Source organism: Oryza brachyantha, chromosome 9 (genome assembly GCF_000231095.2).
Source record: "Oryza brachyantha chromosome 9, ObraRS2, whole genome shotgun sequence".
In the NCBI taxonomy this organism is placed as follows: Eukaryota; Viridiplantae; Streptophyta; class Magnoliopsida; order Poales; family Poaceae; genus Oryza; species Oryza brachyantha.
The window spans coordinates 13,249,624-13,368,157 of record NC_023171.2 but is presented as its reverse complement, the minus strand read 5'-3'; the positions used below and the strand labels follow the sequence as shown (position 1 = coordinate 13,368,157).

General features: G+C 40.5%; 15 protein-coding genes, 1 non-coding gene and 1 pseudogene across 21 annotated transcripts; 10 read left to right on the top strand and 7 right to left on the bottom strand.

The window, feature by feature from the left end:
* The first annotated feature begins 1,721 nt into the window (after positions 1–1,721).
* On the top strand, positions 1,722–7,587 carry LOC102713019 (probable sodium/metabolite cotransporter BASS5, chloroplastic). The gene is made up of 12 exons (XM_006660792.3): positions 1,722–2,108; positions 2,396–2,502; positions 2,621–2,751; positions 3,260–3,453; positions 3,544–3,796; positions 3,969–4,222; positions 4,304–4,386; positions 4,717–4,760; positions 6,208–6,286; positions 6,689–6,757; positions 7,130–7,237; positions 7,338–7,587. The coding sequence occupies exons 1-11, from the start codon at positions 1,934–1,936 to the stop codon at positions 7,235–7,237; spliced, it is 1,497 nt and encodes a 498-aa protein (XP_006660855.2). The 5' UTR covers positions 1,722–1,933; the 3' UTR covers positions 7,338–7,587.
* On the top strand, positions 7,527–8,385 carry LOC107305000 (annotated as a pseudogene).
* Positions 8,386–8,479: 94 nt separating this feature from the next.
* LOC102712750 (protein LITTLE ZIPPER 2-like) lies at positions 8,480–10,505 on the top strand. The gene is made up of 2 exons (XM_006660791.3): positions 8,480–9,449; positions 9,923–10,505. The coding sequence occupies exons 1-2, from the start codon at positions 9,334–9,336 to the stop codon at positions 10,140–10,142; spliced, it is 336 nt and encodes a 111-aa protein (XP_006660854.1). The 5' UTR covers positions 8,480–9,333; the 3' UTR covers positions 10,143–10,505.
* Positions 10,506–11,595: 1,090 nt separating this feature from the next.
* Positions 11,596–15,939, bottom strand: LOC102704176 (bZIP transcription factor 29-like). Its single transcript, XM_015840940.1, has 6 exons — positions 15,388–15,939; positions 14,905–15,055; positions 14,670–14,844; positions 14,439–14,571; positions 14,273–14,357; positions 11,596–11,795 (listed from the first exon to the last, which is right to left on the bottom strand). Exons 1-6 carry the CDS (start codon positions 15,937–15,939, stop codon positions 11,596–11,598), a joined length of 1,296 nt encoding a protein of 431 aa, XP_015696426.1.
* A 754-nt stretch (positions 15,940–16,693) lies between these two features.
* On the bottom strand, positions 16,694–18,698 carry LOC102703898 (pentatricopeptide repeat-containing protein At2g36980, mitochondrial). Its single transcript, XM_040527353.1, has one exon. The coding sequence runs from the start codon at positions 18,696–18,698 to the stop codon at positions 16,788–16,790; it is 1,911 nt and encodes a 636-aa protein (XP_040383287.1). The 3' UTR covers positions 16,694–16,787.
* A 503-nt stretch (positions 18,699–19,201) lies between these two features.
* LOC102703615 (probable 1-acylglycerol-3-phosphate O-acyltransferase) lies at positions 19,202–23,728 on the bottom strand. Its single transcript, XM_006661384.2, has 9 exons — positions 23,392–23,728; positions 22,176–22,412; positions 21,480–21,526; positions 21,038–21,156; positions 20,797–20,957; positions 20,283–20,392; positions 20,093–20,192; positions 19,582–19,705; positions 19,202–19,495 (listed from the first exon to the last, which is right to left on the bottom strand). The coding sequence occupies exons 1-9, from the start codon at positions 23,595–23,597 to the stop codon at positions 19,367–19,369; spliced, it is 1,233 nt and encodes a 410-aa protein (XP_006661447.2). The 5' UTR covers positions 23,598–23,728; the 3' UTR covers positions 19,202–19,366.
* A 1,389-nt stretch (positions 23,729–25,117) lies between these two features.
* Positions 25,118–27,202, top strand: LOC102712469. Of its 2 annotated transcripts, none has more exons than XM_015841067.2 (3): positions 25,118–25,237; positions 26,249–26,465; positions 26,556–27,202. In XM_015841067.2, the coding sequence occupies exons 2-3, from the start codon at positions 26,291–26,293 to the stop codon at positions 26,774–26,776; spliced, it is 396 nt and encodes a 131-aa protein (XP_015696553.1). In that variant the 5' UTR covers positions 25,118–25,237; positions 26,249–26,290; the 3' UTR covers positions 26,777–27,202. The 2 variants fall into 2 exon arrangements, with proteins under 2 accessions (XP_015696553.1, XP_006660853.1); XM_006660790.3 differs by having other exon boundaries at positions 25,119–25,237; positions 26,258–26,465.
* Positions 27,203–44,280: 17,078 nt separating this feature from the next.
* On the top strand, positions 44,281–45,449 carry LOC102703335 (transcription factor MYC2-like). Its single transcript, XM_040527866.1, has one exon. It carries the CDS (start codon positions 44,309–44,311, stop codon positions 45,155–45,157), a length of 849 nt encoding a protein of 282 aa, XP_040383800.1. The 5' UTR covers positions 44,281–44,308; the 3' UTR covers positions 45,158–45,449.
* Positions 45,450–50,889: 5,440 nt separating this feature from the next.
* LOC121055407 lies at positions 50,890–51,028 on the top strand. Its single transcript, XR_005812534.1, has one exon. It is a non-coding gene; the product is annotated as a small nucleolar RNA Z247 (small nucleolar RNA).
* An 8,602-nt stretch (positions 51,029–59,630) lies between these two features.
* Positions 59,631–61,702, top strand: LOC121055376. 5 transcript variants are annotated; one of them, XR_005812512.1, is made up of 2 exons: positions 59,631–61,082; positions 61,330–61,702. XR_005812512.1 is itself a non-coding variant. In XM_040527829.1 (1 exon), the coding sequence occupies exon 1, from the start codon at positions 59,786–59,788 to the stop codon at positions 60,803–60,805; it is 1,020 nt and encodes a 339-aa protein (XP_040383763.1). In that variant the 5' UTR covers positions 59,631–59,785; the 3' UTR covers positions 60,806–61,285. The 5 variants fall into 5 exon arrangements, 1 of the variants encoding a protein (XP_040383763.1); XR_005812509.1 differs by having other exon boundaries at positions 61,305–61,702; XR_005812511.1 differs by having other exon boundaries at positions 59,631–61,097.
* Positions 61,703–68,539: 6,837 nt separating this feature from the next.
* LOC121055298 lies at positions 68,540–70,277 on the top strand. The gene is made up of 3 exons (XM_040527352.1): positions 68,540–68,550; positions 68,792–68,876; positions 69,736–70,277. Exons 1-3 carry the CDS (start codon positions 68,540–68,542, stop codon positions 70,186–70,188), a joined length of 549 nt encoding a protein of 182 aa, XP_040383286.1. The 3' UTR covers positions 70,189–70,277.
* Positions 70,278–71,152: 875 nt separating this feature from the next.
* LOC102702781 (inositol-tetrakisphosphate 1-kinase 6) lies at positions 71,153–78,545 on the top strand. Its single transcript, XM_015841311.2, is given in 17 exon segments — positions 71,153–71,602; positions 72,194–72,229; positions 72,822–73,017; positions 73,154–73,242; positions 73,339–73,410; positions 73,490–73,692; positions 73,953–74,106; positions 74,587–74,700; positions 74,872–74,934; positions 75,189–75,325; positions 75,433–75,580; positions 75,714–75,859; positions 76,582–76,644; positions 76,712–76,896; positions 77,147–77,225; positions 77,306–77,420; positions 77,675–78,545. Coding segments are annotated over 17 exon segments (2,577 nt in total). The 5' UTR covers positions 71,153–71,449; the 3' UTR covers positions 78,299–78,545.
* Positions 78,546–79,410: 865 nt separating this feature from the next.
* LOC102711728 (ankyrin repeat-containing protein At5g02620-like) lies at positions 79,411–83,284 on the bottom strand. The gene is made up of 4 exons (XM_006660788.3): positions 82,889–83,284; positions 81,985–82,716; positions 81,014–81,423; positions 79,411–80,628 (listed from the first exon to the last, which is right to left on the bottom strand). The coding sequence occupies exons 2-4, from the start codon at positions 82,391–82,393 to the stop codon at positions 79,759–79,761; spliced, it is 1,689 nt and encodes a 562-aa protein (XP_006660851.1). The 5' UTR covers positions 82,394–82,716; positions 82,889–83,284; the 3' UTR covers positions 79,411–79,758.
* A 4,502-nt stretch (positions 83,285–87,786) lies between these two features.
* Positions 87,787–99,158, top strand: LOC102711458 (protein unc-13 homolog). Its single transcript, XM_006660787.3, has 27 exons — positions 87,787–87,862; positions 88,383–88,472; positions 88,554–88,729; positions 88,808–88,872; positions 89,198–89,540; positions 89,988–90,054; positions 90,155–90,308; positions 90,550–90,717; positions 90,819–90,929; positions 91,039–91,248; positions 91,342–91,443; positions 92,033–92,263; positions 92,803–92,877; positions 93,145–93,216; positions 94,102–94,287; positions 94,372–94,530; positions 94,750–94,842; positions 95,312–95,383; positions 95,842–95,959; positions 96,173–96,351; positions 96,736–96,817; positions 96,971–97,081; positions 97,160–97,266; positions 97,661–97,738; positions 97,824–97,919; positions 98,077–98,172; positions 98,639–99,158. The coding sequence occupies exons 2-27, from the start codon at positions 88,465–88,467 to the stop codon at positions 98,804–98,806; spliced, it is 3,327 nt and encodes a 1,108-aa protein (XP_006660850.1). The 5' UTR covers positions 87,787–87,862; positions 88,383–88,464; the 3' UTR covers positions 98,807–99,158.
* A 709-nt stretch (positions 99,159–99,867) lies between these two features.
* On the bottom strand, positions 99,868–101,434 carry LOC102702496 (UDP-glucosyltransferase UGT13248-like). The gene is made up of 2 exons (XM_040527847.1): positions 100,763–101,434; positions 99,868–100,671 (listed from the first exon to the last, which is right to left on the bottom strand). Exons 1-2 carry the CDS (start codon positions 101,432–101,434, stop codon positions 99,928–99,930), a joined length of 1,416 nt encoding a protein of 471 aa, XP_040383781.1. The 3' UTR covers positions 99,868–99,927.
* A 4,858-nt stretch (positions 101,435–106,292) lies between these two features.
* LOC102702215 (UDP-glycosyltransferase 79-like) lies at positions 106,293–108,019 on the bottom strand. Its single transcript, XM_015841119.2, has one exon. It carries the CDS (start codon positions 107,923–107,925, stop codon positions 106,504–106,506), a length of 1,422 nt encoding a protein of 473 aa, XP_015696605.2. The 5' UTR covers positions 107,926–108,019; the 3' UTR covers positions 106,293–106,503.
* A 6,055-nt stretch (positions 108,020–114,074) lies between these two features.
* Positions 114,075–117,561, bottom strand: LOC102701939 (UDP-glucosyltransferase UGT13248-like). Its single transcript, XM_040527507.1, has 2 exons — positions 116,847–117,561; positions 114,075–115,018 (listed from the first exon to the last, which is right to left on the bottom strand). Exons 1-2 carry the CDS (start codon positions 117,507–117,509, stop codon positions 114,281–114,283), a joined length of 1,401 nt encoding a protein of 466 aa, XP_040383441.1. The 5' UTR covers positions 117,510–117,561; the 3' UTR covers positions 114,075–114,280.
* Between the last annotated feature and the right edge of the window lie 973 nt (positions 117,562–118,534).

Genomic DNA, 118,534 nt, shown 5'->3' with positions numbered 1-118,534 from the left:
TAGGGAAAACAAAAAAAAATTTCACATAACATTTTCTAAAAGTTCTTGGTACTGCAACATACAAACATACACCGTTGTATCAACCTTTATCAAATAATTCACACCAATAACAAGTAACAACAACTTCATTTGATTGCTACATCACAACTATACTTACTACTCATTATTACTAACGTACACATATAATTTTTCTCCGTACATATTTTCCATATATTCACTGTTGTATATTTGTATTTCAACATTATGTACCCTAGTGTCTAGTGCAAATTAATAATAACTCAACAAATTATGCTTAAACCATCTTCCTGTGAAATATTATTTGCAATAGGCTATTTTTTATTTTTGTTTCCCGAAATTCTCGTTTATGATTTTAATTACACCAAAAATATATTTTTTCATGAATTTTTTTGACAAAACTACACAGTATATCAACCTATACAACATATATTTTTCTATTAAATTTCCTCAAAATGTTTAAATTCTCCTCGAATTTAAACTCGGTTGCCGCGGCTTACCGACCGTGCCCCCACGGACCACGTGGTTAACGCGGTAACTGCTGGAACGTGTACCTGGTTTGTACTCCTCTCTTAAAATAAAACCTCCTAAAACTATGGGCAAAACCAACAAAATAGGTAAATGTTGACTCCCCATATTTTAAAACCTCCTCCACATCATATTCCTTTTGTTTTAATCCAATCGGCAACCAAAATACGGATTGGATAGCACACACCGCCGCGTATGAACAGACCAAGCTCGATCGCCTGGGTGATTGAAAATCGTAGAGACGTAAGTTGGACGCCAGTGATCGCCTGGATGATTGAATTGCAGGACGACAACCTGGTAATAGCTGGACAACGGCAGATCGCCTTGCATTGGATTCACGCTGAGGAAATGCGCGCGAATGAGCCGCGGGAGGCGCGAGAGGCCACAGGAACCGGGCAAAACATGTGCGCAGGAGAGGGATGGCGATCCGTGCCGAATCGGCAAACTTGGCTAGCGCATGGCGGAGAATGGCGACCGAGAAATTCGGGGAGGAAGAAGCCGATTATGTTGGATTGCAGTTTTAACATCAAATCTTCTATATTTAGCAAATTGGTCAATTTAAAGGATCTGTTGGAGATGCTCTTATGAAAAAACTTTAAAATAAACTTTAAATATAGAGTTAAAAATTTAAATTTTATCTTATAAGCACAATAAAAGGTGAAAACATAGGGTCCTTATGCTATATTTCGCTGGGCTTTTTTTTTTTCATTTTCCGGTGAATCTAAAGTCAAATCAAATGCACCGTTGGTCTCGTCCAAAAAATGTATAATAGTAAGGGTGGATCTACCTTTTATATACAGTTTGGTGGGGCATTCCTCTTCACGGTAGAAGTACTTAACACATAATTAATTAAATATTAACTTTTTTATTTCATGAGCATGATTTATAGAGTTGAAATCGCTAAATAATGTGTTTTTAAAAGAAAAATTGCAATGTTGTCGTTATAACTTTACAAAATTATAAATATAATATTCTGATCCACGTGTCATTGACTTATGTGGGCTATACGTATTATTGAGATACCAATAACATATCTTTAAATTTATAAAATTATAATGACACGGTTGCGGTTAAACCGCTAAAAAACATTACAGCATTTTAGATTCAACCTTGGGATTCGGTGGATTTTGCACATGGAGTCCTTGATTACGATTTCCCAAAGCTAACAAACAAAATGGCAAGAATTACGAGCGTGAACAAATCAAAACGAGGCCGGACGATCATAAACTAGCCGGATAATTCCAAATCCGAAGTCGCTAATCGATCGATGATTGTTCCATCCATCCATTCCTTCCCTGTCCTCGTCGAAACTCCCAACTTTCTCTGCAAAAATCTCTGAATCCCTGAATCGTCGTCTGCCTCCTTGCGTCATCGAGCAAAGTCCGTGTTCATGAACCACCCCCACCCACCTCCGCGCGGTCGAATGGACCCCAACGCCGCCGTCCTGGTGCGGCCCCACGTCGCCGGCGGCGTCCGCTCGCTGGCCGGCAACCGGCGGCCGCCCCGTCCGGCGGGTCGCGTCTCGCTGGCTCCCCCGGCGGTCCCGCCGCTGCGCGTTTCACGGCGTAGGTTGCTCGTCGCGCTCTACTCCGATCTGAAAAGCTCCCCCCTTTTCGCTGTGTGGGTTTAGCGAGCGTGGAGGTCGTGGGTGTTTAGCCTTAAGAAACTCTTGCCCATCTGTTCGATTCGCTGGTGGAACTAAAAGTTTAGATTATTTTTGTTCTTTTTATAAATTCAGTGCGCTGCCTTTGCATCAAAAAGCTTACTGCTTTGGTTAAAAGATTTGAGTTTTGAGGCTCAAAAGATAGCACAATCTCGTTGGTTCTCATGATTAATTTATTCAAACAAGCAGAGCAGGGATCTGTAGTGGCTGCGAGGGGACGAGTCTGGGCGAGTGCGAGCGGTTCATTTGAGAAAGATCACACTGGTGGAGATGACGATGTGTTAGCTTCGCCACAGGTGCCATTCTGATGATGTTTTTTATGCTCTATTAAGTGAGCTTTGTATCTGTTAACTAATTGTATTCACTTCGACAGTTCGATGGTGTTTGATTTATAGCTTGGAGTAACTTTTACAGATAGTGGAGGAGAGCAACGTCGATTTGCTGAAGATTCTGAAGAGTGCCAACACCATTATTCCCCACATAGTGCTGGGGAGCACAATTCTTGCTCTGGTGTACCCACCTTCTTTTACATGGTTCACAACTAGGTCGGTCATGCTATGTTTTTGCGCTGAACTTGATTCAGTTCTTGACCTGAATATCAGAATCTATGTGTTGTTTTCTAATCACTTAGTTGCTCTGATATCTTTGGTGCTAACTATTAGCAGCACGCCAGATGAAGCTTTGTTCCTTGGCTAGTCACATGATGACTGTTTAGGTGGATTCAGTTATCGAATTACAAGTAGTCTTCTGAATTATTCAGTTGATCATTGGGTGAAAACAACATCACCCTTGAAACAACATGCCGATGATTTATGTTTGTTGATAAAGGCCAATTTTGATTTATATGAGAGTGACTATAACAGAGAAGGGATGTACGTGTGATTGCTGTATCATTTCATTTCTGCTCCTGATTCCCATGAAATTTCTGTTTATCTTTTGAAAAAGCTTTTATATATGCATTCACATGGCTATTCTTATTTGAACTGTTAATTTTTTAACATTTGACTTGGTTATTTATGCTCTCACTGTTTCAATAACTGGGGCACTGGGCAGATATTATGCACCAGCATTGGGCTTCCTGATGTTCGCAGTGGGTGTTAACTCAAGTGTTAACGATTTCATTGAAGCTATACAAAGACCAGATGCTATAGCTGCTGGTTATGTTGGACAGTTTATTATCAAGCCTTTCTTTGGATTCCTTTTTGGCACTCTTGCAGTTACAGTTTTCAATCTTCCTACTGCTTTAGGTAGGGACTTGAATTTGTCCTAGTATTTAATATGCTTACATAAGAAACATTGATGGTTATATAGAAAATCTGAATTGGAATTTTTTTCAGGAGCTGGTATCATGTTGGTTTCATGCGTGAGTGGAGCACAACTATCAAACTATGCAACGTTCCTGACAGATCCTCATATGGCCCCCCTCAGCATTGTTATGACATCATTGTCAACAGCTACTGCTGTTTTTGTCACTCCAACTTTATCCTACTTTCTTATTGGCAAGAAATTACCGGTGGATGTCAAAGGGATGATGTCCAGTATTGTTCAAATAGTGGTTGCTCCAATTGCAGCCGGATTGCTTCTGAATAGGTATTTATATTGCTGTATATATCTGAAAGTATAAGTAATCTGTTCTACACCTTACAGTTCTCTTAGATGCTTAATATATGTTTTTGTTCTTGATTGTCTGACTTTATTCATTTGCATTCACTTAAGATTATTTAATAATATGTTTAACCTCTTGTTTCTTGATGATACGAAGATATATTCCATGGCTCTGTTCAGCTATTCAGCCATTTCTCCCTCCACTATCGGTTTTTGTGACTGCTTTATGTGTTGGTTCGCCATTGGCCATAAATATTAAGGCTGTTTTGTCACCATTTGGACTAGCCACAGTGCTTCTCCTTTTTGCATTCCATACAACATGTTTTGTAGCTGGATATCATCTTGCTGGTACTTGGTTTCGCAAGTCAGCAGATGTAAAGGCACTGCAGAGAACTGTATCTTTTGAGACAGGTATACACAGTTCCTAGTTGGATTTGGATATGTCATTTGCAATTTCTGCTGTTGCCTCACTCTCACCTATTTGCCATACAGGAATGCAAAGTAGCCTTCTTGCTCTTGCTTTAGCAAACAGGTTCTTCCCAGACCCACTAGTGGGAGTGCCCCCGGCCATATCCGTATGTTTGCTTTATCTCACTTTGTTGCTTACTTGCTTTTATCTCAGGAGTCAACCATTAATGTTTAGTCTTGTACTGGTTTATCTTTGTCTGATGTGACCTACGTGATTTCCATCTAGGGAACAGCCATGAGTTTTCATATATTGCTGTCGCGTAATCTCGGAACTGTTTCATGGAGTAACTTGTGTTTTTGATGGCATCAACATTTCAGATTTCAATTCTTATGGATTTACTATTGTCAACTATATTTGTTTTCCTGCAGTATCATTACTTCATTGTTGTATCTTGCATCTGAAAAATTGCTAAACCGACTGACACCACCTTCTGCAGGTTGTGCTGATGTCCCTAATGGGGTTTGCTCTTGTTATGGTATGGTCCAAGAGAACAAAAGCATAGTTCATCTTGAAGTCTCTCAAGTCTCTTCTACAAAGCAGTATTCAGTATTCACATGATGAAAAATATTCTGAAATTTTTTTCCCGTCTAACTGCATCATCATGAAGAGCAGCCAATCACAAATTCAGTGTCTGCTGGACGTGAGAACTGCAGGTGGTATATGGCTAGGAGTAGACAAATTTGAAACCATGTGCACCACAGCTCTGTACACTTCTCACTTTCTTTCGCTGTGGTACTCTTTTCTTGTTCCTGTTCTGAACTTAACCAAGATTTTTCAAGTTGTACCAAACCCCCAGTGCAGCTAGGATTATAAACATTTATATGGAAGGATCTCTGTAACATCATTTATTTCAGTAGAAGGAAAAGAAAAGGAGGAAGAAGTGGAAAACGGCAGGTCTGGTTGATCCGTTTGAATTCATCCCTGACGATTTTCCCAGCATTTGGAATATTTCCATACTGGCTTGAATTTTCTGCCCCACTTTGACGTGGTTATTTTTGTCTGATAGATTATCTAATTTTGTGGTAATATTTTGAGGGTATAATGAATGGGCTAACTATTTTAAAAGTTGCGTTAAAATATTGTCCTAAGAAACTTAAATAGTATAAGAAATCTTTTGCAAAAAGTCATACCATCTAGGATATTGAGAAGCATGCTCGTGATAATCATACCATTTAGTAATTTATTTATAAGCCGAAAAGAATAGGCCAATGTTTCTCAATGTTAATCAGGACCTTTTTCTCAATGTTTCTAAGTCAAAACTTTTTTTAAGTTAGACCAAATTCATATAAAGACAGTAGCATCATCTACAGTACCAAATTATGCCTATTAAATTCAACATTGATCATATTTTGGCAGCACATTTGTCTTGAGTCAAAAATATTACTACGTGTTTTTACACCTTAATTAAAACTAAATATATTTAGCTTAACAATTAAAACGTCTTCTAATATAAAACCTAGAGAGCACTACAATTGTACACCTACGGATACGTATACAGACGTAGCACACGTGTAGAGCTACTCCGTACAAAAATCCTCTCAGCCGGCCTCCCCATCCATCCAATGGCGGCTTTTTGGCTCGTCGTAGCAGCAGCCGCAGCGCGCGCTCCTCCTCCGCCGCCGCCGCCGCCGACACGGCGGCCGCCTTCCGCGGCGCCCCTGGCGGGCGGCGTGGCCTTCGCCGCCACGGCCGTGGCCGCGGCCGCGGCCGCCTCGCCGCCGGCGCTCGCCGCGGCGCTGGCCGAGCCGGCGAACGCGCTCTCGCTGCCCACCTGGACCGTCCACGTCTCCAGCGTCGCCGAGTGGTACGACCACCTACCTACCTACCTACATCCGCCCGAACGAACGAACGAACGGGTTCTCTGCTTCTGCGGCTGCAAAAAAGATGAGGGGATCGATCGCTGCCTGTCTTGTCTGAATCGCTGCAGGGTGGCGGCCATGGCGCTGGTCTGGGACTACGGGGAGAGGACGGGGATCAAGGGCTGGAAAGGCCTTTCTTGGGGAATGGTGAGCGCGAATTGGATAAAGGATAGTACTTGCTAACTAATTACTCAGTCTGCACATGAAATTTTGTGTTGCTAAATGTGCAAAGTGAGTTCATGCTCATGTTGAGATGCAGCGACTCAGATAGGGATGGTTTTGTTGTTTTTAAGTGGATCTAATCCTGCAAGAACCCCTGCTAATGTGTGACATCTAGTACATAGTTTTGTATTTACTAATGTGTGGCATCTAGTACATAGTTATGTATTGATATATGGTTACATGAATGCTGTACTAAGGTCTTGTATATGGTAGTTGCATGTGTTTACAAATTTACTGATGTGTGGCATCTACTACATAGTTTTTTTTTAACCGCTTATACTTTATGATGTTTGTGAACTTCTCAGATTTGCATTTTCTGTATAATAGGTTCCACTTCTTGGTGGAGCGATGTGCGCTTGCACGTGGCATTTCTTCTATAATTCGGAGTCTCTTGAAGTAAGATAAATCCCTCGCGTTGAAACTAGTGGTTCCTTTTTTTTTCTGTTCATCAACATTATCATCATTTGATTCCCCATGTTTTGTAACTTTTTCCCACTTTTGAATATCACTTCATTGCTTGGCCTATCTTGACATGTTAATGGGTCCATTCCCTATTTGCCTCCAAATCAATGCACATGAAAACTTAGATGATTAGACGGTGAAACTGTTCTCCACAGTTCTTTTCCGCAGGTTACTGTAAAACTTGTGATTTAACTCTGTTATTGTAAAAACAGACGATAGTATAATGCAATTAGTGTTTCTGATAATTCTCCTGCTCACGTTCTATCCCTTTGTGATACTGTTTATTTTCCTGGAAACTGTCTGCAGGTGCTTGTAGCTCTCCAAGGTGCTCTAACAGTGATTGGTAACATTACAATGTGCATAGCTGCATTTCGCATCTTCAAAGCGTCCCAGGAAAGCTCAAAAAGTTCATAGGTACATGAATTTAGAAGCTCTTGTGCCAGTAACTGATTGTTGTAAAATATATGATACTTCTGAAAATGGATTACTTATAGTTGCACCATCTATCTGTTAGGTGGAAGCTTCTTGAGAATGTCAAAATACGCCCGACTTAAATTGTGAATGATAACTCCGAGAACACAGACAATGAAAGCTTCTGAAAGGCTCACGGCTACTTAAGAAGAGATGATTTGTGACCAGACTGAAAGAGCCGTTGTTTTGTATTTATCAGTTCTGCAGCACCCTGAAATTTGTGTGTTGACTATTTGACTCAAAATTTCTAGATAATGAGTGTATTGACTCAGATAAGAAGAAAGTTTACCTCACCTCCCATGCCTCATCTCATTTTCAACTGTTTTGAACACTTGATGTGCAAGCTTCATCTGCTCATGATCATTTAACCAAACCTTACTCCAAAAGGTGCCAAAGCACCTGTCCTTCACCTCGAGATGCTCTTGGCATGTGGCTTCATCATGGTAACCCTGAACCAATATCAGACACTCCCTGCTGTTGCTGGATGAGGTATGTGTTCGTGTGTGTGTTCATGAATCATGATACCTCTACCTATTATAGTCCATGATTCACATGCTCATTGGCAACACTTGCAGTGGTGAACCAGGTTCATGGACCGGCAAGCCGGTGTCAATGTCCAAATTTGCAGCAGCAATGACTTGTGCTGGAAGGTCAGGCATCGGAATGAAACCTCCACAATGGGTAGGCATGGATTGCATGAGTGGACGCAGGAAGCGAGACGACGTGTCACGCATCGGAACCGCCGGGACGGCATCGGGCATCGGATGGAGCAGCTCGCTCAAAGGTAAGCACAACACAAGTGCAGCTGATCATCTTGAGGTGCAGAGCATAAGCATTTGTGCCATTTGTGTGTCTAGCTGCTTGCTGCTGTGTGTGAGCAATGAGTGCAACTTTTGGCCAAGGCTGGGAGGCAGTGGCCCAGAGTGTCTTCTTTGCTCCAAGTTTTCTCTCAAAAAGATTCTCTCCTTTCCATGATGGTTCGTGATGGCGATGAATAATAGATCCTTGGTGTGCCTGCTCTCTCATGGAAGAATGACTTTCAGGGAGGGCCTCTCTCTCTCTCTCATGGAAATTCTGGCCTCTCAAGTTGGCAGAAACAGCGGCGAGTGATCACTTTCAGGCTTGCAGTAGTAGAGCAGCTTCACAGAGAATGGAATTCCTATTAGGCTGATAGGCACACCTGTTGTGCTGAAACAGTGCAGAAATCCAGCAGCAATGCTGAAGAAAGATGGCATATATTGTCTCTATTACGGAATAGATTCTCTCTCTGGAGTCTCTACAGAGAGAGGAAGAGGAAAAAGTTGTCGAGGTATCATTTTAGCGAAGAAACAAGTGAGCAAAAAGAATGAAATGCTTGAAAGCATTTTGACTTCTAGTGTGTCATGCATTTGAGTACCAAGAAAACTCTAAAGCTTCATCATGGGTGCAGACACTCTGCCCAGGAATCAATAATATTATAATAGCAGCAATTCAGCCATTTCCCCTTCAGATGATTTTGACTTCTTTCATCCACTTTTGATTAAAAAAAAGATTTCCACAGGAAAAAAATATATATAATGGAAATGGAACTATTTCTTTACTTATCACTGAAGGAGGTTCCTGCTGAAAGTCTGAGACGATTCTCATCTTCTGTCATCTTCTGCTATCCAAACTCCTCTTCTCAAAAAGGAGACCACTTCTCATCAAATGAGCTCCTTTAGTATCCAAAGAAAATAAATCAAGAAATCATATTTGAATTCTTCACTCTCCTTTTTGGTGAAATATGGTAGTAAATGATTAATGCTTGGAAGATCCATTGGCCATCCACAGTCCATGCACCATGATGGAGAGGCTGCCTGCTGCCCCTATCTCCTTCACATGCTGTCATGTCAATGTGTGCATGCACCACCAAACAAAAACCTAAAAGCTATCTATCACCATGGCTAAAGCCATGTTATATATACCATGTTATCTGCAATTGCTCGGATCATTCCAAACTCCTTGAGCTCCACAGATGACTGGAATCTAGGAGCAAACAATATATCCAGCAGCTAGCTAGCATGTGTTCTGGCTCCTGCAACAGTAAGAAGCTCTCTTCGTCTTCAGCTGTATTCAGACAGCAGCAGCAGCAGCAGCAGCAGCCTGCTCATGCCTCCATGACTCTTAGGAGGAAGAGGTAGTAGCATCTATCTCAACTTGTTTAATTTGATTCACTCAAAGAAAACTTGCCTAATTTGATGAGAGATATTGTTGCTTACATATATGATATAGATGTATTGCTGTCACATACATGCATATACTTTTTCTTATTCTAAGATTATTATGCACACAACCATTATTATAGACCCAATGTAAATGAAAAAAAAAGAAGAAAAGTCTTAAGAGTAAAGCCATAGTCGAACCGAACGAATGATGAGCTACATACCTCTTCAACGATGAGCGAAAACCTCCGAATGAATATACTCTATATATCCATGTTTCATACCGTAAGACTTCTTATTTATATCTAGATTCATCTATGTTTATATACGTCTAGATATGAATTTAGACAGTTTTATATTATAAAACGGAGGAAAGGGTAGTTTCGAACGATAAACATATCCTATTGCTAAACCTCCATCCATCCATGGATCGATTGCATGTATGCAGGCTAAGGCTGAGAAGGAGGGAGACGGCGAGGAGATCATCCGACGGAGCCGAGATGGTGATGCTGAACCTGAAGCTCTACCTGGAGAACAGGTGCATCCTGGCCGAGAACGAGATGCTGAGGGAGAAGGCCACCGCGCTCCGCCGGGAGAACCTCGCGCTGCGCGCCGACCTGTGCAAGACATCGCCATCGCCGGCTCCGGCCGCCGCGTCCAGCTGCTGAACCGAACACCCGCCGCCGGCGCCGCCGCCTTGCAAGCTACAGCTAGCTCGCGAGGTGTTTTGTGCTGCTGCTGGTTTTGCCTAGAAAACATGAGCTTTCTTGGCCTCTTCTTGGCAATGTCTGGCCTTGCTCTATCAGCTTTGATTACTGCATGTCAGAGTCAGGCCAGTGATGATGATCAGCCAGACTGCCACTAGGTTTTCTGGGGGCCTCCTTTGTGTGTGTTTTTGTGGCATGATGCTTGTACATTGGAAGTTTGTGAGAATCAACTAGATTTTCTTTGGCTTGCTCATTTGGAAGGAGAGGGAAGGCAAACCAAAACAGCTTAATTAATATGATCAAAAGGACAAAATCAGCTTTGCGCAGGGACAAAAAAAAAATGATGAGACCACAACGCTGATACAGCCCTACTCAAACTATGTCATGTTTGGGAAGCTTTTGATAGCTACAGCTTCTTATATAATCTCCGTCTATTAGAAGCTCCCTAAACAATATCTAAATTACGAGAATATGCAGCTGTAGAATCTAGGAAATAAATCACAAGAGGGAAATTTAAAAACCCGTTTTTTCTAGATTCTAATAAGTTGCTTATCAGAATTTTAAGTTTTCCAAACAGGCTAGAATTTACAAAGTCGCTGCTGCTAAAGAAAAAAGAAGGGTAAATGAACCCATAGGACCGCAAAGCCCCAAGCTGCAATGGTGCGAAAGTTGCAACCATTCCTGCAAATTCATGGAACATTCTATGCCTGAAGTTACACCATCAATATCAGGTATTTCTCCCTCATGGCCGACTCCGGTGCATATTACTTGTAATATAATTTAATTCAGACCACTGATCTAATTTTGTTGGATGGTTGTAATTAAATTATACTAACCAACAATTTTAGGTGTAATAGAATTCTGAGAGGGCAATATCGTCTTTTTTACGGTAATAGCAAGTGGGCCTTGCTGGGCTTTTTTGATCCATGCATAATGTGATAAAAAATAATAAATACAAATCAAATATTAATCAAAGTATAAAAATACCCTTTTAAATCAATGGACAAGATTAATTCTATTGGCAGTATTATACTACAAGTAATATGTACCGAAGTGTTGCCCTTCTCCCTCACAATGACCAACGAGAACTGAAACATCAGAGGATGCTACAAGAAGTACCACAAAATGAATTTGATGATTCTAAAACAAATGGTACAGATTCAGCCATTCAGGCACCTTTTACATTAAAAAAACCGCACAAGTATCACCAAACTTTTTGGAAAATAGCTGTAGCACTAAACTCAGTAGATGAATATATATATATATATATATATATATATATATATATATATATATATATATATATATATATATATATTATCCTAAAGCGAAACATTGTCCATCAGTCCATGGCATATGTTTTTTCTCCTCCATGTTGGAATCTGCAGTATGAAATTCCCCTTTCAGAAGTCTCCTATAACGAATCACCCCAAAATTTCCAGCTTTCTTGTGGCTGATTTTGCTGGGTTTGTGATGGTTGCGGCTGCAGCAGTTGTTGGATCATCTGAGTGCTCATTTGTAGGTGTGAAACATCTGGCACTTGACGAGGATCATTGATTAACCCAGCAAGAACAGCAAATCGAATCCCCTCAGCTGCCGTTGCATCATATATAGCTGGATACAGATAGATAACCAATGTTAAATTAGTGACTGAATTTTTTTAAAAAAAATCCTACACGGTAAATTAATGACTAGGCCCCGTTTTTTTTCTACTGCAAATTTTAGATTTTGCATGGACACATTTCCCAAGCGTCTAAAAATGGTGCATTTTGTGTGAAAAACTTTTATACAATAGTTCACCATTTGATCATTGTAAAGCAAAGTTCCAACTTTGCCGTTTATACCGTTAAATAGTTGTAAAAGTAAACAATAAAAAAATCAAAATCTTCAGATGCTTCAAACCATGCCTAAATAAGCCAAAGAAAAGGAATTCTAGTGATACATTCTGGGCTGTAGTGCATGGATGTTAGCTAGGCAGAACTCAAGCCATAGCAAGCAATTCTTGAAAAATAAAATTAACGAGACAAACACATCCAGAGAAGAAGCCAGTACAATTCAATGCAAAATTCTTGTGCCAAGTTAATGAATAAAGAGTTAAATCTATATTTATTTTCCACGTTTTATCCTTAGAATATCTAAAGTACTCCGTACTTGTTAGGCTGATATTGCACCTATAAGGGTAAAATGAACTTTTTCCATAGAGGTCAACTGATGATGGCTATGCAAAAAAGGGAGTAAAACACTTGCGCAATAATATTTCGTAGAACTAACGTTTGTCGTCACTTGTCAATGACCAAAATTTAGGCCCTCTTTGTTTAGACTTATAAGGCAACTTTTAAGCTAAAAAGTATAAGCTAAACAAACAAATAACCTTTTTATTAGTTTTTAAAGCCATAAGTCACTCTTCTACCATTAAGACAAAAGTTAGGCGCAAGTAGTTTTTTAGCTTATTTGAAGTTGATGTATCACCCCACTCTTACACTTGAAGCTTTTAAGCCAACAACTCCTCTTTGTTTGGGCCTATAAATCAACTTTTAAGCAAAAAAGCATAAGCCTAAACTAAGAAGCACATTTTCAATGTTTTTTTAAAGTCATAAGCCACCCTTACACGCTTAATCCAAAAGCTAGATTTGAGTAGCTTTTTTAGTTTATTTGGAACAAAGGTAACATCCTACCATTTATTTGAAGCTTTAAAGCCAACACTTAAAAAATCAACTTAAAAGCTTGAACCACTAAGCCTAAGTCCCCAAAAGTGGAGCCATAGGCTCTTTATTTGGGATAAGGCCCTCTTTGTTTAGCTTATAAACATGCTTTTAAGGCAAAAGTCATAACCCTAAATAAGTAAACAACTTTTTTTATTAAGCTTTTTAAAAGTCATAAGCCACACTTACACTATTAAGTCAAAAGCTAGGTTTGAGTAGCTTTTTTGGCTTATTTGGAATAGATATAACACATTCTCATTAAATTTAAATCTTTTAAGCCACCTGCTTATAAACCATATAAGCTAAAAAGCTAGCTTAAAAACTTACGCCAATAAGCCTAGCCTAAATAAAGATGGCTTTATGATCCGACTTTTAAGCCAAAAGACATAAGCTTAAACAAGCAAATAACTTTTTTATTAGGCTTTTTAAAGCTACAAGTCACTTTTTGGCCATGTTTGAGTAGCTTTTTGGCTTATTTGGAGTAGAGATAGCACCCTATCATTTAATTTAAAACTTTTAAACCATATAAACTGAAAAGTCAGCTTAAAAACTTAACTTAATAGGTCTAAGACTAAACAAAGAGAGTCATATAAATCATATAAGCCAAAAAATAAGATTAAAAGTTTAAGTCAATAAGACTAAGCATTAGAGTTTATGCAAAGGCAAACATCTAGAACTAGTCACTGACTAAGCCAAAGGAAAAAAAAATCTAACAATAAGAGTTTGAGTCTTAGTGCATGAATATCGAACTAATGTCCTATTTAGAGGAGAGGTTAGAAGATCCTCTAAACAGTCTATATGTTTATCTAAATTCTAAGAATTTATAGTTGTAAAGTCCATAAAATGACCTACAAGTCAGAAGCTAAAAAACCCAACTTTTTAATACTATGATCGATTGCTTCTAAGAATCTTAAACTCTTCGAACAAGACCCAAGTAGAACTTAAGCTGTTGTGAACATAAGTCGCTGAGCTGTCTGGGACAAGCAAGCCTTAAAAAAAACAAGCACGTCGGGACAACAGGTTGAAAATTTAAGGGAAATTCTTAAACCAAGTTAATGAATACAGAGTTAAATCTACGACATGACCAGCAAAGCAGGAAAGATGTGAAAAGATAAAGCAAGAGTATGCATCTCACATTTGAATCCACTCAATCCAGTAGCTAATGGGAAGTTATATTACCATCAAGGCATCTAGTACGATCACCATGTGTTGTGATACAAAGTGTAGTAACCTATTCATGCAAGCATAGACATGCCTGTTTGGCAATCTTGCATTGGGATCCAACATATATGGAATCATGTTTTGATTGCAAGGCTACCATATATTTCAATCACCATTTGAAAGAAAAAAGAACAAATAAATGTTGGTAAACAAGGAAAGGGAGCTTACCCTGACTGATCTGTGCTTGACGCCTTACTGCCTGTAACCTGATTTCCAGTTCATTGTTTTCAGCTAAAAGCTCAGTGCATTCCCTCTGCAAAAAACACTACATCAGCAACTGAGATGATCAAAAACTCCAAACCGGAATGACCACAATCTCAAGAGACGAACAAACCTGCAACACTGCCAATTGTTCATAGAACTTAGTGAGCTCCATCTGCAGCAGCTGCACCTTGCGTTCAAGCGCAATCTTGTGCTTCAGCTTGCGCTCCTTGGACCTCGCAGCAGATTTCCTGTTGTTCAGAATCCTGAAACGAAAAATTACGCAGCAACATGATAAAATTCAGCAACGAATTAGAACACACATGATCAAATTTTGCAGACTTGAACGAAGCTAGTTTCGCACCTCTTGACCTTCTTCGGATCAGTCAGCATGAGCTCCGAGAGGTGCTCACTCTCCATGATCGTCTTCGTCTCGGCCTCACTGAATTTCCCACTGCTGACATTCGCAGCGACGAGAGCGGTGTCGCTGCCACCGATGGACCTTCTTCCACCCTGCGTCAAGCTGCCGCCGGCGCCTGCCCCTGCAGATGGCGGCGGCCGGGAGTCGAGCAATTCGTTGCCCATGGCTCCAAGGCGAAGATCAAGGTTCCTTGTCATGAAGCTGCTGTTCATCGACGAGGTGCGGCGATGGCGAGGCATGCTGCCGTTCACGGTGCGTCCAATAGGCGTGTTCTCCTGTTCAATCTGCTCTCGGCTGCCATTGCTGGGGGAGCCGCGCAGGATCAGGCCCTGGTAAGTGGTAACAAGTGTAGAGTAATTAGCTCACTATCATTATTGTATAATGACTCATCAGCAGATGCAACTTTACATATTGAATAAAAGTACAATCCAATAATGTAGGAGTAGAAATGGTGGCACCATAGAAAATGTTGCCCTTGTAAAGTAAAGAACCAAATACAAGCTGAAGAATAGCATAAATAATAGTGATATAATGTTCTCAGAACAATTATATCACCTTGATGAAATTGATCGAGTTCAATAAAACTTCTATTATCTAAAAATAGTGATATAATAAATAAAAAGTTGTGGGGAGTACTATAGGAAACATTAAAATATTGTACCTTGTTTGAGTCAACGAGGTTGTCGGGGGTGGTGACCATCATGCCCCTTGATTGATGCTCCTGAATCATGGTAACCTCCATCTTAACCGGTGCTGCAAGTGACAATTGCAGGTTTTCTTGCGAAAATCCCACAGTGCTGTCACTCTGTGACTTCTTATGCCCTGCCAAAACCGGTGGCTGGCCATACATCCCTTGATTGAATCCTACCAAAGATGGGGTAAAGGGTATATCTATTGACCCGGGTAGATAAATGGAATTCATGGAGCAAAAAGGGGCATCCGAGAACGTGCGGATGTGATGGGACTCGTCGTCGATGCCTCCTGCCGAAGGATTCGGCGGCGAGGGCACATGATAGTGGAAGAAACCTGGCCCTCTTAAAGAGTTGAAACAAACAGGCATAGGGTGGAACGGAGACAAGCTAACTGATGAGGGGAGATCATGGTCGGAGAGGAGATCGACGATGGAGGGGATGCATGGCGGCACCATGGGAGGCTGGAGCTCGCCGCTTCTGCTGCCCGACAACGAGAGGCGGCACATGGGATTGTCCTCCATGTTGAGGGTGCAAGCACTAAGAAAGGAGGTGGCGGCTAGGGTTAGGAGAAGGCCTTTTAACTAGTGCACGGAGGTGGATACTAGTGGCAAGGAGCTAATGCCCGTTGGGTAGGAACGCGAGCAAAGGAGGTGGGAATGCGAGCAGATGAGTTATCAAGCAAAAACAAGAAAGCATTTATTTGGCCTAAAGGGAAAGATGAGTTATCAAGCAAAAACAAGAAAGCATTTATTTGGCCTAAAGGGAAAGGTGCGTGCCCAAAACTAACATGCTGTCCTTCCTTCGCTCTTCTCAAGTAGTCGTTGAAAGAATTCAAATATGTTACATACAAGTAGGCCTGTTCAAACCTTGGGCCAAGCTAGACTTGAAAACATCGGATTTGAGCTCGATGACGACCTATTTGACGAAACCCGAGCCATATTTTTGGGCTTTAAGTCGGTTAAATACGGGCCCAAGCCTGCCCCCGATACATGTCAGGCTGGGCCAAGCTTGCTTTGAACAAACGTACATGTAAGTAGAGGACAAGGCTGTTGTTAAGGCTCTAAAAATTTGTCAAGAGTTCATATTTGATTAGTTAATTTATATGCATAATGGAAATTCTCTTGTCTAAAATGTTGTTCAAAGGTTTCCAACTCAAAAAAAATTAAAGAATGTTGTTTAAATGGAGGAACGGGGGCAAATTCATACAAAAAGAATTCCATTTTATTTCCTCGAATTATTTCTTTGGAGCGCTCCCTTAGACTTTGGGGTATACCATATTTTGTAAACCGATAAGGGGGTTAAGTCCTCCGGCCAAATAGTTCGAAGGAGTAAAATTGACCTTTTTTTCTAGGCAAAAATAGTTTAAACATCACAGTGGCACGCTATTTCTCATCTCATAATCCAATAGGTAAATTACACCATATACACTATCTATCCGGTCGACTGCTTCCTCACCTGATACAAATACCTTAACTTTTCCCTTCACTTCGATCCAACTACAACCAGGAGACTTCTTGACACCCTGCTCAGCCATGGCTCTCCTCATCCTCTCAGCCTCGTCCCACTGCCCACTCGCACAGAGCAAGTTGGAGAGCATGACATAGCCTGTGTCTCTCGCAGGCGCCGTCGCTACTACACTGTCTCCTACCTTCCTTCCAATCCAGGCATCCAGATTCTCTGATGAGCAGAAGCTAAGCAGAGCCTCGGATAGGTCGCTGCCAGGAGACTTGACAATTTCTGGGTAATGTTCCATCATCTCAATGGCCTTTGCAATGTTACCTGATCTAGCATACATGTCAAGGACACAAGAAAAATGCACTGGTTTTGGTTGAACTTCATGGACAGACATCATTGACTCAAAGAAGGCTCTCCCTTGCTCCAGAAGACCAGAATGGCTGCAAGCTGTGAGCAAGCCAGTGAATGTAACCTCATCTGGGGAAATATTGTGGGATGACATGCTTTCATACACCGCCAACGCTTCCTTTGATAATCCATTTATAGCGAATCCGAACAACATGGTGTTCCATGAGACCAAGTCCTTCTGATGAATAGCATCAAATACATTGGTTGCACCCTCTACGTCTCCACACTTGGCATACATGTCCATCAAGCTGTTGGCCACATACAAGTAGGATGCAAATCCACTTCGGAATGCACAAGTATGAACCATCCTTCCACTGGCCAGACATGGCGCAGACGCACAAGCATGAAGCACAGCCCCAAATGCGAAGTCATCAGGATGGATATGCTCCTGTGTCATCTTGACAAAGAGCGCAAGAGCCTCGCTTGTTGAGCCGTTCCTCGCAAAACCTCCGATCATTGCAGTCCATGAGATGACATTGGTCTCGGGTGCACTTTCAAAGAGTGCAGCCGCTTGCTCAATGTAGCCAAGCCTTGCGTGCGCATCGATCAGTGAGTTCCACGAAGCAGTTGTTCGATTCTTCATGCACTCAAAGATCTGCACAGCATAATCTAGCAAGTTGAATTTAGCATAGAAGGAAATCAGCGAGTTATTGACCTCAGGGATGTCATTCCAGCCACTTTGAACTACAGTCTTGTGGATTGCGAAGCCATTAGAGGGGTTAGGCAGCTCCGCACAAGCGTCAATAAGAATGCAGAGCGTCGCATCATCGCAAGTCAGTCCTGACATACGCATCTCGTTGAACAGAGCAAGGCACTGTTTGGCGTTGCCGCTGCGAGAATGCCCCATGAGCAACGTGTTCCAGGCGACATTGCTTCTAGTGGGCATTTCGTCGAACAACTCGTGGGCAAGCTCCATGTGTCCTGAGACCACAAATGCATGCAGGAGCGAGCACCAGGACAGCGCATTGCGTTCCGTCATCTCCCGGAACGCGCGAGATGCGTCGGCGGCGCGGGCGCACTTGGCGTACATGGAGACGAGCGCGTTGCCGACGGGGAGCGGCGCGCGCAGGCCGAGGCGGAGGAGGCGGCCGTGGAGCTGCGCGCCGGCGGCCGGCGACCGGAGGGCGGCCGCCGCGGCGAGCGCGGCGGTGAGCGAGAACGCGTCCGGCGCGCGCATGCGGGCGAAGAGCGCGAGCGCCTCCAGCGGCCGCGCGGCGCGGGCGTAGGCGGTGAGCATGGCGTTCCAGGCGACGGCGTCGCGGCGGGGCATCGCGTCGAACACGGCGCGCGCCGCGGCGGCGTCGCCCGCGCGGCCGTGGGAGGCGATCCGGGAGGTGGCCGCGGCGAGGCATCCATCCCCTGCTGCCCGTGCTGCTGCTGCGGCGGCGGCGCGGCCAGCGTGCGTGTTTAGGCTCATCAAAAGCGAGCGCCAGCGTGAGACGCTGCTAGTTGTACTTTGGTGTAATACTACTACATACGGATTACGGAGTGTACATGAATTACGCGCTAGTCACTTCGTTTATGCTTATAAACTGAAATTAGGCTTAAAAATTCGTCCCGCGATTTCTCACATAATTATACAATTAATTTTTCGATTTAAATATGTTTAATACTCTATTTAGGTATCTAAAGATTTGATATGATATTTTTGGATGAAAATTTTTAGAAACGTCTAAGTTGATTTTCAAACTTAGATTTATAGTTGATTTTAAAGTTTTTTCACTAAAGTTTATTTTTCAACATTGACTGTTAGATTACTAAAAATACACATATACAAGTTTTATGTATAAATTATTTTTCGTTTGTAAATATATCATTTTATTTTTTCCATAACAAAACCAAACAATCACCGCTAAGTATCACGAGGGACATATATAAAATTTCTCTATAAATAAATACTATAATTTGCACCAACGTAACTTGGACAATTTTCTTCTTGCATAACCGTGCGTTTCTCACTACTCGTACAAATGTTTGTATCTATACTATACACGATACATGTTGACACACAACTCGCGCGCTCACAAACAAGACGGTGACAACAGTCGGTATTTTCCATCATAGTGTTGCGTTGCTTATGCCATCTCAGGCCGATATTAGGCCTTCAGGAAGAGAGAGGCCTTCCTCTCCATCGCCAGATATGAACTTACGGCATGCGTGGAAGACCGCCGAGTGGAACCCCGAAGGGTTATCTATGAACACAAAATGTCCTCCCTGCGTATATATAACCATTTATGTCACAATTGTTACCAACGTTGTTGTAGCTATGTGATATGTATTGCCAGTGGAAAAGGACTTGCCTGTGGAACTCTGATGATCTCACAGGGGACCTTCATTTCTTTCCGTGCTTGTTGGGCTCCCTGGTAGTTCATCCAATCTTGTTGGCCATAGATGAAAGTGGTCGGCACTTTCCAATCAGATGCACTGTTACAAGTTAGAGCACTGTGAGAATTCACAAAAGGGAAAAAGTATGCTATTTTTTTCCAGGATCTACGACTATTACGGAACTTGATGTTTCCAGAATATCAGAACATATGCCAGAATTTGATGTTTCGCCTTATTTGTGATTCTGAAGCCATGCTTGTATATTTAAGGTACTAAACAAGTGTTGACAAAGGAGGTCATTACATGGAGAAAGTAATGGGTTGTATATTTATTAGATTGCCCTTCAAAAAGAGAGGACTAAAATCTCAGAATAAATAAAAAGAAATGTGGTATCAACAAGTATCAACATAGGAGGCCATTACATGAGTGTAAACATAACCAATCGCTTATAAATCCTACTTATTAGTTAATAAGAAGAAAACTGACCTTTGCAGAAGAGGTTTCCTTGCAAATGCTCCGAAGGAAAATATATATTTCAAGCACAACTCTCCACTAGCTTTGGCAGCCAAAGTATGGTAAATGTAATCTTCATTAAAAACAAATTAACAATAAGGTTCTGTTGCAAGAGTAATTTAACACACTGAATCGACTATATTGGTATAATAACAGAATTTACCTGTCAGCAATGTGGATTCCTGTTCTGTTAGTAATTCACCAGTTGAATGTGAGCCAAATCTGGCACTAGTATATCTCCGAACTAAGTCTGGTCCCCAAGGACCCAATCCTCTGTTTTAGCAAAGGAAATATATCTCAGAAGAAAATTCCAAAGCAAAGTGGAAATGATCTGTTCATTATATTTTACCCAAAAAACATCATCAACCCTTACTTTCCACATTGGACAATCATCATTTCTATCTACCTAAATTTGAATTTGTCCCCCCTTTGCCAAAAGGAGTAATCCATGCCCCATTTTTAACTGACTGAAGTATAGCATGGCAACCACATTCACCAGCTAACTTCCACTTCAGAGTTCAGAAGCATATATCCTCAGTGGATTTGTAAACGCTGGAAACCCAATCCCAACGTTAAAAGTTACCTCACCACTCACATGGAAATACCGCATTTCTTTTCTAAATTTTAGATGGGATGAAAATAAAGAGTAAGTAGGAAATATAAAGGTGTAGTTTTACCTAACTACTCTTTGAGGAGTAAAGTTGGATTCCCATAGATGATTCACTAGCATGCCTTTCCACGTAGCTCGGAACTTGGTTAACCACTCAGAGCTATGCTCTGTTTCTGATGAAAAGCCAGCAGGGCCAACCAAAATCAAGTGTTGGACGTGTTCAGGATGCTAAAATAGAATTATTCATTATCAGTACAATCACGAGCAGCAATGAAGAAGCTTCATTTAGTAATTATGCATAAATATACCTGTAAAGCATACTTTGCCGCGACATATCCTCCAAAAGAATGACCAAGCAATATAAAATTACTGAGATTCTTTGCTTTGCGCCATTCCTCGAAGGATTCTATGAACCACGCCTCAGTTTCTGTTCACAAAATGGACCAAAAGAAAGGAAAAGGGAACCACATTAGTTCACTGTTTAATACAAGCATGTACGTATTAAACAATGTACTAAGAACAAAATTACTGAGTATGCATGTGATGTTGTCTTAGTAACAAATACCGATTACTAACAAAATCAAGTATACTGAAAAGGGAGCCCTGCGATGTTTCAAAATAAAACTAGGGCCCATTTCATGCTCAGCAAAAGGAAATTGAAGCTGGCATCAATAGATTATCAGAAGCATAACAGAATCTTCTGACAAAATTGTTCAAAGATGAGCAACAAATAGATTATCTGCATCTCACCTTCAGTACTTTTACAAGTGAAGTCAGGTCTGCTTGATCCACCCCAACTGCAAAATGATCAAAAATCAATTTTAAGGAACATAAAAGAAGTGAAATAACTAACAGTACAACATAAAGCATTATTAAATGTGTAAAATATTTCAATAGACATTATACAAGACACTCACACTACCAAGTATCACCACACTGATTTTCCTAACTTGGAGATGGGGGAGGTTTTTTCCTATGAAATGTTGCGTTGTATTTCTCTTGGTAGATTAGTGTAGCACAATATAGAAGAAAAGGAGATGAGGAAGCATCAGATTCCTTTATAAGGTCCAGTGAAAACTGATTCCTCTACAACAATACCGCATCTTGTAATAAAATGTTTGAGATATTAAAATAAATCCTGAACCCCCAGATCAATGAGTGCACAACATTTCCTTTACTAATTAATAGAATGGCCAGTATCAATACTCATAGTGGGCAGTATTCAAAATTAGATCTGTGGTTTTGCAGCATGTCAGGAATTGTTTTATGCCAGTATAAGGGTTCCTGATGTTTTGACAATTGAGAAACAAGGAGAAAAGTAATGCATATACCGTGTGACCATACAGGGAATAAAAGATAGAGAAACAATGAACAAAGTAATGGATATACTGAGTGACCATATAGAGGAATGCAAGACAAAGAGTGCATTTTTTCTTCAAAACTTACCCAAGCTGATCAATGGCAATAACCCTGAAACGGCTTGCAAGGGTATCAAAGTTTCGAAAGAAGAAACCCTGTGAAGCACCATACCCATGGACCATGACAAGGGTGGGAGCACTTTCCTCGCTATCAAATGTTACAGTATTGATGAACCTTGGCTCATCACTTGATGATCTAAACCATCTAACTTTGGATCCGGGTGGAGCGGAGCCAATGCTAACTTGTTCCTGGACATACCCCGTTCTGTAAATATAGAAAAAATGTACCACAAATTAGAAAAATTAAAGAGCCTCAGATATGTCTAGAGTAAAATGAAGAAATACATTTAGTACTTATTAACATGACAGGTGGGTACAAAGCCAGGAATGTGAAGCACCAACAATAAATCCAACTTTAGGAGGTTATATTTTCTAATTAACACAAGCAACTGCTAGGCTGTATAAGTTTGGATGTCAATGGTTTTTAAGTGCCTCCATACATGAACAGAAACAGAACGAATAATAATTGACCTATCATCTTCCTTTTCTAGATTGAGAACAAACAAAGTCCTCCTTCCTTTCCGACTTCAAATTCTAGTATCTTTTTGCAGTACCAGAAGGCCCAACGGACAAAATCGAACTGATAGACAAAGCAGTTTAAAATACAGAAGCCAGAAGCTACAAAGACCAAAATGTTATATCGAAAATGATATGACCCTCCTTGTTCCGTGAATTTGTTCATGGACATGGAAACAAAATCATTAACATTGTGTGGCCTCAGAGAGACGGAGAAGATTGGCACTAGCTAAAATAGCACGCCCACTACTACATGATAATGCTAAGTGATAATGATATTGTCCCAGCATGGAGTAGATAGGAAAACAACCACCAAATCCACTTAAGTGAAGTCCATATTTAGTGATGGCAAAGCGATAAACATCATGTATGTTCCCCAATTTCAGATATAGCGTGAGAACCACTACTCTCAAATCTCAGTTGCGGCACAAACAGCCACCGCAGCTCCTCCACAGTCTAAATTTCCCCTCCTTTTGAGCTAGGTTACAATACAAACTCACTAAATTACCAATCCCAAAGTAACACCAGGATCAACAATTGTTGTCATCCGAGTCAAAACCCAGAAGCTTAACTCCGCGGGAATACTCGAACCTCACAACAGTCAATCAAATTAATCGGAGAGAGGAATTAGAACGAAATTGGGGCGGAAGAGGAAGAGAGAGCTGTACCTGACTATCGAGAGGAGCCGCTTCTCCGCGGCGATGATGCGGTCGGTGGAGGTGGGGATCCACCGCAGCGCCGACGGCCACACCCTCCCCCACCTCGACCCCGCGGCCGTCCCCGCCGTGGCCGTGGCCGACGCCTCCGCCACCGCCGCCGTCGACGCCCCGCCTCTCACCCCCTCCGCCGCCATCCCGGCCGCAGCCCGGCGCATGCGACTCCGCAGCCCCTCCGCCGTCCGTCCGTTCCACCCTAGCCTCTTCTTCTCACTGGGGATCAGGTTTTCCGTCGCCGGCGAGGGATCCGATCCGGCCGCGGCGAGCTTTTGTACGGCTCGGCCCCGGCGACCGAGCCGCTCCTTACGTAAGGGCTTGCGTCTGCGGCGCGAGATGGTTGGGGCGCAAGCAACGCGACGCGACGCGACGCGACCGCATATAAGGGCATTGTTTAGATTTTAAAAATTCTTAGGAGTAGCGTTAGGTTGGCTGTTTGATTGGATGTTGTTGATGTTTTTGATACGAATGAAAAAACGAATTTCACGGCTAGCCTAGAAACCACGAGACGAATCTTTTGAGCCTAATTAATATGTCATTAGCACATATTGGTTACTGTAGCACCTATGACTAATCATGGGCTAATTAGGCTCAAAAGATTCGTCTCAAGATTTTTTCCATAACTGTGCAATTAGTTTTTTTGGTTCATCTATGTTTAATGCTTTATTTAGGTATCCAAAAATTCGATGCGATGTTTTTGAAAAAAATTAGGAACTAAACAAGGCCTTAGTTGCTAAAAAAATTTCTCTAAAAACATCACATCGAATCTTTGGACATCTAAATAAATTATTAAGCATATATAAACTAAAAAACTAATTACACAGTTGTGGGAGAAATCATGAGACAGATTTTTTGAGACTAATCAGTCCATAATTAGTCATAAGTGCTACAGTAACAAATATGTGCTAATGATGGCATAATTAGGCTCAAAAGATTCGTCTCGCATTTTTCAAACGAGCTATAAAATTCGTTTTTTCATTTGTATCAAAAACATCTTTCATCATCTGATCAAACATCCGACGTAACATTTTTATCAAAAATTTTTATCGTCTAAACACCCACCCGAGCGGCTTCTGCTGCGATCCGAAGCCGCCGCGTCGTCGGGTCAGCGTTGCGGCAAACGTGCGGTGCTTAGCCGGCCGCGCGTTGCACGGCCCCACATTGTGGAAGTGGGCCCACCTACTAAGCCCTGTTTGAATCCGGTTCCACTTACATGGATGATGGGCCAGGATTGAGGCCTAATTACTGGAGGCCCAACTCGAAAGCGTAGACGGACGCGTTCGGCCTTCACATAAATGGGCCGGGTTGATCGGTTGTTGCTGGGCCGGCACGAGCACTGTCCACTTGTATTTTCCCATTTTCCTCTTACATTTTTTCCTACCTTTACATTTCAATAAATTTTGTTTTCTATAGTTTGATTAACTTTTTAAATCTTGCCCCTTATTTTTCTTATTTTTCCCATTTTTCTTTTTTTGCCTCAAATTTCAAATTTGTAGCCCAAGGACCTGCGCCGGCCCACGTACGACATTTGGGCCCGTGCCGACACGACACGGCCCGTAGCCTTATTGGGCCGTGGCCTCGACACGGTACAGCCCACTACAGCATTCGTGCCTAGCCTAACGGGCCGTGCCAGCCCGGCCGGCCCATTTGGCCATCACTTCGCAACGGTGACTCACGCATCAGTCGCCTCCATTCCCAACCCCCAAAGCTCCAAACCCTAGCCGGCGAGGCGAGCGACAGGCGGGCGGCACCCGATCAGCGCCACCGAGGAGCGGCCGGGAGATCATCGGAGAGGTCGCCGGTGAGTTTCCGCAGCAGCACAGGAGTATACGAATAGCTAGTCGCTAGTTTTTGTGTACCAATCCATCCCCATCCCCGTGCTTGCGCGCTGTGACAACGACTTGGGTGAATGATTGGTGCCTGGCCGATGAATTGCGTCCCTCTTGTGTGCCGGCGTGCCTGGGATCTTGGATCATGGACGGTGTCCGTAGCTGAGGCTAGGCCCTTCGCTGTGAATTGCTGCTCTGCTCTGAATTTCCATGTGAAGCATATGTTTCATACTGGTAAGGATGGTGTAGACTGAAGAATTACTGAGATAGCGAACCGATTTTGTTCTGGCGCATTAGGCACGGTATGATGTCCAAAATGGTTGGTTGACTCGGCCAAGAGTTTTGATTTAGAAGCCAATTTGGGTTTGAGTTCATGCTGTGAGCTCAAAAATGACAGAGTTTGGGTTTGAGTTCTGTTTGGTTTGTTGACTGCTAAAATGCATGTGCTGTTCGAGAACTCATACATTGGGCCAAATCCTCCTTTTTGTTTTCTTCTGCGTCTTATGTTTGAATAATATATGGTGCTCTATCAGCTGATCTCTACTATGATTGTGGGTAGGTTAACTATGTGCAATGAACCCTGCTGTTTTGCGGGAAAAATTAAATGATCGGGTAGATGTATTGCAGCTTTTTGGCACACGCTTACATATAAATGGGCTGCACAGATTAATTCTTGTGTTGCTGGATCTTCTAATATGTGAGCTTGCCATGTTGTTCCTGCTTTGCCCCTTGAGTGTGTGACGAGTATCTGTTGGGGTTTCCTTTTTCGTTAAAAACTGCAGTTCAGTGGTCACGAATTGGAGTCTGAACTTATAGGTTTTCTCATTGCTGATGTTCCCATGTTTCAGATTGTACTTACTATTGTTTATGTGTGGCATTCTTTTCTACGTATTTCAAAGTATGTAAAACAAATATATATATATATATATATATATATATATATATATATATATATAAGTCAATGTTGAAATTTCTCTTGGAAGGACTGGCAGGAAAACACTGGTAGAACCGAAGAATAGACAAATATGGCTTCTAGTGGCATGAAGGAGTTTTACCGGCAGAAGAAGAAAGGAGGTCCGACCAAAGCATCCTCTTCTTCTAAGAAGAAAACACAGCATTACACTGGAGGGGCCTCCGTTGGGGCCTCAGATACTGCTCAGACATCGGCCCTAATTTCTCATGGTACCGTAGATCTTAAAGGTATTTGCTGTGGTAATCATAATAGAGTAACCTTTAGCTCTTTCCCTTTTAGAGATCCAAAGGTATTTCCATTCATGATGGTCCATGCAGATGATTTTAGTGAGCAAGAGGAGCAGTTGCGACTGTTTGATATGGACCCAAAGTTTGGCCCCTGCATTGGTGTTACTCGACTTCAGCGTTGGGAACGTGCTTCTGCCATGGGTCTTCACCCACCACCTCATCTCAGGGATCTCTTACTGAACAATGCTTCTGCAAGCATTCGCAATAACAATGGTCCCTCCCTTGAGTGCCTCTGGGAGGGCAAAGTCTAAAGCAGCAAATGGCACTGTAAATACTGCACTGTTCATTGCAACTTGCTATGTCCAGCCCTTCAGACCCCACTCCAAGTGATGAATGAATCACTGTATTTCTTAGTCAGGGAGCTCGGGTCTGGTAGTTGAATCAAGGCACACTGTCAATGACTTCTTGTTGTAGCAAACTAGCAATCCTTTGTTTCTGCTATGCTTTCTGACGATAATACTTTTCTTTGGCAGTGTATCTTCAGTTTGTTCTGAATCCTAAAGTTGTTAGTAAAATAATGAGCTGCTGTCCCAAATCCAGTGTTTGTCAAAAAGATAATGCAACTTCTGGTGATTGATGCAAGGAAAAAAACAACCAATGCAATTAGGCTATGAATAATGCAGTCATACTTTGACTGCTCTTACTATGGTCTTGAAAAGTTCATATACTTGAGTCTTCATACTGTGAATGCTAGTTTAGTTGGAGAATGCAAAAAATGAAGCACACAACTGTCAGGTGATCTTTCATGGTTCCTGTGTTTTCATTGAATAGCTACGTCCTTTATCTGTTATTATCAATGGAATGTCAAGCTCTGAGCAACTCTTGTCCGTTGGGATAAATTTGCACGCAATCCCATCTTGTCAACACAATATGAACCTCAGAACCTGTACACCTTTCATGTACAGGGTGTTTCATGACTGGCCCTGTGCTCATGAGAGCAAGGTCTCTACGAGAGCTAACTTGCTAGTTTCAAAATCTTTTGATTTCACTAAAAGCTAACGTAGAGCCATCTTATATAATAGTTACACATAAATATATATCATATCATCACGTGTAAAAGTTTTATTCGTAAATAAGATAACCACCGCTGACTCGGAACAACGGGATCGAGACGTGTGGGTGTGCTGTGCGTGCGTCTGCACGGCGGACCGACTTGCTGGCCGGCCGGAAGCGGCCGGAGACGAACCGTGTCCATGCGTTGCATTGCAATGGCGACGACGACGACGTCCGGAGATCGAGACCCAAAAACAATCTATGCTCCTCGCTTAGCTACACACTTTAGTGTGCGGTTCATTTCTCCCTCTCCTAAACATCTAACTCTCTTGTTTATCGGCCGTACACATCTTTTTTTAACAGTTAAACATTGTTTTTTTAGCAAATTATCACATATCCATTTATGTTTTGAGTTCTTTTAATGATTAACTAATTATATGTTAATATGTTGATATATTTTCCATGCTAGGTGCGAGAGAATTTGTCATATTACACCTCCGTTTTATATTATAAGACTTTCTAACCTTACCTAAATTCATCAATTGATAAATGTATATAATTTATATATATATATATATATGTCTATAATCATTAGTATCCATATAAATCTAGATAAGTCTTACATTATGAGACGGATATAGTATCTTCCGTACGAACTCTCCCTAAATCTCCTCTCACCTGTGAAGCAACGGTGCTCCTACAGCTGCCTAGCTATCGTGCAGATTCATGGACTGATCTCCGATGCCGACGCCTCCCCAATTTTCTCGACCTGATATATATGCACTGTGATCATCGAGACGACTTTTTTTTTCCCCTTGACGCCAAAATTTTCAAGTCAAGTCCTCCTCGTTGTGTGTATATATATACATAATACATGGTCCCAGTTAATCAGTGTTAGCTAGAGACTGAAACTTGATTCCAAGGAAACATCAAACTTGAGACCCATAAATAGCACACAAACAGTTGTCTCCTGAGGAAAAAATAAATAAACACTCTCCTATATATGTGGCTGCTGCTAAAATGGCTGTATTCTTGGTGGTCCTCAGATGTGGCTGTGTGTTTCGATTGTCATGAGATCGATCGAAGCTATTCATGAATTTTGGAGTTGTTGGTCCAACCTACAGCACTGATTAGGACACTTGCGGCCTCGTATTTTACTTATATAATAATAAGTATAAGTGGAACGGTTTATTATTTATCATGTTCCACATTATAAAACTTTATAGTCTTAACTAGATTCATGCGTGCTAATAAATTTAGACACCTATACAACACATATATACATTGATACATGAATAAATATACACAAACTCTATAACGATGGAGTATTGCTTAAAAATAATTTATGGGTAAAAATTTTGCACGTGGTTTTATTATCTAAAATCAAATATTGTAAAATAAAATACAAGAAAAAATACCAAAGATCAACACTAAAATTTAAGTTCTTTAATTTTAGTTATGCTCGTTGGTAAACTGCGTGGCAAAACAATCCCATAGATAGTCTGAAAATATTTGGAACATAGAAATATTATTTCCTTATTCATGTGTGAATTTGAACTATTGTTGGCGGAACACACTTTGATTATGTTAATTAGGGAAAAGTATTATAAACTTTCGAGTGGATATACTCTTTGCATGTTATTTAAATAACTATAAAAACATAATAGATAGATTAACGTGGGATATATCATAACACAAACATACAAGTTTAAACATATATAACTTCTATAAGCTGTAAAAAGAAAATTAAACTATGATGGATACATGTATATTCATTGTCATGAGTGTTTTTTCATACTTGTAAAAGTCATGACTTATATATTTGTGGTGTGGTATACTGCCTCTATTTTATAACGTAAGATTTTTCTGTATTACTTAGATTCATTTAGAAACAATTGATAATTTCTATAATAGTGTAAATCTGTACTTATGTGTAATAAAAAAAACTCGATTCGATATTAACTTATAAAGGATCACCGACCAAAAATTTCTAACCAGGAGCCCCAGCCAAAAGATGGACTTTAAATGTTGTAGAAACCCTCTAAACGTTGTAGAAAGTTGATTAATTCACCGCGGACTACGAAAATCAATCACGTAAGTACTCCATAGTAGTACACACTGTGGGCAGTACGTCTTCAGTATCTTTCATGCAGAAAATAAACTCTCGTATCCTTCCACTTCCGCTTATACTTAAAAATTAAAATTTAAACTTTTTATCGTTAAATTTAAGAGATTTTTGCCGTAGTTTATTTTATAGCCTTAACTTTTCAATCACTAAAATTAAATTCATATATATAAAAACTTTATTCACAAATTATTTTTTGTTTATAAAAATGTTGGTTGGCTTTTCTATTCGATGAGCCTACTTTGACACAGCACAGATCGAGTCAATATTAACTGAGGCAATCATGCACGCCATACGTAGACTATACGTACGCTGGCCGGCGTACGTACGTGCGATGTACTCCTATATCGATTCCACGGATCGCTCCAAATCTTAGGTCGTCGTCGTGTACGTATACGTGCGTATATATCCACGTCATGCGGCTTGGCGTCACATCGAAGGCTAGCTGACGCACACCCATTGTTGTTTTTAATATTAGACATGGGTCGATCCGTAGATAGTTTAGATTTAACTCTGGTTCAATAAAATAAACTATGTTTTATCATAAAATAAAATTTAGATAATTTAGTTGAACTAAAGTCGATCATAAAATATGTACGGGTCGACTCACGGTCATCCCTACTTGTTTCGTATGTGTCTGAGTATGTATGTATATACGTATACGTATACGCATCGATATCATATTTTTTTTAAAAGGACACGTACCTTTAATGTTGTTAACCTTAAATAATTCAATTGTAACTTTAACCATTTATTGGTTCACTTGTTTTATTTATTTTTAAAATATATAAAACTATAAGTTATGATTGAAGTTATTTTAGTAAATACATAAATAATATTAAAATTAATAATAATTATGTATTTTTAAATAAGATTAATTGTTAAACGTATATAATAATTCAATAGTTCAAACGTAAAGAAAAATGAAGTTATGTATATCAGGCTCGCGAGAGAAGCCCAAGAAATTAATTTAAGTATGATCGATCTATCTCACCAAGTCGCTGCATGTACGAGGGAGGGATGATTGTTTGGATGTTTTACGGGAAAAACCAAACGATATATTTATAAATAAAAATATTTTTGAATAAAATTTTAATATATTTATTCTTATCTATCTAAAATCCAACGCTTGAAAATAAACTTCGGCGAAATAACTTTAAAATCAACTTTAAATTTAAGACTAAAAAAATTTAAATTTTGTCTTATAAACATAAGTGAACAGATAAAGTGGCAATATTGTGATCTGGTTCGAGATGCACAGTTCCTCATTTGAAGGGTTTTTGGTTCCATGCTGGTAATTAAATTATTGCTTCAGATTTTAAAAAAAGCCTTGTTGCAAAGGCGAAAGAACAATTGCCATGCCATTCTCTCACGTTGTGCACAAGTTGGGAGGGCGATGATTCTGTGCCATGTCTTCTCTCACGTTTTAATGAGCAATACGGGTATGAACACTTACATTTATTATGGATTTTGACTATCGTTAAGTTGCGTGTTTTTCTTTAAATTTGTTAGGCGAATTTTGGACAGTTAGGTCTCGCTTTAAAATTTATGCATTATGCACAGGTATAGTTCCCTTCTCTAGTTCCCTTTTCATGATCCCGCTAAACTATACAGTATCTTATCTTTCTCGCTTCTCCTTGTACTCTTAAGCCAAAATTTAAGTATTTAACCTTAAATTTAAAGTTGATTTTAAGTTTTTCATATTCTTTTAGTCTTTGTATTTAGATCTCTAAAAACACGTATATAAAAGTTAATTTTTTAAATTATTTTTTATTTACAAATATATCGTTCGATTTTTTTTCTCTACAAAAGACAAACAATCACGCCCACGATGTTACCACTTTGACCTGACACACCATGTAAGCATATGCCTCCATTCATTCCACCTTCTTCCATGTTTACCACTTTGAGCCATTTTTCTCACTGCTATCTCGCTTCCTTTGCATTTCTTCTTACCATATTTAGCACCACCAGCATAACCCATTTTCATCATCAACGTACACCACCTGTTTATCCCTTTGCATGTCACCATCTGTTTGGCTCACTGTCATGTGTGCTTCATCGTTGGAGGTTGGATGTCACTGGCACCATGGTTGGATGACTCATCGCCACCTCCCTCGTCCTTAGTTTGTAGCCATATACCCCCTCCGGTTTTATGCTACTTATCGTTATTGATGAGGCTAAGGTCAAAGTTTTAGAACTTTTACTATTATTAAATTTTTTACTTTAGAAATATGAATAATATATGTATAGATTAATATTGAAAAATACTATAATAAAATCATATGATTGTTGATATTTGTACATATGTCATAATATGAAATAGGGGTCAAAGTTGTTTTCCGAAGACCATGTCCAAATCAAAAATTATAAATATTTTATGGAACCGGAGGGAGGAGTATTTTTGCCACTCTTATATTTGGTCATAATAGATTTGTCACTGGACCCATATGCCATAGACGTATGAGAGTCCACGTGTCATAGACAGCAAGGATAAATCTATTATTGTCTATTTTTAAGAGTGACAAAAAGTTAAACGCCCCGTACTTAGAAGATAGCGTTCTGGACATTGGATAAACATCTAACGGCCCTCATAGGCCGAGTGAGATTTAGGAAAATATTGTTATCGACTGATCAGTAGCAAATGTGAGCATTTATGTATCAGTTTGGAAGAAATATCAAGGGACGACTGGAATTGCCAACCCTTATATAAGGGCACTTTAGGCATTTTGAAAAATATGGTGTAATTGTATATTTTAGAACAATTAACAAATGCAATGGTATATTATAGAAAAATAATAATATCGATGGTAAATGGTTGAACTGGGACCAGCTCTGTGGTATGTACGTATTATATTATCTGAATACTAAAATGGATCAAAATACACAAAGCGGCAAGATCTATTGGTCTAAGCAATAGTATCGCAAGCAAAACAAGGTGGTTCGGCGTTTGAAAACTACTCCCGCCGTTTTATAATATAAAATGTTTGATTTTTTTTCCTGTAACATTTGATCCTTTGTCTTATTCAAAAAATACAAAAATATTATTTATTTTGCTTGTAACTTACTTTATTATCAAAAAAAAATTTAGCATAACTTGTCATTTTTTATATTTGTACCTAATTTTTAAATAAGATGAATGATAAAACGTTGAAAAAAAAAAGTTAAGTATCTTACTTTACGAAACAGAGGTAGGACGAGAGAGGTAGGACGTCACAGTACCATAGATGATTCGACTAATTAATGCGAGGTTAATTAAATGAGTCCAATTCGACCAACAAGGGAATTAATTAATATAAGGACACCAATAATTACTATCTGATGGGCTCATAAACCTTCATGGCACATGCATCATATTTAAGCTAGCCAAAATGTACGTGTTTCCATTTACGGAATCACTCTCGATCTTACCCTGCCAAAGTACGTTGTACTACACAGTACCCATATATAACGCACTTTAATTGCGCTCTCTCTTGTCCCGTTTGAAAGTTGCAAAGGTTTTGGATTTTTGGATTATCTATTTTTTTCTGAGCAAATGTAAGATATAAACGACTGATCGAATAGCTACTACATAACAGAAGAGTTGCTTTACAAAGATCAAACAAATAACTTTTATATAGATTTTCCCCCCACAAAATTAATACACCGTTTATATATATACTTAGGAAGCATCCTAACAAATAATTTAAAATCGGTAAGAAGAAAAGAACAGGGCCCGAATGAAAAACAGTCAGCGGTATCTTATCAAGATTAATTCTCTCCGCATGTTTTCATCACTGGAATAGAATCAGTAGTAGGGAACCCTATTCCTGTAGCTATTTGTATACTCCCGCCACCTCATCTTTTTTACTTCTGTTTATTCTTATGCGTCAAAATTAAATTTTAAATTTTCAATTTAGAGTTAATTTTTATTATAATTTATTTTTTAAGTCATGACTTTTAGATCTGCAGAAACACGTATGTAAAAGTTTTATTCAAAAATTATTTTTTATTTGCAAACCATCACTCTCGGTATCACTTCTTTCTCAATCGGGTTTCACGTAGTACCATGCATGACACTGATATGCATTAATTTAGAGTTCATTTATCATGGAACAGAATGTGTCATTGTCTGCACGTAGCTATCAACTTTTTTTGTGTGTGTGGGCGTTCTATCTTTGGGATGAACCCATGCTGTGAGCAAAGGGGCCGGGGCTTTCCGATCAATTAAATCACTTTGCTATCAATTAAATACTTTTGTTCCACAGTGTTCATGAGAGCTTGATCAGTTCTTGTGTCGTCCAATCACACACATTTTGTGTGTTCTCTCTCGTCTACCTCGATTGAACTGTTGCACTGACCAGTTGATTATCAAAGTGAAAAAAAAAACAAACAACCAAAAAAGTTTGTAGGTAAGTCTTTTATATCTATATTAAATATATTCTGATTATGATATTAGTTTTGTAATATGGCTTCAAGTTTTTTTAAGCACTCTTGTAGTTTTTTAATAACACTTCGAGTTTTTCTACTAAAATTCGTAGATTTTTTCCTTTATCTATTAAAATTCATAGATTTTTTCCTTTATATATCTCATCTAAGTACCACAGAAATGGTGAGATGACCAATATTTCTCTGCACTATAATCATATCCTCATTCTTGACCGACCATTGCGGTTTTTTTCATGAGGGTTTTTCACGTTAAAACATGTCCTCTCCTGTCATATTTTTTCTAAAATAAAATAAAATATAGTGCTAAAAAAGACCATGATAAAAAATCTCCTAAAATTAACTCTAAATTAAGTTCGAGAATTTAAATTTTTACTATTGTTAATTGTGAGACAAATGGCAGACGATGAAATCCTTATAAATAGTTAATGTTTAGGCTAAGATTTTACTGAACTTTTTAAACTGTAGTCATTGGTTTTATATTATGAATATACTTATAAAATATATAAGCTTATGAAAGAGTTTTTTTATAAAGCCATAAGTATCATGGTCTAAGTTGTCTTGCACATAACTTGGCTATCATGATCATATAATTTTTAAAATAAAAAAAACACACCTATGACCAATTCAATTATTTTTTGATCCACTGTTACAAAATTACGTCTCAAAATTTTAACCTCTTTGACCTATCATATACTGGTTGTAGCTATATCAGTTTAAGCATTTTTATTTTGTTATTATAATAAGTCAAATTAAACAAAGGTGTGGTTTTGTGGAACTTTTGGGCCGTGTAATAGTATAGTTATATCATATATATACTCAAATGTGAAAGTCATGTTGTTTCTATGCAACTTAGATCATAATATGTGTTTTTGTGAAATTTACTGTTCATGAAATTATGATATTGTGATACTGTTTTTAAAGAAAAAAAATCTATGTAGCATTTATTTGTTTCTATAACTAAGCATTTGTAAAGTTATTGATATTCAAAATTTCAAAAGTTTGATAAAATCTTGTCATATGACCGGAGCAGTATAACTGTTTCTTTAATACTACATGTGCCTAAATAAGAACGAAATACGCTGGTTTACACTAAAATTAATATAATATGCCAGATATGGAAATCAATTAAGGCTATCGGCCAACAACTATATATTGGTCAGCCTTTCACGTGTCAACGTTTGTTCATTTGCCAAGGAAATGTGACTAGTTTCATCTTAATCAGTAGAAAATTCAGGGGACAATCTATCTATCAGAATTAGGAGTAAAATGGACTGATGGTGGGGATCCTGAAAGCACAATGTTATGCAAAATATGCTCCAACTGTAGCTCGACATGCTATGTGTTGTATTGTCTGGCTAAACCAAAGTACTGCTAGCTCCATTATTCCAAAATTTTTTAAAAAATAGATTGTTTAGTAAGATAACAAATAAAAAACTAAAGAATTTTTAGATTATTTCGTATAATTAAGATTATAAAGAAAAAACTATTGCATCTTTTCTAAACTAAGGGGTGATTGCTTGGGTGTTTTATTAAAAAACCAAATAACATGTTTGCAAACAAAAAATAATTTATGAATAATAATTTTATATATGTATTGTTAGCAATCTAAAAGTCAATGTTGGAAAATAAACTTCACTGAAAACACCTAAAAATTAACTCCAAATTTAAGATTAAAAATTTAAATTTTGACTTATAAGTATAAGCTAGCATAAGCGAAAAAATGGAGGTGCAAAATTTCAAGTTCGTGTAGCCAAGATAGCGATGAGGTACAGTTAAGCTGATAGAGTTGCTCCACTTTCCCATCCCAGATCAAAATCAAACGTACGCCGGAGTAATATATAAATGGAACAATAACATGGCCGACCTTTTTGGTTCACAAGAGATTTCCAAAAAAAAACGTCTCAAAAAAAGAGATTTCCAAAAATGACAGAATTGTAAAAGGAAAACGTGGTAATTAATATCGTAGAAACAGTTGTGCAAAACAAATGATCGGGACACAAATTAATTGGCCCTGTCAATGAGCTGAAGAGAAAAAAAAATAGAGCGAATGTTTTTATTCATGTGGAATCGGTGTATTTGGGAGGTTTAGAACTTGATTATTTTTTTTATAGAATTTTAACTTTTTTCTTTGAGTCTATGAGTTTCTGGTGGTTTCTTTGTATAGAGAAATTTTACGGTCTTACTGGTATAGCTACCAAAGATTTACGCTATAGTTATAATACCTTAATATATAAAATTTGTGCTTGAAAATATGTTAACTCCAGGTATTATCATAAGGACTACTCTTTTGTGTACATGTCATCCAAACGGATTTAGATTGTTCACTGCTCACTGACATATAAATCTAATAACACGTTCGGTCCATATGTTATAAGCAATACAGGAGAGGATCATGTTCTCTTTCAAACCAGAAAAAGTCCTTTATTTAGGACAGCCAAAAGCACAGGGTAGAGGCGTAACACTACTAATTAAGGGTGCGATCAGCGGTACATGTTCGGATCATTTAATTCTCTCCTGCGCACAAACCGCCATAGCTTATTAGCACACGATTAATTAAGTATTAACACTAAAAGCTTTAAAATATAGTATATTTATATATGACTCTCAAGCATATTTATTTTGAAAAACATACGCGTAATCGAGAAGGGAGCGGTTGCGATTACAAGATAGGAAGCATGGGTCAGCACCATTAATTAGTACCCGGATGGATGTGTTTCGATTTTCCATATAGGGAGAGAAGGTAAGTTAATGGCATAGTATGCATATACACGTACGGACACTGGCGGTTGCAACTCCCAGCCAATGGCACGCCGGCCGGCCGGCCGGGCCTCCCATGCCGCCGTGCCGCGGCGTGCATGTTTTGCGTGTTTCGCCGGATCCGTCGTTATTCCGTGGTCGGCTCCAGTTCAGTTAAATAATATATATTTTATTTTTAATATTAATTTAGTTTATTGAGTAGAATTAGAACTAAATTTAAATTATTTGTGGTCGATCCGTATATATAATTATACTAGCACAATGCCCGTGCTTCGCCATGGGAATAAAAAGAATTACTAAATATATTTATTGCACTTAATAAATAATAAAAAGTATTTCATATAAAATTTCATTGTATTCTAATTTATTGCAAATATTTACATTTTTCCTCGTCTAGCACGCGGGAACCTCACTTTAGGGATGGCATAAAAAATACAACAACAGAAGCCAACCAATCTAAAAAGACTAAACTTTCCCCCAATTTGCAAGCTCCAGCAACCTCCATGATCACAAATTCACAGCTAGTGCTATGGAATAAATTACAACTTCAGATAAAAAAACCCAGGACCATACATACATCAAAATATCATCAATTGAGAAGTTTTTGTTGCTTCACAATGCCACAGCTAAGATTTACCCTAGACCGAATTAACATTGACCCACATCCCCCACAAACTACTAATTAAAAACCCAAATCATATCATCCCCATAATCAATTTCTATTGCCTCTATAGAGCTTCCAATTCTAGCAGTGCCCACAAGCAATCACGCCGAAAGCAAATGAAAAGACCCAAGGTTTCAAGAAGGCAAGCAAAACAAAAGGGGGCGCTTTTTGCCTGTTGGTGAGGTGGAGAGGAGGACCTGGCAAAGATGAGAAGTAGCCCATGACCAGGGCATGATATAGAAGGCGCCGAGGCTGAGTAACGCAAAAGGCACGTGTGGTCCGCCTTATTAGAAGTGGGCAGCGGCACTGGGTAGACGGTCGCCATTCTGGAGGTCTGGAGGGATAGGATGCCTTGAATTGTTTATCCCGTTGAGCGGACATGCGGTAGTCCTATTTGTTTTGAATTGTGCAACAATTTTTATTTAATCCTCACGAGTGTGACATGTTATAATAATTAGCAAATTGTTACACTACGATAAGATATCCTCTGTGCACATACATACATAAATAAAACCTTTGGAAATCTAGTATTCCCTCGTTCCACATTATAAGATTTTGTGACATTGCTTAAATTCGTATATGTGTGAATGAATCTAGACATATGTTAGATGGATAAATCTCGACAAACCCTAAAAATCTTATAATATGAAACAGACAGAATACTTGCTTAGTATTTGAACATTGGTTGGCATGAATTTTGTCTTTTGCATGCTACATCTGTCAGCCAAATCCTTGTCCCGTAGTATGCATAATCTGCTGAATATTTATCATTAATCTACTGAATATTTATCATTCATTTCCACCGTATCTTTATGTAACCAACAACTTCACTTGATTATACTTATAGGCTAATAAGCTGACGTGGCTAATTTTTAGATTGCTTTTGCAAAGATCCAACCACTTCTCACACAAGTGCATCTCTACTCACGCTACCTGACAAGTGTGTCCCACCTAGCTGGGGCCCACGCCTGCGTCACATCAAATTTCTACCTACAATTTCGCTAGCACATCACTATTAATATATATATAATATGAGAATAATCCAAATCGATTAGGAAGCAGAAAATTTGGTTGAAATAAAATATTTTTCCATGATCCAGATCAACAGAAATGCCTTCCAAAAATTTGTTGATCAAGATATTGGTCGCTACTTCCTTCCAAAATATCATAAGCGAATCAAAAAAAAATATCTGAAATTTTACCAAGATGCGATCATGGAAACAGATGATCTAATTGCTTCGGCTAAATGGAACCACTTAATCAGAACCAATCAGTAGCGCTAGTGGCATGATTGATTAAGCAAGCACTAAACGCGATTGAGTACGTAATTAATTTAAAGAAGAGAAGTGCATCAATTGCGTCTTCCTCGCTACTGCTGTGGCTGGCCGGACAGCCGGTGTCGGCGTGGCTGCGCACGTTGGCCATGAGCTTCTCGAGCACCCGGGCGAACTCCGGCAGCTATGCCTCCCCGAGCGCCTCCACGTCGGCCTCCCGTCAGAACTGCCTGTCCGTCTTCGCATCCGCGATCTTCTTCGCCACCTCGCGCAACCGTGACTTCTCCACGGCGATCTGCGACCATGTGTCCTCCGCCGCCCTTCTCAACTCCTCGTGGTGGTGGTGGTCGTCGCTGGCGTCCCCCTAGACATGGAAGGAGCAACAGTCGCAACGGCGACGTCGGGCGGCGCGTAGCGATAGAGTACAGCATCGACGAACGGGTCGCCGAAGCAGAATGTGCTGAGGGCCTCGGACAGGACGACGACGGCGAGGCTTGCGCCGGTGAGGATGGAGAGCTCCGACGCCTTCTTGAACAGCCCGGACCGCCTCCTAGTGAAGGTGACCTGCCGCCGGCCCTTGGTCTCGATGCGCCTGCGTGCGGGCCTGACCTGTCATTGCCTCTGCCGGTGGAAGAGCGCTGCGCTAGGCCTATGATGGATAGGTGCGGACAAACCAAAAACGGAAACGAAACAGACCAAGCGTTGCACGGGAGGAAGAAAAGAATAAAGAGAAAGCTGCTGCGTACATCATTACGACGTACGGATGAGTTCAGCATGGACGGACGAAAAATTCCGACAGAATCGTTAACGCTTTTTATAATAGTATAGATATAGATGTGAGTAAGAACATATAATTACTTTTTATTAATTTAATTTAAATAGCAGTTTTCGGTCACATACACATTAAACTTTTTATTAATTAAAGGGAATAAGGATATACTTTACGAGAGAGCAAACGTAAGTAAAAAGGGAAGCTAGTACCTTTTTGAGTGGCAATATATAGCATACACTTGAGCTAGGTGTCAATCTTTTCCTTTTAAGGGCTTATACGGTTTATGAGATTTGTGAATTATAGGAATAGAAAAAATATAGGAAAATAGTAGAAATGTATGTACAAATCTATAGAATTGAGAAACATTGGAATTTTCCCTAGTGAATTATTTTTTCCTATGTTTTGTTCTCAATAGTGGAGAGATAGAAATTTTTTTGGTGCATTTCCTTTGAAACGAACGTTGCTATAGTATATATTTCATAGGATCTCATATTCCTATATTTTTTCTTTACAAATCCTTTTAAAACAACTGTGGCTTATACACCGGAGTCGTGGACTTGTAGGCAACCAGACAAGCAATACACACTCTTTTGGCGTTCTAGGTTAGACATATTTCTCCAACACACAAGCAAGCAAAGAAACTTCCAAGTTGTCCGAGCCATTTTATGCTTTTTATGTATTAAACGATCGAGTTGGTTTATGTTTTTTTTTTCTCTTCATGGAAGTTCTTCACTCCTCTTTTCACTTCAACTAGGCCTTTGGCCATGGTCAATCATGAATAATACCCTAGACACGTACATGATCCATTAAGCTATGTCCAGCTAGGTAACCAACCATGCATATCAATACAATGTATTTTAATTTCTAGAAGTTTCAGGTTAATTACGACCCTTGTATTTGCTTATGCTTATAAGCTAAAATTTTAAATTTTTAACCTTAAATTTAGAGTTGATTTTGGATTTTTTTCATTGTATTTTATTTTTCAAGATTTACTTTTAGATCACTAAGAACATATACATAAAAATTTTGTTCATAAATTATTTTTTATTTATAAATATAACATCAAACAATCATACCATGTTTTTCATGTATAAACAACCGAATACACATACACATAAAGTACTTTAAGGGCGTCCAAACCATACCTCGTTATACCAATTTACTAGATGTGTCAGTAAATTCAGGGCTTACAAAATGACCCTTACAAGTGTAGTTATCACCGTAATCGTGGTTATCATCGCAATAAACCGTCAAAAATTATAGAAAGGTGGTGATAACTGTGCTCCCTAGCAACGATTTACTCCCTCCGTTTCATAATGTAAGATGTTTGACTCTTTAGTTACAATGTTTGACCATTCGTCTTATTCAAAAATTATAAAAATATCATTTATTTTGCTTATGACTTACTTTATTATCAAAAAAACTTTAAGCACGACTTGTCATTTTTATATATTTGTATTAAATTTTTAAATAAGATAAGGATGGTCAAACGTTGCAACAAAAAAATAAACATCTTACATTACGAAACAGAGGAAGTAGAAGACATCCGTGGAAACGTAAACCTTGGTTGAACCGCAACCGGTTTGGCCCTAACCTCTAAGTTATGCATGACGGCAGAACTATGCAATAGGGGTTTTGTAGAGGTGTCATGCATATTAACTAGGTGTCACATCAGTATAAAAGAGAATATTTGCATGAAACTCTAAGAAGAGAAAGGGAATTTGTTTCATGGCCATGAAAAGTTTGGGTACCATTACCAAGTCCTCAGTAACCCCGTGAAACTCGCATTGAGGGCTTGAGGCGTTTCATAAAATCAAACACTGTCTGGATGCAATCAAACTTAATTAAATAATTTGTTTAGCTTTGAAAATGGTACGATGAAACATTGCAATGTGATTAGCTAATTCATGCGTCGTTTCATTGAATTAGTTGTTTTAAAAACTGTATAGTGAAACTGAGTACTGAAACTAGCCTTACAAATCAAACAGGAGATATTTAAAGAGTGTTAGAATATTCTTGTGCTGACAATTAAACTAGCAAGTAGCTAGTCCTCTGTTGTCTTTCAACGACAACGGTGACTTACACACACATCTTTTTAGTTTTGGATTTGTAAGTTGATTTTAAGATTTTTCGTCATAATTTATTTTTCAGTTTTATATTTAGATCATTATGAACGCGTATATAGAAGTTTTATTTATAAATTATTTTTCATCGTTTTTTTATTTGAAAACGTACGACGTATGTTCGATTATCTCTGCAGCCCTTCACTTTCGATCGATCGATGTCAATTGAGCCACTTGGATAATAATTACTGTAGACAGCGAGCCTTAATTACCTACGAACGATATATGTACGGATGACATGACAAGGCCGATTTTCGCTAATTAAGTCCGTAATTAAAACCAAATCTATGGATCAACTAGCTACGTACGTACGTACGTCGTTGGCTGTGATATACAGTGTATACGTATCCATACGTACGTGCGCACCGCTCTACCGTTCAGTTTTCATCAGTTGACAGACATACATGCATGCACGGCTTTGGTCACTGACAGGACCAAATTGTGCCTCTAATTAAATTGACATTGATCTTGACCCGATACATGTGCCAAAAGGCTATTAAGTGATACATGCAACTACTCTTTTGTCAAAAATGAGTGCCGACTTTACAGCGTACCGGCACAAAGGCCGAGTTTGACTTTACGCCTTCTTCTCAGCTTACCCATTAGTTAGCTTTTTTATCATTAATATAGGATTCACTTATCTTTCCGTCCTTTCTCACGGAGTATTCTTTTTCATATGTCTGAGCCGGCTGTAAGCTTATAGCATGTTTCTTCTCTCTCCTCGTATCTCTCCTTTGTCTTCAGCCTGTTGTTATACTTAGCTCTTACAAGTACCAGAGATTGTATATTAGTTAATTTCTTAAATTTTTTTCTCTCTCTAGATAGTATTATTTTGGTATGGACGAGATTGTTCCGAAATCATTACCGTATTATTATTGGCATCCGTGTTTCATTCTCCTCCTGACTCTCCATATTCATTTTTGGTGTTTATCAACTCTCTTATCTTGGCACGTCTCATTTTCCAGCGATAGTCGAATAAGACGCTCCTCAACTCGATCGTCACGTCCTTCCGTTCACACCCCCTCTTAATGCATGTTAGAAGAGTTTTTGATTTTTAGAGATTCTGTCAGAAACTTTAGCTATCATAAGTCTCTCTAAATAACACTCGGTTTCTAAAAATATGTAACCGTATAATCTAAGAAATCAAATAAGAAGCTAGTTGGTGAAATCCTAGCTTTTTAGAGTCTAAGTTGCTTCTTCTTGAAATCTTACGGCTTGTTTAGGGAGCTTCTCTCAACTGCCGCTTTTAAAGCTGCTTCTGTCAGAAGCTGTCCTAAACGATCCACGTTGTGAGAATCTGTAATCCCGCTCCTCAAAAATTAATAATTTGATCAATTTACTCTATCAGAATATAGTTTACGTGACGCAGAATTAGTGTTATTAGATCTACGTTAAAAACTATTTATCATTATTACACTTTTGTGTCATATAAATAATATAATAATAAATTAAATATTGGTCGAAGTCTTGTTATAACAAAACAAAATACATACTATATTTTAAAACTGAGAGATTATTTACTTTGTTAGCTATAAACGATTTTCTCTTTTAACCCAGATTCCCTCTTACTAACCCAAATTCCCTCGTCTTTTACGCGCACATTTCTTTTTCGCTAAAATTTCTATAGGTAAGTTGATTTTAAAAGTTATATGAATCTATTTTATATTTTTATAACTAATGGTTAATTAATTAATCATATATTAATCTATCGCTATATTTTGTGTACCGAATAAATCGAACACGGCCGTAATCTCCTTACCCAACATAACGATTTATCTAACATAGGTCCCTCCTATCGCCATCGCAGAAGGCACGGCCATCGAAGAATTAAGGTGCGACTCTATGCTCTAGCTTGTGTCTCTATTCTCCCGAATGAAGGCTACAACGAGATAGGGGGGTCGATCTCAGCCATTGGATTGATAAAATCTACAGCACAAACTTGTAAAAGAAATTATGTAACCCTATTGAATTCAAAATATAATAATATCACCCACATGTGTAACCGAGGATCGAGTACATTTAAATCATTCGTCACGAGAATATGATATCGCCCGTAGTTGAAAATGAAAATTAAGCAAACAAAAGTCTAACCGGTAACCTAAACAAACAAGAGAAATTGAAATTCTGGTCTGTAAATCAATATGCCATGATACACAAAAATGAATGTTGAGCTTCGTTGACTGACTCAAGCCTGCATTTTCTCACGGTGTGGTCTTCCATGTCTACACCACACTAAGAGCAAGGCTAATAATATAACCGACTTGCTGATATAAGACTCTTTGCATCACATACGGTGGATAGCTATTTAACATTAATACATAACCCACTTATCTCTCTCATAGAATATCTCGGTTCTGGTGTCCAAGCCGGCTATAAACTTATAGCCCGATTTCTCTCTCCTCTATCTTAGCATAGCCGGCTTACAGCATGCTATTATACTTGCTCTAAGCAAACCCAAGTGAGGTTTAGCTATCACACCGGCCAGTGGGGCCCACCTATCAGGCTCGAGAGTTCCTGACGGCGATGATTAAGGGGTTAATCGAGGGTGCTAACTGCAAAAATTGCCATGGCAGTATAAAAGCGGAGGCACGGCCACCGGATTGGCTCGGCCGGCCGCCACTGCGAGCTAGCTGAAAGCTTCTCGGCCATGGACGAGCTGCTCTCCCCGTGCTCATCGTTCTCGCCGCGGTCGCCGTCTTCGATGTTCTCCTCCGGCGCGGCGGCGGCGGCGGCACACGCGGTGCTCGAGTTCACTTCTTGCGAGGTGCCGGATGAGTGGCTGATGGGGGACGTCGTGGTGGCCAAGAACGAGGAGGACGTGGGCGGCGGCGGGCTGTGGGGCGTCGTCGGGGGCTCGCTCTCGCCGGGCTCGGAGCTGTCCGAGCTGCCGAGGAGCTTCGTCGAGGCGCCGGCGCAGCGGCCGGCGAAGCGGCGCGGGAGGAAGCCCGGGCCGCGCCCCGACGGGCCGACGGTGAGCCACGTCGAGGCGGAGCGGCAGCGCAGGGAGAAGCTGAACCGCCGGTTCTGCGACCTCCGCGCCGCCGTCCCCACCGTGTCCCGCATGGACAAGGCCTCCCTCCTCGCCGACGCCGCCGCCTACATCGGCGAGCTGCGCGCCCGCGTGGCCCGCCTCGAGGCCGACGCGAGGCAGGCGGCCGCCGCGAGGTGGGAGCCGAGCTCCGGCGGCGGCGGAGGCGGCAACTCCTCCTCCTACCACGCCGCCGCCTCCGCCCTCGCGGGGCTCGACGAGGCCGTCGAGGTGCGCATGATGGGCCGCGACGCCGCCACCGTGCGGGTCACCACCACCGGCGCCCGCCACGCGCCGGCCAGGCTGATGGGCGCTCTCCGCTCCCTCGAGCTGCCCGTGCAGCACGCCTGTGTCATGCGCTTGCACGGCGTGACCACCGTCCAAGAAGTCCTCGTCGACGTGCCCGCCGCCCTCCAGGACGACGACACCCTCCGCACGGCGCTTCTCCAGAGGCTGCGGGACAGCTAGCTCGCTCGCTCCTCCGCCGCCGCCCGAGAAGAAGATCGAGCGTGGCCGCATCCACGTCGTCGTCGTCGTCACACCACAGAGGTAGGCAGAGCTAGCATCAGGTCATGGTAATGGCGAAACTTAACTAGTCGGCCATGGCCATCCCATGGCTAATCCTCATGCTAATGTAATGTAATATGCAATGCGCAAGATCACCATCATCATCGTCTTCTTCAAATAATTGTCCAATGTCCATGGAATAATTAAAGGCAAATTAATCAATTAGTCTGTCTATTACTGCTATTGTTATACTCTATCCGTCGCTAAATGTTTGATGCTGTTGATATTTTTTATACACGTTTGACTATTCGTCTGATTCAAAATTTTTAAAAATATGTAAAGCTACATACATGCATAAAAGTATATTTAACAATAAATAAAATAATATAAAAATAATTAATAATTATATAAAATTTTTGAATAAGATAAATAGTCAAACGTGTATAAAAAAATCAACGAAGTCAAACATTTACGGACATTAGGTTTTAATCTATTTTCTAAAAGAGCTGTAGTGTCAATGCAAACAAAAAGTTGCAAACAGATCATGACTAGAGATGAGGAGCTAGCTAGCTAGCTAGCAGTGTTGGTATTATTCTCTTGGTTCATCCAAACAAAATACAATATGCCTAATTAGTGGATGGGGTCTCTGTAAACTGTTGTCACTGCAGTGGTAGCTTGTGAAATTATTGCAGATACATACAAGTATGTTTGTGAGGCTCATGCTGGCCCCCGTGTCCCAACATCGTACTTGTTTTGGCAGCATGAGCCTAGCCAAGTGGCCATGGATGAAATCATGAAACTGATGAGAATGTGTGGTCAGGGATACATACAAGTATGTACGTATAAGTATGTACTACGGAGTATATACGTATATAAACCAACAAATCCTTGCCTCCTAAGATCAATCACATCAACAAATCATACTTAGTTTCAGTAATGGTTATGAGCTAGATATGTACTCTCCCCATCATAAAATAAATAAACCTAAAATTGAATGAGACATATCCTACTATAAGCTTAATAAATTATCCAAATTTGTGTTGGTAGAATACGTCGCATCGTCGGATTATTTTGGTAAATTGTTTAGATTTATTTTACTAGAATATGTGACGGCCAATTGTAGGTTTGTTTATTTTAAAACGGTGATAGTAGAAACAGATCTCAGTGAGTGGTTAGATTAGTGATCGAATTGATTGCTGCTGGCTAGCTAGATATAGGTTTGCTAATAGGTAGGTTGGATGAAAATGGATTAAATGGGTTGGATTTTAGTTTGAATTGTCTTTGGTTGGGTGAAAATAGATTGTTACTTCAAATGGATTGGGTTGGGTTGGGTTATAAGGACAGATGGATTGATATGGACTGGATTTGGATTTGGTTAGGTGATTTTATGTTTTAAATAGATTTAACCTGTGGAGGGTAAATGGATCCTTTAATTAAGCTAATAGATAAGAGAATAGACATACGTGGGATCCACATGTAGAAATTGATCAAAATTTACACAAAGTTGCTCTTACACATAATAAATCATCCCGCCAAATTTCAGTCAAATTTGATAAATTTTTATAGTGTAAACACGAGTTTTAAAATTTTAGGTCCCAGTTTATACAAATGGGCACATCCATACTACCGAAGTGGGTTAGATACATTTTAACTAAATGTTTTGGTGCGGGTTAGACTAAAACTAAAGTTGGATTGGTTTGTATTGGATCCTAATGAAAAATAATTGAGGTGGGTTGGTTTGGTAGCCTAGCTAGTAAAGAGATGGATTGAAGTGAATTTGGATTGGATCCAAATCCATTAGCAGGCCTAGCGAGATACTACCTGTTTGGAGGGAGGAACCGAGGATGACGATGTTTCAGCAAGCTTCCAAATCCATGGCTGGCAGCAAAGCCTCTCTCACTGTCATTGGCCATGCTGATGCATGCATGGCAGTATGATGCTACGCAAACTTGTCTGCCTAGCTTGTCTTTTCTCCTAAAAGGCCGGCCGGTAGCCATTGGAGTTATCGATCAGTTATGCTTATGTACTCTAGTCGCATCTCTTAGCATATCAGTTGAGTATTTTACTTGACATAGTAGTTTTATGAAGTGATTTTAAGTGCAATTATATGAATGTGTATTTAAAATTTTCAGACGAAAGAATATCATGTCGGGAGACCAAAAATTCCAAATTATAAAAACTGCTTCCTAGAATATGAAACCCTATGTACACCACAGTTTTTCGATTATATATATGGAACCCTGTCCGAAAGAGGCTAGGATCCTCTGCATTTGATACAAATGTACTACAGTAATTTATATTTGATACACCTCTCAACCGTTGGATTAAAACGAATGGCTGAGATTTATTACTATAGTTATTATTATAATAGAAAACAGTGTTTTGGATTACTGTTGCTACAGTGTTTTTTGTACCGTTTGTGTCATTGAATTACTATTCTCATATGAACAGTGGTCCTCTGTATTACTGTAGAGGATCCGGACTCGTCCGAAAGTACGAAAACTGCATACGAAAGGACTTTCAAGCGAACATTAAGGGTTTTAACTATTTGACTAAAAAACTCATAATTATTTTATTCTTAATTCGGTGCAGTAATAAAAATAGATGCTTACCAGTTAGGCTATACGCTAATCTTTTTTCATTACTCTTTTGACGACCCTGTCTTAAAAAAAATCTAGTATCTCATGTCGTAGTTGCACACGATCGAGATCGACTTTTTCATGTAAGTACATCTTGAAAGTGAAGTCTGCCACCATCAATTATTCCTGCATAAGCGTAAATTAACGTACACACAATTTTTGTTCATGTGTGTACCTTGCTAGCCACAAGATCGAGACGTACCGAGCAAATAAGGGCTCCATTGCTACTGCTTATAAGCCAAAATTTAAATTTTGGAACTTAATTTTAAACTTGATTTTGTGGTTTTTTCATCATGGTTTCTTTTACACATTTCGCTTTTGAGTCGTTATGGATATGTATATAAAAGTTTTACCTGTAAATTATTTTTCGTTTGCAAAAACGCGTTTTCGCTTATTCCACCAAAAAACGAAACGATGGGAGCCTAAGTAAATCAATGTACTGCTCCAGTTTCATAATATCTATTGATTTGGATAAGATTGGTGTTAATTAGAAAAGCTCCTATAAATAACATTTAAAATATTTTCTTTAAAAATATGCGTACTGCATAGCATATGTATATATTAATATATATTGAAAAGTATTTCAATAAAACCGTATACTTTTAAGTATTTCTGCATATATTGTAATAGAAATAGTGATTAAAGTTATTTTTTAAAGACCGTATTCTTGTCCAAAATAATATATATTATGGAACTAGAGGTACAGGTGTATATTATTATACACCAATTTTTAATCGATGAATCATATAGATTAATTGGTAGTCAAAATTCTTCTGTTTTGTTTTGGATGGCATGGTATCTATACACAAGTACCCTAGCTAGCACAAGTTATATGCTTTATTTTAGTTTTCGATTCAGCCAATTATCTTTTTAGAAGAGTTGGGGCCTTTTGTCCCATCACTCTGTATTATTCATTTCAAAAACAAAGTTTGTTAGAACGTTCTGCGCCAGTCAGCTAGCACAAATCAGAGATGTAAACAACATATGGCAGTATCCTAAAGTCAATGGAGAATATATATAAGACACACATACACAATATACTCCAATATCTCAAAAAGATAAAAGAACAAGCACAATATATGTTGTACTAACCTATTCCGTCGATTGAAATGTTTCCTCATTTTTCTCCAACTACAATATTTTTTTGGCAACAGTATAAATGCAGTCACTCGTATATGCTTGTGCACTCACGCATATGAACGGACACATATACCTATATTTTTAGCACATTCCAATACTAAATCGATCAACGTGTCTTGGTATATATTGGCGAAGTTATAGTGAACTCTCACCGTATATGGATGCATGAGTATATCACATATTACAGAGAATAAATAATTTGCCAAAAAATGCAAACAGACTCCAGATATAAGAACTAGGGTGTGCAGGCTATTAATTAGGTGAGTTTATCATGAAATTTTACTTTTTCAAATTTGACATAGGCCCTATATATCGTGACGCCCATACAAGGGCTTAGTAATAATAGCTCTAGTTGATGGGTGTACTGTATCATGCCCTCTACTTAATTACTTAATTCATAGTAGTAGTTAGTGGTTAATTAGAATGGTGGATGGTTAAGTGATGTGAAGGCAACAAAATGGGCACTCGATCCCATAATTGCCTAAATCCAATATATATACACCCCCATGCATTTTTTGGGTCCGATATGATATGTATATACAGTGAGAAGATATCAGAAAGTAGCGCTATTTTTTATGTAAAATTTCATATCTTAGATACTAGAAGATATTAAATTATATATTTATATAGAAAACAGTGATACATCATAGTATCTCCTAAATGATGGAAAAAATACTCATATAACCAATTAGTAGTGTTCAAATATATAATTGATTAGCTCGAATACTCTGCTAAAACCATATATGGGTAAATTATTATTATTATTATTTTGTCCATTCGAAAATATAGTTATGCTTTTTATATGTCCAGATTTTAGAATGGAGCGAGTAGCTTGGTTTGATATAAATATCTCAAACCATATCGTGTATTTTCTTTAGATGATGAAAACCCGTTTACTAGCTCCTATGGCCTCTGCAACCACATCATAATATACAGTACATTTTAACTAATTAATAAGCTATATATAAAAGTGTACTTTCTAAATCATAATTAACAAGAAATATCATAGATTGTACACCCGATTAAGAGTACGTACGTACTTGAATGGGACTGAACTACGTACATACATATCTCCTTAATTATCAGCTTTCCACCAGCCAAATTAATGTCTAGCGAAGAAGATCTCTTTTATTTTCCTCAAGATATTATAGATAGAGAAATTAATTACATATTGTTAGATAATATTGGTTGAGATGGATATGTGTATGCGTCTGTTAGGTTGTTAAGCCTAGATAGATAGATTATGCTCTCAACTAATCATGTACTTATCTCTGTAAACAGCCAGGCTAATCTGCCGGTCTCTGGATATGTAATCGCCACGCCGTGGGGCTGTTCCCGGCTATATATAACACGCAGGCGTCCACGAGGCAAAGTGAGACGTTTCTCCACATGGTATCAGAGCCGAAAAACCTCCACCCAGATCCATCAATGGCATCCTCTTCCTCTCTCTCCTCTCCTAGCCTCAACAATCAGTCCGTCTCTGAGAAGCTGACCAAAGCTAACCATGTCCTTTGGAAAGCACAGGTGTTAGCAGCTCTTCGTGGAGCGCAGATGGCCGGGTTCCTAGATGGGACTGCTGCTGCACCAAGCTCCACGATCGTTGTCACCAAAGATGACGGCAAGACGACGGAGAAGATCCCCAACCCGGCGTTGCCGCAATGGAAGGCACAAGAACAACAGGTGCTGAGTTACCTGTTGTCTTCTCTGTCACGTGAAGTTCTCACTCAAGTTGCGACGCTCACGTCAGCAACAGAAGTGTGGACTGCTATTCAAGAACTGTTTGCTGGCCAATCTCGAGCTCGCGTCATCAACACTCGGATGGCCTTGTCGTCTACCGTGAAGGGAAACCAGACGGTGGCGCAGTACTTTGGTAAGATGAAATCATTAGCTGATGAGATGGCATCTGCAGGAAAGCCTCTGGACGACGAAGATCTCGTGTCATATGTGCTGGCAGGACTGGATTTTGACTACAATCCGGTCGTGTCATCTGTGGCTGGGCGATCAGAACCCATTACACCAAGTGAGCTTTATGCTCTTCTGGTAGGGTTCGAAAATCGGCTCGAGCTGCTCCAGAATACGTCCCAATCTTCTGCCAATTCGGTGTCACGTGGTGGAGGGCGTGGCGGAACTGGCGGAGGCCGTGATGGACGCTGCCGCGGCCGCGGCAATGGTGGTCGCCGCGGGCATGGCAACCCTGGTGGTCGCAATGACGGCAAACCAAGACCCACCTGCCAACTGTGTGGGAAGATTGGCCATGTTGTGGCCAAGTGCTGGAAGAGGTTTGATACCTCTTTCACTGGTGACGAGAAGATCGTCAACACAGCAACCAACTCCTATGGAGTTGACGCAAATTGGTACGTCGACACTGGAGCGACGGATCACATCACTGGGGAGCTGGAAAAGCTGACGATCAAGGACAAGTACAACGGCAACGAACAAGTTCACACCGCTAGCGGTGCAGGTATGGACATTAATTATGTTGGTCATACTACAATTCGTACCCCAAATCGTTCTCTTCTATTGAAAAATATTCTTCATGTTCCCCAAGCACAAAAGAGTCTTGTTTCTATTCATCGCTTTAATAGAGATAATAATACCTTTATGGAACTTCATCCCTGGTTCTTTTTGGTCAAGGATCAGGTCACGAAGACACCTCTGCTACGCGGCAGGTGTAAGAATGGACTCTATGCTCTCCCAACCAGTGATTTCCCTTCTTCACACAAGCAGGCTTATGGTGTTGTCAAGCCGTCATTAGCTCGATGGCATAGTCGTTTAGGTCATCCGTCGTTTTCTATCGTAGATTGTGTTATTAGTCACAATAAATTGCCTGTAACTAAAGATTCGAGTCATGAATCTGTTTGCGATGCATGTCAGAAGGGAAAGAGCCATCAGTTGCCCTATCCTAAATCTATTAGTATGTCTACTGCTCCTCTTGAGTTAATCTTTTCTGATGTATGGGGAGCTGCCCCTACTTCAGTTGGCAATAAATCCTATTATGTTAGCTTTATTGACGATTACAGCAAGTATGTCTGGGTGTATCTACTCAAACACAAGTCTGAAGTTTTTGAGAAATTTCGTGATTTCCAAAACCTTGCTGAACGTCTGCTAAATTGTAAAATCAAGGCTGTACAAACCGATTGGGGGGAGAGTATCAACGGCTCAACACCTTTTTTCAACGTATTGGCATTGAACACCATGTAGCTTGCCCCTACACCCATCAACAGAATGGCTCGGCTGAGCGCAAGCATCGCCATATCGTTGAAGTTGGCCTGTCTTTGCTTGCTCATGCCTCCATGCCACTTAAATTCTGGGATGAGGCCTTCACCACTGCTGCTTTCCTTATCAACAGAACTCCCAGCCGTGTTATCTCTTTTGAGACACCTCTCCAACGTCTCTATAATCTTCCCCCCGATTACTCTCGTCTTCGCACTTTTGGGTGTGCCTGCTGGCCCAATCTACGCCCCTATAACACACGCAAACTTGCTTTCCGATCCAAACAGTGTGTGTTTTTGGGCTATAGTGCTCTCCACAAAGGGTTCAAGTGTTTAGATATCTCTGCCGGTCGTGTCTACATCTCCCGCGACGTCATCTTCGATGAGTCCGTCTTCCCGTTTGCTGCCCTTCACGCCAATGCTGGCGCCCGGCTGCGATCGGAGATTAATCTGCTTCCATCCCATTTACTTCCATCATCGTTTGACTCAGGGGACGAATTAGTAGGTGATCAACCGCTGATTAATGATCCTAACACCGCATCTGAGCATGCAACATCTGAGCATGCAAATATTACAGGCGAACATGCAGACTCAGATGCAGAAAGCACTGGTGATGCAGAAAGCACTAGTGAAATCCCCGGAAATTTTGATGCTGAACAAGTATGTCGTCATCAATTTATGCAGGGAAGGCATGCTTTCGAGGAAGAACAGCATGGGCGTGCGGCCAATCCCGAGACAGATCGGTCGCTGTCGTGCAGTTCTCCATGCATGCACAGAACTACGTCGCCCGCCATGCAAGACCAATCGCCATCAGCCTCCGCTGGACGCATGCATGCAGATTCCCAGGACTCCGGCGCAAGCACGCATGCAGACTCTCTAGCTAACGCACGGACGGAATCGGCAGGATCGTCTACATCAACATCCCCTGAATCCCCGGTGCACTCTGATGATACAGCGCCTAGACCAGTGACCCGTTCGAAGCGTGGTATTCATCAACCAAAGAAATACACAGACGGTACAGTGAGGTATGCATGTCTCACACAATCTGGTGAACCAAACAATCTGAATGAAGCCCTCACAAATTCAGATTGGAAGAATGCTATGAACAAAGAATTTGATGCTTTAATTGCAAATAAGACTTGGCACTTGGTCCCACCGGAGAAAGGAAAAAATGTTATTGACTGTAAATGGGTATACAAAATTAAAAAGAAAGATGATGGGACTATTGATAGATACAAGGCTAGATTAGTTGCTAAAGGTTTTAAGCAACGATATGGTATTGATTATGAAGATACCTTCAGTCCAGTAGTTAAAGCAGCTACTATTAGACTTGTTCTCGCTTTAGCTGTCTCGCAGGGATGGAGCTTAAGACAACTTGATGTCCAGAATGCATTCTTGCATGGATACCTAGAAGAAGATGTGTACATGAAACAACCTCCGGGGTATGAGATCAAGGGTAAGACAGATTATCTGTGCAAGCTAGACAAGGCCCTGTATGGTTTAAAGCAGGCGCCTAGAGCCTGGTATTCCAGACTCAGCAAAAAGCTAATGGAGCTTGGGTTTGTACCCTCAAAAGCAGATACATCACTGTTTATGTTTCATCAGAAAAACATAGTTATGTTTGTATTAGTCTATGTTGATGATATTATTGTAGCTAGCTCATCGCCTGCGGCGGTTACAATCTTATTGAAAGATTTGGAAAGAGAGTTTGCCCTTAAAGATCTTGGAGATCTGCATTACTTTCTCGGTATAGAAGTAAAGAAGGCAGAAAATGGCTTGCTGTTGACGCAAGAAAGGTATGCAAGTGAATTACTAAAGAAAGTAGGAATGAGTATGTGCAAGGCAGTCAGCACGCCACTTTCTGTAACTGAAAAATTATCAATAGATGAAGGAGAACCCCTTGGACCTAATGACTCAACCCAATATAGAAGCATAGTAGGTGCATTGCAATATTTAACACTTACTCGTCCTGATATATCCTTTTCTATTAACAAAGTTTGTCAATATCTACATACACCTACTACATTGCATTGGGCAGCGGTCAAACGTATACTACGGTATATCAAAGGCACTCTTGGTCTGGGTCTCAAGATCAGTAAATCATCTTCTAGTACTGTTAGTGCCTTTTCAGATGCAGATTGGGCAGGATGTTCAGATGATCGCAGATCTACAGGGGGTTTTGCTGTATTTTTTGGATCAAATCTCATATCCTGGAATGCAAGAAAACAAGCTACGGTATCTAGATCAAGTACAGAAGCTGAGTATAAGTCTCTAGCAAATACGACTGCTGAAGTTATGTGGGTCAGAAAATTGCTAGAAGAACTACGGATACCGCATCCTCAATCATCAATATTGTGGTGTGATAATATTGGTGCTACTTACCTATCAGTTAACCCTGTATTTCATGCTAGAACTAAGCATATTGAGGTAGACTACCATTTTGTTCGAGAACAAGTGGCAGCCAAACAATTGGAAATTCGATTTGTGTCTTCTCAAGATCAAGTTGCTGATGGATTCACAAAATCTCTGCCAGTACAAAAGTTAATCTTGTTTCGTCACAATCTCAAGCTTGAAGACTTGAGATCGAGGGGGAGTGTTAGATAATATTGGTTGAGATGGATATGTGTATGCGTCTGTTAGGTTGTTAAGCCTAGATAGATAGATTATGCTCTCAACTAATCATGTACTTATCTCTGTAAACAGCCAGGCTAATCTGCCGGTCTCTGGATATGTAATCGCCACGCCGTGGGGCTGTTCCCGGCTATATATAACACGCAGGCGTCCACGAGGCAAAGTGAGACGTTTCTCCACACATATAGCTTTCGTTAATTCTGTTGTCAAACGCAACAGGACGTGTACGTAGACCATATCGTGATTGTACGTGAGGAAGTACTGAGTAGGAATTGAGAAGAACAAATCAGAGAGCGACATATTAATTTGCAATATCAAACATTGAAATGGAATATAATTATTGGGAACTTAAACTATAACTAATGGCATGGTCAAACATAAAGTTTTATTCATTAATTAGTTGAGAGCTCAATAGAGACACCACGATCGACAATATCCACACCTATATTTTTGCTTCTGTTTATGCTTATAAGTTAGCATTTGAATTTTTAACCTTAAATTTGAATTTGATTTTTAGGGGTTTTCATCGAAGTTTATTTTTCAGTCTTGACTTTTAGATCACTAGGAATATGTATATAAGAATTTTATTTATAAATTATTTTTCATTTACAAATATATCGTTTGATATTTATCCATAAAAAATCAAATAATCATGCTTCTTTTTAACGAAACATGGTACAAATGTAAACGCTCGTAAGTCGTAACGCGCACGCTTACCCCTGTAAATCCACACATACGCACCCAGCCTATGTGATACCGTTCAAAGATTGTGGCCGGGCCTTGCACACGGGGCACTCACGTCCACAAATATAATAATTACTGGTTTTATATTATAAGATTTTTTAGCCTAACATAAATTCAGCAATTGATGAATTTATATAATTTATATATATATCTATATTTATTAGCATTTATATAAATTTAGACAATACATCTTATATTGTCAAACGGAGGGAATAGATCAGAATACAAAGTAAAATTCAGTGCAGACAAAAGGAAAAAAAGAGAGAGAAAATATTTTTACAAACACGTGGTGATGAATATTTCGGTAGGAGTATTAATTAGGTAGGCTCTCTTACGCCAGCAGATGGAAATATATGTACATACAAATAGGAGTGTAATTAAAATAAATAACTGGGATCTGCTATGCGAGCTGGCACGTACGTCTACGTACATACACATAGCATAGGCCTACTCTACGAACATGTATGTACGTACCCCGAGAAGATTGACGTGAGTATATATACGTCCGTACATATGTATGTATGTACGGCCGAGACCGACCGACCGGCCATGTGAGGATGTATACATAACGTAAGCCGCCTATACGTACGTATTTTGTACGTTTCTGTATACGCACGTGCCAGTATAAATCTGATTAGTCTGTTGCTAGCAACGGGTTTATGTATACGCTCGGGTCTGTTTGGAAGAGCTTTAAATTTTGAGAAGCAGTTGCTTGATAGTCAGTTTGTGAATTTCTTCGGTCTCTGGATTCTCAGTTCATTTTTCCAGAATCTTTAACTACAGATTCTTATGAGCTTTTCGAAAAAACTGCAGCGGAGAGAAACTTTCCAAATATGCTCATCGTTAGCGCCGGCGTCGCCATCGCTGGCCAGTACATAGCTATCCAATCCCATAATTTTGACAAATATGCATGGAAAATGTACTGTATACTGTTAGTTAAAGCTATCAATAAAATCTACTGTGTATGTGGAATGAGACTATTTTTATTTTCTTTTTCGAAAGGCCATCTCAAATGAGAGGTGTATATACTCCGTTGTTTTGTATGTTGACGTTGCTAGTTAACTTTTAAATGTTAGAACGTTCGTCTTATTTAACTTTTTTTTAAAGAAATATGTAAAATTATAACAAAAAGGCCCAAAGCTAGTGGAATTTCGGAAATATTTTGCCGAACTCCAAGTGTAAATTTGATTAAACGGAGGCCCATCCCGTCCCAGTTGCACGCATGAAATGGGCCGTCGCTCGCTGCCGTCTTTTCGGCCTAAAAGGCCCAGCTCGCTGAACATTTTTCAGTTTTTATGCTGTCGGCAAACTGTGACCATTTCTGCATCGTTGACAGCTTTACCTCTTTGTCAAAATACAGATGTTCATGTACGAGTACGTAGTAGTTCCAGTATGGTATTTATATCTTTTACACCATGGTGGACTTTCACGGTGCTTGGTCGTACATGTTTGAATTTTAAGTTGTATTGGCACGGAAAAGTACAGGTCAGCAGCTTGTAGTATCTCTGTTGAAACTCACTGCCACGAATGACTTCTAAAACCCATCATCAATGATCCACATATTCCTTCAGCTGTTTTTCGAGTGGCTTTTACTCTATTTTGATTCTTTGTAAAAAGAACTAGTTTGAGCAAGTTTAATAGTACAGTCCTATTGATTATATAATTTACCGTCAATCTAATGGCGCAGTCATACAATTATTGGTCATAGACATATACTGCATCATTAATATTGTGGCTCACCTTAGGGGGTGGTTAGTTAGTGAAATGAAAATTTTTGAATGTCACATCAGACGTTTGACCGAATGTCGGAAGGGGTTTTCGGACAAGAATGAAAAAACAAATTTCACGGCTAGCATGGAAACCGCGAGAGAATCTTTTGAGCCTAACTAATCCGTCATTAGCCATAAGTGCTACAGTAACCCGCAATGCGCTAATGACAGATTAATTAGGCTCAAAAGATTCGTCTCACGGTTTCCATGCCAGCCGTGAAATTCATTTTTTCATTCTTGTTCGAAAACCTCTTTCGATATCCGATCAAACGTCTGATGTGACACGCAAAAAATTTTATTTCCCAAGTAAACACCCCTACAGAACGCCGTTTCTCCCAGTGCTCCAGCGTTCTGCTGCTGCATCTGGGCTTGCAATGGTTTCTTCGATTCTTGCCACGAGACCTTTCTGACGTTGATTGACTGACATCCCACTGCGATCTCGAAGCAGATCACTGTACCAATCACGGTCGAGACCATCTGATTCTTCCAGCAGCAACAGCTAGGGCGTGCGAGCTCTGAATAGTTCTTGATTTTTTGGCCGTTCTTTGCTGCAGCTTCAGAGTTCACTGCTGCTGACAAGGTAGCTAGCTCACCTGAAAACTCAGTTGGAGCGAACGATTATGGCAGCTACCGGCAGAGTGGTTACCTACTCATTCGTTGGTAATCATGGCACTTACACAGTCACCGACCTAAATTTGTCATCTTGCTTTAACACAATATGGTTATTTTTGTTCCTTTTTATGCTTAATCAGAGCATTGGTCCATGCTTCAGCTCCTCAAACCTTGTCAGTCTCAAAAGGTGGATGGATGGATGGATGCCTTGGACCTAATGAGATGTTTCTAGTCCTAAGCAAGATTTTGTCTAGCTGAAGGTTCCATTAAATCGGTGATAGCGATTTTTTGGTTTATAGTCAAACAAAATGGGAGGCATCGCCGGTTTGTGAATCAACAACCCCCTTTCTTTCAGGACATTGACAATTTGACAAACTGCTTTGTTGGTCAAAAACTGCAGTTAAAAAAACTCAACAATTCAGATTATTTGACCTCCACTGTCATGCTCAATCTTATGAAATTTGTAGTACTAGACTACTAGTTGATCTTTGCAGAGTTCCAGGTACCATCATTCACAGCTCATTTTTTACAACCACCAAGGCACATTCGTACCGTTGCAATATAGCCAACTACTAGCTTCACGCCCTGGCTAGATCCTTCAAAATAGTAAAAGTTTTGTCATTTTAAAGTATTTTTTAAAAAAATGGATCTAAACAATAGGGTAAAAAATGGCAACTTTTCATTTGGCATTTGGTAGTCTAGAGTAGCAAATTTCATCAAAAAGTGCATATGGACATGGACCACGTCTCACTTTTACTAAAAAAAATGGTAACTTTTAGATGTCTCTAAACGCCAACTTGCAAAAATACAATACCAAAACTTTTGCTACCAAAACTTTTGTCATTTGTCATTTGTTATTCAAATGTCTTTAAACAGGCCTCAATTCATCTATAGTCAACTCATACAATAGCTACATACAAAATATATATTATCATGTCCCACATGTCATACACATATTATGTATTGGAGTCTGTGCTAGAGCTGACTATAAATTTATAGCTTACTTCTCTTCTCTTTCCTCTCTTATCCGCTTAAAATATGTTTATAACTGGTTTATAGTCTGCTATTATTTTACCTGCTCTTTTAAGTCACTCGTCAGAAATCCACATTGCAGAGTTTCCCAGGACCCACTTATGGTCTGACCAGCTGGCCCCACATGCCAGGGACTACCAGAACACCAGAAGAATGTTCTTTCACAGTTGCACAACGGCAGCAGACACCTGATGATTCTTCTGAAGATCTATACATGCATAAATTTCTGTACTTGCAGAACTCATCTCAGCTCTGTTGCTCCTAACTGCCATCAGATTGACCACCCAAACCTCACCAACCTCAATAACTACTATAGTTAATTACCCCTTGCTAATTTCTCCTTCCATATCTTAGTTGTGCATCTTGGTTATACAACGATCGAAAGTGTTATCATTATAGTTATATCATCTAATGTAATTTACTGAGATTCAGTAAATCTTCCATTCTCCCCGAGAAGATAGCCTAATATTTTCGCTTCTGTTTATGCTTATTAACCAAAATTTAAAATTTTAATATTAAATTTGGAGTTGATTTGAATTTGTTTTATCGTAGTTTCTCCCTCCATATTTTTCCTCCAAATAAAAGCAAACTGCAAACATTAAACTAACAACCAATACTAATCCTCTCCCTTCTCTGTCACTCTATCTATGAGCATATATGCTATCCACTCCAATACTACAATCTTGCAAAAAAAAAATCTAGGACTAAAATCTAAACTAATCTCCAAAGAATAAAGGAGGGAGATATATATTGGTTAGCCAAGTGATAGGTGGAGAAGAGAGGTAAAGGCAGAGTCTTTGTGAAGTGATCATGAAGCCGCGTCCATCTCCGGCGCCGGCGACTTCCGGCATGCTGGCCAGGCTCCGGCCGCATCTCACGCGGCTCACCGTATTTCTGATCGTCTTCTCCGTCGGGTACTCGGTTGGCATCATGTCGTCGTCGTCCATCCGGCCGTCTCCGAAGCCGTCGCAGACGGTCATACGGCCGCACGCCGCGCACCTCACTGCCTCCACGGCTGTCCCGGCGACGAACGGCAGCGCCGCGGCCGCGGCGAACTACCCGCGCTCGCCGCCGCACGATCTGTTCCGGTTCAGGGAGGAGTGCGCGGAAGCGATACCGAGCGACGCCGTCGTGCGGACTCTTCTTGACAAGCTGTTCGACGGGGAGAGCCCGTACGACAGCTTCCCGCCGCCGCACACCGCGGCGCTGCTGCACCCGGCGAAGGAGAGGCCGCGTGGGTGGGGGTCCACCGGCGCGGTGTTCGCGGAGCTGATCGAGGAGGTGCGCCCCGACGTCATCGTCGAGCTCGGCGCCTTCCTGGGCGCCTCGGCGCTGCACATGGCGGCGGTGTCCAAGAACCTCTCGCTGTCGCCGGCCATCCTCTGCGTGGACGACTTCCGCGGCTGGCCGGCGTTCCGCGACCGGTTCCGCCGCGACGTCCCGCCGCCGCGGCACGGCGACGCGCTGCTGCTGCCGCAGTTCATGTCCAACGTGGCCGCGGCGGGGCCCGACGCCACGGCGCGGGTGCTCCCGCTCCCCTTCTCCACGGCGTCCGCGCTCGCCGCGCTGTGCCAGTGGGGCATCTACGCCGACCTCATCGAGGTGGACGCCGGCCACGACTTCCACTCGGCGTGGGCGGACATCAACCTGGCCTGGGCCGTGCTCCGCCCCGGCGGCGTCATGTTCGGCCACGACTACTTCACCGCCGCCGACGACCGCGGCGTCCGGCGCGCGGTGACGCTGTTCGCGAGAGTAAAAGGCCTCACCGTCCGGCCACACAGCCAGCACTGGGTCCTCTCCCCGAAGCCGCTCCACCGCGACGGCCGGTGACTCCTCGCCGGCGCGCACACGGCAAAAAAAAAGCTCTCATTCTCACAGTGCGCCTGTCGCCGTCGCCGGCGGGGCCACGCACTCGGCGACGTCGGCGTCCACCGCCCGCTGCGTGGAAAGCTCGGGATCCACACGTGTTCGTCCCAAACTCTCAACCACCACCCTCTCTCCAGCTCCATTCTTACACAAGAATCAACTCAACAACACTCTCCTCTGTATTCTCAATTTATATACTATAGATACCAAATTTATACACACGATCTTATACGTTCATCAGGTGAGATTACGACATGTAAGTTTCACTGTTTCTTTATTTCTTTTTTGCTTAACCACCTGATTGTTCATTTAAAAGTAGATTAAATCCTATGGAGTATAAAATTATGTATGAATTTTTGGACAAAAGTAAAGTGTAACTCTGGCTTCTCTACAAACATATCGTGATCTATATGAGCACAAAAAGCAGGGGATGTTCTTATCAAACTTTTTTGTACGTGGACAGTGAAGTGTCGAGTGTGTGTGTGCAGTGCTAGCAAGCTAGTGACCAAGAGCAAAGATGGCGATTCCAGTTGGTGGCGATGGTTGTGAGGTGACAGTGATGTTTGGTGGCTAGTGGAGCAGGGAGTGATGCTGTTCGCGTACCGACCAGAGGAAGAAGATGATGATCGGAAAGCCATTGGAGGAGGAGAGCAATGGATGGAGATGGCGATATGGGCACAGGATAGAAGAGAGCTTTTTCTCTGATTTAAGTTTTTACTCTGATTTACGGCTTGTTTGAGCAAGCTTCTCTGCTATAGTATTTTCCAAAAGCTATTTCTGTCAGAAGCTATTTCAAACGGTTCACAACTTATAGATTCTGAAAAATAAACTAAGAATTCAGAAACTGGAGAAGCTGGGTTTACAAGCTTTTTTAAATTCTCAAAAGTTAACTAATAAGTAGCTGCTTTTTAGAATCTAAAACGGTTCTAAACATACCATTAATGAGACTGACATATGAATCCGATGTCAGTAAAACTCACGCGTCAACTTCTATGTTAGAGGCAAAGTAACATTAGTAATCTCAATCCAGCGGGATGGAGAGGAGATCGAGCAGCGAGTGACACGGTGGACAGTAGGTCAGCAGTGATTGATTTGGCTAGATGTCATTATTGTAGAGTGATTTGCAAGGTAGTTAATCATCTGGACCTTAATCATCCCATAGATGAGATGATGCAGAGTCTCAGTCAATGGGAGTGTGCATGGATTACTGGATGCTTATGCATGCATCAAAATTATTAAGAAGCACCTATCTTATCGCTTATGTGAATGCTTGTAAGCTAGAATTTAAATTTTTGACTTTAAATTTAGATGTGATTTTTGGGGTCTTTTTTATCAAATTTTATTTTTTAGCATTGGCTTTTATATCGCTAAGAATACATATATAAATTATTTTTTAATTACAAATATACCATTTAGCCTTTTTCGTGAAACACAAAAGTAATCATGTCCCAGAGGTCCGAGGTGTTTTGCTTGTGGTGTGTCATTCTTCCTGCAATCCCTTATCTGCTATTATTTTTGATTTTCTAGAGGTTGAGAAATTTTATTGTCTTTGACAAAATACTAGTAGTATAATGTTTGTTATCTCTCCCAATTATTAGAAGGTGCCACCTTTATCCAACAAAAGGTTGTTTTCTGCCATAAAAAATTAGCAGTGAGAAGAAAGGACAAAAGTGTCCCTTTTTTGTAAAAGGAAAACATTATTAGGCGGTAGATAAGAGATAGGTGCATGGATAAAATTTATCAATTTACACTTTATTATAAAGAAGACAAAAATTAATTTATTTTAGACAAATTTTAAACTCTAAAACCTAATTTATTTTGGAACAGATAGATAACAAATTAATTTTACACTACAAAATGTAATACTCCTATCTTTCCAGGACTGCAAAATCGCCTTTCTTTTTTTACTACTCAAATCATCTCATCTATGGGAGTATTAAGCAGTAGTTATACTGTTACTCTCAACACATAAAAATTGAGCATTATCAGTAAGTATTCAGCACTTTTATGCCCCATGTTCTTCTAGCCTGTAGATGAAGTCAGGCTGAACTTTGGTGGTTTAATGTCCCTGAAAAATCTACGCTGCATATGTCATGAAATTCGGATGGACCATTTGAACGTACTCACGTACCAGGAACAGCCAGTACAAACCTGAGTAACATCAGATAATAAAACGAACTGGAAATCTCCAGAAAATATTTTGCTGAGTCACAGGCGTCTCATAAACAACAAGCATATCAAACCAACCGGCGATCACGACCGGCACACCATCCGATATATGCAATCGATTGTGATATAGTGCATTTTTGTTTATCGAGGAATTAAATCAGTTGGGATATTAATCACTGCAAGATGAAGGTAGTATATCTCTATCTCGTGCAGAAATTTTTCTGAAAGATGATCCCCCAGGCATGTTTCCAAAAGTCCATGGACTTTTGTGAAAATAAAGAAAGCCGTCGAAAGTATTATTCGAGTAAAACTTTTACAAATCTATTTAAGTGATTTAAAAGCTATGGTAAAAAAATCTAAAATCAACTTTAAAAGTTAAAGTTTTAAAATTTAAAATTTAGTTGTGACTAATAAATTAACAAACTATGTGTAAGCATGTTACAGTAATACTTACCGTCTATAGCTCTAAAAATAATTTGTGTATGTGAATATAGCTATATGCTAGGTTTAGATTCGTATACAGAATTTTACCTAGGGTTTAATCACGAACGATTAATGAGACATGCTTATGCTCTAATTTATATAAGCAAGTCTAATCACAGCAAGTAAAAAGTAGAAAGCTGTTAGCATATAATTAATTGAGTATTAGCTTTTGTAAATCTGGAAAAATGATTAATTAGACTTTTAAAAGTAACTTTTATATATTTTTAAAAATATATAATTTGAGAAACGTGTGCTCGAAAAAAATAAAATTTAGCTCAAATGCTTCTTGCAAACGCGCCCAATAAACGGATAAACGGAGGAAAAAGATCAATGAGGCTGGCTCATGTGTGCACTACGGAGAGGCAGCAAGAGGACGGGGATGGTGACAAGGTGTCAGGTTGGCAGGGGATGAAAACTATCAGACGACGAGACGGGATCAGGTGGAGCGTCTCTTTAACCGGTTTACCGTAATTATGGCTTTTGTTTAAGTTAAAATAGTAAATTTTTAAAAATAAATTTTATATTTGATTTTATGTATTTTTATTTTAATATTTATCTTTTTTAACTTTAAGTCGTTAAATATATATATATATATATATATACACACACTAGCATACTGCCCGTGCGTTGCAACGGTAGTTTGCATGCTATTAACATTATTTTTTGGTATGTATCATCTTTTTACTGCTTTATTGACATGTGGGTCTGTTGGCCTCATAATCTTTTTCGTTAACGTGAGTGATTGATATATGAGATTCACAATCATTTTTTCTTTAAAAAGCAAAATAAGATAAAAAAAACATGGAGTTGGTGGCGGTGGCGATTCACCGCCACCCCCAACCACCACCGCTAGAAAAATTTATATATATATATATATATATATATATATATATATATATATATATATATATATTTTATCTATAAATTTGGTTTAGTCGTAAAACAGCGGTTTCACCTTTTTCTTTTAAAAAATATACTATGCGAGCCTAGATGTCGCTTTGCTGCATTCGGACGCCCCTTGCATAGTTGCATCGCCGTAGAAAGAAGCAAACCACACCGCCTTTTTAATATAGGGATCGCCGTCCGATCAGGTGTAGTAGATAGCCCCAATCTCATGCGCAGATTTCAAAGGTGGTCATAGCCACTGTTCAGTTGAGCACTACTCCCTCCGTAAAAAAAAAAAAAACCGATTCTTCGGTTTCCGTGTCTAACGTTTGATCATTTGTTTTATTTAAAATTATTTAGGAAATTAGAAAAAAATTAATCACACGTAAAATATTATTCATGATTTATCATCTAATAAAAACAAAAATATTAATCGCAAAAAAAATTGAATAAAACGGAGAGTCAAAAATTATAGGTAAAAAGTGAAAAATTAGTTTGTTTTAGGTCTGAGGGAGTAGATTATGAGCCAGAGTCTGAGTGGTACGATATTTTTCATCAAATCTCGACAAGCTTTGATCAAATTCCAGTTGGATTTCACTGTTTTAAATTTGAATTCTTGAAAACCATTTGAAACTTTAATCTACTTTCGTCCTGCGTCAAAACCTCAAAATTCCGTGATTATTTAGTAAGTTTTCATCGAAAACATAAACGCTAGTCATTGTTACACATTAATTTCTTGGTTTCTAAATGTATATAGTCCACGATTTCACATGCAGAATATTTTCGTGCAATTATATGTGCTTTAGAGACTGCACGTATATACTAATCAGATCAGAATATGAACTATAATTCAGTATAGAGAGTACCGATATACTAGATATAACAAACCAAAAGACTGATGGGGAGTGTCTCTTGAACTAAAGGAGAATGCAAGAGAAGCTAAACGTCTTGAAATATTTATTTCAACCTGCTAAATATTCTGTTCTTAAGAAGCGGAGCAGCTGACAGATAACAAAATCTTCTGTCATCTGAACATACATGTTGCAACAGGATACCAGCTGAACATATTTGGTATGATGAAACAACTTCTCCAAACGGTAGATCAACCTATGGATCATTAGAGACCCTAAGCTTGTTGCTCTCTTCCACCGTAATAATAGACAAAAGCAAAAACACTATGATCAAATAATTCCGAGGTGACCAAGGCTATAAAGCAACAAAGAGATGCACCTCAGATCAAAGGAAAAGTACTCGTGTGCATGGAATTGGTTCCTCTCTCTCCTATCAAAAAGAAAACACAGGTAAATCTACAATAATAAGATCTTATTAAGACCAAAAGTATCTACATAACACAAATGCCATGAGGTCGCTGGTCGCAACTTGGATAGAAGGTAAATTTTGGATGGGGAATTCGTGGTCACACCATTAATACCCCTTGTTGCCACGTATCCGAGCTCGCATGTCAACCTGTCGTGATAATTAACAGCATAAGTATTCCATACACAGATACACCTCTGGAGTAACACAAGAATAAACCTCTACCTCTCAATACCTCCAAGGACCATAAAAAAACTCACATTCAGGAGGTTATAAAGTGCATTAACACATACATACCAGTATAATGTATACAGAAACAAATCTTAGCACCCGATGCAATAATACTGGGCCAAGCCAGCCCAAATAGTCCTGAGCTAGGTAGTATGTCACATTCAGAACTTGTGTATGTGTTGATATGAGGCAATGAGTGTATTCCATTGGAAGAGAACAAAATGAGCTGTCCAACAGAACTTGAGAACTGGGAGTGTCATGATTATGTATCCTAAGCAAAAGATGCATATAAGGAGAAAAGACCAGCAGGGGTTTCAGGTTGGACATTTGAGTTCCTTATTCTATGACAGGATGCATGGCCCTACTGCATGGAGTTCGTTGTTTACAACAATATAGGGAGGGGGGGGGGGGAGCTGCATGGTAACTGAAGTAAAAAGGTCACGCAGTAATCAGGAAAATATAAAATATTGACCATTGATCTTCATGCACTCACGTTACCACACTACAAGCTTGTAAAGTTCAACATGTTTCTTTTATCTCAAACAATGGAGACAGTTATAGTGTTATTGGAATATCACAGGGGCTTGATTCTGACATCTAATTTGCATTCCAAGATCTAGTTTTGTTACTGCACAAGTAAAGTCAAGAGGGGAAGATTAGCACCCGTTCAATTCCTGTCCACCATTCTTATTTCTTGTCACACAGTTTCTAAACAGCATGGGTTCTTCAGACTTGAAACGGCGGTCTCGTATGCAAGTATGCATAACTATATAAGCTGTATTGTGGTGCATCTAAGACAAAACCAAGCAGTCTAACAACCAAGTAATGTAAAAGCGTAAGGAGCTTAGGGCCAAGGAATTTAAACTCTGCAGAAATTAACAGCTTACTCAACCCTGTCAGGCTGGAGCAACCTCATGCAGACCCTACTGCATATACTATCCACATTTTACCTCTCTGAATTCCTCTAACGACGTCCAGCTTAGGTACATTATAAAACCTAAACCGATCATAGTACCATATGTCAAAGCAATCTGCATCCAGATTGGTTCAATCTAACGAACATACAATCGAGTTCTAAGATAGATAGTGGCCCAAACCAGTGTGAGTTACTCGGAAGCCGGAACCCATGTACACCCTCGAAACGCATCCATTTGAGAGAATCACTACTCACGAGCACTAATGCACTACCTACAAATTAAATTATAACTCGCGCCACGGAGGGGGGATTGGATGGTCTGGTCAATGGCCATTGCAATTACCAAACAAGTATGTGCAAAAATAGGCAGATGGTTCACAGGTCAAAACATATTCATATAGACAGCAATCAGCAAGCTGCTCGAAGCACAAGCCACACAATCAAAAGTAACAAGGGAACTAGCATAGCTGATTTTTGCAGTGGTTCAGAAAAAAAAGTTGGAGCTGGAGACGTGCCTGGCCTCTCTTGCAGTTGAAGTAGGTCTCCCTCAGGCCGACGCACTCGCTGGTGATGTTGGGGACCTTCTCCCCGGCGCACTCCTTGTACGGCCTCTTCTGCACCTGCGATCTCGAGCAAGCCACACCGCCGCCGGAAAGAGCAAACCAGTCAGTCAGTCAGTCAGTCAATCGCCGTCCCCGGCAGCATCGAACCCTGACGGCGGCGGCGAAACGGGTGTGGTGGGACTGGGACGCGACCCTACCCACGCCAAACCCGATCGAAGCAAGCGGCGGCGCCATGGTTGAGACCGCGCGGGTGGAGAGAGAGAGCAACACGGACCTTGACGCAGTGGGTCTCGCTGAGGCACTTGACGAGCTCCATGGCCAAGCCCTTGCACGACTTCGCCATCGCTTGCGGGAGGGGAAAGGGGGCGGCGGAAGGGAAGGGAAGGGAAGGGTGGCGGCGGGCCGGCGGCTTCTCCTCTCCTCTCCTTTCCGGCCGGCGGCCGGCGAAGCCGCTCGGGCCGAGGCAGATTCCGGATGGGCCGGACCCACGGAATCTGTTTTGGCCCATAATAGCCCACCTCGGTTGTTGGGCCGGCCTGCATGCACATATGACGCTCCGTGTCGGGCCTGCTTTGCACGGCCCATGCTAATGAGATGCCTACCAAGTAGTAGGCACTACCTGCAATTTTAACATTTTATTTTTTAAAATACTTACTCCCTCCGTTTTATAACGTAAGATGTTTGACTTTTTTGTCACAATATTTGACCATTTGTCTTATTTAAAAAAATTATGGAAATATCATTTATTTTGCTTGTGACTTATTTTATTATCAAAAGAACTTTAAGCACGACTTATCTTTTTTTTATTTGTACTAAATTTTTGAAAAGACGAATGGTAAAACGTTACAATCCAAAAATTCAAACATCTTATATTATAAAATAGAGATAGTATTTTATAAATAGATCTTAAAAAAAACTTATTACATGAATGGACATATTTGACTATGCCAACATTACTGACGATGGCATAGCCCCTATTCCTACGCTTTCTATTCGTAAGTTTTGACAGTTCTGCCTTTTTCTTTAAAAAAAGGCCCTTATAGTTTGAAATGAAGGCTGGAATGTGGAGATATAGAAGAAGAAATTCTGAAAACGACTTGTGAAAATGAAATGCCTTGAACATTGTAAGTGGTCATGCGGATAAGGTATCCTACACACAAGCCAATAGTAGTACGATCGGCATGTGATTATATGTTCCTATTGGAATTTATCAATTTAATCATATGACGGCTAGAGTTGTAATGTTTTTTTTAAATGAAAATTTTTATTGTTACATGATCCATTTGTTAATCCACCCCAGTTGCATGGTTTCTTAAAAGAATTGTGGCGTACAGAGACGTGGAAGCTAGTTAGCTTAACCTGTAACAAATTGTCAAATTGGATCAGGTTATGTCAACTGCTGAAGATCAGGGAAGGAGATGCATGTGGATCATCTGTTACAGTGTACTTTCAGATTGATTACCAGAGGACAGTATGCAAGTACAGAAAGTAGACCCTCCACATGCATCCAGATGTGCAGGCATCCAAAGTACAGGTTCCATCCACAAAATACTTCAAAAGATAAAGTACATCAATTTTTGTGATTAGTATATCAGTTTCTGCTAAGACACAGTCTCCATAATACATCTTTTTTTTCTACTGCTCCATCTGTTTACTATTACAAAACATTTAGCCCTATCCAGATCTATCTATTAATCAATGTATACAACTTGTATATATGCCTAGATTAACATCTATATGAATATAAAAATCTCATCTTTTGCTTAAGCTTATGTTTATAAGCCAAAATTTGGATTTTTCAACCTTTTGGAGTTGATTTTAAGTTTCTTAATCCTATTTTAATTTCCAGCATTTGCTTTTAGATCAATAAGAACAAGTATATAAAAATTTTATTTATAAATTATTTTTTATTTACAAATATATCATTTGGTTTTTTTAACAATAAGCCAAAAGATGGGTCCATAAGTAAGACTATAAAGTCTTACGTTATAAAATAAAGGGAGTACTTTTTATCATAGCCAGTAAAACATGTAATATTGGTGACTAGTGAGCACCTTTTTTGTGATAAACCCATGGATAGAATGTTCATGCGTATGATCAAACACTAATGTTCAAAGTTTTATAAGTTTAACTTGATACATGTCTAGAACAACTACATGAGGGAGTACTAAACTAGAGATATGTAACTTGCAATCAGTACCTACTACATACTTAATTACTTCACTTGTTTGTTAATTCTGTGACAATTAATCCAGAGGCAACACATGCATCAGCAGCTTGTCCCTGCAAGTTGAGCACCACCCCTCTGCTTCTATAATAAATCCTCGCAGTGGCGCTGCATCCTCTGCAAGAACCGAAGCCTTCCTCTGCTCGTCGATCGCTCTGCTGCTTCAGGCAAGGAGAGGAGAGGAGAGCCGGTGGCCATGGAAGGGTTCATCCCTTTCGTGTTCGGCGTGATCAAGACGCGGAGGAAGAGGCGGCCGGGTCGCTGCTACGAGCGCCTCCACTCTCCCGGCGGCGCCGCCGGCGGCGCCGCCGGCGGCGGCGGCGGCAGCGCTGGTGCATATCTTTCCCAGAGCTGCCGGTACCCTGCCCGCGCTCATCCGGCCGACGAGGAGCTCGAGCTCCCATGCTACGACGGTGTACGTCGCCGCGCGTCGCCGGGGGGTTTCTCCGGCGAGCTGTCGGCCGTGGTGGGCGGCGGCGACGGCGACGACCGCGGCGTGTCCAGGTCGCTCCGGTTCAGCCGCATGCGCGTGCTTGCTTGCGTCTCCGGCGCATGAGTGTGTGTGTGTGTTTATATGCTGCAGCTTCGTTGTGTATTTAGCAAATTTTTTGTACAGATTACAGAATGATCAAGTGAGAAAATTTCAGTGAGTTTTATTTGCATCCAAGCCAAATTTCCTCTCTTTTTCCTCGTTTTTTCTCAATGGTGAGATTATCTAAATAGTCATTAAAAATATTTAAAAAAATAATAAGATAGATTAATATAAGATATATCACTCTACTAATGTGTAAGTTTAAATTCGACTTATATAATTTCAAATTCAACTCATTTATTTTTTTCATGTACTTATCTATCCTCTTCGTCTTAATATCTCCGAATACTACAAACATCATTGTTTTATTGGACAAAGAGAATATAATAATTTTTTATTGTAATTTTACACCATAAAATAAACATTCATGTTCTAATTTTAATGATTCTTATCATTCAATAATCGCACTGTCAATCGTCAGATACTTGAAAATGGAATTTAAATAACTCAAAATTCAAAACCATCGAAATGGGTAAAAGGAAATATTTGAACCAACCTTTGTTATTCACTAAACAACATAAAAATATTGGTACTTTTAAAACAAAATTACCTTCTCCTCCCAGGGTTATATATAGATGAAGGAAGTCAGGAACATAACCAATCCAAAGTAGCAAAGCTAAAAAAATCAGCAGAACATCCCGATTGAGAAAAAGTAAAAGGTGAATGTTTGGTGGCGTAGAACTTTTGTATACATTATTTTAACGATTTAAATGTTAAGACTGAAAAATAAACATCACAATCTATTTTAAATTTAAATTTTTGATTTATAAAAATAAGTATAAAAGGTTAAGATGAAAAGAAAACGAAGCGAGGGAAAAATATGTTTTGTTTAGAGAGAGAGAGGGGAACCGATTCCTTGATGAAACAGCAGCGTGCTCAAGCTCAATCCGTCAAATTCGCGGAACACCACGATTTGGAGTGTTATTTTTATAATTTTTTCTCCGTTTTTGTTTGGAATGCAGGAAACTTCTGTTGGGCATGCGGCAACTCAGCTGTTCTTTCATCTGTAGTAAAACTTGGGACAGAACTTCTTTGGTCTTCTGTAAAATCTCCTGTTTTTTTATGCTTTCCTACGTGCTTGCATCCGTTGCCAGATGCCAGCCATGCGAACTCGCCGCTGACACCTGGCCCCGCCGCGCCGCCCAAGAACCTCCCCTCCTCCTCCGTCCGTCCCGCTGATGAAAGCGCAGCCGCGGTGGCGCACCCATTCCCGATTCCCGCAGCGATGGCCATGGGGCGACCTGTGCGGGTGGTGCTGGACTCCTCCGTCCTCCTCGACCCTTCCGCCCGCCCCGACTGCGCCGGGGAGGAGGTGGCGCCTCTGCGGCCAGGGGCGGAGGCGCTGCTTCGGCGCCTGCGCTACTCCAATCTTGGGGTGGTATGGGCTCTGTCCTCTCGATCGATCTCTCCCCTGCGAGCGACCGCGATCTGCGATTCGTGGCGGTAGACGGGGCTGTTCTACTTTTGATTTTAGGATGGGATGGGCTTGCTGCGGCCTCGGTTTTGTTGCCGTGCTGTGAGTGTTCTATTCATTGCCTGCTGATATGATCTGGACCTCTGCTTAGGGCTGGATGACCTGAAATTTTGGCTAAAGATTCAACCTTTTGCGTTTTGTTTTTGGTGTTTCCACATGCTGGTTTTGTTAGCGCCATGCTATTTGGGAGGAGGACATGTTGTGGCTGATCAGATGGGTTTCCACCTTCCGCTGCATTAAGTTTAGTTCGACTGTTCGAGTTCCTGGCTCAGTAGATTCCATGTCAATAGCTTTACAATTAGCATTTTAATGCAATGCTATGAACACATCTCGGTGAGATCTTTGTGACAGCAGCACGCCCCCGTTGAAATGTGCATTGTTGTGTTCATGTCTTTTGTTCCTGTGCGATAGTACTGTGTTTCCTTGTGGTTTTATCAAGGTATATACTTCGTGAAATGGATATGCAGCTGATTATATCCTCTTATATTTTTCCAGGCAATTTGCCATCAGGAAGGCTTGCCAACTAATGAGGTGCTCTGTTTATACATCCTGTCGAACTTATTTTGCTTGCTTTATCTCAGTTATACTACATTATTATGCATGATGGCTATCCAGAATTTTACTGCTTAACAGGCTAGCTTGATAAAATGAAATTATGCAAGAGAAAAAGGCAAATGTCCGGTATTGCTATCATTTTTTTTCTATCATCTTAAAAATAACCTTGTTAAATTAGTGATAACACATAAATACTTTCGTAATATTTCTTAAAAGGTGAAGACAGGAAGGGTGACCCTGATGTCTCCAACATATGTGACTTGATAAAGCATGATCTACGTATTTCCAAAGTAACCAGATAGAGTTGGATTTTTAAATGCTCCAGTGGCACCATCAAGTGATGTATTCAGAAATGTAGTGTTCTTCTGGAATTTTCCTTTAAACAGATTTGCTTCCCTTGCAGTCAAAAATAACTATTGTGGTGCTGATTTCTTTGGCCTTCCCCTGACATTAAACCTCTATGTCAATTTTGTGCAATACCTTAATAATGGTAAAATATCTGATGATGTGACTGCTGTTGAAGAAAAATAGTTTGTGCTTATGCACCCTCTCTTTTGCTTTTTATTAGTCAGGTTTTCTTGAAAAGACTGCAAAATTGTACTCCTTTGGATATATACCACTTACATCTCCAAGTGGGAGCAATTCACTAAATGAGGCGATGATAGAATGGAGTAGAACAAACTCTTGCTTCTATGTGACTTCAGGAGTTCATGAAGGTTTATTATCTGAACTTCAGAATCACAACTGGGCAGTTATTGCCATGGGTAAGCATTAACACTATTGTACTCATGTTCTTAGGAATTTATTGTATTGCTGGTGTGTAGCTCTGTGTTATTTTGTAGTATATTAAAGAACATCCCTATATATATGCTGTGGGCCACTAATACTATCTATATTCAGATAATGATGATGTCATAAAGAACTCTGGAGTTTTACGTATTGGCATGCTTCAGGAGTTACTCATCACTTTGGCAACTTCAATAAAAAAGGTTAGTTTTTCTTGGCATTAACTTATGCATTTTTAGTGATTTAGTGCATTTAATTTGAATTATATACTTAGCTTCCGCTCCATATTTCTTATTCAGGTAATAGGAAGCTCATCTACTTTGGTGGTTGGCTATGTTATGAAGCAATCCCGTGAGGAAGACTTTGCCAAGGCAATTTTTGTACACTCAGTTACCTACTACTATGTACTGTATCTCTTCTCAAACATCATTTTCTTTACCTTGCTTGCAGAGAGGAGCATTCCCCATTTATCCTAGTAAAAACAATCTTATCTTTGTTCCACTCTCGTTTGAACTTCCCTTAGCTTCTCAATTGCAAGAAGTTGATTTAGTGCTACACAAAATAACTGATGAGATCATCAACATTGATCCAAACTCTTCCATCAGTTTTCCAAAGGGGATTTCATTTTCTCCAGGAATGTCTGAAATTATAAGGTACATAAGAAGATCGAACTGAGAGTTACTGGAAATAATGTAACAAGAAATGTGTTTATCTTAGTAACTTGTGATGGAAGTTTGCTATGGTATTTATATGCAGTTTCCATTGAAGCTATAAATGACAACCAAATTTAGTAGTTTTTTCCTTTTTACTGCATGTTCTATCTGTCAATGGCTTGATAAAATTGTTGTCAGAAACTATAATGCTCTACTGCAGTTCCGTATTCAGTCTCACTACAATTCTCCATGTTAAGCAGATTTGTAGAAGAGCACTGTAATTTTTGCGTCATCGATCCATTCAAAAATATTTATCCCTTGCTGGACCGCCTCCAAATTCAAGAAATTCTAGTCCGACTGGAAGGACTTAACACCGAAGGAAGGCCAAAACTACGGGCACCGTGCTCTTTAAAGGTCTTTTAACTGAATTTACACTCATGCAGAACTATGGAGTATGGATGGAGTATAATGTCGTAGAGAAAAAAGTTTGGAGATCCTTGATGTTACTTGAAGCTATTTATTTTTCAGTTACCATATTTTTCTTGTATCTACGTACGTTCTGCAAGTGCTTAGTTCAACATATCAATCTGTACTGTTGATTTCCAATTCATTTGTCCTCGATGCTTGACTACTTGTGTGATGACAAATTACTTGTGTTCCCTTATTGATCTGCTGTATGTTTGACCCTATTTTGTCATTTATCCCCTGCTATGTTTCTTAATTGTTGTTAGCTGTTAGTACTTTAGTAGTGCTTCTGGTCCTATATCTTGCTAATATTTTCCACCCTTCAGTACTTTGGCCTTGACACCTCTGAATAGCATTAGTGTCCTTTATGGTTTATTAAAGTTTTACTTTGCTAGTTTTCTTTGCTTGACTAGCTGTTTTGTGAAACAGGTTGAAAACTTTTGTGGCAGTGAATTACAGAAGCAACTAACGGAAGCTAATTTATCCTTTCCACTGATTGTGAAACCACGAGTAGCATGTGGAGTTGCTGATGCCCACAATATGGTAGCTTGTTCTACATTTATATAATTGTATTTACACATTAGTTTTCCAACCTGTAATCACCAGTGTCATGAAGATGCTTCATATTCTAACTATGCCATTGTGATCATTTATTAAGTTAAGATGTTATATTATTTTACTTTTGTACCTGAGTTACACATTTGTTGTGTGCAGGCATTGATTTTCCAAATTGAAGAATTTAGCAATCTTAGTATACCTCTTCCAGCTATTCTACAGGTACAATTTTGTATTTATTCGTTCAGATGATAATTACTTGAGTAAAATTTATGTTCAAAAGATTAACCAATTCTTCCATGTGCCCAATCCATTGCAATTTTAACACCTTTGAGGCATCCTATGCTCAATTCTCCTCTTGATAAGTTCTATTTTTGACTCATTTGGACCTGTAGTTACCATGCTAGTAGTAACCTGTCAACTGCAATTCTGATGATCTGCCTGCTCAAACTGATGTTTTTATTAATGTGATGTAGGAATATATTGATCATGGATCCAAAATATACAAATTTTATGCAATTGGAGACAATATTTTTCATGCCATTAAGAACTCAATGCCCAATGCAAGTCATCTTAAATCATCATCAGGAGGCAAACCTCTTACGTTTAATAGGTACACATGCAGAAGTAAATACATGAAAAGTTGACCAATTTCTCAATCAGCTGTTCAATATCAACACTGACAGAACCATACTTATAATTTGATTCGGGTTTCCTCAGTTTGAAGACTCTTCCAGTGGCTACAAAAGAGCAGCAACTGCATAATAGGGTTCAAGACAACAAATCGTTGGACATTAATCTAGTAGAAGGGGCTGCAAGTTTGTTGAAGGAGTTGCTTGGGCTGACAATTTTTGGATTTGATGTTGTTGTAAGTATTTCTTCTAGCCTTTGTATGAACTATGCTTTTAGATCTCAGAGGGAGGGAGGGAAGGAGTCTGATTGCTTTCATGCTCAGTTGCTCTCAGGATATCCTTAAGAGTGAATGCTGTTTGCGTATGCAGGTTCAAGAATCCAGTGGAGACCATGTCATAGTGGACCTCAACTATCTTCCATCTTTCAAAGAGGTTCCTGACAATGAGGCAATGCCTGCGTTCTGGGATGCAATCACACAATCATATAAGTTGAGGAAACGAATGATGCAAACTTAGTTCATGCTCGCACTAATTAGAGAGGGATCAAATTAATTCTACATCTATCAGCGGTTGCTTGTCGCTTAGAATTGCAATTGTGGAACATCTTGCAATGAACATTGCAGGCAGATATGTACACTTAGCACTAATAATCTGAGAAACAAAGTCCTACATGTTCACTGAGTTTAATGCCCTTAACAGAATAAGCATGAAGAAACTCTCCCATGTTAAAATATTCATTCTGTTGTGTATTTATATTAAATACATGTGAATTTCGGCCACCCTGTAAATACTCTGTGCTGCAATGAGAAACGGTTGACTGGATACTGATGCGTAGAGATGTTGCTATATCTGTTGAAATGCCATTTCTATTCGGTTCTGTTATGTTACTGTTTATAAATTATACTATCATACAGATGAATCCTCGAGTTCCATTTCAACCCATGCCATGGTTGTGAATGGGATGCTCGACATTTCTTCAGAGAAGCCTGCATATGCAAACTGCTAACTCCTGAAGGAAAAAAAAACAATAGATGGAAATGAAAGAAGACGAGAGCTGGAAGCAAGTATACATAATCTCAGAAAGTCCAAGACTGAACCCATTTGTGCCATATGGAGGCCAAAGAGAAAGAAACACTGCACCAAATGGATCATCCACTCTAATAATATTTTCTATTTGGTGTCATGTGCCTGTCCTTTTCACCAACATATGTGTTACATTTGTATGCATTGTGTGTAGCTCCAGAGATAGTTTCAGGATTGCCGGCACATTTTTTTGTCCTTCAGAGTATTCAGGTAATATTTCCTGCTAGAGGGTGATATATGCTTCTGTTCTGCCTGCATCTCAGCATCCTCCATTGTCTGTGCAGGCCTTCCTGAATGATGGATCGCCTGAAGAGAATTACTGGCATGGCAAAGGGCTTATCAACTGCTCCGGTTCGGAAAGACGAAGACGAGAGCTTGGTTCTATTTGGGGAGCTGTACAAGCATGAGAAGGAGAAGGATGTGAACCTCCTTGAACCAATGTACTCAGTGGAGTTTGAAGCAATTCAAGGTGAGATATTTCCTTAACTTTTGAGTCTTTTACCTGTTCATGTTGGCATGAAAGTGCAGCCATTTTCTTCCTTAATTCCAGTAATGGTATCACCAGAACCTATAGCGAACATGTTGGGGATGGTTTGACACAGTGATTTCATTACATGCTGACGAAATATATAGGGAAAATATAATGGAAAAACACCTTTTTGCTTGGAAGATGGATCAGCTGATTGGACTAATTACCTACTTTGGTTGACTGAATATAGGAAGCAGTCGTATGCTCAAGTTACCATCAGGAAAGAGAGATTATCTCCAGCCAGATGGTGAAAAACATGATTATGACTGGTAATGAAAATATTTGCTCGATATTTTAGGTGCACCTAGTCTTTCCATTGTGTTTTTCAATCATATCAAGATAATTTCAGGCTCAAGACCCCTCCAGCCACTCCACTATTTCCTTCCCTCGAGATGGAAGCTAATTCCTCTCAGATGGTTTTTCAGAGAGAATTGCCCATCCTTCAGTCAGTTAAAACTTCAAGGGTATGATAACTATCTCCAGTATTATATGACACTTGATAATTTACTGTTAACAATTTGAAACACCATTAATGAACCTTTTTGGTGATAAGATTATCTGAAACTGGTACATCTAACATTTTCAGAACAATTCCTTCATTGCATGTCCAAACCAAAATAGAAAAATACGGTTATTGTTGACAGTAGTAAAAGATTTCCTTTGCAAAATTAACCTCCTTTTTGCTTGATTTTATTGTGACATTATGAACTTTTAACAGTTCTCAATCAAGCCTGAGCCAACCAGCACATCAACAACATCTGAATCGCCTACCTCCAGCTCCTCAAAGTCGACTCCGACTGCAAGACCCAGTAGCTCTTCATCCAAGAAAAACCTCACCAATGGAGTTCCTGCCCTCTCTGGGGCGACCTCGGCTTACAGAATAGACAAAAGATCAAGCTGCACACCTCTGAAAAACAGGCAACATATTGCAGCTCCTGCAACTAAAAATACAGGCACCAAAGCAGCTAAGAAAACCACAACCATCAGCAAGCCTGAAGTTCCAATGAACACAAATGCTGCAAAGAAAATAGTGAAACCGGGAATACCTGACAAGCCACTGAAGAAAACTGCAGCAATTGCACCGATAGCTCGGTGCAAAGATCTTGCAATTGGATTGAAGGATCTAAAGGTGGATCTTGGCACCACAAGAAGAATGGCGTATCCACCTGCTGCAAAATTGGGTAGCAACAATGAGCTTGACACAGTTGCAGCAAAAGGAAGGAGCACAACTGGAGGTGAGCCTGCTCCTGGCAATGCCACTGAAGCTACCACAAAGGGAAGGAGAAGAGCATGCGCTGAGAAGGAGCATGGACAAAGTCTTGGAAGCCATGCTAAGAAGTGAAACAGAAATATCCATTCTATCCAGAGCACACTTAACTTGAATGTTTTTCTATGATTATGTTTGTGTTAGGGAGTCTTATCATGCTGAATGAACACTCTACATGTTGAGGAGCTTAATCATCTTACGAGTTAAGAGTTGTAGAAACACTGAAACTGTCCATAGATTTGTAAATCACCTTGTTCATTTCAAGGAAACAGGCCTAATCCTGATTGAATCAACCAACAAGGATTTTTCTGCTCTGTTGTAATGCACTAATTTTCACAGTGAAAGCACTTAAAGCATTTGGGTTTTAATCAATGCTTTAATATTTCACTGAACAGCCCGCAATTAGCTGACATAAGTACTGGAAGCAAGTGACCAGACAGGAACTGACGCTTGCGAATGGAAGCAGTAAGCAACTTGGCTTTGTACAAGGCAGGATTCAGACTCCCAATCTGCCACTGAATTCTTCAGCCTACGCACAAACCTGCAATCTGTCTCCTGGTCGCCGTTCCGTCTACATTTTCGTCAGGAATTCGCTCCCACAGAAGCTTCTGAATGATCAGTGCCGTTGGCATCACGCGAGAAACTAAGTACAGTAGCCATACATTGCAGAACATGACCATCTTTCGTCGTCTAAAATGATCAAAATCCAACCTTCAGCTTTGACAATTCATGGTGTGCATGGGCACTGTCCAAATTGATCTACGTGATTACGGCGGTTTCGTCGTCTTGTTTATCCCTGGCTGGAAACCCAACAGTCAAAAACCAAAGCTGGAGGAGAACCAGACAAGGCAAACGGCTCCAACTTGCTGTAATCTATTTTTTAGTTTGATTTTATGTATTAATTTGCTGTGATGATCTAGCGAAAAATCTGTTTCAAATTAGCGCTAGGTGGTCAGGTCAACAAGGGTTGCAAATTTACTGTCACATCAATGCGTGGCAGCAGCATTAAGCAGCGCCGGTTTTCTGCAATGGTGTCCAAGGTTCAGAAAAGTCTTTGCCTGAATCATTTGTCTTGTTCCAAGCATACTAGTATCAATGGTCCAAACAAGAAAAGAAATATCTGGGTGCAGTAAGCATGCATCACTTTCATCTTTAGCTCATGTAAGTAGCATCCATGACAGTACAGCTTTGACAGAAATGACAATTTATTCCACTATGTATACTAGTATTAATTGTATGGTTTTCATCATCATCCACAGATACACATTGGTGAGCATCAAGAGCACATTCTGCTTTACCAATACTCCTATGATGCCTACAAAAAATGGCTGCTTCAAGTATCACCATTCACCTGGTAGCAAATGCAATGAGATGGATGGCTCCTTTTACACAAGGAAAGCTTCAGTTGCACAAAGCAAGCCATGTTCTAGGCCTAAATGTACTCTGCGAGTCAACTCCGCTGAATGCCATTGCAGTGTCCTCAGGCAAACGGGCTTCGATATATACAAGACTCGACTACAAGTTCTATTGTTCTCCTACAGTGCATATATCTTCTTGTATTCATTGTTCAGAAGCTCTGTATCCGATTCGACTGATATAGACCATGACTGGCTGGTGGAGGACCTCCTGAGCTTCTTCATGTTCTTCTCTTCCATCCTGTGAGCAATAATGCAGTAGCACATAGACCCAATAGTGGCCAGCATGATTGCAGTGCCGATTGCCATTGTACACCAAGCTAGCCACCGATCATCACGGCCCACGACAACATATGTTAGTGCAATGAAGGCTGCTGAGATGAAAAGGCACGCGAGCCACATCAGCTTGTTCATCACAAAGACCATCTTTTTCTTGGCTTTCTGCTCGACAACAATTAGAGAGGTCTGCACAACGACGACGGCAAGCGAGATAAAAAGAGCCAAGGCATCAAACACCAAAAAGATTATAAATGCTGGGTTGCTTGCTACCAATGCTTGCCCTAAGGTCATGTCAGGATCAGGTGCCTGTTTCAGATCCTCCAGAAAATTACCAGGAATAGTAAATATGGCTGCAAAGGCAACTGTGGCAATAAGCACTGCAACAACAGTATTGGAATTGATGGCATTGTTTAGTCCACCAATGTGAAGCTTTTGAATCCTCTTCTTGATTTTTTGGAATTGCATCTTGGTCTGACGTGTTTGCTTGATGCCAGATTGGACGTCGTGTCTGATGTCGCTAACTGTCTTCTTAAGCTGCTTTGCTGAATTCGGAGGGTTTACTTTCTCTTTTGCAGTTTCACCACCAACCTCTCTCAGGAGGTTAGAAAGTTCTTCATTACCTAGTTTCTCTGCAATAGCAAAAGCAGTCTCCCCTGCTCTATTAACTGCATTGATTACGATCCCTTCAACTGATATTAGAGTCTGAACCATCTGGAAGAAATTACACAAATATCAGCAAAGGGTACAAGGAAGAATTGAAAATGGTATCAAATGCTAGGTACATACAATATTGTCCCTTAACATTCTGGTTAAATTTTTTTAGAAGACATGGTTTTACTAAGCTCCACCAGTTCTCACAGTCTGTTTCTTTTATTCTGAAAACAAATTTGAACTTTTCATTGAGTAATTCTTCCATATAACATCTACAACAGTCAGTAGTTAGTGAGCAGATGCCTTCTTTTTGTCAAAAGGTTATGGCCAACATGTATTCAACCAGACATAAGAAAAACAGAAAAAATATTAACATATGTAACATGAGTACATGACAACCAAAAAGAAGGCAGATAGAAGGTTTTCCTAAGATATTATCACTTACAATGGTGTTACCCTTCCGAGTTGCAACATGCAATGGTCTGTTGCCTTTGTTATCTTCCAAGTGGATAACTGAGAGATCAGGCTTCAACAACTCAAGCAGAATATCAGCATTTTGGCCTTTCGAAGCCATGTGTAGTGCTGTTTGTCCTTTCTTATCTGTTCTAAAACCAATCCCTGGATCCTTATTTAACAATGCTGTTACCACCTCCACATGACCCATTCTTGCTGCTGAATGCAGAACTGTTTTGCCATTATTTCTAGCAATTCTGGCTAGGCTTGCGTCTGTTTCCAGCAGAAGATTGACAATATCAATGTGGCCCTGAGTGGCAGCAGTATCCAAAGCTGTGGCATTTACGGAATTTGTTGTCATCGCTAATGCTGGAAATGCTTGTAACAGCTCCTTCAAAACATCTGCAAAGCCAAGAAATGGAATTCTCCATGACCCAGAGATGCTTTGAAAAATCAGTCTAAACATTTGTGCTAGCTGCTAAAGTATAAACTTCATCTTGTTTAATACTCAGGGATAAAGACATTTCTGGCAGATAAAGCAAGTACTAGGAAGTAATACTTCGTGCCACACCAAGAAACATAAACATGTATTTGGATTTTGGATTTTAGACCAAATCAGCCAAGTAATTGTTAGACATGAAGAGTACAGGTACAAACTTGCAATAGTAATGCATGCCCTTCAGGAAATAACTGAGGGCAAATATCCTTGTGCAACTATATGGGTTTGCATGTGTCAATCCAAGATAAGTAGCTTAACATAGACAACTGCGAGTGCGAGCACAATCATACCAATATGCATAGCTCAGCTCAGAGAAGACCCATTATACTATTGAATAGTTTCAATTTACAACCTATCATCAGCAACTCGTTGATTTGGCATAACTTATAGGGATCAAATAAACAAACCATCATTTTTGGGGCTTAATGATAACTGAATCACTAATGATGAAGAGAAGAACTAACCCAGATGGCCCTGCTTTGCTGCAATATGGAATGCATCGAAACTGTTAGTGGCCTTGATCCCCGCTGACTGCAAATCACAGAACTTGAGTATCTCACTCACAACCTCCGTGTGCCCCTTCTCAGCCGACACATACAACGCAGTTTCACCATCCTGGTTCTGACGAGCAGCCAATTCCCCCACCAGCTCTGGATCACTGTCGGCGAAGATCTTCTGAACATGGGGAACACTGCCAGCCCTCGCCGCAAGGTGGAGTTCAGTGTCACCCCTCTTCCCAGGACTGTCCTTGTTCCTCTTGAAGCTTTGTTGCTTCTCCATGGACAAGAACTTGAAGCTTCTCTGCTTCTCTATCCCCCTGAAGCTCTTCAACTTCTCTAGAGCACCGAGTCGGATGCTGGACTGCCTCTCCATCCCAAAATCCAACAAAATGCTGTTTTTTCAGTACAAGAACTCCAATACTGCGCCAATCCGGCAGATTCAACCCTTGTTGATGCAAAATATCACGTCTTCAGATTGCAGACATATGCGCCAAGATTTGTTCTTCCCCTTCTCCTCACCACTTGAGACTTTACCGTTTACAAGAACACCACGTTGGCTGCCTGGAACATAAAACTACGGAAAGCTCTCAGATTTCTCCGTAAAAACCATCTGCCGCTGCAACCGGAACAAGGCTAAGACGGAGATTTTGGAACCGTGCTGTTCCTCCTTCCCTCAAGATCACTGACCAGCTCAAACTGAAAAAAAAAAAAGATCAACTTGATCAAGATGCGCATCATATTTCTCCCATGATCCTAAGGAAAATGAAAGATTGAGCAAATACAGTACATGCTTCAATCACAAAACAGGAAATGAAAGAGAGAATCACACAACACCACTACTCCCCAACGAGCATGAACAGTCGCTCACCACAAGAAACCCAAGCAGCTCACGGAGGAGGAGAAACAAAAAACCCCAAGAACTTTGGATCACAGCCAAGGGGACCTCCACACAGCACAAGAATCAGACGAACAAGGGCGATCCTAACGCTCCAAAAAATCCCATCTTTCTTGCCAAAAGAGGGAGGGGAAACGGAGGCGGCACAAGTGGGTACTATCTTGGAAGTTTTGGAACTCCTCCTGTGGGTTTTCTCTCCTCTCCCCAACCTGGAAGCTCACTTGTGTTAGGTTAGGTTGATTCTTCCAGTGCTCTTCCACCTCCACCACTCCCAGCGCCGCTGCTGCTGCTTATCATCGGAGACGACGACGACCGGTAAAACGGAGGAGCCCGCAGCTCGCACACGTTTGGTAGTCTCTTGCTCTTGATTTTTTTTTCCCTCGAGGGAATAATTGTGCGACTTTGCGGTCGTCTTTTTTCATGTCGAGACGTAAGTTTTATGTAAAATAAAAAAGGATTTGTATAGATATTTTTAATAATGTGATAACGTATTAATATAATGAGAGATGGAATGAGTTTCATCGAGATAAAATCATGCATGCACCTAGTTTAGCTTGTGTCTTACATGTAACCTAGAAAACAACAATAGATAAAACTATACACTAAGAGTGTTGTTTTATCCTGGTTTCGAACATTTTTAGATGACATGTCACTTTAATTATGTCCATAAAATATACATTAAAAATGACCTTTTATATATATATAAAAAAGACAACTTTGCCGTCTTCTTATTTTCCCTTTTAGCTTCTTTTTCTCTAATTCTCCTGTCTGGTGTTACCTTTTTATTTCCTGGCTATAATTTGCATAGTTTTTACTTTTTAGAGCGTTGCATGGTTCTTACTACGTACTATTTTTTTTTTAATAATCCAGTAACATATTAATATGCTGCAACGGCCAAACGGAACCCATCTTCGGACAAATAGGAGGAAGTGGAGTGGAGCTATAAAATAGTTTGAACACAGTCAGTTAAAATCGTTTGGTTGGGCTTTAGCCCCCACTAAATTCTATATTTCTTATATATTGCATAAAAAAGAGCGATGGACGGGCAAAAAATAATTCATTTACTTTGCTATGTGTTTTTTACTCCATTTGTCCTAAGAATACCTTTATTTATTTACCATTTCACATGTATCGATATAAAAGGAAAAAAAAGGACAAGATCAATAATATTCAGTTTACCAAATCTGCAAGTGTTCCCCATTTTATCCAGTTATAACGCATCTCTTTTCTACTTTTAGAAAATTTTGATATAATGATGCTTAAAGATAAATTTATTCTGGAACAAATAATCTATTTATAAGCCAAAATGGAGTATTGTTCGTGCTATACTCTATTTACTGCTGTAAGATTTCAGCAAACGAAAAGGCACTGTTTTGTTTAACCAAATGCCATCTTGATCATTTGAAATTAATGCTGGTATAGATTATGGTAAAGAAAAACAAAATTTAACATAAAAGTTTAAGTTTAAAAGTTCTAAACTTTTCACTACGATCAGTAAGCCAGCAAACATACGTTAAAAGTGTGTAAAAAAAAACAAGCCGTATCATATCTTGGCAGTAAAGATTCAGAAACATGTGCCGGAATAAACTCTTCGTAGGGCTATAGGAAACGATTTCATTTTAAATATTTGTGTTTTGGTGATGCATAAAATACTCAGGATTAGTAGTGGCTCGAATGCATGTTGTCTCGTGTCCTTTTTGTGTTGAGATTACGGCGGCCATGGCTCTCAACATCACCGGTGTGAGTGAGCAATAAGGAAAGGCAGGCGCGTCACTGCAACCCCACACGTTAATACTGACACTGACGTTTTGGTTCCAAACCCCCGGCCCCACAAGAAAATAATTTAAGGCTACTTTTAAATTTCAAAGCTTTATGTAACCGTTGTTTTTGGGTTTTTTCATATTTGATTTTTAAGTCGTTAAGGATGTAAATATAAAAATTTAATCATAGATTATTTTTCCTGCTAATACATCGTTTTAAAGTATGGAGTGTTTTTAGGCACTTTTTGGGTAAAAATGTATATACTATATGGTTTGTTTTCCTTGCGAGTTTTCACTGAAACTCGTCGTGTTCCAAGAATCCAAAATGACATGTACAGACATCCAAAAGGATAGCAACAGGTCGGACGCGCCTTTTCTGTTTCAGCGTTGAAGAGATCAAGATTAGGACAGGCCGAGTTGCATTTATTAAGAAAAGATCAGATTGCCGTACCAGTGATCTATACAAACCGCCGAATCCACCTCAAGATTCGCGCTAGCTTCTGTGTTAGGTGAGTACTACTTTGATTAAGCTAATCTCATTTTCATCACATATCTTCTTGGACCTAGTTTTTAGTCTGTCAGTGAAGTTCAGTGATCACTGATCAACCGGTTAGCAGCCATCAGCAGCAAGTCAGCAACTGTTCCTAACACTTTCTCCATGAACTGATCAGTCAGTTCACCAGTCTGATCTTATGCAAGTTCTTCTTTGCCTCCCCTACGAGTTGATAGCCTGACAATCTGACGAAACAGTGTGATCTGGTTACTGTAGTAAGATGCTGAATTTAGCCCTGGTTTCTGAAGACAGCCATGTTACATGTCTGAATTCTGATGATAAGCTATCAACCATCAAATATAGTACTTCCTTCCATACCAAAGTTCAGCTCGCACATTGGACGACCAAAAGGAAATAAAGATAGTGCTTAGCTGATGCTTCCAATAGTGATACAGAGGTAGTAGCAAGTATATCATCTTCTCCAAAGTAGCTTTTATTCAGAGCACCTCAAAAGGAAGATAACAAAAGGTGATGCTTCTCATCCAGAAGAGCTTCCAGAATGGTTCGTGTTCAGAATCTTTTTTTCTAGGCCACACAAACCTAGTCCAATTCCACATGCACCCGTACCAAATCTGCCACTACAAAGGGGACACTGCAGAAAAGGGGACATTGATTTTCAGACTCCTTTTCTCCGAATCACCCATGGCCACCACCACCAACGCGTTGGTCAATTCAGAACGACTCGCACATGCCGCCCTTTTGTGTTCCGTAGTGGAGTGCACTGCTGGCTCACATTTTGGTTTTCTTCCATCTCTTTTGTGACACAAGTGGATTGGTTTTTTGGTGGTTCTTGTGTTTCTGATGCTTGCAAGGAAGCAGCTTGGTTTCTTCAGGACAATCATTTGCAGCAACGGGAGAAAGCACCATGCAGTGAGACAGATGGAAGTGCAGATTCATCTTCAGAATTTCAGCTTTAGTTACCGCATCTCCAGCAATCTCTTCTAAACCGTCGCCCAACGGAACACAATTATCACGATTTTTGTACGTTTTTTTTTTTACTGTGTTCTTGCTGCGATAATCGTAGTAACCGCGTCAGAGAAACCGTCCGGTTTCGGCGACCAATTCTCAGGTGCTTACAAATTCTACGGCTTGCCGACAGAGCACAGTGCAAAGTGACGATAGAGATGATCTGTGTGAGTGAAGTTTTGTGTGACATGTGTACAGTACAGCTCGATAGGTTGATGCTGATGTGATTATTATGGACTGATGATGTAGCCTTGCGACCTTCAGCAACACTGCAGCACAACCTTTCTCCTTCACTCCATTTCGGCGCCTGACTTTGGGATCCCATTGACTGCAAAATCGGAGCTTAGCCCTACTGTTATTCTCACTGGCAAGTCTGCCACTCACAGCTGGTCAACGTTCTTCTAGAAATGAACACTTCAGCAATCAGCATCACCCAAAAATATGAATAGTAGAAATAAAAAAGACTTGGATTTTCAGTCAAGGCCTGATGGCTGAGAGAGTGAGACCGATTGACCCAGATTAACCTGTGGGAAGACAAGCCAAGCAAGCAAGAATTAACCAATTTATTAATCCAGGTATAGTAGTGGTTTTGGAGATCTGGAAGGCCGTACTGAATGATCTTGACGCTTACGTGCAATACAGGGTTCGCAAATTCGACGAAACACAGTTGGTTTTTGCGGTTTTTCGATATTTTAAGACGGTTCGAAAGAAATTTCAGGTTGGAATTTCGAATGGTTTTTAATAAACCCAAACGTCAAATAGTAAATGTGATCAAACTTTAGTCAGAATTTGTCGAAAACCATTATATCGTCACTCCGACATGGCATGAAATCTAGGGGAAAATCAGTAAATCCTGCCTGGAACTGCAAATAGATACTAAGGGCCCCTTTGTTTTAATTTAGGCTTTTAAAAGTCGTCTTTTTAGCTTATATGGTTTACAATCTAGTGCTTTCAAGCTTCAAATTTAATGATAAGGTCTTATTTCTATTTCAAATACGCCGAAAAGCTCCGGACGATAAAAAAATTAATATGTTTTTTGAGCTAGCTTATTCTCAATTTTTGCTTTTGTATACACGATTTCCCAAACTGATAGAGAATATATATTTTGCAAAAAAAATATTCTAGATAGATGTTCATCGTCACGTATTTCTCAAGTAGATTTTTAACTTTTGTAATAGCTAATCATATATATACCATTAAATAGATCCAAGAAATATTGCAGCTTTCGTCGAGAAGGAACGCAACCATTAAATAGATCACCCCCAAAGCTTTTCTGAAGCCAGCTGAAATTTTTTTCTGCTCTGCTACGATTTGGGCCTGAGTACAAAATGGAATGAGACCATGGGCTAAAATCCCAAGACGCTCTGGCCCAATAAAGCTTCGGGGGACTAAGCAGAATGGGCCCAGCCCACGGTAGGACGATAAGCTTGGGTCGGCCCGGCCCAATAAAAATGGGCCCTCGTACGCGTGTACGCGTAGTCCATCCAGTCGTCTCTTCTTCTCCACGCCTCTCGCCTCCGCGTCCAGTCGCGCCCACCACCACCACCACCGCTCCCGACTCGCTCGCTGCCTCGGAGTCCGTGTGGAGAGTGGCCCGCCGCCGCGAGTGCCCGGCGGCCATCTGCGTCGGCGTCGTCGTCCAGCGAGATTTCCGCCCCCCGCGCGCAGGTAACTCGACGTGCCTGCCACCTCGCCTCGTCTCGCCTCGGGTCCAGATCTCATCCACCCACTCCCGCCGCTCCTCCCCGCCGCGTGGCTTGCTTTTGGTTGCCTGGATGCGCCTTCCTGTTAGATTGGCTCGGCTTTGTGCTGGCACCACTTGTGTGGTGCGGTTTGAGTTTGAAATGAGTAGCGAGTTCGGTGGGATCGGGGGGCATGCTCTCAGAGCTGCGGGGGCAAGTGTGATCTCAGTGTGAGACTTGTTTGTTTCGAGCAGTGGATGTCCAATGTGATCTGGTAGGATGGATGGATTTGTCAGCGCTGAAGGGAGCATGGATCACCTCGGTTTGTGCATACTTGAATGCCCACTGCATGACTGAGATTTTTTTTTTCAATAACCAGAGTTCGTGAATTTGGGCAGGCAAAATGGAACAATTGTAGGATCAGATTTACGATTCACTCGCTATTTTCAGCATAAAAAACACTTCAACTCCAACAACTGGCAATTGATATCCCTTTTGTTTTGCAGGAGAGTGATGCTCGCTGAAAGCAACTGGTGGTGCTTACAACAGTGTCTCTGAACTCAGATTGCTGTCTCCCCTGCACACAATATGGATGAGTAACGATCGTTTCAGAACAGGCCTTATAGATGTATATGTTCAATTGAGAGCTAAACTTTTCTCTCTCTCAACTTAACCAGAGAAAATGTTGTTGAGCTGCTGCAACGTTATCGCCGTGACCGTCATGTATTACTCAACTACATGCTTTCTGGTAACTTGATCAAGAAAGTTGTAATGCCACCTGGTGCCATCTCTTTGGATGATGTGGACATAGATCAAGTCAGCGTTGATTATGTCCTCAATTGTGCTAAGAAAGGTAAAGTAGTTTTAGATTTAACGAAGTATGCCGCTCTGCTTTTTCATACATATTCTGGCATTTTTTTTGATCATGTAGGTGAACCACTTGACCTTGGAGATGCCATCCGGCTTTTTCATGACAGCCTTGACTACCCTTATGTGGTGAGCTGATCAGTAGCTCTTTATTTATTTACTTATTTATATTTTTTGCATTTATTTTGTTTCATTGACAGTTTGCCAGCCATTTTTCAATATAGTAGCTATTTGAGTTCCCATCTTAATCCTCCAGGACGATAGACCTTACCATTCCACTAAGCTCCGGGGATACAATTATACAAACTGCTCATATATAGGCATTTAAATATGATTTTTCCTGTTTTAACAGAGAATTTTGCATGTTTAGCTGGTATGATATGCACATAATTTCAGTGTCATTAAACTCTGTTCCGTATGATTTTTGAATGGCTTGACATTATAATTTTGCCAGAATAACAGTGGAACTGTGGAAGAGTTCTTTTTACTTACAAAACCAGAACACTCTGGACCAGCGCCAGCGAGAGAACCACCACCTACCCCTGCCATTGCACCGTCACCTGTTGTGATACCGCCACCAGTCATGGATCCACCACCAGTTGCTGTGCATTCACCAGTCTCTACTGCAAACTTATCAAAATCACAATCATTTGATTCTCCAACTGAGAAGGAGTTAACCATAGATGACATTGAAGATTTTGAGGATGAAGAAGATGAATTCGATAGCCGAAGGGCTTCTAGAAGACATCAAAGTGATGCCAATGATTTATCATTGCGGTTGCCACTATTTGAAACAGGTAATAATAATGACTGTTATCATGGTATCAGATTTTCAATAACAGATAGAAGTGAAATAACCAGGATTTATTTTCTTTAAAAGTCTTCATGCTGGTACAGCTAGATATGTTGATGATATCTCATCTAGCTACCTATCTTCCATTTAAGAGCATTCTGGTGGTGGTTTCTTTGTGGCTTTTTAGTCATTTACTATTTTTTACTTTATTGAATCATCTGAAGGAATTTTGCCTGCAAAATAGTATATATCATCTGAAGGAGTTTACTTTTGTTATTGGAGTAGCTAGGCTAGTGTTAGGTCCGAATTATGAATTGTCAGACAAACAAAGTAAAGGCATGTAGTAACTAGTCAGTTGCTGCTTATTTACTTCTTTAACTTGTTCAGCTCCGAAGTCTGAGCTGTTGGGTCAAGATAGTTATTGATGATGGAAACTGTGCTGTTTTTCCAGGTATAACAGATGATGACCTTCGTGAAACAGCATATGAAATTCTTGTTGCTGCTGCTGGTGCTTCAGGGTAGGCTTATGCAATTCTTTGTGCTTGTTTTTGTTGTCAATTAGAAGATTATCGATCTTATAGGAGTACCAGATCACTTACCCTATTTCCATACCTACAGAGGACTTATAGTTCCACAGAAAGAAAAGAAGAAAGAGAAGAAAAATAAATTAATGAGGAAACTCGGACGTAGTAAGAGTGAGAGTACTCAATCCCAAACTCAGCGGCAACCAGGTTTGGTTGGTTTGCTTGAGACCATGCGAGCGCAACTTGAGGTATACTATCTTAGCATTCTGCATCTGGTGACTGAATAATAATCAAATAAAAGAAGTTCACTTTTGTGTTTCCTGATCATTATTGTAAGCTTATTTTTTTGCTTGAAAGTCCATTAACCATAGCTCTTTGAGTTTAAGGTCACCAGTGCCTTTATTTTCTATGCATCCAGGTTTCTTAAAACTTCTCAGCATGCTAATCTTACTTATATTAACCTCCGTGTTCCCTGCTGTTTTTGGATAGATAACAGAGTCCATGGATATTAGAACTAGACAAGGATTGCTCAATGCCATGGTAGGCAAAGTTGGAAAACGGATGGACAATCTCTTGATTCCTTTGGAACTACTGTGCTGTATCTCAAGAGCTGAGTTTTCAGACATGAAAGCATATCTTCGTTGGCAGAAGAGACAGGTTAGCCATATAATTGTGCCTTAATGATCTTGAACTCTACAGTATCGGGAGGCACCTTAACATGCCTTAACACTATATGTTTCATTTGTATCATTTCTTAGCTAAACATGCTGGAGGAGGGCCTTATAAACCATCCCGTTGTTGGATTTGGAGAGTTAGGTCGAAAGGTCAATGAGCTACGGAATCTCTTCAGAAAGATTGAAGAATCTGAGGTTTTATTTGGAGCTTCCTACTCAGTGAACACTCTTATAGTTGACTTTTATAACAATTGTATCAAACTATACACTAAACTGAGGCCTATCCTGGTGTTATACTTGTTAGTCATTGCCACCATCTGCTGCTGAGGTTCAACGCACAGAATGCCTAAGATCACTAAGAGAAGTTGCTACTTCTCTCTCTGAAAGGCCTGCACGGGGTGATCTTACTGGTGAGGTTTGTCACTGGGCTGATGGCTACCATCTGAATGTGGCATTGTATGAGAAAATGCTTGGCAGTGTTTTTGACATCTTGGATGAGGGAAAGCTTACAGAGGTCAGTACTTTAAAATCATATTTTCTAATTTTGTATGCCTAGTGTACTGTCAGTTGCAGGTATTTCTCTAACATTTTTGCTTCAATCTACCAGGAGGTGGAAGAAATCCTGGAGCTCCTAAAATCAACTTGGCGGATACTAGGCATCACAGAGACAATTCATGATACATGTTATGCATGGGTATTATTTAGACAGGTAAAGCTTTAACCAATCAGTAATATTACTTGGCATTACCCTTATTGAAATATTTGGTGGTTGCATTATGGATTTATGGTAGGCCCTAAGTATCTCTGCATTCCGCAACAACCCTATTTGTTTCTGTAACCACTGATATGAGGCCTATTCTGGTACCTAATGTTTTTTTCTAAATAGCCCAAATAAGCCAGAGTAAGTGAGTTCCTCAAACATAAACAGTTTTTTTTATAAATGATTTCAAGCTCTTTCTGTTCATAATGTCATACAGTCATCTGAAAAGGAGCTCTGTGCAAAATCTTGGTTAGCCTTTAACATTTTGTGGAAATGGTGGTGCATTTCATAACAGTGTAGTCCAGTTAAGCGTGTTATGAAGTAGGATGATCTATTAGTAATGCTCACTGCCAGTGGGTCATTTGCTTCTCTTGATACCAGAGTCCAGTGGTGCTCTTGTATCTAGATCCTACCTCACTGACATTATGGCCCATATATAACTGTAAGCTATGTCCCGTGGTGTGATATTGGTTTTTTCAGCTTATGAACAAGTAGGCTTCACAATATTATGGTACTTAATGTATGTTCTGCAACACAGTTTGTTTTTACGGGTGAGCAAGGACTCTTGAAAGTTGTGATTGAGCATTTGAGGAAGATACCTTTGAGGGAGCAGCGTGGTCCACAGGAAAGATTGCACTTGAAAAGTTTGCGTAGTTCTGTTGATGCTGAGGATAGTTATCAAGACTTCACATTTTTCCAGTCTTTCCTATCTCCTGTTCAGAAATGGGTGGACAAGAAATTGAATGATTATCACCTACACTTCTCAGAGGTTTGTTTTGCCAACTCCTGGTTTGCCCCCTTGTGCTTCATAACATGCATGGTTAGTGATGTATGGAAAGTATCTCCTTTACTCTTTCAAAGTTAAACTTTTTATTTCATTGGGTCTGTTTACTTTATGAATAAAATAATTTCCATTTCAGTGTAAATCAGTTATATCCCCAGCTTTTACCCTTTCTTTTGCTAGTTGGTGTGCAACTCATATATGCATAAGGCAGCCTATCATTATGGCTGAATACTATTTAGTCATTCATGCATATTGTCTTTTTTAGATCTTTGATTTCATATTCTACCAATAATTTCCATGCCTCATGGTTCTCATTATTCTCTGTTGATCCCATCATTTTCTTCACTTGTTCTTCTTAGGGCATGTTAATGTGATTTCCTTTAAATCGATTTTCCTCTTTCTTTAACTGTTCAACATTTCATGTTTACAACTAAGTTCGTGGATCACAATGAACCATTATATATGGCTTTTGTTGGGAATGAGGAATTATTTTCCCTTACTAATGTTTTTATTTTCATTTTCAGGGCCCTAGCTTGATGGCTGATATTGTAACAGTGGCAATGGTTATTAGAAGAATTCTTGGTGAAGAAAATAACAAGGTACTGATATTTTACCTTCATTTTTTCATCTATTACACCACTTTTTAAATCTAAAATTCGATAATTTATTGGTGGCTTCTGCACCAATGTAACCAGACATTTCATGAGCAAAAGCCACTTCACTATGTACAAATCCACTCACAAAAGAATAGAATAAATTCTTTTCTAAATAGTAAATACAGACCATTTGGGATGTAGAAAGCAATACTTCTTCCATTTGCACACGTAGAAAATTCTGATGCCCTATATATTTGAATTGTACATCAGGGTATGGAGTCGCCTGATCGAGATCAGATTGACCGTTACATTACATCTTCTGTCAAAAGTGCTTTCGCGAAGGTGACTTTCTTAGCGGCTTCTTTTGATAGCATAGCTCTAATACACATTGCCTCCTACATTTTTCGCAATTGAGATGGATATAAAATCGCTTACACAATCATGCTTGTATATATATGTGAAACCTTCCATGTCAATCCATTATTTTGTGCATGTACATCGATTTTGAAGTTCCACGATGTTGCATCTGACCTTGTTCGCTCTTAGGAAATCATCATACCTCATTATTGTCAATGTTAGCAATTTTCTTTGTGGTTGGTACTTGGGGCATTTGATTATTGAAATGTCTATTTTATTGGAAATTGTGAAAGGACAATATTTTGATTTATCGGAAGACGTCCAAACCTAAATATTAGTGACATTATGGTTTATTTGATTGTCTTTCCTTATTTTTGTATGTTTTCCTATTTCTTTTGATATATATCTGTTTGGTCAAGATGTTCTTAGGGAAAAAAACAAGCATGCATCCATTGCCCATCGGGAACTGTGTCATGCTTTTACCTTCTAGAAGACATTTCTGTTTTTTAATAGCATTAAATAAAATTTCTTTTTTTACCACTATCTTCTTCAAAGTGATTGTGAAATTATGTCTTAAATGGAATATTAAAATGCTAGGCCCATATAGAATGCACTGAAACAAAACTGCAGGCATGGCTTTCCTTTACAATTACATGCGAAGAGATGGAAACTATGGTATCTAAACTTTGTAACTAATTTGCTCTGTCCAAAGCATTAGTTTTTTTGTTTACTGGATTGGACACTTGAGGTTGTGCACATGAAGACATCATTGTCCATGTCAAGATTCTGCAATGTGGAGTTGTAACAGACCTTGTTCTGATCTGTTACTATGATATGAACCAAAGAAACATTTATTTCTTTTTTATTCAGATGGCACACTTGGTAGAGGTTAAAGCAGATACAACACATGAACATGTTCTAGCATCTCTAGCTGAGGAGACAAAGAAACTTCTGAAGAAGGATACAGCTGTATTTTCACCGATTTTGTCAAAATGGCACCCACAGTCTGCAGTTGTTTCTGCTTCACTTCTCCATAAACTTTATGGAATTAAATTGGTAAGCTATGTCAGACACTCTTATCTTAAATGTCTACATATCTATAACCATGGATTCTTCATTCTTACATGACATTTGTGCCAGAAACCATTTCTTGAGCATGCGGAGCATCTTACGGAGGATGTGGTTTCTGTATTTCCGGCAGCCGATGATTTGGAGCAGTACATAATGTCTATTATGGCTTCTGTTGTGGGAGATGATGGTTTGGACAGCATATGCAGGCAAAAGCTAGCCCCTTATCAGGTTTGCTTACTTTACTGTATCTTCTTCAAGTACACACTCACAACAATGCAAAACGGTAGCCATCGATTGCTTGATTGTTCACCTTGGCATGATATGTTTATCAGTTTATGTCAGTATTTTCCATTTTTATCATCCAACACATGATGCTCAGCAATGAACTGATAGTTTATTTTGTGTGAAGATTTCATGTGTTCATCCTGATTATTGTTTTTATTTCAGATTGAAAGTAAATCCGGAACGTTGGTGTTACGCTGGGTAAACGGGCAGCTCGAGAGAATTGAAACTTGGGTTAAAAGAGCTGCTGAACAAGAGGTGACACTTTATATGATTCAATTTATTTGATACAAAGCTTTCTTACCATGATATGAACGACCCAAAGTTATTTACTGGCCTATTCCACATGTTATACAAATGACCTAAAGTTATTTGTATCCAGAATATTACATTTCAATCCTGTGCCTTTTCTGGTAGTAAAGTTGAACCTGGGTGATTCAGAGAATATTGCACATGACACAACATATTTGAAGTGTCAATGATTTGATGTTTTCATTAACTATTTCAAAAATAAATGTCATGTTACATTACTGATATATCCATTTATTTATAATTTTAGTGTCAGTTTTTGTGTACCTCTTTTTTACCCTTCTTTTGGCTAGTCATGTTTTTTGGTTTTTCCCCATCCATCTCTCAGATCTTGAAATTGCTTCTTACATCATTTGGAGACAACATTATCTTATTCATTCTGTCATCTTCTCTGTGCCAAACTTTTTATGCTCAACAGGCTTGGGATCCTATATCCCCTCAACAACGCCATGGGGCTTCTATTGTCGAAGTCTACAGAATCATAGAAGAGGTGCTTCTTTTGACCCTCATCCCGTAATCTCCTTAATAAATTTTGCTTACTATTGTATTACAGGAAACAATTGTCTTTGTTTTCAAGTAGAACATTTTTATGCCACAGCATTTCAGAGATATTTGTATGCCTTGGGGCCTGTTTGGTTTGTTGCCACTTTCAACCGTACCAAATTTTGCTAAGGCAACAAAAATAAACATATTCCAACAATTACTACCATTACAATTGGTAATTTTGGAAGCTTACACTAAATATTTACCTAAATTTGGTAAGGTTTCAAATCAAACGTATCCACAAACACTACCAAAATTTGGTAATGCCAAATGTGCCAAAATTTGGTAATGGTAGTGTTGGTTTGGGCAACAACCCAAGGAGGCCCTTAGTTTTGTTCAGAGTTAGTATTTCTTGGAAATTGAATATCTAATAGAGCAACATTTGCCCCTTGCAAACTATTGCAGACTGCAGACCAATTTTTTGCATTCAAGGTCCCCATGCGAACTGGAGAATTAAATAGCCTCTGCCGTGGTTTTGACAAGGCATTTCAAATTTATACACAGCTTGTTACCGAACCAATAGGTTTGCATGGCACCCTTCTTCTCTCAATTATTTTCTGTCATCATATTTTTGTCCCTTTCTTCCTTGTCTGAGTGATTTAAAAGGCTTTTACAAGAGTACATGGCAAATAATCGATGCTGTAGATGCTGCATCCAAGATATATAATTTCAAACTCATTACTGTGGATGTGGATAGAATAACTTACATGTAATTGTTGGTTTTGTTTGCTTGCAGTTGATAGAGAAGATTTAATTCCGCCTGTTCCTGTTCTTACTCGATATAAAAAGGAGATTGGAATCAAGGCTTTTGTGAAAAAGGAAATTCATGAAGTTAGAACAGTTGATGAGAGGAAAGCAAGTGAAATAATACAACTTACTATGCCAAAGCTTTGTGTACGGCTTAACAGCCTATATGTGAGTTTCTTTAAAGAGATCACTGCTATGTGGTGGTTTTGTTGCTTTGACTTGTCAATTTCCTGAGCAATTTCTGTTACATGCCAATCTTGATAGAAGTTTTGATTTGTAAAATATTGACATTTGGGGAGCAGTATGAATCTCATTGACTAGATTTCAAATGTAGGTTGATAATTATGCTGCTATGTGTACAAGTACAACTATACATTTATCTTCACTATTCCAGCTTGGCTCCCTTTGAATTTAGCTATTACTACTTTTTTTTTTCATGATCTACATCAGTGTCCTTGTGGCATCTTTTTGGCTTTTCTTTTCCCCGTTGAATTGTTCCCATGTTCATTACCACTAGAGTTTTTGAACCAAAAGAATTTCTTATGCAAACAGTATGGCATCAGCCAGCTAAGCAAGCTGGAGGACAGCATAAGTGAGCGGTGGGCTAAGAGGAAAAGTGAGAGCATTAACATCAGTAAGTATCCTGTTATGATTTTCTTTAGAGAAACTGTTTTAGTAGTCAATTTATCTGTTGAATATTCTGATAGGTTTGCAAATCAATCTGTTCGATCTACTCCTTATAGATCAAACTAAATCTGTTATATTAAAAATATGTGAACTTTGTCAGGACGATCAATGAGCGAGAAATCAAAGAGTGCTGTCTCGAGTCAGAAGAATCAATTTGATGGCAGCAGAAAGGAAATCAATGCTGCAATTGATCAAATATGCGAGTTTACAGGTAAGAAAATATGCTTGCCCTAGTGCTTTCTTGGAAGCTAATTGATATTTATTAACATGTCAACCCTTTTTTTCTTAGGGCTAAAGGTTATCTTCTGGGACCTGCAGCAGCCATTTATTGACAATTTGTACAAAAACAATGTTTCTCAAGCTCGTCTGGATGCTATTATGGAAGTGCTTGATACGGTATGCTCATGAAATGTGCAACCTTTCAGGAATATCAAATTGGAAAAACAAAACCCTATGTACTAACTTTTGTTAGTTACTTAGCTGACCAACTTAGGTGAAACTTTTCATGGAACACACATTACCTGCATTCCATTTTATGGGCACTATCATGTGAATAGACTCCAAGCATACATACCCAAATCCATGCCATGCACATTGTTTTGTTTCCTCAAAAGATATGGATAATTATCTGTGGCCGAAGTGCTAACTATTTGCTGCATCTCACAAGACAATCAATTTTTACCTCTGGCTGTTATTCTTTTGGTAAACATATATATTTCCATGTGGTTTGTAAGATTTGCTTGAACTAATGGAGATGTTTGATACTTTGATGCTACACCTCAATGTTTAGGTGCTTAATCAGCTTTGCAATGTCATTGTGGAGCAACTACGGGATCGTGTGGTTACAGGGCTTCTACAAGCATCTCTGGTGATCTTTCTGGCTACTAATTATGTAGGGTTGTTGTGACAGCATGTGAATTATTATGTTATCTTAAAATTATATTGCTTGGCAGGATGGCCTACTCCGTGTGATACTAGATGGAGGTCCTACACGTGTCTTCTCTCCAAGTGATGCCACTCTTTTGGAAGAAGATCTTGAAATTCTTAAGGTATGCCATTATCTGAAGCAGAAGTACAACTTGGCTGTTTTTTGCTTTACAAGGGACATAGTGTTACCTGAATGTTGGCTGTTTTGTGCTTATTATGACCCTGGAACATTTATTTTTGCCTAACTGTTGTCTTGATTTAAATTTTCATTTCGCATAGGAATTTTTTATATCTGGTGGAGATGGCCTGCCTCGTGGAACTGTTGAAAATTTGGTCTCACGTGTTCGCCCTGTGATAAATCTTATCAGACAAGAGGTACGTTTGAATTTAATTTCTGATTATATCTAGGGTCTGGAGCTCGAGATCTTGGAGGTAACATAATGGCGTAGCTCAAATGGTTAGGTCTAGTAGTCGTTAGGGAACAGATAGCCTTATGTTAATTCAAACGAAATTAGCTGCTTCATTAATCATTTTGATAAAAGAACAACCAGTAGATGTTTCACCATTTGGATTATAGGCACTTGTGTAACTTGTTCTCTATTGGGTTTTTTTTCGGGCTATAATTCATGTTTTAGATGGAACTTCTCTTTTCCATTAGCTAGTTATATCTAAGTCGTTGATCACAGCAACCAAAAACCAATTCAGCTAGCTGAAGTCTGAAGAGCAGAAATTAGTCTCAAAATCATAAAATTTAGTGGCAAGATACTCTTATTTCTCATCAGACTCCACTATGTACTGAGTCATAATCATCATCTGTAACGCTTCTGCGTGTTTCTGCCAGACTCGTGTGCTCATTGATGACCTACGAGAAGTTACCCAAGGTGCTAAAAGCAAGTTTGGAACCGATTCCAAAACCCTGCTTAGGGTCCTTTGCCACAGAAATGATTCAGAGGCATCACACTATGTGAAGAAGCAGTTCAAGATACCCAGCTCAGCTCCTGCCACCTAATTCCTAAAACCAAGTGATTTTCGTGGATACTGTACAGCCAATGGAATGTTTCTCGGCCTTGCGACCCTGGAAATCATGTCCAGTATCCGCTTCCCTGATTGTAAGTTCATGTAACATTTGTGTATTATTAGCAGTAGGAGCTAGGGTGCCCACTGACTGCAGTACAGCACTTGTACACTAGTTCTGGTACACTGGCCTGATTAATTGGTTGTTTTAGGCTTTAGAATTTGGGAAGGTTAGTTTTTTTTTTTTGGTTTTATTTGGTCCTTTTGTGGTCTGTGATTATTTGGAACCCATGATCAGAAATGTCGGGGAACAGAACGAATGTTCGACAAATCTGTCACTCATTTTTTAAAATTTTTTTTTGTGATGTTTCTGCGTTGGGATGACGAGGACGTTTTGAGTGGTTTGTGTTGCAGCCGTTTTGCTATCGGTCTCACATCGAAATCAGTTTATTCAAGGTTTTGCTCCTTCATTTGCCAATAGTTAACCAATGGAACCGAAGAAGGGTCTACGGTGAGTAGCTGGCACCTAAATATTGTCAGCATCAGAGGGGTTGTTGGCATGTTTCCAAATTGCAACATCACCCATCGGCCACTCTGCCAACTTAATTTGAAGGCATAATGCTCGCAGCAAGGAACGCTCCGCCGTACGTGGGAATAGATCGCACGTCGCCCATTGCAAGTTAATTGCAAGACGTAGCAAGGAAAAACACACCACGATGGCTACCGTATTCGTAACACCTCCCTTAGAAACTGAAAACTAACGAACATAGGAATTGAAATAGTTCCTACGCAATTCTAATAAAATACTTATGTTTCTTTTGTAGTTTTGCAACATAGTACACCGATTACAACCTGCTGTTGCATGAAATAATAAGTCAAACACGTGGACCTTTAGCATAATGAATTGATAACAAAGTCAATGATTTAAGAGAGAGGATCTAAATCGGAAGGAGGCAGCCAGATATTATGGAAGCGGCAGAGAAGCTCAAAGCAAGAAGTTTTTCTTAGATGAAGATATTTACGATTCAGAGGGCTGGAGCCCTGATAATTGCATTCTTCAAATTCATAAGGCAGATTTCATTTCATGTGGAGACATCCACCTCTAAAAAAAATTCATCATGTTCTGGCAGATGCTACTAAGATTTTGCTGAGAAACTCGGAAATGTTTGTGTCGGAGCTGCCACCTTCGCTCATGGCGCTCCTCGCCTTGGCGCTCCACCCCGCCGCGTTCTTCCTGTACTCCTTGCTCCTCTCCCCTTCCATCACCTCCCTCACGCACCTCTCCACCTCCTCCTTCCTCATCACGCCCTCGCCGTCGGGCCACCCCCGCACGCCGACGCGCCACACGTCCTCGACGTACTTGGCGTTCGTCGGCTGGTCCGACCACTGCGGCACCGCCACCATCGGCACGCCGGCGCTCAGCGCCTCCACGGTGGAGTTCCACCCGCAGTGCGTCACGAAGCAACCGACGGCCGGGTGCGCCAGCACCTCCAGCTGCGGGCTCCACGTCACGATGAGCCCCCTCCCCGCCTCCGCCGCCACCTTGCCGGCAAAGTCCTCCGGCATCTTGTGCGTCTCCGACGACCTGACCACCCAGAGGAAGAGCCTGCCGCTGTCGCGGAGCCCGTCGGCCAGCTCGGCCATCTGCGCCGCGCCCGGCGTGGCGAGGCTGCCGAAGGACACGTACACGACGGAGCTCGCCGGCCTCGCGTCCAGCCACGCCTTGCTCTCCGCCGTCATCGGCGCGTGGACGTTGAAGCCGTACGACACGTCGTCCGGCAGCCGCTTGTCGAGGTACGCCGACGGCACGGTCGGCCCCACCGTCTTCGCGCCCCACGTCGCCGCCATGTACTCTGCTTCCTGTCAGGTTTAATCTCACACTAGCTTAGGCGCTTCGCTGCTTAACACGAAGCTTAAGATCGCATTATCGCATTAAGCTTCAAGATGTCACCTTTGGCTGCAGCTCGTGGAAGGAGTTGACGAGGACATGGTCAGCCACCTCGAGGCCCTGGCACTGCTGCAGCAGCAGATCGAGGTAAGCGGAGCGGCCGGCGGCCGGCGAGGTGAGGAACGAGGGGAACTCGGCCGGCTCGAGCTCCGCCGGCACGCCGGGCAGCGGCGGCGCCGGCGCCGTCGTGGGCAGAGGCAGCTCCACCCTGCCGGCCCACGCGTGCGCGTACGCCAAGTTCACCACGCACGCCTGCGTGAAGAACGCCGCGCACGCCGCCACGCCGTGCCGCCGCGCCACGCGCGGCGCCCACGGCAGGAACGCGTCGTAGACGACGACGTGCACCGGCCGCCCCTCGCCGGACTCGCCGCGGAGGAGCTCGTCCAGCGTGGCCGAGCCGGCCGACTCGAGGCGGGACAGGTAGGCCCCCTCGTCGCCGAGCTCGTCGTAGCCGTGGGCGTCGCAGCCGTCGGAGTAGGCGGCGACGCGGACGGCGGCGTCGCCGGGTGACGGCGCGCGGCAGGAGGAGCTGAGCACGGACCGCGTCACGGCGAGGGTGCACCGGACGCCGCGGCGGACGGCCAGCCGCTTGCCGAACTGGAGCAGCGGGTTGACGTGGCCTTGGGCCGGGTATGAGAGGAGTAGCACGTGGACGCTGCCATCCGAATCTGCCATTGTTGTGCTATCAAAGCTCGTGTCTTGCACTGGTGCGCTGAAGTACTGCATTTATAGAAGAGATTTCTTTCATCTCATAAAAAGTATCTCGAGGTATCGGTATCTCACGTTATTAAATTATTTTTTATTATTAGATTCAGCTAAGTAGGATAAGCATCGTTAAATCAAACGATAAAAAACTATTTAGTACCGTGAGTTACTAGTATTATGAGGTATTTTTTTTAGACGGGAGCAAATCTCTTTATATAAACTCAAGAGATTGTCAATCCATTAATCTAGCTATGAATATCAGCTTTGCAGTAAAGGACTTCATTTTTGTCCATATCAACCAATATAGAACTTAAAAAAAATTAAATATCAATTATTTTTTCAAAAACTATATACTTCAATGTATTTATTTCGTACTTTTGTGAATTCAAATGTAATTGTTTAAAGATAAAATCTTTATGGGATAATAAAGTTTTCATGCGATGAAGGGAGCAAGTAACAGTGATTCAAAATGTGGTGGCAAATACAAAACACCCTTTCATCGATAATCAACAAAATCATGTAAATAAACTCTCTCCTTCTTAAATAAAAGCCAGCGTTGGCTGGTCTGTTAAAAAAATAATAATCAACAAAATCCGGACTGATTTTGCTAAATTTCGAATTTTATTTTGATTTTGATTATATATTTGACCAGTTTATCAAGCTATTTCAAATGTGTACGTTTGATAAACCGATAAAAAACTTTGGGGGTGGCAGATGGATGATCAATAAGACTAGGATTCCAGAAACAAATTCGATTGTGAGTACCATTTGGGAATTAAGGATACCAGCAATAAGGAGACCAAATTCCTTTTAAGGAAATTTTGTAAAAGGGAGTAAAAAGTTTGAGCTTGACTACAATGCTTTTCAGTGGTGTATTTGGTATAATAATATTGACCATTAATATAGATTTCTACTGACAGTAAAAAATATTCTACTAGTATTAGCTCACGTGGTATTATAAATTAATAGATCTAGTCTATTGAATTAGAAAAAAATGATCTAGATTAGTTTTATTATCAGCAGAGAGTACTACTGAACATAAAACGATTTTGGTTGAGCGTCAATATAAAGAAGGTTAATTTATTAGACTATAATTACTATGTTATCATGGTAGACCTCCTTTCTAATCTCCCGTGTGTGTCTATATATATACACACATATACACGTGCATGTACGTACGTATGCCATTGAGATATACTGAGATTACGTCGACACATCACAATGTCTCTTTCATTTAACCAATTATCACATATTGAGTAATTATTTCGCTCTCAATGTATCCAATAAGTTCATCCCTAGACAACGACCTAACCATATACGTCACCTGCTGTCCCCATCACCTGTCACCATGGCCAAGTTGAGAGCATCCTGAGAAAGGAGGCCCATATGTTAGGAGGAGGCATGCCTTGCTGCCTGAATGATTGTCTAACGTTGCCAAAAGTCAGATATAAATAGTGTCGTGACTTTTAGGATATTTTCAGTTATCCGATTCACGAAGAACGGTCGAGATCGATCGCTACCGTATCGGCGAACATACACATTACTATAGACTCATTTTACTGTATATTTCTGTACCTTTTCTAAAATGAGAATCTAGATTGCTTGCTGCCCCCTGTGGTGACACTTTCGTGCCACAAGCTGTGGCTGTCGTTAACATCAAGCCATTAGTGCCGATCGTCCTCAACATCACCTCCTCTAACTATGCCAAGTAGTGTGACCTCTTCATCAACGTGCTTAGGAAGTATGTCCTCTCTCATGATGTCTTCGTAGCGATGTTGCTTGGTGCCGGATGGATTACATGGGCTATGTTCTTTTGGTAAAAGATAAAAAATTATATAAATTTTTAAAGCTAATTAAGGATTGAAACGATGCTCTAATAAGGTAAAATGATGAATTTATATATATAAATCTTTTGCAGAAAACACACTATTTAAAATTCGAGAAATATACTTAGAAAATCGAGAAATAGTAGGGAAATAAACTTTTTAAATAAGACAAATGATCAAATATAAATATAAAAGTTAATGGGATTAAATAAAGAAAATAGAGGAAGTAACTATTTCCACTGTATAATAATATAAGGACACATACAAAGGGCTCTCATTGTCGTCTCTATCGATGCATGCTCGCTGACGTGGAAAAGAGAGCATAGGAGAGAGAAAAACGGTTGTTTTGCAGAAAAAAACATCTCATATGATAAAAAACTTTAAAACCAACTCTTAATTTAAGGTTAAAATTTTAAATTTTGGTTTATAAATAAAAGAAAAAGTGAAAAGAGGAACGTGAAAAGTATGTTCTCTTGATCTATACCGCCGAACAAAGAAAATACTTTAGCTACTGTCAGTTGATTGTGTACTGATTACTACGCGTGAATTGCCACTGTTGCGCTGCAGTATTGCATTTGTAGGATCAAGAGCACACAAAAGGAACAGTCCGAACAGCTTACCTCTGGGCTCGTTCGAGAGGAGTTGTTAGTTGGAATTAATGACGCACATAAAACGATAAACATCATTAGTATATGATTAATTAGATATTATAGTTATTATAAACTTAAAATAGATTAATTAAATTAACTTTTATATAAATATTTTTAGCAAAAGACATATCATTTAATATATTTAATAGTTTAGAAAGCGTGAGCGCAAAAAAAGACATATTTATTTAGAACGTAAATACTCTCTTGAACGCGCCCAGATGGTGATCGGTAGCAATTGTTGACCGTCAAGAGGACCAAAATTTTAAACGGGAGTCATTGAATTTGCTTGAGCATCGATCTCAAGAAGGGTAAAATCGTGGGCGCCCATTGTTCCTCGCGCATCAATCAAGGGAGGTTAATGCGTGACTAGCGGGCAATTTGCACCGCACGGATCAGAGCCGAAGTGCTCTTTCTCCGGTCAAGAGAAAGAACAACGGCGGCGGCCGGAGTCGAAGAAGACGGATCCGCCGGGGAGGAAGGGGGAAGAGAGAGGGTGGGTCTGGTGGGACCTACTCGTCGGTGACAAGGTTGAAGGGCATTCATGGTAGCGATAAGACCAAAGCGGGTGGAGCCACCCTATGCCATGCCACGCCACGCCCACCGCTGTTCTAGAGTCCAAAGCCCAAGTCAATATGGTCTTGCGTGGGATTCCTACGCCCCACTGCTTGTTTGATCGGAAAAAATGTCTACTATTAGTCCCTCAAAGTATTGCCAGAGTTTAGTTTCGCTCCCTTAGCCACAAAACCAGATAATAAGGGGAGTCCTTCAACTATCAAAACCATTCACGTTACTTCCACAGTTCCGCGGTATTTTCAATACGAGATTTTCTCCGGTCCATAAAAAGTATCTCCCGGTACCTCATGATACCGAATCGTTTCTGATCGTTGGATCTAGCAATGTTCATCCTGCTCAGCTATCAAATCGTTTTTGTTGGATCGAAGTAAATCTCTTCAATAACAGTTTCGTCCAACGTGGTGTGTTATATGATTTTCATCTGACATGCCGTCTATTGGCACTATAGTTAACTAAAAAAAATAAGTAGGCCTCATCGAGAGAATCTCTTCACCCTTACTAATCCCTTCTCTCCTCCATGCTATCACCCTGAGGTCTTGATTAGCGGTGAGTTTAACATCGCGTCGGCCAAGAGCTCTATGTGAGACGCATGAAGCCTATGAGCATCTAGTCCGACACACAATCCCTCATAGTACCATTGTCGGCTATATTAGATCAGTCTCCATGTTTGTTTTATGAGAGGTTGTGCATATTAAATAAAGTGTCATATCAGTAAAAGTGCTAACTTGACATGGTTATTAAATATATGAGTTTTATTAGATAAGGGAGGAGTTTTATCTTAATGAAACTCATCTGGCTTTGTTCCTTAGTCTTGTTAACTATGCCATAGAATAACTAACCATACTGAACTGATTCTTACTGGCTTATTGCAACGGCAAACATGAAGCTCGAACAATTAACCGAGAGAAATATGATAGCTGACGGCTCTGTCAGTCTCAATGGCTCAAATCTTCGGTCCAATTTTGGCGAGGAACTCGACGATGTTGTTGTCCGAGCTGCCGCCTTCGCCCTTGGCTCTTCTTGCCTGTACCCAACAAATGCTGCAGCAATTTTGTCAGGGTTGTGTCAGTTCAGCGACATTCTTCTGGGACATCCACGCTGGCATGCACGTGGATCAGCAGCGTGTGTCAGTAGTGTACACGTGTCGACGCGTGGGAGACGGGCCCTTTCGCTGGCGCAAGTGGGCGGCGTTTGGGGAGACGGTGGGCCGGCCCAAAATGCGCCATCGCCCGAAGCCTTATGGAGTTGTGGCCTCGTGGGTGTCGTAGGGCCAAATTTCTCCAAGGAGTGGGCCGACTCTAATGCTGCTGCTCAGTTATCATATCATACCGTAAGCCAGACAGCTTATTTTCTACTCATATAGTTAAAAGTAGTTGGTTTTTGATCTACTGATCATTTATTTTATTTAAAAATTTTATATAAATATTTATATTATAAGTTCTTTCAGTAATATTAAATAATAGTAAAATAATTAACAATTGCATATTTTTTAATAAGAAGAACGTCAGCAGTATTAAAAACTTATAAAAAAATGTTGGTATATAAATTTTTATAAAAGCTTTCTTAGCGATTTTAAAAAGTATGAAAAATAAGCATAGTCTAAAATTAAGTTTTAAAATTTAAGTTTTCGCTGATAAGCAAGTTTTCTTATGAGGTGAAGTTTGTACGATCAAGTTTGTGTGTCTATGAACAATCAGATAACATTAAAAAATACAATTGAAGAAAAAGAGGGGAGAAAACAGAAAAAAAATCTAAGAGTGAATTTTTTTTTTTTTGGACTGAAATGGCTCTGTATTGCAAAATGTAGTAAATCCAAGCAGGATATTTATGTTTCAGAATGGCATGTCAACATAACCCAACTCAACCTCCATACCGGTGCATAAGTAGCATTTATTATTTGCAACAATATGGAGCATGAACAGTTTCCAAATTCAGACAGCCGATCAATCTCACCCAAATGAATTCCAGATCGCAATACTATTATAGCATATCATCTGGTCCCAATCCCATGGCGCAGCATGTACCTGGACAGGAACTCGGCGATGTTCCTGTCCGAGCTGCCACCTTCGCCCATGGCGCTCCTCGCCTTGCCGCTCCAGCTCGCCGCGTTCCTCATGTACTCCTTGCACCTCTCCCCTTCCATCACCTCCCTCACGCGCCGCTCCACCTCCTCCTTCCTCACCACCCCCTCGCCGCCGTCCGGCCGCGCCCGCACGCCGACGCGCCACACGTCCGAGATGTACTTGGCGTTCGTCGTCTGGTCCGACCACTGCGGCACCGCCACCATCGGCACGCCGGCGCTCAGCGCCTCCACGGTGGAGTTCCACCCGCAGTGCGTCACGAAGCACCCGACGGCCGGGTGCGCCAGCACCTCCAGCTGCGGGCACCACGGCACGATCAGCCCGCGCTTCGCCGTCTTCTTCACCTTGGCGGCGAACCCCTCCGGGAGCTTGCCCGTCTCCGTGGCGCGGACGACCCAGAGGAAGGGGCTGCCGCTGCTGTAGAGGCCCTCCGCGACCTCGGCCATCTGCTCCGGCCCCGGCGCCGCGATGCTGCCGAACGAGGCGTATACGACGGAGCCCGCCGGCTGGGCGTCCAGCCACTCCCGGCACTCCGCCGTCATCGGCGTGTGGAGGTGGAAGCCGTACGACGCGTCGTCGGGAAGGCGGTTGTCGAGGTACGCCGACGGCACGGTCGGCCCGACCGTCTTCGCGCCCCACGTCGCCGCCATGTACGCCGCCTCCTGTGGCTCCAGCTCGTAGAACGAGTTGACGAAGACGTGGTCCACGCTCTCCAGGCCGGCGAACTGGTTCATCAGCAGCGCACGCATGGACGGGTGGTGCGTGTCGTGGGCGGCCAAGAACGTCGGCACGTCGTCCACGTCGAGCTGCGCCGGCAGCCCGGGCAGCCGGAGCGGCCCATCCCCTTCCCTCACCGGCACCGCGAGGCGCCCCGCGCGGGCGTGCGTGTACACGACGTCAACGGCGCACGTCTGCGTCAAGAACGCTGCGCACGCCGCGCCGTGCCGCCGCGCCAGCGCCGGCACCCACGGCATGAACGTGTCGTGCACCACCACCGTCGCCGGACGCCCCAGAGCCGCCTCCTCCCGGAGGAGCGCGTCCAGCGTCACCGACCCGGCCTGCTCCAGCCGCTCGAAGTAGGGGCCCCGGTGGCCGCCGAGCTCGGCGGGGCCGCCCTCGTCGCAGCCGTCCGAGAACACGGCGACGTGCACCGACCCCAGACGGGACGGCGTGGTCGAGCCGGCGACGAACCGCGTCACGGCGACGGTGCACCGGACGCCGGCGTGCGCGGCGAGCCGCTTGCCGAACTGGAGCACCGGGTTGATGTGGCCCTGGGAGGGGTAGGGCACGAGGACAATGTGGACGCTTTGCTCGCCGGAGTGCACCACCATGGCTGGCTTCTCGATCTCTCTCTCTCTCTTCTTGGCTTACCAATTGGAGTATGAGAAAGACGACGAGGAGCTCCTGGTGCTTTATATAGAAGAAGCTCATGACACAATCATTGGAAGAACAGGTTGCACCTGGGGCACGTGTGCCTCGTTCAGTCATACGCAATAGCTGTACTGAGAGGTTGTACAAATTTTTTCCTACTTTTCGCATGCTAAGTGGTTTTATTGTATATATGGAGATATACTCACCCTTGTTTATTAAGATTTTTTATTTTTTTATTGTATGTATGTGTCCGTGTGTCCAGATATATTAGCATCAATATGAATTTAGACGATACTAATAATATTATTAGCTGAATAGAAGCACTGATAATTGTTATGGAATATAAGGAAGATTATGAATTTTCGGTTATTATTAGTGTCGATGCTGAAATTTTTGGATTACTTTCATACTCCATATTTTTACTCTATTTGAGAGTTATACAGCTGTTTAGTAAATATAATTGTAATGTCACCTTACTCCCTTCTATATATGGTAGGTCACTTTTATTATCCACTATAATTGTGCAATACTACTGCCCATGTATGTATAGTCACACTATAATTTGACACCAATCGCCAGGCTATATGCTTTCCTAGTTGGTACAAGAGGGAAGTAATACTTTCTTTCTTTTATCAAACTGAGCCAAAATAGATTGTTGCAAAAGAGATGTGCCAACTCGGCACAGTGTGTAGTACTGTATCTATCCGAAAACATATGCTCCATTAATTTAATACTATAAAATATTTTGGCCATGTCTAATTTTATTTATATATTAATGTATATTTGATTATATATATATATTAGTATCCATGTAAATCTGGACAAAAATCTTTTATCATAAAATGGAGGTTGTAACTTTCACAAGAGTATGCATGCTTACAAAGATAATAACTTTTAGCTATGTATTTAGATGTATCCTTGTTTGGATACATAACCAAAACTAGTCATATTTGAGGATTACTAGTTTTATTCACACCAAAATTAACCCCAATCAATCATGGTTGAGACCTCCTCCATCCCATGCATGATTGATTGACACCTTTGCCGTAATCATCTTTCAAGGCCTAGAAATTTCTCGAAACAAGAAAGAAAAAGATCCTGAAGAATCTGTCGCTCTGGAAAGAAAGAGAACTTGTCCGAGATGGACACCCATGCCATGACCCATCTCTGTCACGAAGCCCACGATGACGCGTTCCATCCGTCCGACGTGCCCATCCGAGCTGTCGACATGTCGTCCTCGTGTGTCGCCGCAAACGGACACGTAGCGGACGCGGCGCCGTGCTTTCCGGTGGGTGGCGGCACGTCGGTCGATCGACCGAAATGTCGGTGTGATAGTGCCACCGTGTCAGCGATGACGACCGGATCTGCTCTCAGCGATGACGTACGCACTTGCCACGAGCACTGACACTCGCTATTCCCGTCCTAAAATATAATTATTCGTGAAGGTTTATGTAAAAATTAAGAAAGAGAATCAAGTTGAATGATAATTGAGTAGATAAAGAATAGCTAGTTTTTATATTTTAGTTGGTTCATAAAAGGGAGAATAGCGAGAAGTTAAATGGGATATGGTTGAGATAGGGAAGGACTCAGTAGATAAAGAAATATCTATATTTTTCAAACACATTTAAACTCTATAAATATTATCTCCATTTTACATTATAAAATAATTAGATTTTCCTTAATTTATATGAATACTGCTATATATTATATATAATGTATATTTGTTTATAAGTGAATCTAGAAAAAAAATATTTTATAACGTGAAACGAAGCAACATTTTTAGAGAGAAGTATATATGTACACTTATTTGAGTATTCATCGGTGAGAGATATCTGTCGGAATAGACGGTTTTCCTATACCACTTCAAAATGGTAATGGCGACGGCGAACGAGACATCGGAACTGTTAAATTATTAGATGCGGAAACAGATTAACAATCAAACTAATGAGTAATGACAACCATGCCGGTGTTAGGGAGGAATCAATATATAGTTTGGACCAGAAATACCGACCAAATATGTAGATGGGTTCGTATACCATATTATTGGGATTTTTATTTATATATTTTTATTAAGAAAATATGTAGAGCGTTTGGGATATAAATTCGCGAACTTTTGAAAAAATATGTAGTTGTATAAATGTTATAATAAAAACATACATCAATGGTAAATTCATTAGTGCACATAACCCACATTTTATTCAGCACAATTATGTATGTATTCAAAGGTGGAAAAGTCCATTTTCCAACTTAAGCACCATACACATGTCTCTTGTATATAGTCTGATAGTAGAAAAAATCTAAAAAATTTCATAGCATATGTTATAATATTGTATATAACTCCACGAGCCTACAACCTTGAATTCAGTCCACACACCACACATAAAGAAACAAATTTTGGCTAGGATAGTGTGTTGGTGTTATTCATTACTGATTTGATTTGATTTGTTTTGTTTCTCTTTTTGTATATCAATTCCGAACCTCAAATTTTGTAAGATGGTTGATAGTTTGATACCTGCGGATTTCAGAATTTCTACAGTTTTTCCCATTTTCAATAAAACTTTGTAAAAGCCCATATAGACATGGTATAATTACACATATAGATTGTTGGAAAGTAGTTAAGTTCAGCTAGTAGATTTGGTCCAAAAATATGTGCAATTCAACAGTTTACTATTTTCGGGCATGTAACTTAATTGGTGGCTACTAATTTTATAAACATTAGACCAAATTTAACCTCAATCAACCAATCCTGGCTGCAGCCCATGCATGATTGAATTAATGATAGATGCCGTGCCGTATCATCTTGAAGGACTAGCTTTTCTGAAAGCAAGAAAGACTCTCTTTGTCAAAAGAAAAAAAAAAGGGAAGGATCAGAGAGATCGAAGAACCACTGGTTTTGACAATTGAAAAGGAAGTTATTGACTCCCTCCATCCATCCTAAAACAAAGTTATTTATAACACCCACCCTTTTTTTCTAAATGAAACTATTTTTCAGCCTGCCACATTATTTCAACCGATCACAGTCATTATAAAAAAAATTAATTTTCTCACATATATTCTCTTCTCACCCAATCATATTTTTTTCTCCAATGATTCTCACATATTTTCTTATAATCTATTTGCATAGTTTTAGAAATAGTACATTTCAGAACGAACAGAGAACGAACAGAGTACATGACAATCATCTTCGTCTCCAAGTTATGTCTCATCTATCCAACAAGTTTCTGCCGGCCAGTGGTCGATTTGCCATCCCACACACTACTTGTTATTTATAAGCTAGGAAATGTGTCCGTGAAACCCAAAATCCATAATTAAAGTTGCACGCGGTCTTACTGTCACTAGTAAATATTTCCTATGATCCAAAATAAGTGATAGAAACATGTGTAATAATTGTGCATGCCACTATTTAACCTAGTTTCTCTCTTTTTAAGTATTAATAAAACAGTTATTTATTTTGGGACAAAAGTTTTAACCGAAATGGTCAATTGTTTTAAAATGAAGACAGTAACAACTAACTAAAATATATCTGTTGAGACGATGGAGCCAATTATCCACCTATATGAAAGGCCTACAAAAATATGACATTTCCATTATAGTGGACTTAATTACTATATGTGTAAATCATTTCCACACTCAATCGATTTAAAGTATGTCTAGAAATGATTATATTTTCTAAGATGATCTTACTAAGTCGACCGTTCTTGAAAATTTGCTTTGCACACAAAGCGGCGTACTGCATTACTGCTTACTGCATACTATGCGAGTGTGCCGCCAATGTCTATGGGATGTATATTGAAATACTACCTTCGTTTTATAACGTAAGATGTTCTATTTTTTGTTTATAATGTTTGACTATTTGTCTTATTTAAAAAATTATGAAAATATTATTTATTTTGCTTGTGACTTATTTTATTATAAAAAACTTTAAACACAACTTGTCATATTTTATATTTGTACTAAATTTTTTGAATAATACGAAAGATCATACGTTACGACGTTTTGTATTAGTCACTTCTGAGTTACAGTTGTTAAGATGATACTGCATATCATATGTCGATAATGTCGTCACTCACCATAAATCAGCAATGACGAAAGCATTTTACTGCCGGGTGTTGTCAGCTACGACGCATATTCCTTGCAGGAAGCACTAAATATTGGGGCGACACTTAAATTATTTTTTTACTTATGCTTATATGTATAAGTTAAATTTTAAATTAACGGCTTAAATTTAACATTGATTAGGAGGTTTTCTTACCATATTTTACTGACATTTTGCTTTTTATCGTTAAGAACATATATGTAAAAGTTTTATTTAAAATTATTTTTCATTTGCAAATACTTTGTTTTGTATTTTTGTTGAAATTCCAAATGATCACCATCAATAATGTCCGAGTGGATCGGAAAAATACTGAAATTGTTTCGGATTGAAGTAAACTATTATGGCATCCAAAAACAGTAATGCCAACGTGTATAGTATCGAAACTATTAGAATATTGGAAGCAGAATCAAGTAGCTAAGGTGGTGTTTAGATCGAGAAATTTTTTGGGAGAAGTGTCATGTCAAATGTTTGATCGGATGTCGGAAGAGGTTTTTGGACACGAATGAAAAAACGAATTTCACGGCTAGCCTAGAAACCGCGAGACGAATCTTTTGAGCCTAATTAATCCGTCATTAGCATAGGTTGGTTACTATAACACTTATGGCTAATCATGAGCTAATTAGGCTCAAAAGATTCGTCTCAAGATTTCTTCCATAACTGTGTAATTAGTTTTTGGTTCATGTATGTTTAATGCTTTATTTAGGTGTCCAAAAATTCGATGTGATGTTTTTGAAAAAAAAATTAGGAACGCCTAAGATATGTTGGGTGTCGGTTGAGTGCCAATAATGTATATCAACAGTAGCATCAAACTGTAAGGTCCTGCATTCGTGCCTGAACGGAAGATTAAAAATATGAGAGTTCATATTTACTGGTGCACCTTACTCATATCTCCTAAAATAAATGAAATGCTTGTATCCTACAAAAATATTAGCAGCAAGAGTAAAAAACAATCGGTTTTGCTATAAATATGTTGTGTGACTTTTTAATGAAATAATATGATTGTAATTATGATATGATTATTATAATTATAATATAACTAATATATCGTTGCAATGTAAAATTTCAATGTAACTAACACTAGTCTGGATTTTCTTTACTTGTACGAGACTCACATGCTAGTTATATACTACTTACATATGTAATTGCATGCTAATTATATAATTATGTAATTGCATGCTAGTTATATAATTATGTTGTAGTTAAATTAGTGTGATTTTAAGGGGAAAATTTGTTGGTGATATTTAGATAGTTCCAAAACAAATTGCCTCTCATTAATAGAAAATAATATAATTAGATAGATAAATGAGGGCACTGTATGAACAAAATTGCTTGACTTTTGAACCGAGGATTGATTAGATGGTAGAAATTAATTTATTTTAGAATACAATTTAAACCCAAGAATCAATTTATTTTTGTACGGAATAAGCAGTGACGCAGTTGCATATATTCTTTTCAGGTATTCATCTGGCCCAGTTGACACAGTTCCGTTTGTAACACACATGGCCCAATTAGCAAATTCCAGCCCATCTCTCTCCCTTGCTTTATCCTCATGGCCCACATTCGCGCAAGCCCAACCCACCAAATTGCCTGACGGAATGGCAACCCAGCCCATATTGCGTCTTCATCATTTTTCTCATAGAACATCTATGCTGAACATTTTGATAGCTATGAAACCAGCAAAGTTTTTTTTTTTACCAGTCTCACTAGAAAGTGAACTCAAATGGCAGTTACAAACCAATCGAATAGTGTTTTACCGACAATTTATTCAATTAAAATACATATTTATGCAGCAAATACTATTACTCCTTTTAGCCAATTTAGTTATTCTCATCTACTTTTCTAGATATAGCCTCCTCTCTCGGTTTCATATTCCATATTATCAGATGCTTTGGATTTATCTATATTTATCCATGAATCAATCTATATTGTTTTATGTCTAGATTATTATCATCCATATGAATTTAAAAATAACCAAAATATCTTATAATATAAGGATAATGTGTCTAGATTTTTAGGTAGAAATACATATATTCTGATACTGATAAATAGTATATATGCTACTCCCTTTATTTTAAAATTTAACTATATAGGATAGGCATTAACCCATCATAAAATTACTAATCTGGACAGAAAGCAAGTGCAGATCCCATCCATGTCCCTGTCATGAATGGTTCGCCACGTGCGCATATTCAAACACGTGTGACAAGCTGTCGGCCACGTCACTTGCACTTGGCCGCGTACTTGGCCACGAACTCGGCGATGTTCCGGTCCGAGCTCCCGCCTTCCCGGCTCGCCGCCCTCGCCTTCTCCATCCACCCGGCGGCGTTCCTCCGGTACTCGCCGCTCCTCTCGCCGCGCATCACCTCCTCGATCCCGCCGGCCACCTCCTCCCTCCGCGCGAGCCCCTCGGCGGCGGCCGGGCGCACGCGGACGCCGGCCCGCCACACGGACTCCACGTACTTGGCGTTCATCGGCTGGTCCGTCCACTGCGGCAGCGCCACCATCGGCACCCCGGCGACCAGCGCCTCCGCCGTCGAGTTCCAGCCGCAGTGCGTCAGGAAGCACCCGACGGCGGCGTGCGCCAGCACCTCCAGCTGCGGGCACCAGGACACCACCAGCCCGTGCGCCGCGGCGCAGGCGGCGTCGTAGCCGGCGGGCAGCTTGTGGGACTCCGACGACCGGACCACCCAGAGGAACGGCCTGCCGGCGTCGAGGAGGCCGAGCGCGACCTCCCGCATCTCGGCGGGGTCGAGGTTGGAGAGGCTGCCGAAGGAGACGAACACCACGGAGCGCGGCGGGTGCGCGTCCAGCCACGCCATGCACGGCGCCGTGGTGAGGTCGAACAGGTGGAAGCCGTACTTGGTGTCGTCCGGCATGCGGCCGTCGCCGAGGTAGGCGGCCGGCACCGTCGGGCCGATCGTCTTGGCGCGCCACGCGGACGCCATGTACGCCGCCTCCTGTGCTCACCACCCATGCACACAGCCGGACGCATCATCAACACGCGAAAGAAAGCAGCCAAGCCGGCATCTCTAAATTCTTTAGACTAACTTATACAACTATTATACAAGAACTTGACGATGGATGGGTACAAATTATCATAAAAGTACTTTGAATCGAGTTTTTTTGACGCAACAACTTGAGCGGGTAGGTGCAATTTTCATTAACAAGAGCGTTAAACATAGGTTTTTTTCACCATTGATTATCATGTGTTATTTCTAAAACCCAAAAATTAATAGGAATATTCATATTTATCTTTACTAAAATAAAAACGGAGTCATCATACTTTCCTATCATACTCCTAATACCGCACCGCAGGACCCATGGTAACATATTGGTAACACACATGAACGTGTTAATGGAATACTAGTTAGTTCAAAACTCATAATAATATTAACGTGCACTATATTCAAGAAGTATCGTACTTCAGTTTGCACTACCATTTTTTTTTAACATCTGTTCAACCAAAATGAATTGGCTTTCTTCCGGCTAAAACCTAAATGACTTCATTAGCAGATGGCTATATACGGCAGCTATTTGACAAGATAAACAATGGAAAGGAGAACATATGTAAAAGAAATAGTAAAGTTGATGTGTGGTGCAAAATTTTAGTCCAAATTTCGGGTATTTCGGTCCCTCCATAGGAAATTAACTATTTCAACAAAATTTCCAGATTTTTTTTTGGGCGATATTAGCATTTTTTTTCAAACTACCCTCGATATAATGGCGGAATTGAAATTTTGAACCCCGGTGGTAACGCACTCTGCACTCATTACGTAAAGTTATTGACTAAATCACTCGCTTTTCAAGTTTTTGCAATAAAACGTTGGGCATCTATTAATTAAATTTTGTACCATGACGTAGTTTACTCATTTTCTCTAAGATACTTGAAATGGATTGCATCTCCGGTCTCTGTCGCTGACAGGTACACACAAGCAATAGTAAGTTTTGTTGACAAAATTTGGAGCAACTATACATGTCTACATCGTCGAGAGTAACATATTATTGATCTATTAATATGATATCCGAGCAGGACCAGCCTGATTTTCTGAGGATATGGATCGGTTTCAAACGCCTACTGCCTCCTTGTACATGGGAACAAATATCATAAAATAACTTAAATTTTAAATCTTTAATGGACACTACCACTTTTTTTAATATAAAAATCTACCACCGTTGATGAATCTTCTGCAATCAAAATATCGGATCTGAAAGATTTTAATGTGTGTAATTGTAGCGTTTTTAATGTGTGTAATTGTAGTTTGACATATGTGTACGTGTGTGCGTCTTGTGTAAAGGAAAGAAAAGAGTGGCATGATCACCACTAGGGAACTGTGCTGATGTCACTTGATAGTTGATAGAGTCTCCCTCTGCTCTCTCGATATTTTAATAAATGATTAAACTTTTATACATATTTAATTATTTGTCTCGTATTAAAATTAGGTAATAAAAACTTATAAAATTATCATTTACAATATTGCAATTAGATTTATTGTCAAAATTCAAATATGCGCATCATCATCTTTTTTGCATTTGGTTACGTTTATAATCTCAATTTTGAATTTTAATTAGTTTTGAGGTTTTTCACCCTAATTTATTTTTCAAGTCTTGATTTTAGACTATTAAGAGTATATATATATATATTTATAAATTTTTTTTATTTCTAAATATACCGTTTGATTTTTTTTCCTTAAAAACCAACCTATCACTCGTCGTAACATGTATTTTCGCATTCTTATAAAAAAAATCAACTGGGAACGGAGGAAGCACTGTTACTAGCTAGCTCACCTCGGGTTCCAGCTCGTAGAAGGAGTTGACGAGCACGTCGTCGGCGATCTCCAGCCCGTCGAACTGCTTCATCACCAGATCGAAGTAGGCCGGGTACGGGCCGGGGCCGACCATGAGGAACCACGGCAAGCCCTCCGGCTCCAGCGCCGGCAGCCCGGGCAGCGCCACGGTGGCGCCGTCCTCCACGGGGACGCCCACCCGGCCGCACCACGCGTGGCCGTACACCACGTTCACGGCGCACGGCTGCGTGAAGAACGCCGCGGCGGAGGCGCCGTGGCGGCGCGCGACGGCGCGCGCCCACGGGAGGAACGCGTCGTAGACGAGCACGCGCACGGGCCGGCCCCCGGCGGCCTCGCCGCGGAGGAGCTCGCCCAGCGTCTCCGCCCCGGCCTTCTCCAGGCGGGACAGGTAGGACGTTACGCCGTCACACTCGGCGAACCCCGCGGCGTCGCAGCCGTCCGAGACGGCGGCGAAGCGGACCGCCCTGGCGCCGTCGGGCGGCGCGCAGGTGGCGAGGATGTGGCGGGTGATGGCGAGCGTGGGGCGCATGCCGTGGAAGGCGAGGCGCTTGGCGAACTGGAGCATCGGGTGGACGTGGCCCTGGCTTGGGTACGGCAGGAGGAGCACGTGAGCGCCGCCGCCGTTGTCGCCGTGCGAACCCATGGCGAGTTTGTGACGAAGGAGCTTGGCAAAGCTGTGAAATTTGCGCGTGGTCTGACTCTGACTGATCGGAGCGGAGTGGCACTATTGCTTGCATTTTATATCGCGATAAGCATGGGTGGTGGGGCCATGAAGCCCACACAACTTGGGAGCTCTTGGACTCTTGGTCCCCCGTTTACTTATAATCATGAAGCAATTTCTACTAATTTAATCGTTACATAAATAAATTTAAGTAAATTTATTGATGTAGAGAAAAAAGAGAACGAGAGAAAATATCAAAGTAATATATGAAAACAACTTAAAATCAACTCTTGGTATTTATTAAATCAAATTTTGGTGTACTAAATCAAATTTTGGTGTAAGATGGTAGATAAAAAGGAAGCGGTGTAATAAAAAAAACTTTGTTACTCGGTGGCCAATCCTCATGCTATCATCACCTATGTCTCCGGCGGTGGCAAGTTGTCTCGACCTGATCTTCTCATTGCCGCTAGGCCTGAGCACAAACAGACCGAACTGAATAACCGAATAGATCAAGATCGGGACCAAGAACGAGACTGAAAAGACTGAGATTGAGAAATTCGGTTCTGGTCAAAGGTGAAAGATCGAAAAATTCGGTCCGGTCTTTGGATACATGTCTTGGGTAACCGAAATACCTAAACAGACCGAATTCCGCCACCTCCTCCCGCCTCCTCCCGCCGGCCTCCGGGTAACCGAAATTTCGGGCACTTCGGTCAGGACCGAGACCGAGATCAAACAAGACCGAGACCGAATTTCTCAGTCTCGTGTTTTTTTCAAGACAGATTGAGCCTGAGTTCTGAAAGACCGAATTTTCTCAGAAGACTCAAGAACGAGACCGAATCAAAGACCGAATGCTCAAGTCTAATTGCCGCCATCCTCTCTTCTCTCAATGAGTCTCCCGTGACTTCTATCATATGACATGTGTCACTGATACATACTCGTATAACATGAAATCCACGTAGCAGTTACTTAAAATGAAATAACAGTGAGAGAAGGCTCTCCCATTTGTT

Excerpts from the sequence above, each read along its gene's own strand:
- LOC102713019 (XM_006660792.3), top strand. The coding sequence starts at position 1,934 with ATGAACCACCCCCACCCACCTCCGCGCGGTCGAATGGACCCCAACGCC. Across the intron at positions 2,109-2,395 it reads GCCGCTGCGCGTTTCACGGC|AGCAGGGATCTGTAGTGGCT; the intron begins GTAGGTTGCTCG and ends TCAAACAAGCAG. Across the intron at positions 2,752-3,259 it reads TTTACATGGTTCACAACTAG|ATATTATGCACCAGCATTGG; the intron begins GTCGGTCATGCT and ends GGCACTGGGCAG.
- LOC102712750 (XM_006660791.3), top strand. The coding sequence starts at position 9,334 with ATGTGTTCTGGCTCCTGCAACAGTAAGAAGCTCTCTTCGTCTTCAGCT. Across the intron at positions 9,450-9,922 it reads ATGACTCTTAGGAGGAAGAG|GCTAAGGCTGAGAAGGAGGG; the intron begins GTAGTAGCATCT and ends GCATGTATGCAG.
- LOC102704176 (XM_015840940.1), bottom strand. The coding sequence starts at position 15,939 with ATGGAGGACAATCCCATGTGCCGCCTCTCGTTGTCGGGCAGCAGAAGC. Across the intron at positions 14,845-14,904 it reads CATGACAAGGAACCTTGATC|CAGGCGCCGGCGGCAGCTTG; the intron begins TTCGCCTTGGAG and ends CATCTGCAGGGG. Across the intron at positions 14,358-14,438 it reads AACAATTGGCAGTGTTGCAG|AGGGAATGCACTGAGCTTTT; the intron begins GTTTGTTCGTCT and ends TGTTTTTTGCAG.
- LOC102703898 (XM_040527353.1), bottom strand. The coding sequence starts at position 18,698 with ATGAGCCTAAACACGCACGCTGGCCGCGCCGCCGCCGCAGCAGCAGCA.
- LOC102703615 (XM_006661384.2), bottom strand. The coding sequence starts at position 23,597 with ATGCGCCGGGCTGCGGCCGGGATGGCGGCGGAGGGGGTGAGAGGCGGG. Across the intron at positions 20,193-20,282 it reads GGAATCCACATTGCTGACAG|ATTACATTTACCATACTTTG; the intron begins GTAAATTCTGTT and ends TTTTTAATGAAG. Across the intron at positions 19,496-19,581 it reads AGATCATCAGAGTTCCACAG|GGAGGACATTTTGTGTTCAT; the intron begins GCAAGTCCTTTT and ends ATATATACGCAG.
- LOC102712469 (XM_015841067.2), top strand. The coding sequence starts at position 26,291 with ATGGCTTCTAGTGGCATGAAGGAGTTTTACCGGCAGAAGAAGAAAGGA. Across the intron at positions 26,466-26,555 it reads TGGTACCGTAGATCTTAAAG|ATGATTTTAGTGAGCAAGAG; the intron begins GTATTTGCTGTG and ends TGGTCCATGCAG.
- LOC102703335 (XM_040527866.1), top strand. The coding sequence starts at position 44,309 with ATGGACGAGCTGCTCTCCCCGTGCTCATCGTTCTCGCCGCGGTCGCCG.
- LOC121055376 (XM_040527829.1), top strand. The coding sequence starts at position 59,786 with ATGAAGCCGCGTCCATCTCCGGCGCCGGCGACTTCCGGCATGCTGGCC.
- LOC121055298 (XM_040527352.1), top strand. Across the intron at positions 68,877-69,735 it reads AGATTGATTACCAGAGGACA|TGGCGCTGCATCCTCTGCAA; the intron begins GTATGCAAGTAC and ends AAATCCTCGCAG.
- LOC102711728 (XM_006660788.3), bottom strand. The coding sequence starts at position 82,393 with ATGGAGAGGCAGTCCAGCATCCGACTCGGTGCTCTAGAGAAGTTGAAG. Across the intron at positions 81,424-81,984 it reads AGCAAAGCAGGGCCATCTGG|ATGTTTTGAAGGAGCTGTTA; the intron begins GTTAGTTCTTCT and ends TTGGCTTTGCAG. Across the intron at positions 80,629-81,013 it reads CTCGGAAGGGTAACACCATT|ATGGTTCAGACTCTAATATC; the intron begins GTAAGTGATAAT and ends AATTTCTTCCAG.
- LOC102711458 (XM_006660787.3), top strand. Across the intron at positions 95,384-95,841 it reads TCTACAGAATCATAGAAGAG|ACTGCAGACCAATTTTTTGC; the intron begins GTGCTTCTTTTG and ends AAACTATTGCAG. Across the intron at positions 96,818-96,970 it reads AAGTGAGAGCATTAACATCA|GACGATCAATGAGCGAGAAA; the intron begins GTAAGTATCCTG and ends GAACTTTGTCAG.
- LOC102702496 (XM_040527847.1), bottom strand. The coding sequence starts at position 101,434 with ATGGCAGATTCGGATGGCAGCGTCCACGTGCTACTCCTCTCATACCCG. Across the intron at positions 100,672-100,762 it reads TCCACGAGCTGCAGCCAAAG|GAAGCAGAGTACATGGCGGC; the intron begins GTGACATCTTGA and ends TAAACCTGACAG.
- LOC102702215 (XM_015841119.2), bottom strand. The coding sequence starts at position 107,925 with ATGGTGGTGCACTCCGGCGAGCAAAGCGTCCACATTGTCCTCGTGCCC.
- LOC102701939 (XM_040527507.1), bottom strand. The coding sequence starts at position 117,509 with ATGGGTTCGCACGGCGACAACGGCGGCGGCGCTCACGTGCTCCTCCTG. Across the intron at positions 115,019-116,846 it reads TCTACGAGCTGGAACCCGAG|GAGGCGGCGTACATGGCGTC; the intron begins GTGAGCTAGCTA and ends TGGTGAGCACAG.